Genomic DNA, 144,179 nt, shown 5'->3' on the forward strand with positions numbered 1-144,179 from the left:
TTTAATGAATGTCATTGGAATTTTGATGGGAATTGCATTAAACATGTAGATTACTTTTGGGAGTATCGACATTTTTACTATGTTGATTCTACCAATCCATGAGCATGGGAGATCTCTCCACTTTCTATAGTCTTCCTCAATCTCTTTCTTCAGAAGTGTATAGTTTTCCTTGTAGAGGTCTTTACATCTTTTGTTAGGTTTACACCTAGGTATTTGATTTTTTTTTGAGGCTCTTTTTTTTTGTTTTGGCAGTACTGGGTTTGAACTCAGGGCTTCATGCTTGCTAGGCAGGCACTCTACAACTTGAGCCACTGCACCAGCCCTTTTGAGGCTATTGTAAATGGAATTGTTTTCATACATTCTTTTTCAGTTTGCTCATTGTTAGTGTATACAAATGCTAATGATTTTTCTATGTTGATTTCATATCCTGCTACCTTGCTATAGCTATTGATGATGTCTAGGAGCTTCTGAGTTGAGTTTTTTGGGTCTTTAAGGTATAGGATCATGTCATCTACAAATAGGGATATTTTGACACATTTTTAACCTATTTGTATTCCTTTTATTCCTCCTTCTTGCCTAATTGCTCTGGCTAGGAATTCCAGTACTATGTTGAATAGGAGTGGAGATAGTGGGCATCCTTGTCTGGTTCCTGATTTTAGAGGGAACGGTTTTAATTTTTCTCCATTAAGTATAATGCTGGCTGTAGGTTTGTCATATATAGCTTTTATAATGTTGAGGAACTTTCCTTCTATTCCTAGTTTTCTTAGAGCTTTTATCATGAAATGATGTTGGATCTTATCAAAGGCTTTTTCTGCGTCTATTGAGATGATCAAGTGGTTTTTGTCTTTGCTTCTGTTAATGTGGTTTATTACGTTTATTGATTTTCGTATGTTGAACCACCCCTGCATCCCTGGGATGAAGCCTACCTGGTCGTGGTGGATAATCTTTTTGATGTGTTGCTGAATTCGGTTTGCCATTATTTTGTTGAGGATTTTTGCATCAATGTTCATTAAGGAAATTGGCCTATAGTTCTCCTTTTTGGAGGTGTCTTTGCCTGGTTTTGGGATAAGTGTAATAGTGGCTTCATAAAATGTGTTTGGCAGTTTTCCTTCCCTTTCTATTTCATGGAACAGTTTAAGGAGGGTTGGTATCAGTTCTTCTTTAAAGGTCTGATAGAATTCAGCAGAGAATCCATCAGGTCCTGGACTTTTCTTTTTGGGGAGACTCTTGATTGCTGCTTCAATTTCATTTTGTGTTATAGGTCTATTCAGGTGATTAATTTCCTCTTGGTTCAGTTTTGGATGATCATATGTATCTAGAAATCTGTCCATTTCTTTTAGATTTTCAAATTTATTTGAATATAGGTTCTCAAAGTAGTTTCTGATGATTTCCTGGATTTCCATGGTGTTTGTTGTTATCTCCCCTTTTGCATTCCTGATTCTACTAATTTGGGTTTTTTCTCTCCTCATTTTAGTCAGGTTTGCCAGGGGTCTATCGATCTTGTTTATTTTTTCAAAGAACCAACTTTTTGTTTCATTAATTCTTTGTATGGTTTTTTTGGTTTCTATTTCGTTGATTTCAGCTCTTATTTTTATTATTTCTCTCCTTCTATTTGTTTTGGGATTTGCTTGTTCTTGTTTTTCTAGGAGTTTGAGATGTATCATTAGGTCATTGATTTGGGATCTTTCAATCTTTTTAATATATGCACTCATGGCTATAAACTTTCCTCTCAAGACTGCCTTAGCTGTGTCCCATAGGTTCCGGTAGGTTGTGTTTTCATTTTCATTGACTTCTAGGAACTTTTTAATTTCCTCTTTTATTGCATCGATGATCCATTCTTCATTAAGTAATGAGTTATTTAGTTTCCAGCTGTTTGCATGTTTTTTGTCTTTACTTTTGTTGTTGAGTTCTACTTTTACTGCATTGTGGTCAGATAGTATGCACGGTATTATTTCTATTTTCTTATATTTGCTGAGGCTTGCTTTGTGCCCTAGGATATGATCTATTTTGGAGAAGGTTCCATGGGCTGCTGAGAAGAATGTATATTGTGTAGAGGTTGGATGAAATGTTCTATAGACATCTACTAGGTCCATTTGATCTATTGCATATTTTAGATCTTGGATTTCTTTATTGAGTTTTTGTTTGGATGACCTATCTATTGATGATAATGGAGTGTTAAAGTCTCCCACAACCACTGTGTTGGCGTTTATATATGCTTTTAGGTCTTTCAGGGTATGTTTGATGAAATTGGGTGCGTTGACATTGGGTGCGTACAGATTGATGATTATTATTTCCTTTTGGTCTATTTCCCCTTTTATTAGTATGGAATGTCCTTCTTTGTCTCGTTTGATCAATGTAGGTTTGAAGTCTACTTTGTCAGAGATAAGTATTGCTACTCCTGCTTGTTTTCGGGGGCCATTGGCTTGGTAAATCTTCTTCCGGCCTTTCATCCTAATCATATGCTTATTTCTGTCAGTGAGATGAGTCTCCTGTAAGCAACAAATTGTTGGATCTTCTTTTTTAATCCATTTTGTCAAACGGTGTCTTTTGATGGGTGAATTAAGTCCATTGACATTAAGTGTTAGTACTGATAGGTATGTGGTGATTCCTGCCATTTAGTTATCTTAGTTGTTTGAAGGTTTGATTGTGTGTACCTAACTTGATGTTACTCTCTATTTCTAGTAGTTTGAGATGTATCATTAGGTCATTGATTTGGGATCTTTCAGTCTTTTTTTAATATATACACACATGGGTATAAACTTTCTTCCCAGGACTGCCTTTGTTGTGTCTCATAGGTTCTGGTAGGTTGTGTTATTATTATCATTGACTTCCAGGACTTTTAAACTTCCTCTTTTATTTCATCAATGACCCATTGTTCATTAAGTAGTGAGTTATTCAGTTTCCAGCTGTTTGCATGTTTCTTGTCTTTACTTTTGTTGTTGAGTTCTAGTTTTATTGCATTGTGATCAGATAGAATGCATTTTATGATTTCTATTTTCTTATATTTTCTCAGGCTTGATTTGTGTCCTAGGATATGATCTATTTTGGAGAAGGTTCCATGCGATGCTGAGAAGAATGTACATTGTGTAGAAGTTGGATGAAATGTTCTGTAGACATCAAGTAGGTCTATTTGGTCTATGTTATATTTTAAATCTAGGATTTCTTTATTGATTTTTTGTTTGGATGATCTATCTATTGATGATAATGGGGTGTTAAAGTCTCCCACAACCACTGTGCTTTTCAGGGTATGTTTGATGAAATTGGTGCATTGATATTGGGTGCATATAGGTTGATAATTTTTATTTCCTTTTGGTCTATTTCCCCTTTTATTAATATATAATATCCCTCTTTATCTCATTTGATCAATGTAGATTTGAAGTCTACTTTGTCAGCGATAAGTATTGCTACTCCTGCCTATTTTCAGGGGCCATTGGCTTGGTAAATCTTCTTCCAGCCTTTCATCCTAAGCCTATGCTTATTTCTGTCCATAAGATGGGTCTCCTGTAAGCAGCAAATTGTTGGATCTTCCTTTTTAATCCATTTCATCAAATGGTGCCTTTTGATGGGTGAATTAAGTCCATTAAGTGTTAGTACTGATAGGTATGTGGTGATTCCTGTCATTTGGTTGTCTTAGTTGTTTGAAGGTTTGATTGTGTGTACCTAAGTTGAGGTTACTCTCTACTTTCTAGCTTTTTCTTTTCCTGTAGTTTGGTGCTGCCTGCCATTTCATGGTTATGTTGGGTCACTTTCTGTGTGCAGAATCCCTTGAAGAATCTTTTGTAGTGGTGGCTTTGTGGTCACATATTGTTTTGGTTTCTGCTTATCATGGAAGACTTTTATTGTTCCATCTATTTTGAATGATAGTTTTGCTGGGTAGAGTATCCTGGGGTTGAAGTTATTTTCATTCAGTGCCCAGAAGACCTCACCCCAAGCTCTTCTTGCTTTTACTGTTTCTGTTGAGAAGTCTGCTGTATTTTGATGGGTTTACCTTTGTATGTTATTTGTTTTTTCTCTCTTACAGCATTCAATGTTCTTTCCCTAGTTTCTGTACTTGTTTTATTGATGATATGCCGTGGGGTATTTCTATTTTGATTCGTCTGTTTGGTGTTCTGGAGGCCTCTTGCATCTCTATGGAATAGATTTCTCTAGATTGGGAAATTTTCTGTTATTATTTTGTTGAATATATTATGCATTCTCTTTGCTTGCATCTCTTCTTCTTCAATGCCCATGAGTCTCAGGTTTGGTCTTTTGATGGAGTCAGTGAGTTCTTGCATTTTCTTTTCACAGTTCTTGAGTTGTTTAACTAATATTTCCCAAGTTGTCTGGGTGTTGGTATCTGGTGGTCGTGTGGGAGCCTTCCTGGTTTCTCTGTTTAATGTGAAGTGGAGATGCTATGTGCTGGCTGGAGGCATGGATGAGTCAAAGTTTTGCCTCTTGTGGGTGTTTTTTCCTGTAATGTGTATCTCCAGTGTCTTCCCAAGGTTTTACTTTAGGATGCACGCTTCCTGCTTCCTCCCTCTAGCTGCCATCTTGGAATCCTCTGTTGCATTTTACTTTTAGAAAAACCTATTCTTCATTGTTCATTACAAGCATCTATGCCTTTATTCAAAGAACTATGTAACTTATATTTTAAATCCTGCTTACTAACAAATTTTGAAAGTTGCACAATGTTCCATTTTAAGAAAGAACTATATGGTTGATGAAACAAAAAACAAAATCACAATGCAATCCAATGTTGAAAATGATATAAATGCAACATATTGAAATTCTAACCATGCTAGAGGAGGGTTTTCAGTACACTGAAAAAATTACATGTTTTAATTTTATAACAAATTGCTAGAATGATGTGGCTTTATCTTCATGCTCTCTCTTTATTTTCAGATGCACATGAGTTTAGCTTTCAGAAGGCTTCTTGCACATAGGATGGGTTTTATCCCTGAAGCCATATAGACTGTTCCTCTCTGGCCTTAACAAAATAATTTAGCACTTGGGAGCAAAGATGCAGCCTAAGATCCCTGCACTGGAGGCCAAGATGGAGAAGAGTTCCATTGCAACCATGACCTTCCCCTTGGTGCTGTGGTAGACAGGGAGGAAGGTGAATCAGACACTACAGAACACCAGCATGCTGAACGTCAGGAACTTGGCTTCATTGAATGTGTCAGGAAGGTTCCTTGCCAGAAAAGCAACTATGAAGCTACCAAAAGCCAGGAAAATTAGGTATCCCAGGATGCAGTAAAAGGCAAGAGCTGATCCCTTATTACACATGATAATGATATGGCTGTGTTCTGAGTTTGTGTCTGTGTCAATGAAGGGTGGAGAGGTTCCAAGCCAGATTCCACAGGCAGTCAGTTGGAACAGTGTGTAGATAGGAATAAGGTAGTTAGGTGTCCTTGATACCAACAACCTCCTCATCCTTTTCCCTGGTGAAGTGACATTGAATGCAAGAATCACAGTTAGAATTTTGGCCATGACAGTGTAAGTAACCACTGTGAACACAATTCCAAAAGTGGTCTGCTGGAGGATGCAGGTGGCCATGCTAGGATGGCCAATGAAGAGCAAGGAACAGAGAAAACAGAAGGTGAGGGAGATGAGCAGGATGTAGGTAAGAGCCCTGTTATTGGCTTTGATAATGGGAGTGCCTCGGTGCTTCATGAAGATCCTAAGAACAGCAGCTGTGAGTACAGAGAATATCACAGCCATGCAGGCCAGAGCCAAACCCAAGGGATCTTCATAACTCAGAAAGATCACAGATTTTTGGAGGCAGTGGTTTTGCTCTCTGTTGGCATACTGATGATCTGCACACTTCACACACTGATCCATATCTGGTGAATTGTGCAAATTTCCATTAGTCAAGGTTCAATGTTTCTTTTCCCACAGCCTCCTCCCCTACAGCAGCTGAATGCACTGAATTTTGTCTTTTAGACATTAAAAGGAAAAAGAAATTTTATGTAAAGATTCCAAGGGAACAATTTTCCTATTTTTGATTGTGACATACACAAAGCTACTTTTTCTCTCCTGATTCATCTAGCACATTCATTACATCATTTTCTAGTTCTCCAAAATACTGAAGATGTACCTATCTCACCACATTAAACCTCTGTAATCAAGATCTTGATTTAGTCATCACAAACTAATAATGAATTGAAAATTACTTTCCCTCTTATGGCATAGATAACCTGATAAGTTCCAGGGAAATAGAGGTGATCAATAATATGTTTTATCTGGCTGATTAAATACTACTGTCTATAACACATTGTCACTTACACCAAGTACATGTTTGAGTCTAGAACACGATTTCATCGAATCAGTACGTTTATGTGGAGAGTCCTGGCATATTTCCAATATGAATTTTTTCACATGCTTTAAATGTACTTGCTGCAGTCTTAAAAATTTCTAAATGGTTTTTATAATGTATAGTTAGAGTCCTTGAGTAAAATAATGAATTTTCTCTAGCTTTTATATATTTTAAGATATAAGATATTGTTTAAGATATTTTAAACAATAGTAAATGCCATTGTTTAAAAAAATTCATGACTTACAACTACTATGAAGACGAAAATAAATTTTTATGCATTAACTTTATATTCAGTCACTTGTAAATTTAATGATTAATACCATGATTTACCTCAATTTTATACAAAATACTACCACACAATCATATTAGTACTAATCTTCCTGGTTTTAATATATATCTCTTTCCCAGGTTAGTGGATGGATGTCTGTAATCCTAACCACTCAGTAGGTGAAGATAGGGTGGACCATGTTGTAAGGACAACCTGTGATGAAACTTAGATTGTATCTCAACATACAAGCCTGGTGTGTTTGTCTGAACCTGTATTCCAGCAACACATGAATGTGGCCCAGACCAAAAAATGAGAATCCATAAAAAAAAACTAAAGCAAAAAAGGACTGGGACTATAACTCAAACACCTGCCTAAGAAATCCAAAGTCCTGAGATCAGGTCTTGGAACCACAAGTAAATGAAATAAATAAATAAATAAATAAATAGACCAATCTTTTCTTTTTTTTTTTTGCTGACAGTATTTTCTTGGCCATGATCATAGCATAACATGTGCTACAAATTGTCATATTGGGCATTTTTCTCACTATCGTTTCATAATTACACTCAAATTTTGAAGCCCTAATTGGGAATTTCTAAATGTATTTTATAGGATTAAAACAATTATCATTTTGCCCTTTTTTAGTAAGACCAGTATTTAGTATTCATTTGTAAGATATCCTGGGTGTGGAAGTTAATTTCACATTTCTCTATAGTTGTCCATATTTTTATTTCTGTTTTTGAAGAAATTAGTTTCTTGAATTACCTTGTACATATCAAGTCTAGTCATTTGAAGTTCCCTTAAAATACTATGATTTGGAACAGGAAATGTGAATTTAATTCAAGAGGGAAAATGTCCTTTAACCTTTTTCTTGTGCTATAATTCTCAGACTTGGGAACAAGGTTCAGCTGTTCTCATGAGTTTGATTCCCAATTTTTCCTATATTCTGAAGGAGTTTGAGGAAATGAGTATTTTTATGTTCTTGATATTCTAATGGATTTCACCAGTGGTGTTCATGTTGACCATAACATGGTCAGATTTCTGAGTACTTGCTTTGTGTTAAGAATAATGATGGGTCTTGGGAAAGTAAACATGTATAAGTACTGTGTGTTCACTGTGTCATAAGAAGATGAAGACTTATTTTTAATAAAACTTGTGCTAAATTCCATAATAGATATAAAATCTATGCAGTAAGGAGTGGTATAAGGGGTTTTCTTGAAAAAGCAATGCATGAAATGAATATAGCAATGAATCAAATATGCAGTTCCAGGCCCATGGACTGTGTTGTATGAAACGTCAATATGATGAACTTTATCATTTAAATTGCTAACTGGAGGTACGAAGACTTTGTCTGTGCAGTCCTCTTGCAGGGCTTTTCCTTCTTCAGGGAATATTGGAAAATATTAAGGAGAGCTGTGTGTTTTTCCATAAGTCACAGACTTACCTGTCCCATTAGAAATCTCATTCTCAGGGCAAGGGATGCAATCAAAGCAACAGGGAGCCTTTCCCTCCTGAGGGGATTTCCTGAATCCAGGACCACAACTTTCACTGCAAACAGAGTGAGGATTCTGAGGAAAATCAGGTATGTCTTGGTAACTGCCAAGACTTTTAATTAATCCTCCACTAATTGCATTTCTTACAGAATTGAGTTATTAAGAAACATTAACTTTTCTATTGACAGGTTCTACTCACAGATTGGATGCTGTTGTGGTTTGAATATGGCATGACTACTACCGGCCCATGTGTTAAAGACTTGGTCCCTAGCCCATGGTGCTTTACTTTATTTTCTAACGCATGGAAACCTTAAGCATTGGGGCCTAGTGAGAGTAGTGAGAGGAAGCTTGTTCATTGGCGCTATATACTTGTAGGTAATATTTTTACCTCAGTCCAATCCTGTCTGTCCCTTTGCTTCCTTATTGCACTGAGGAGTGTGGCTACCTTTACCAATTCCTGCAGCCATAATTTTCTGCCTTTCCACAGACCCTAATGTAGCAGGCCAAATGACCAAGGACTGAAACCTGTAAAACTGTTATCTAAATAAACTTTTCCTCCTTAGAAGCTGATTCTTTCAGGTATTTTGTCACAATGAGGATATCATGTATATTAATGACATACAATATATGAACATTTAGAAGCATGTTGGTAAAGAAATTGTTCCTTTCTCACTCTTACATCAGTTAATAAGAAAAATGACTAGGTTGGAAGTTATTAAAGGTACATCGCTGGATCATGAATAAATACCAGGAAAATGAAATCCATAACAAGTCATGAATATTGACATGTAACTGAAAACTTTGTAATTATATCCAGCCTACCTCTATAAGTCCCGTGGCCCACTCTATCAGCTCCTCAGATAAAGACAACTGTTGACCATGTGGACCATCTGGGGAAAACTTTCCTACTTTCACTGTAAGTTCAAGACCATCTGGAAAATTCCAAAAGTTGAGAATGTCATACCCTGCTTCCAATTTCCCTTTATCCTCCAAAATCACTTGGTCTCCAGCAGCGTTGTTAAATTGGATGCTCTTCAGAAAAGGGTGCAGCTAAAAGAAATGCATTATCCTATGATGAAGTGGATTCCATGGTTAAGGGAGAAAGTCTGAATTGAGCAAAGCTCTTTATTGTCTTAATTTAGCATCACAATACAAATATAACAATGATCTAGAAAAACTGAAAGCCTATGGTGAACTATGATATCATGATATTTCTAAAAACTGAATGCACATGAGAGGTTCAAAATCCCACTTTCAAGGGGAAACACCTAGGATATCCACAGAAATATAATGAGTGAATCTTGGAATTAGATAATTCTCAATTGACTAGAAAAACAATTTGGTAGATATTTTATGAATGAATCCAAGATTCAGTCTGCAAAATGAGATCATTAATATCTAAAGTAGGATTAAATTGTTTTTATAAACTATGCATTACAGTGTCTAGCAGGACTTAGGTACTTAAAGTGCTAGTTCTACTTTTCTTGTCACTTAAGTAATATTAAAATCCTGGATTTATTAAGTAGCTGTGCTGGATATTGGGATCATTTATAACACAGAGTTTTAATGTAGACATAAAACACATTTCCTTCTGGCACATGAAATCTTTTTGTTCACAAACACATTCTACACAGGACTAGTTGACCTTCTAGACAATGAAACAAGTACAGTTTTCTTGTGCTTTTAGAGACAGTATCATAAACTACTTAGTTTGTCTGTGAAATTCTTTCAGAAAGTGCTGATATTATGTACCCCCAATCAAAAAGCCATTACCTGTGAGGGGGAAAACATCATTCATTTTGCTTTTCCCGTTGGTTGCATTTGTATATGATGAAGAAGTATCTCATGAAGGGTGTGAGCTACAGCATACACAGCATTGTATATATTGTAACTCTCTTCACTCATGTCCATGTTAAAAAGGTTTCCAGGCAACCATTCCAAGGAGACATTGTGTGGGCAATTTTCTGACCTTTCACAGTCAGATTCGTAAATTGAACATTTAAAATAGATAAAAAACAAAGCAGCAATGAAGTAGTCTTCTGGGTATTTTGAAGGGTTAGCTGTCTGGACAAAATTTCTGAAACCAGGAATGTCTCCATGGTGGCGTGAAAAAATAAGATGTCCATGGAATGAGTCTAAAATGAAGTATGTGTAACTGCTGTTAATATCCCATTGTGAGTTCATGACCCAGACTTTCCCTATCATTAAGATGTCCCCTAAATTAAGCATTAAGCCTTGTAAGAACTCAGTGTCACCATAAATTATAATCACATTTGCTATGATTTTATAATCTGGTGACGATTTGACCAGGCATTTGATAAATGTGACATTAGGGTGATTGGGATCACTTCAACAAAGGCTACACAGATTCTGTGCTTTTCCATCTCTTCTCTCATGTCTGAGAGAATCTGAAAACCTTTGTGGTCTTCTGCAATGAGCATCCCCAACCAGGTCCATTTGAAATGAAGCATCAAGGAAACCATACCAAGGATCAGAGATGTGTCCTTGGCAGCCATCTGATAGAGAGAGGTGAACTTGTCATGGTCACTCAGCATAGGATCAAAAGGCCCAAAGGAAAGCAAAAGGAAAAAAGAAAATTAGAAGCCAGATGAAGAGAAGAACAGTCAAAAAGTGCAATCTGATTCCTGGTGTAACAAAGTAACATGAAAGGTGGCAGGACAAAAAACACATGAAAAAATGCTCACCATCTCTAGCAATAAAGGAAATGCAAATTAAAACCACACTAAGATTCCACCTCACCCCTGTTAGAATAGCCATCATCAGCAACACTACCAACAACAGGTGTTGGTGAGGATGTGGGGAAAAAGGAACCCTCTTACACTGTTGGTGGGAATGTAAACTAGTACAACCACTCTGGAAAAAAAATTGGAGGCTACTTAAAAAGCTAAAAATTGTTCTACCATTTGATCCAGCAATACCACTCTTGGGGATATACCCAAAAGACTGTGACACAGGTTACTCCAGAGGCACCTGCACACCCATGTTTATTGCAGCACTATTCACAATAGCCAAGTTATGGAAATGGCCAAGATGCCCCACTATTGATGAATGGATTAAGAAAATGTGGTATCTATACACAATGGAATTTTATGCAGCCATGAAGAAGAATGAAATGTTATCATTTGCTGGTAAATGGATGGAATTGGAGAACATCATTCTGAGTGAAGGTTAGCTTGGCCCAAAAGACCAAAAACCATATGTTCTCCCTCATATGTGGACATTAGATCAAGGGCAAACACAACAAGTGGATTGGACTTTGATCACATGATAAAGGCGAGAGCACACAAGGGAAGTGTGAGTATAGTAAGACACACCTAAAAAATTAGCTAGCATTTGTTGCCCTTAACGCAGAGAAACTAAAGCAGATACCTTAAAAGCAACTGAGGCCAGTAGGAAAAGGGGACCAGGAACTAGAGAAAAGGTTAGATCAACAAGAATTAACCTAGAAGGTAACACACACGCATAGGAAATTAATGTGAGTCAATGCCCTGTATAGCTATCCTTATCTCAACTAGCAAAAACCCTTGTTCCTTCCTACTATTGCTTATACTCTCTCTTCAACAAAATTAGAGATAAGGGCAAAATAGTTTATGCCGGGTATTGAGGGGGTGGGGGGAAGATGGAGGGAGTGGAGTGGGTGGTAAGGGAGCGGGTGGGGGCAGGGGGTAGAAATGACCCAAGCATTGTATGCACATATGAATAATAAAACAATAAAAAAAAGAAAGGTGGCAGGAAGAAATGTTTGCTCATCACACTTTGTGAGAACTTTCTGGAAAACCACAGATCAGGCTCAGAGATACCCCTTTGTCTGCTCCAACTTCTCCTTCTTTTCTACTTAAGATAAAGTGCAAATCTCAAGTCTTTGAGAATAAAAGCATAGAGGTTCATAAATGCAGTCTTCTTTTTTTGTTCCTCAACACCTGGCTATTATACCAAAGAAACCATGGTTTAATGTGTCCCCTTCCCTTCCACCCTCACCTGTGGAAATTTGTAGAGCTGCAGCAGTGTCCCAGTCTGGGCAGATGTTGCCCACGATGGTCCTGAAAGTACTGCTACAGACTTGCTCTCTCTTCTGCAAGTGTAATTAGGAATACTTTCTTCTTGTCCAGACTGCCAAATGAAGCAATTCTCCAATGTCTGCCATTCAGTGTGTGGGACAGTATAGATGTCAAATCCCAGAGATATGTTGTTTAAAAGATGGGGGTTCTTGTTGATCTCCTCAATGGCAAAAACCAAGGCCAGTACAAATTGGTAGTCCTTTGCAGAAAACCTACACAGAGGTCATAGGAATCTTCATGAGGAAAAATGACACTATGATATGTTCAAATACAATGCAATGATTTTATGGACTGATAGCTTGTTTCTCCAGAAAATAAATACGTCGAATACTTAACCTCTGGTTGTATCAGTTAAAACTGTGCGGGTCTTATGTAGGCAGTTAAAATTAGGTGAGATTATAAAGGATTTTCCCCTGAATGAGATTTATATTCTTTTGACAAGGGAGAGGGAGAGGGAGAGGGAGGTGAGAGTTTGCTTTATGTCTCTGCCACATGTGGACAACCTTTCAATTATCTTGATCTTAGTCTTCCTTATGCCACATGCATGAAAAAGCATAGTTGTTGTCAAGCCACTCAGGATATGTTATGTGACTATATGAGATCCTAACTTCTTAACATCTCCCTCCTGCCCAGGAAGACAGATTTTTATTTGTCTACATACCCACTAGCTAAGGTGTGTTATTCAGTGCATCAAGAAGACTGTGCCAGTCCTCCTGACCATGAGACTTGAGCTTAGTCTAGCACAGCATCATCCCTCCCAGGTGCCCAATGGTCTTCTTTAGCATCACTACCCCATACTCAGCCAGCACAGCATGGTGTAAGATATCATTATTTATAGAGCAGTATAGTAAGATTATAATTTTGCTCTGAAATTTGGTGGTAATCTGTTGATATCTTACACTGGGTAGATACAAATTATGTGACCCTCCAGTGCAGAGCTTCTAGAATACCTCTCTTGTGCTGTGAAGACATGTAGTACCAGTCTCTTAGAAATCTACTCCAGTTAGTGTCATCTGTGGCTGATGACAGCAGTCTTTGGCTGAGTTCAATTCAGCAATAAGCAGTCAAGAGAAGAGTGGGCCTTGGTCTTAACTGAGGGCTGTTGTAGTCCTGGTAAAGGTTCTGGGTGTAACAGCCTGGTAGCATTGTTGGCCTAGGTATGACAGAGAAGCCTGTGACTGGTCCAACCACAGTGATTCTTATCAGGGATAAGCAGAATCCTGCCATGTCTAATGGTGAGCCAATAAATATAGATGAGGCATCTGGGCCTACCCTGGCCCCATGGAGAGTTTTGTTTGTACAGAGTACTCTCTCTATGTACTTCCTTTTTTTCCTCAAAGAATACAGCAACTGAGTATTTATGACAAACTTGATTTTGGATTATCTGTATTATTGAAGCAGCAAAAGCATACCAGCAACGGACTCCCTGCAAACCTTTCCAGGGGCCCCATCTAGTGATTAAATAGTGAAAATAACTACAGGCTCAGACAAAATATACAAAATGCGTAGAATCTCTGGAAACACAGGCACAATGAAAGTCAGATAAGGAAATCTGGAGAAAATTCTTGATTCTTCAAAGCTAAGATGATATCACATGTCAAAGTATCATGACCTTTCAGGAAACTAGAACCACATGTAGTTCTCCAAACGAGGTGCTAGTAACTGACCACGAAGAACTTGGAGGGTAAAAAACTCAGAGAGTTAAAACATTTGTTTTATGCAAACTCAATGAACTAGAAGAAAATAGAAAGAAATATTTTAGTAGTTCACAGGGAAACTTAATAAAGACACAGAAGGAACTAAATAATATCAAAAGGAATTTCTTGATCAAAAAATACACTCACAAAATTAAAAAATGTGAGAGAAGTATACAACAAGAAGTCACATCAAAGAGAAGAAAGATTGTACTGCTTGAAGTCAGGCTGTTTAAAAACACATGGAGGACAAAAATAATAGAGTTGATAAAAGTTTATGAAAATTATGAAAATATATTAAAGGGCAAATATTTGGGGTACTGTAATTCAAGATGGATTTGAGAATGCCAAAAGTGTAGAATGTTTATTCAAAGAAGTGACAGAAAAATTCCCTAACCTAGAGAAAGATGCAAATATCCAGTTACAGGTAGACTGAAATTAACAAGTCAAACTTAAATCAACCGAGTCTGCCTAAGCCAGAGTATAACCAAACTCTGACATTTGAAAGATAAAGAGTAAATTCTCAAATATTAAAGAGAAAAGGAACTAATACTATATAAGAAAACTCCCATTTGCTTAACAGGCAAATTCTCAACAGAAAGTATATGAGCCAGGGAAGAGTGCGATTAGGTTTCCATAGTAGTAAAGAACAATAGCAACAAAAATCTGTCTAAAAGCAATACTGTACCCCAAAGAGTTCTCATTTCAAATGAAGGAAGGAAAAATACTTTCCTAGAGCAATAAATCTGAGAGAATATATCCACAGCAGACCTGTTCTACAAGAAATGCTAAAGCAAAAATTTCACTCTGAAATAGAGACAAACATAGGTGCTTGAGCTACTTTCACTCTCCCATGTACTCTTTTCAATCATGCCCCCAATTCTGGAATTCTGTAGTTCTGTGTGCAACTTCCATTTGGAACAAAAACGCTATGATATCCCTAGTAGCTGATAACATTTGACATCTGAACAGCTTCTTCTTACTATGCCTGAGGTGGTCCCTGGCCACACTGACCTGCCTGGAACCCGAACATTTAAGTTAATTCAGGCAGACCACTTTAACATCCCTATGTTTCCTCTAGTAATTTTCCATGAACTAATCCTCAGTTATAAATTGATATTTGCTTATGCTGTGTTTAGACTTGAGTCAAACTTCTCTCCCCTACTGCAAAAACCATTTTGCAGGATGTCAACAGTAATGCTTTCATGGAATAAAATATTCGTTACTATTGTTAACAAGTACCATACATAACATTTCACTTCATAGTCTAGGAAATTCCTACCAGACTCTTAGATATACACTTAAAAATTTTGCACATTTGAAAGTAGCTAAGAAAGAAACACCATCAGCAACTGGAATCAATGTGTACACACAAATGTATTAATAACAATATTGAAGTATATTTTCAAAAATCGTGGGAGGGAGAAAGTAGGCATTGGGAAAATTTTTGAGAATTAAAAAGAAAAGCAGACAGACATCTAGCATGAAATATGATACAGTTACTGCTATCTTCTGCAGTAAGGAACAGTCAAGAGTCTCCATTTCCTATCCCTGCCACCATTTCCCCCAAATGTGAGGAGACACAGATGAAATTCTCATCGTAATGGCACTTGAACAGAGATGCAAGGAATCACTGCTTCCAATCACATTTTCTCTTCTGTTAGGGGTAAAAATAGATTGCTGTAATTCCCTGAAATTCTGCTTAACTGTATATTAATTAACCTTCCATAGACCTGACATTTGATCATATCCAAACGTGACAACGTGCATGTGCCCAAGAGAAACACTATTAAGCTAGAGGAGAGAAAGTGTCACGGGGTTAAATTCTTATTCCTGGTCTGACTTGCATTTCACAGAGCATCCCAACATGACATAGACCTTACTTGAAACAGCAACTGAATGTCTAAACTATAAGTACTTTCATGCATGTGGTCACAAATACAGGGCCTTTAGTTAGGAATGTCATTAGTGATATTTGTGATTAAAGAAATTTATCATATCCTTGACCTATAAGAAAGGGAAGTTTACTCTAGCCTCTTGGTACAGATCTCAGGCCACTGAGAAATGTTTTGCATTTCTGGGAAACATTTCTTGCTCTTCTGCTTTGACAACCCATACTGGAGGAATTCCAGTGATGTGGAGCAGATGTGGAGATTTTAGCCTTGAAGTAGGAAAGGTAAAAGGAAGAAAAACATAATACACTCATCCTGCTTGAAGAAAGAAAAACACCATGAACACACAAAATAATTTAGGGTTGTTTCTTAGGAGGTAGGGTACAGAAGAACATTGTTTTACGCATCCACAGATCACTTAGGGACTATCCAGACATAAAATCAAATAGAAAAATAAAACATAAAGATATAACTTACTTTGTGTTAAGTCAAAACTCATCAGGGTCTCTGCTCACACCCTCTTTGACGAAAACATAACGAGGGAAAAACCCAGTAATCAATACATCTCCATCCTTGTGTATACTGGGTTTCTTTTTGGGATAGCAGTTTGACTGATCAAGGGAACTGAGAGTTAGGGGAAGATGGAAGAGAAGGAAAATAAAAACCAAGGGTAACATCACAGAGGTGTCTAGAAATGTGTAATTCTGAATGGGAGGAAGTTGAGCTTGCAGTGTTAGGCAGGAATATACGTATGTTATGTGCTTGTGCATATATGCATTTTTGTTAACTACAGTAGCCATTCTAATTCCCCAACTTCTTTCGGCCCAGTCTCATCCATTCTCCTGGAGGAATCTGGAACACTTTCTGCCCTGGGGTTCTGCACCCAGGAGAAAAACACAAGTTGGAAAATAAGCTTGAGGATCCTCCTTTCTACCCCAGGTGCTATGGTTTCATTCAAGACAACAGATAATAAGGCCCCAGGGATGACGTCCTCTTTGTCAGATTTGTTCCTAAGCCTACATGTAGAAACTTTTTGAAGGAAAGTTATTTGGGATGAGGAAAATGGATGGTATCAATATATTCCATATTAAGTGTAAGGTGAAATGGTAAGAGAGGGCCAATGCCAGTCGGGGCTTAACCAAGCCATTGGAGCATCACACCCTCCAAAGTCAAAGATAGGAAGGGCAACCTGACATATTTATGGTGTATGGCAACTTCCAAACATCATTTTATGACCTGTACAGATATCCATATCTATTATATGTGAAGAAATTCACAGATATATGTGTTTAATGCTAATCAACTAATAATTCAGTTGAATTCAGAAATTCCAAATCAGTAACTTAAGGTAAGTGCAGAAATAAAGGTGTAGATTTGCATTACAGGAATGTAAAACAGGTCATTAGAAGAAGATGATCATGAAGGAAAAAGTGGAGCATGGAAGATGGAGAAGAGGTACAATCTAAATGCAAAGAAGACATTCAATAAAGCAATGGAAGAGACCCTTGAAAACCTTGAGAAAGTGGTGGTCATCAGTAGAGAATGATCTTAGGTATTGAAACAGACAAGATGAGGAAATAACCTAAGATATATTGTAGCTAAAATGTTAGGTATATGGGATAAGAAACAATGTTAAAAGCTGCAAGAGAGCACCTCCAAGTCACATGGAAAGCAAACTAATCACAATAACAGATTCCTCAACAAAAATTTAAAATCAAGGATGACATGAAATAGGATATTTCAAGTCCTATAAGAAAATAAATGCTAATCTAGATTGCTATATCCAGCAAAGCTATTCCATTTTCCTGCAAATGGCATCATTTCATTTTTCTTTAAGGCTGAATTAATACTCTATTATATCTATCTATCTATCTATCTCTCTCTATATATCTATATCTATCTATATATATCTATCTCACATTTTCTTTTTTTTCTTTTATTATTCATATGTGCATACAAGGTTTGGTTCATTTCTCCCCCCTGCCCCCACCCCCTCCCTTACCACCCACTCCACCCCCTCCCTCTAATTTTTTGGGTGTCTTACCTATCCTCATATCTCCCTTGTGTGCTCTTGCTTTATCATTACATTAGATGGTGTTTGCCCTTGATCTAATGTCTGCATATGAGGGAGAACATACGATTTTTGGTCTTTTGGGCCAAGCTAACCTCACTCAGAATAATGTTCTCCAGTTCCATCCATTTACCTGCGAATGATAACATTTCATTCTTCTTCATGGCTGCATAAAATTCCATTGTGTATAAATACCACATTTTCTTAATCCATTTGATGGTAGTAGGACATCTTGGCTGTTTCCATAACTTGGCTATTGTGAATAGTGCCACAATAAACATGGGTGTGCAGGTGCCTCTGGAGTAACCTGTGTCTCATTCCTTTGGGTATATCCCCAAGAGTGGTATTGCTGGATCATATGGCAGATCTATGTTTAGATTTTTAAGAAGCCTCCAAATTTTTTTCCAGAGTGGTTGCACCAGCTTGCATTCCCACCAGCAATGTGCCAGGGTTCCTTTTTCCTCACATTCTCAACACATATTGTTGGTGGTATTTTTGATGATGGCTATTCTAACAGGGGTGAGGTGGAATCTTAGTGTGGTTTTGATTTGCATTTCCATTATGGTTAGAGATGGTGAGCATTTTTTTCATGTGTTTTTTGGTCATTTGAATTTCTTCTTTTGAGAAAGTTCTGTTTAGTTCAGTTGCCCATTTTTTAATTGGTTCATTGATTTTGGGAGAGTTTAGTTTTAAGTTCCTTGCATATTTGTAAAGGCTATATATGACAAACCTACTTAGTGGTGAAAAAGTGAAACCATTTACCCTAAAAGCAGGAAGGAGAAAAGGGTGCCCACTATCCCCACTCCTATTCAACACAGTACTGTGATTCCTAGCCAGAGCAATTAGGCAAGAAGAAGAAATAAAAAGAATACAAATAGGTAAAGAAACTGTCAAAATATCCCTATTTGCAGATGATATGATCCTATACCATAAAGTCCAAAAAACTGCATGTTCTGGTTATCAGTTCCTTGTCTGATGTTGGGGTACATTCCTTCTAGTCCTAGTAGTCTGAGAGCTTTTATTATATAGTGGTTTTTGTCTTTGCTTCTACTCATGTGCTGTATTACATTTATAGATTTTCCTATGTTGAACCACCCCTGCATCCCTGGGATGAAGCCATGTTGGTCATGGTGTATGATCTTTCTGATGTGTTGTTGGATTTGGTTTGCCATTATTTTATTGAGGATATTTGCATCGGTGTTCTTTAAGGAGATTGGCTTATAGTTCTACTTTTTGGAGGTGTCTTTGCCTGGTTTTGGGATGAGAGTAATATTGGCTTTATAAAATGAGTTAGGCAGTTTTCCTTCCCTTTCTATTTCATGGAACAGTTTAAGGAGGGTTGGTGTTAGTTCTTCTTTAAAGGTCTGATAAAACTCAGCAGAGAATCTATCAAGTGCTGGTCTTTTCTTTTTTGAGAGACTCTATTGCTGCTTCAATTTCATTTTGTGTTATAGATCTACTTAGGTGAAAATGTCTTCTTGGTTCAATTTTGGATGGTCAAAAGTATGTATAAATCTGTCCATTTCTTCAAGATTTTGAAATTTATTAGAATATAAATTCTCAAAGCAATCTCTGATGATTTCTGGATTTCTGTGGTGATTGTTCTTATCTCCCCTTTTACATTTCTGATTTTACTGATTTGGGTTTTTTCTCCTCATTTTAGTCAGGTTTGCCAGGTGTCTGTCAATCTTGTTTATTTTTTCAAAGAACCAACTTTTTGTTTCATTGATTCTTTGTATTTTTTTTTGGTTTCTATTTCATTGATTTCAGCTCTTATTTTTATTATTTTTTTTCCTGTTTGTTTTGGGATTTGCTTGTTCTTCTTTTTCTAGGAGTTTAAGATGTAGCATTAAGTCATTGATTTGAGATCTTACTGCCCTTTTAATATATGCACTCATGGCTACAAACTTTCCTCTCACAACTGCCTTTGCTGTGTCCCATAGGATCTGGTAGGTTGTGTTTTCATTTTCATTAACTTCCAGGAAGCTTTTAATTTCCTCTTTTATTTCATCAATAACTCATTGGTCATTGAGCAATATGTTGTTTAGCTTCCAACTGTTTGGATGATTTTTACTATTGTTTTTGTTGTTCAGTTCTTGTTTTAATGCATTTTGATCAGATATACTGCATGGTATTATTTCTATTTTTTACATTTGCTGAGGCTTGCTTTATTCCCTAAGATATGATCAGTTTTGGAAAAGGTTCCATGGGCTGCTGAGAAGTATGTATATTGTGCAGAAGTTGGATGAAATATTCTGTGGACATCAGCTAGGTCCATTTGGTCTATGGTATGATTTAGACCTGGGATTTCTTTATTGATTTTTTGTTTAGATGTCCTATCTATTGGTGATGCAGGGGTATTAAAGTCTCCCACTATGACTATGTTGAAGTTTTTATGTATTTTTAGGTCCTTCAGAGTATGTTTGATGAAATTGGGTGCATTGACCTTGGGTGCATATAGGTTGATAATTGTTATTTTCTTTTGGTGTATTTCCCCTTTTATTAGTATGGAATGTCCTTCTTTATCTCATTTGATCCATGTAGGTTTGAAGTCTACTTTGTCTGAGATAAGTATTGCTACCCCTGCCTGTTTTCGGGGACCATTGGCTTGGTAAATCTTCTTCCAGCCTTTCACTCTCAGCCAATGCTTATTTCTGTTTATGAGGTGGGTCTCCTTTAGGCTGCAGACTGTTGGATCTTCCTTTTTTATACAGTTTAAATAAGAGACAAACAGTGTCTTTTGATGGGGGAATTAAGTCCGTTGACATGCAGTGTTAGTATTGATAGGTATGTGGTGATACTTGTCATTTAGTTGTCTTTGTTGTTTAAGGGTTTGATTGTGTGCAGCTAAATCAATGTTACTTCTTGCCTTTTCTTCTCCTGTGGTTTTGTACTTCCTGTCCTTTCATGGTTTTGTATGCTTTCATTTTCTGTATGCAGGATTCTTTAAAGAATCTTTTGTAGTGGTGGCTTGGTGGTCATATATTGTTTTAGCTTCTGTTTATCATGGAAAACTTTTATTGCTCCATATATTTTGAATGATAGTTTTGCTGGGTAGGTATCCTAGGGTTGAAGTTATTTTCATTCAATACCCAAAATGCCTCACTCCATGCTCTTCTTGCATATGTTTCCATTGAGAAATCTGCTGTGAGTTTAATGGGTTTACCTTTGTATGTTATTTGTTTTTTCTTTCTTACAGCCTTCAACAGTCTTTCTCTATTCTCTGTACTTGTTTTTTTTTTTAATGATAACATGTTGTGGGGTGGTTCTATTTTGTTCAAGTCCATTGGTGTCCTGAATGGGCATAGTTTTCTCTAGACTTGGGAAATTTTCTTTTATTATTTTGTTGAGTATATTACAAATTCCTTTTGCTTGCACCTCTTCTCCTTCTTCAATACCTATGATTCTCAGGTTTGGTCTTTTGATAGAGTCGGTGAGTTTTTGTCTATTCCTTTCAGAGATTTTGACTTGTTTGAGTAAAAGTTCTTCACTTTTTCCTTTAATTGCCATTTCATCTTCAAGTTATGAGATTCTGTCTTCTGCTTGTTCTAGTCATTTGAAGTGGCTTTCCATTGTGTTTTGTATTTCTGTTTCATTTTTTTCTGAGGTTTTCCATCTCATGGGTCCCTTCCTCTTTAATATTGTCAATTTTCATCCTTAATTTACTTATCTCTCTATTTATGGTGTTCTCTGTTTCACTTTGGTATTTATTTAGGGCTCCTATGAGTTACTTATTTTTTTGTGTCTTGTCATAATCTTTTTTTTTGTTGTCTTGGAATTTCTTGAGTGCCTCCTGTACATTTTGGTTTACCTTGTCTAGTAACATCTCCATGAAATTCTCAGTGATTTCTTGCAGGATTTCTTCTTTCAAGGTGTTTTTGTGGGCTTTTTTAGTTTCCTTGGGATAGACTATCTTTGTTTGTTGGAGTCTGGAACTGGGTATCTATTTTCTTCATTTCCCTCTAAATCCTGTACTATTTATTTTTGGAAGAAAATGGTTTCTATCCCTTTTTTGTGTTTCCATCATTCCACTTGGTGCTGTTTCTGTCCCTGTTCTGTGTGTACTTTAGTATTAGCTAACTTACAATTGTATAAGTAGTGAGACCAAGAAAGAAAGAGAAAGAAGAAAATAAAGAAAAAAAAGAGAATCAAAGATATCAACATGGGAGATGGTGTACTAACCAACAGTGAACAAAACAAGCAATTAGAGAGAAAGCAAAAAAGCAAAAAACAAAACAAAAAAAAAAGAAAAAACCAAAAAACCTCCAGGTTCAGGAACAATGAAGTTTCAGTCTTAGTAGTTCCGGTGTTACTCCTTCAGCATCCAGTCCTGGTGTTGGTATTTAAACAGTAGTTCTGTCTTTATCTTGCCAGGTGGTTGGGTCAGGAGACAGCTTTGTGAACTACTATCTGCCCTATTTCAGGCAGCAGTTCATCTGCTGCCTAATGTCAGCAGTCTACATTTGCAAGCTTTGTTTGCTGAAAGTTTGCACAGAGGGCTGCCTCTCTCCCTTTCTCTAGTGGAGGGGCTTGCCTGCCAGCTACTTTTGCAGGCTTTGTTTACTGAAAGTTCACTTGAAGAGTAGCTCCTTGACCCCTACCCCTTTCTCCAGTTGAGGGACTTGCCTGTCATCTACTTTTGCAGGCTCTGTTTACTCCATTTGTGGTTTTAAAGCTAAAAAAGCACCAGTGATTACAGTGGATCTCCTTATCCGCAGTTCCCCAGTTCCCCTTCCCCTGGTTTCTGTTACTTGCCATCAATAGCAGTGGTATCTTACAGTCCTTAGGCTCCTGATCCTCCACATCTCTGTCCACAGTTCTGACCCTTCCCACCCTCCAATTCTTTCTTAGACTTTCTACAGACAATAATACCATTCTAACTACCAAATATTGGTTTATACTATGAGATTTAATCTCATGGACAAGTAACTATTATTTTCCTCACTAATCTTGCTAGAGACACTATAATCTCAGTCAAATCTATTTTCAGGTGCACTTCATTTTTAAAGTTTTTATTCATGCTTAAAATCACTTTTATTTAGGGTATTCTTGTTTAATTATGTCCATGTAATCCACCTTATATTGTCTTCTACTTGGTCTTTTTTCAATACTTTCCTAATTTGTATCATAGATCTTGTTAAAGGCTGATGTCCTTCTTTTAGCTATGTTGAACAAAAGGTTCAAGAGCACTTATGGAATTTCATTTCAGTAATTTGGAAGGCTGCCTTTTTAAATACACTATAGATATGTTATTATATCTAAGTATCCCTCAGTATATTTCATTAATGTAATTTAATTTATATTTTGCTTCTTAAAGTAACACACTTTTAAGAGCACCTGCCTAGGAAGCTGGATGCCATGAGTTCAAGCCCCAGTATCACACACACACACAAAAATTGAAACATTTTTCCTGAAGGGGAACCTTGTATGAAGTTTCCTTAGAAAAAGGATGCAACTGAATAGATATGCATCCTGGCATGTAATATTCACCAAGATATCATGTGAATATGTATAGGAAATTTTATGCACCAAATTTAACCTTCATGCCTTCAGTCCCCATATTCATGACCTGAGAGAATGATTTGGAAAGCTACTGTACAATCCATAATGCAGAGTCATATGCTGAGATGGGAAAACTGGTGCACAGAGCTGGACATACCTAGACATAGTTGGAGACTGAAGAAAACAGAGGACAGGAGACACATGAAAATTTAAGTAAAATGGCTAATGCTAGATCACAAATGTATGAAGAGAGGCTTAGCCATCTCTGTGAGCAGGGAGATTAGCATTTGAACCTGACAAGAGGGCATGAATGATTTACATCCAAAATCATAGCTCCTACAAAGACTGCTTACAGCACAAGCATGAGCAGGGACTGATCCTCATGGCTCCTTTGTGAGCACAAACAGAACAATGTCCAAACACCAGCAGAACCTCAACCAGTAGAAGTGAGGAAGGACTTTAAAAGACCACATCCTGGGATTGAAGGAGGATTGGCTCTGGTGGTAAGAATTCCTGCCTAGCAAGTGTGAAGCCTTGAGTTCAAACACCAATGCCACAAAAAAGAGTGTATCCTGGTAAATTCAGGATGAGAAGGCATCACTCTATTGTATTCTCACTGAATATTATGTTGTCCTTCCTGCACAGATTAATTGGTCTTTTATTGCAGTGATATGTGAACTGTTATCAAGACAGGATTGATGTCTGTGGACCAAAATAATAAGTGAATTTTGGGGGGCAAGAGTTAATATTGGGTCTGTAGCTGGTTTCAAAAACAATTGAACTCTGGATATTTAGTCCTGTTATGAAGATTGCATAGCATTTCAAATACACTGGCCTACATACCACGAACCATGAGAAAATAAAATAAAAGGCTCTTAAAGAAAGCAATAGCAATCACTGTAAATGCAAAAAGGTTGTTAATATTTTGCCAAGTACTTTTTTCATATATGTGGTTTTCTGATAATCTAAAAACAGTATCATTTTGGGAGAAAATATTTGCCAGCTATACATCAGACAAAGGACTGATAGCCAGAATATATAGGGAACTCAAAAAACTAAATTCTCCCCAAACTAACAAACCAATAAAGAAATGGGCAAGAGAACTAAACAGATCTTTCTCAAAAGAAGAAATTCAAATTGCCAAAAAACACATGAAAAAATGCTCACCATCTCTAGCAATAAAGGAAATGCAAATTAAAACCACACTAAGATTCCACCTCACCCCTGTTAGAATAGCTATCATTAGCAACACCACCAACAACAGGTGTTGGTGAGGATGCAGGGAAAAAGGAACCCTCTTACACTGTTGGTGGGAATGTAAACTAGTACAACCACTCTGAAAAAAAATTTGGAGGCTATTTAAAAAGCTAGACATTGATCTACCATTTGATCCAGCAATACCACTCTTGGGGATATACCCAAAAGACTGTGACACAGGTTACTCCAGAGGCACCTGCACACCCATGTTTATTGTGGCACTATTCACAATAGCCATGTTATGGAAACAGCCAAGATGCCCCACCATCAATGAATGGATTAAGAAAATGTGGTATCTATACACAATGGAATTTTATGCAGCCATGAAGAAGAACAAAATGTTATGATTCACTGGTAAATGGATGGAATTGGAGAAGATCATTCTGAGTGAGGTTAGCCTGGCCCAAAAGACCAAAAATTGTATGTTCTCCTTCATATGTGGACATTAGATCAAGGGCAAACACAACAAGGGGATTGGACTTTGAGCACATGATAAAAGTGAGAGCACACAAGGGAGGGGTGAGGATAGGTAAGACACCTAAAAAATTAGCTAGCATTTGTTGCCCTTAATGCAGAGAAACTAAAGCAGATACCTTAAAAGCAACTGAGGCCAATAGGAAAAGGGGACCAGGAACTAGAGAAAAGGGTATATCAAAAATTATTAACCTAGAAGGTAACACACACGCACAGGAAATTAATGTGAGTCAACTCCTTGTATAGCTATCCTTATCTCAACCAGCAAATCCCTTGTTCCTTCCTATTATGGCTTATACTGTCTCTACAACAAAATTAGAGATAAGGGCAAAATAGTTTCTGCTGGGTATTGAAGGTGTAGGGGTGAGATGGAGGGGGTGGAGTGGGTGATAAGGGAGGGGGTGGGGGCAGGGGGGAGAAATGACCCAAGCCTTGTATGCACATATGAATAATAATAATAAAACCCAAAAAACCCCCCAAAAATTATCATTGCTTTTTTACAAATTATACCCAACCCAAAACTGACCATCTTAAACACGTTTTAAATGCACACTGTAATGTGTTGACTATATTTACTTGTGCATCTACCTACTGATGTTTTCCCAGCTATAGCACTGTGACCACCAAAAATGACTTGAACCTCCTCAATCCTCTTTTCCAACCCTCATTGAGATCATTGTATGTTTGTTTCTATGAATCTTCACTTTATAATTCAGAAAGCAACTGCCAGTGAAGATTAGTTTATCCACTACAACTATCCTTGCTAATTGAAGAAGAAATTTAAACCTTCCACAACAGATCAAAATTAAAGGAATTTGTGACCACCAAGCCAGAATTGCAAAAGATACTTAGAGGACCTTACATATAGAAGAAAATACTAGAGTAAGACAGGGAGACTCAGGAAAGTATAAACCCTTTTGAGCAAGCAGACCAGTAAATAAGGAATAGGTAAAAGTAAACAAGGAACAGGCAAAACTAAATAAAAATGGCTGGAAACAAGAGGCATCTCTCAATAATAACACTGAATGTAAATTGCTTCATTGCCCCAATCGAAAGACAGAATAGCAAACTGGGTTAAAAAACAAGACCCAAAAATATGTTGCTTACAAGAGACTCATCTCACTGAAAAGAAATAAACACTGGCTTAGAGTCTAAGGGTGGAAATGTTTTCCAAGATATTGGACCCCATAAACAGGCAGGAGTAGCTATACTCATGTCTGAAATACTAGATTTCTAACTAAAATCAATCAGAAGTAATAGTGTACATCACTTCATAGTAAATAAAGGAACAACTTATCAAGGGGAAATATCAATCCTTAACATATGTGTGCGAAGCATAGGGCACTCATCTACAATAAAAAGACTCTAATGTCCCTTAGAGCACAGATAGAGCCTAACAAAGTGATAGTGGGAGACTTGAATACACCACTGTCAGTAGATAGGTCATCTAAGCAAAACTCAGCAAAGAAATTTCAGACAGATTTCACACATTAAACCAAATAGACATGTTGATATCTACCAAATAGTTCACCCAACAATACACATTCTTTTCTGCAGCTTATGGAACTTTCTCTAAAATAGATCATATTTTAGGATAAAAAGTAAGGCTCAAAAATTTCAAGAAAACTGAATTAACCCACTGCACCATACCAGATCGCAATGAATACAAATAGATTCAACAACAAAAGAAACCCCAGAAAAATTCAAACACATGGAGACTGGACAGCACACTCCTGAAAAACCAACTGGTGACAGAAGAAATAAGGGAAGAAATCAAAAAGTTCCTTGAATCCAATGAAAATGAAAATACACACTACCATCTGTGGGATGGAGCAAAGGCAAAGCTAAGGGAAAGTTTATAGCTATAAGTGCCTTAAAAAAAACAAAGACCTTTCAAGTAATAAACCTAATGGTATATTTAAACTACTAGAAAAACAATAACAAGTCAAATCCAAAACCAGCAGATGGAGAGAAATTATGAACATCAGGGCTGAGAGAATTGATATTGAAACCAAACAAATTGTACAAAGAATCAATGAAACAAAAAGTTTGTTCTTTGAAAATATTCACAAGATCAACAAACCTTAGCCAGCATGAAAAAATTGAGAAGGGAAAAGAGCCAAATTAATAAAATCAGGAATGTAAATGGGGACAAACATAACAAAACCCAAAGAGTTATTACAGAGTACTTTGAAAATTTATATTCAAGTAAACTGGAAAATCTAGATGAAATAGATAAGTTGCTAGATGCCTATAACCAACCAAAATTGAACTGATATTAAACACTTAAATTGTCCTATTACATGGAATTAAATTGAAGCAATCATAGAGTCTCCCTATAAAGAAAAGCCTGGGACCTGATGGATTCATGGCTGAATTTCACCAAATCCTTAAAGAAGAACTAACATTAATACTCCTCCAACTTTTCCTGAAAATAGAAAGTGAAAGAACGCTACCAAATTAATTCTAAATGAAGCCAGCATTACACTCATTCCAAAACCAAACATAGAGTAACCAGAAGAAAATTATAGACCAATATCTTTGAATATAGACGCAAAGACTCTCAACAAAATATTGGCAAACAGAAATCAACATGTCAAAAAGATCATGTACCATGACCAAAATGGTTTAATTCCAGGGAGGCAAGAATGGTTCAATATATGTAAATCCATAAACATAAACTGAATATAAACTGAATCAAGGACAAAAATCAGGTGATCCTCTCAATAGGTGCATAAAAAGCCTTTGACAAAATTCATCACCCTTTCATGATAAAAGCTCTGAAGAAATAGGAATAGAAGGATTGTTCCTCAATATAATAAAGGCTATATATGACAAATCTAGAGCCAACATCACACTAAATGGAAAACTGAAACCATGCCCCTTAAAATCAGGAATGAGACATTGCTGTCTTCTTTCTCCACTCCTATTCAATATATTTTAATGAAAGCAATGAAATACCATTTTAATTAAACTATAAAACACAAAGGGAGAAACTGAAGAACACATCAGAAGATGGGCAGATCTCCTATGATTGTGGGTTCGTAGGATAAACATTGTGAAAATGCCATACTACCAAAAGGAATCTACATATTCTAATGCAATCCCTATCAAAACTCCAATTACATTCTTCAGAGATATAGAAAAAGCAATTGTGAAATATGTGTGGAAACACACAAGATCTCAAATAACCAAAGTAATTCTGAAAAAAAAGTTCAATATTGGTAACATCACAGCACTAGACTTCAAACTCTACTACAGAGCCATAACAACAAAAAAACCCAGTGTTGTATTGGCACAAAAACAGATGGAAAGACGAAAGGATCCAAACAGAAGATCCAAGCATAAACCCATGAGTCTATAGTCAACAGACCTTCTACAAAGAAGCCCAAACACACAATGGAGAAAATAGAGCCTCTTTAACAAATGTTGTGGGGAAAACTTGATACTCACATGTAGAAGACTGAAATTAGATCTCTGTCATTCAGCCTCCACCAAAATCAACTGAAAGTGGGTCAAAAATCTTAATATAAGACCTGAAACTGAAACAACTCCAAGAAGCAGTAGGAGATACACTGGACAAGATATGTATAGGGAACGACTTCCTAAATAGAACTCAATAGGCTCAGAATGTAACGGAAACATTGAAGAAATGGGACTGCATCAAACTAAAGAGTTTCTGCACAGTAAAGAAAACAGTAACCAGACTCAAGAGACAGCCCAGAGAATGGGAGAAAATCTTTGCCAGCTACTCATCCAATAAGGGACTAATATCCAGAATTTACAGGGAACACAAAAAACTCAGCCCCTAAAGATTCAACACCCTTATGAAGAAATGGGCACATGACTTAAATGGAATTCTCAGAGGAAAAGGTAGAAATGGCCAGTAAGTACATGAAGAAGTGTTCAACTTTCCTTGTTATCAAAGAGATGAAAATAAAAATAACACTTAGATTTCATCTTACCCCAGTTAAAGTGGCCATAACCAAAGATAATAACAACAACAACAAGAAATGCTAGTGAGGAAGTAGCAAAACTGATTCCCTTATATGCTGCTGTCAGGAATGCAAATTAGTACAACCATTATGGAAAGCATTATGGAGATTCCCCAAAAAGATGAAGATAAAACTGCCATATGATCTAGTGATACTGCTCCTGGGCAGCTACCCATAGGAACATAAGTCAGGATACAAACAGAGCACCTGTACAGTGATGTTCATTGCAGCACTATTCACAATAGTCAAGTTTGAAACAACCCAGATGCCCTAAAACTGATGAATGGATCAAGAAATTGTGGTATATATACACAATAGAGTTTTAGTCAGCCATAAGAAATAATAGTCTGTGATTAGAAAGTAAATAGATGGAACTGGAGGGTATCATATTAAATGAAGTAAGCCAGACATAAGAAGACAAACCCCATGTTTTCTCTCATACATGGAAGATAGATCCAAAAGACAAACATATACAGAAAAACATACCTGATTGCATGAACAATGAATATATCCTAATAAAAGCTCAAACTTTTGTATATACAACAACTAACAAGTTCAAAATGAGTGTAGGAAGAATATGCTATTTACAATATCCTATGAAAAATGAAAATACCTTATGAATAAATTTAACTAAATATGGGAAACGCCTCTCCAGTGAAACCTATGAGATGTTGGAGAAATAGAATGAAGAAGGTACCAGAAGATGGAAAGATATCCCATGTTCATAGTGTGGCAGAAGTCTTATTATAAAAATGAAGGCAATGTACAGATTTAACATAATCTCCATCAAGATCACAAGGTCATTATTCACAGAAATACAAAAATCAACCCTAAAATTCAAACAGAAGAACAAAACTCACAAATACCAGAAGCAATCCTGAGCAAAAAGAGCAATGCTGAGGTATCATAATACCTGACTGCAAATTATAGTACAGATTCATACTAACAAAAACAACATTTTACTGGCAAAAAACAGCTATGAAGATGAGTGGAACAGAATCAAGTATCCTAAAATAAACTCACATACATACAACTATTTGGTCTTTGACAAAGAAGAAAAAAAATCATTGGAGAAATGCTCTGCAAAATTGGTTATCAACATTGAAAAATACTGAAACTTTTATTCTCATCTGTCACTCTCCACAAAAATCAATTCACAGTGGATCAAAGGTCTTAATGCTAAATTAGAAACTTTGAAACTACTAAAGGGGAATGTAAGAAAAACCTTAAAGTTATAGATATAGGAATTCATCTTCTAAACATGAATCCAATTGCCCAGGAAATAAGAGCAATAATTGACAAGATGGAATTACATCAGGCTAAAAAGCTTTTGCATGTCAAAAGAAACAATTTTCAGAAAGAAGAGACAACCCACAGAATGGGAGAAAAGTGCCAGATTTGATCAGCAAAATAATTAATATCTAGAATGTCCAAAGAGCTTAAAATGTAAATGTCAGAAGAACAAATAATCCAATCAACAAATGGACAAATGATTTTGACAGTTCTCAGAAGTAGAAATACAAATGTCTACTAAACACATGAAAATTTCAGTCTCCTTATCCATAAAGGAAATGTAATTCAAAACATTATTAAGATTCCATACCACTACAGTCAGAATTGTTATTATCAAGAAAACAAGCAGCAAATGCTGGGGAGGTTGTCGGGGTGAGGGGGGAAGGAATCCTCATATTCTACTGGTGAAAATGTAAACTAGTGCAACCTCTATGGAAATCAGTATTGTGGTTTAACAAAAAGTTTAAAAAATGGACCTACCTGTGACCCTGCAATTCCATTCTGGAGCATATATCAAAAGAACTACAAATCAATATACAAGAGAGATACCTGCACACCCACGTTTATCACAGCACTATGCAAAATAACCACACTTTGGAATCAGCGTAGGTGCCCAACAATTTTGGAAAAGATAATGAAAATGCCTTATACATAAACGGTGTAGTATTTTCAGCCATAAAGAAGAGCATTGTGTAATTTGCTGAAAATGGATAGAATTCTAGATCATCACATTGAGTGAAAAGAAATCAATATCAAAAGCCTAATACCACGTGTTTTTTTGCTCATATGTGGAATCTAGATTTAAAATGAAAACAAGGTATAAATATATAGGGCAGACTATCATGGAGGTAGTTACTGGGAGGGTGAGAGAACAATAGGACACCAGAGGATGTGGATTTCCAAAGTACATTACATATACATTTATGAAGATAGCCTGGTGATACCCACCAAGTACAGTTTGAAAACAAGGGAAAAGGAAAAGTGTGGATGGAGATTCCAAGGTGGCAGCTAGAGGGAGGAAGCAGAAAGCGAGCCTCCTATAGTGAAATCTAGAGGAAGAAGAAAGTGAGCCTCCTATAGTGAAATCTTGGAGAGATGCTGGAGACACACTTTGCAGGCAAAATCACTGAGAAGAGGCAAAACTTTGACCCCTCCACACCTCCAGTTGGCACAGAGAATCTCCACTTCACATTAAATGGAGAAACAAGAAGTGTCCCCGGGCTGCCAGTCACCCGTGCCCAGATGTCTTGGGAAGATGCAGACAAGGTGAGCTTCACAGTGCCGTGGTACTTCCACAGACAACCCTGGGCCAGAGCAGCATAGCCCCCTGGACAGTTTGACCTTCACCAGGGGAAAAAAGAGAAACTGACTAATAAGCAATAAAAACAATAAAGACATGTGGGAAAGAGGGTGAGGCGCACAGAGCACTGAAGATTGGGGGAAGGGAATCCTTCCCGGAACTGTAAATAAACAAGCAGTGCGGGCAGGAGAGGCTCCGGCAGGAGTGGAGGCACACGCCCAGCAACCAGGAGTGGGAAAGGTTGTGACAGTGGTGGAGGGAGGAAAAATCCAAAAGAGAGGAGGGAAGACCCACTTCCCACGTGAGCCATAAACAAAGATGGCGGCTGGCAGGAGCAGCAGCACTGCACAGTAATCAGGAGCAAGAAAGCTTGTAAAAGTGGCAGTGGGAGGAAAACTGCACAGGAGCTGGGGGAAGACCCACATTCCACATGAACTGTAAATAAACATGCATGCCTGAGAACCCAGGTGCAGTGTCACCTTTCCCAGTGTGCTTGGAAAGGGGAAAGCTTTGTAGCAGAAGCTCACGCACAGGAGAACTCTGAGTAAACAAAGCCTGCAGGGCTGGGTGAGTGCAAAGCTCACCCCAGAGATCTGCATAAATAACGCCTCCAACAACAGCAGGCTGACAGCAGCGGGCAGGCAAGCCACAGCCACAGATACCATTCTCAGAACTGTATCCAGACTCTTTTTTTTCTCTTTTTCTCCCTACTATTGATGAGAGAACAATTGAATTACACCTGCATGCTGAAAAACTTACTGAAACTGTATTGCATTTGAACTTGGGACACTTGGTGGGGTTTTTTTTGTGTGTGTAGTTTTGTTCTACTTTATGCATCCCCTTTGATGAGAAAACTACAGAACAACATCTGAGGCACCAACTCCAGGATTGGAGACTGAGACGGACACCCAAATTATTAAGACTGAAACTTCACTGCATTTGAACTTGGAGGTTTTTGGTTTTTTGGTTTTTAAAAAAAATTTTCTATTTTTCATTTTATTTTATTTTATTTTTATATATAGATATTTCTTTCATTTACCTATTTTCTATTTTTATTCTTACTTTTTTTTATTTTTTATTTTCAATCCTCTCTCTGTCTCTTTAATGCCTGTTCAGCTTACTGTTGATTAGTACACTAATGCTCCCTGTTTATACCTTTGAAACTTTCTTGCCTGATTCCTTGTTCTTTTTTCTCCTTCTTGTCTGTTTATTTGTTTTTCCCTTTTCTTAACTTCTTGCTTTCCATCTCCACTCACCCTTCCATTCTAAATATTACCATTGTTATTATTACAAGCTAGAAAATACTTAATTACACACAGTACAGGGACAGTAACAACACCAAAGACAATGACGGGAAGACAGAAAAAACAGGGAAACCAGTTTTAGCACAGGAACCAGAGGGGAATGAAGAGAACAGAGACTCAGAGCCAGACTCCAACAAAATGAAGATAAACTATGCCAAAGGACCCAATGAAGCCCACAAGAATAACTTAAAAGAAGACATACTACAGGTACTCAATGAGAATTTTATACAGATGATACTGGATAGGTCAACCAAAATGTACAGGAGACACTCAAGAAATTCCAAGACAACAAAAATAGAGAAATTGAAAAAAGCAAAAGAAGAAATAAAGGAAACCATAGAAGCACTGTATAAACACCAAAGCGAAAGAGAGAACACAATGAATAAACAGATAAATGAACTCATGACAAAAATAGACAACATTAAAGAGGAAAACTGCCAGGAAATGGAAAATTTCAGAAAAAAGAATGAAACAGAACTGCAAAACAAAACAGAAGGCCTATCCAGCAGAATAGAACAAACAGAAGACAGAATATCAGAACTTGAAGATGAAATGGTAATGAAAGGAAAAACCGAAGAACTATTAATTAAACAACTCAAGACCTGTGAAAAGAAAATGCAAGAACTCACTGACTCCATCAAAAGACCAAACTTGAGAATCATGGGCATCAAAGAAGGAGAAGAGGTGCAAGCGAAGGGAATGTGTAATATATTTAACAAAATAATAACGGAAAATTTCCCAAATCTAGAGAAAGATATTCCCATACAAATGCAAGAGGCCTCCAGGACACCAAAAAGACCAGACCAAAATAGAACTACCCTACGACATATCATCATTAGATAACAAGTTCAGAAACTAGGGAAAGAATATTGAAGGCTGTAAGAGAGAAAAAACAAGTAACATACAAAGATAAACCCATCAAAATCACAGCAGACCTCTCAACAGAAACACTAAAAGCAAGAAGATCTTGGAGTGAGATCATCCGGGCACTGAATAAAAATAACTTCAACCCCAGGATACTCTACCCAGCAAAGCTATCATTCAAAATAATGGAGCAATAAAAATCTTCCATGATAAGCATAAACTAAAACAATATGTGACCACAAAGCCAAAACTACAAAAGATTCTGCAAGGGATTCTGCACACAGAAAGTGAAACCCAACTTAACCATGAAAAGACAGGCAGCACCAAACCACAGGAAAAGAAAAAGCAAGACAGTAGAGAGTAACTTCAACTTAGGTACACACAATCAAACCTTCAAACAACTAAGACAACTAAATGACAGGAATCACCACATACCTATCAGTACTAACACTTAATGTTAAAAGACTTAACTCACCCATCAAAAGGCACTTCTTGACGAAATGGATTAAAAAGGAAGATCCAACAATTTGTTTCTTACAGGAGACCCATCTTACAGACAGAAATAATCATATGTTTAGGATGAAAGGCTGGAAGAAGATTTACCAAGACAATGGCCCCCGAAAACAGGCAGGAGTAGCAATACTTATCTCTGACAAAGTAGACTTCAAACCTACATTGATAAAACAAGATAAAGAAGGACATTCCATACTAATAAAATGGGAAATAGACCAAAAGGAAATAATAATCATCAACCTGTATGCACCCAATGTCATTGCACCCAATTTCATCAAACATACCCTGAAAGACCTAAAAGCATATATAAACGCCAGCACAGTGGTTGTGGGAGACTTTGACACCCCATTATCATCAATAGATAGGTCATCCAAACAAAAAATCAATAAAGAAATCCAAGATAAAAAATATACAATAGATCAAATGGACCTAGTTGATGTCTACAGAACATTTCATCCAACTTCTACACAACATACATTCTTCTCAGCAGCCCATGGAACCTTCTCCAAAATAGATCATATCCTAGGGCACAAAGCAAATCTCAGCAAATATAAGAAAATAGAAATTATACCATACATACTATCTGATCACCATGCAGTAAAATTAGAACTCAACAACAAAAGTAAAGACAAAAAACATGCAAATAGCTGGAAACTAAATAGCTCATTACTTAATGAAGAATGGATCATTGATGAAATGAAAGAGGAAATTAAAAAGTTCCTGGAAGTCAATGAAAACGAAAATACAACCTACCGGAACCTATAGGACACAGCTAAGGCAGTCCTGAGAGGAAAGTTTGTAGCCATGAGTGCATATATTAAAAAGACTGAAAAATCCCAAATCAATGACCTAATGATACATCTCAAACTCCTAGAAAAACAAGAACAAGCAAATCCCAAAACAAATAGAAGGAGAGAAATAATAAAAAGAAGAGCTGAAATCAACGAAATAGAAACCAAAAAAACCATACAAAGAATTAATGAAACAAAAAGTTGGTTCTTTGAAAAAATAAACAAGATCGATAGACCCCTGGCAAACCTGACTAAAAGGAGGAGAGAAAAAACACAAATTAGTAGAATCAGGAATGCAAAAGGTGAGATAACAACAAACACCATGGAAGTCCAGGAATTCATCAGAGACTACTTCGAGAACCTATATTCAAATAAATTTGAAAATCTTAAAGAAATGGACAGATTTCTAGATACATATGATCATCCAAAACTGAACCAAGAGGAAATTAATCACCTGAATAGATCTATAACACAAAATGAAATTGAAGCAGCAATCAAGAGTCTCCCCAAGACCAGGAACTAGAGAAAATGTTAGATGAAAAAGAATTAACCTAGAAGGTAACACACATGCACAGGAAATTAATGTGAGTCAACTCCCTGTATAGCTATCCTTATCTCAACCAGGAAAAACCCTTGTTCCTTCCTATTATGGCTTATACTCTCTCTACAACAAAATTAAAAATAAGGACAAAATTGTTTCTGCTGGATATTGAGGGGGTAGGGGGGAAAGGGAGGGGGCAGATTGGATGGTAAAAGAGGGGGTGGGGGCAGAGGGAGAAATGACCCAAGCCTGTATGGACATATGAATAAAAGAAAGTCTCCACAAAAAGAAAAGTCCAGGACCTGATGCCTTCTCTGCTGAATTCTATCAGACCTTTAAAGAAGAACTGACAACAACCCTCCTTAAACTGTTCCAAAAAATAGAAAGGGAAGGAAAACCGCCAAACACATTTTATGAAGCCAGTATTACACTTATCCCAAAACCAGACAAAGACACCTCCAAAAAGGAGAACTATAGGCCAATCTCCTTAATGAACATTGACACAAGAATCCTCAACAAAATAATGGGAAACCGAATTCAACAACATATCAAAAAGATCATTCACCACGACCAAGTAGGCTTCATCCCAGGGATGCAGACGACATGATCCTATAACTTAAAGACCCAAAAAACTCTACTCAGAAGCTTCTAGACATCATCAATAGCTATAGCAAGGTAGCAGGTTATAAAATCAATGCAATTCCCATCAAAATTCCAGTGACATTCATTAAAGACATTGAAAAATCTACTGTGAAATTTATATGGAAACACAAGAGGCCACGAATAGCCAAGGCAATACTCAGTCAAAAGAACAATGCTGGAGGTATCACGATACCTGACTTCAATCTATATTACAAAGCAATAATGATAAAATAGCATGGCACAAAAACAGACATGAAGTCCAGTGGAACAGAATAGAGGACCCAGATATGAAGCCACACAACTATAACCAACTTGTCTTTGACAAAGGAGCTAAAAATATTCGATGGAGAAATAGCAGCCTCTTCAACAAAAGCTGCTGGGAAAACTGGTTAGCAGTTTGCAAAAAACTGAAACTAGATCCATGTATATCACCCTATACCAATATTAACTCAAAATGGATCAAGGATCTTAATATCAGACCCCAAACTCTAAAGTTGATACAGGAAAGAGTAGGAAATAATCTGGAGTTAACAGGTATAGGTAAGAACTTTCTCAATGAAACCCCATCAGCACAGTAACTAATAGATAGCATAGATAAATGGGACCTCATAAAACTAAAAAGTTTCTGTTCATCAAAAGAGATGGTCTCTAAACTGAAGAGATCACCCACAGAGTGGGAGAAAATATTTGCCAGCTACACATCAGACAAAGGACTGATAACCAGAATATAAAGAGAACTTAAAAAACTAAATTTTCCAAAAATTAATGAACCAATAAAGAAATGGGCAAGTGAACTAAACAGAACTTTTTAAAAAGAAGTTCAAATGGCCAAAAAACACATGGAAAAATGCTCACCATCTCTAGCAATAAAGGAAATGCAAATTAAAACCACACTAAGATTCCACCTCACCCCTGTTAGAATAGCCATCATTAGGAACAGCACCGACAACAGGTGTTGGCGAGGATGCGGGGAAAAAGCAACCCTCTTACACTGTTGATGGGAATGTAATCTAGTACAACCACTCTGGGAAAAAATTTGGAGGCTACTTAAAAAGCTAAACATTGATCTACCATTTGATCCAGCAATACCACTCTTGGGGACATACCCAAAAGACTGTGACACAAGTTACTCCAGAGGCATCTGCACACCCATGTTTATTGCGGCACTATTCACAATAGCCATGTTATGGAAACAGCCAAGATTCCCCACCACTGACGAATGGATTAAGAAAATGTGGTATCTATACACAGTGGAATTTTATGCAGCCATGAAGAAGAATGAAATGTTATCATTCTGTTCTCCTTCACATGTGGACATTAGATCAAGGGCAAACACAACAATGGGATGGGACTTTGAGCACATGATAAATGTGAGAGCACACAAGGGAGGTGTGAGGATAGGTAAGACACCTAAAAAATTAGCTAGCATTTGTTGCCCTTAACGCAGAGAAACTAAAGCAGATACCTTAAAAGCAACTGAGGCCAATAGGAAAAGGGGACCAGGAACTAGAGAAAAGAGTATTTCAAAAATTATTAACCTAGAAAGTAACACACACGCACAGGAAATCAATGTGAGTCAACTCCCTGTATAGCTATTCTTATCTCAACCAGCAAAACCCCTTGTTCCTTCCTAGTATTGCTTATACTCTCTGTACAACAAAATTAGAAATAAGGGCAAAATAGTTTCTGCTGGGTATTGAGGGGTTGGGGGTGAGAGGGAGGGGGCAGAGTGGGTGGTAAGGGAGGCGGTGGCGGCAGCTGGGAGAAATGACCCAAGCCTTGTATGCACATATGAAAAATAAAATAATAAAAAAAAGAAAAAAAACAAGGGAAAAAGGACTTTAGTGGAATATAATGGACGTGGTGAAATTGTTCAAAGTATGCTGTACACATGAATGAAGTTGTCACAAATAACTCCTTTGTGTTGTAACGATTCCTAAGAACTTAAAAGTAAACAAAGCCTCTGCCCCCTAAGAAAAGAAATGAGTCATAATTGTGGCAGGGAACATGGAGTGCCCCTGCAGAGTCCTTGAAGGATGATTTTTTTGAGGAGTTGCTCTGAAGAGCACACGAAAGAGGGAGTTAGTGGATTAGTGCTCTGAAGAATCATGAGGAGCTTATCAAAACATTAAGTCACGGAGTGAGATTATGTGGTCACAGTTGAGGCTGTCTGGTGGTGGGCAGGTGTGTGTGTCTATAACTTGAGGGCACCTTGTGTGTGTGTGGGTGCTAAAGCTTTCTGGAGAGTGGATTGACAAGTTTAGAGAGGTTATTGTGGTAGAAGTTGGTTATAGTGGAGGTGGGTTTAGGGGATCAGAATTGCACTGTTTCAATGAAAGCTTCATGGCACACTGAGGAAAAAAATATTGAAGAGTGCAAGAGAAAAACCCCATCTTATCTGGAAAGATAAAACCATGAGAATGACATCAGATTGTCATGAGAAATCTCCAAAGCCATGAAACCATAGAATGATGTATTTCAAGCCCTGAAGGTAAACAACTACCAAAGAAGATTACTATATCCAGTAAAGTTATTTTTAAAAGTAAATGGAGAAATAAAAGTCATACAATATATACAAAAGTTAATACTCAACACCACGATGCCAAGATTGCAGAAGTTACTTAAAGGAATTCTACATACAGAAGAAGAAAGAGACAGTCATGAACTAAAAGGTAATGAAGAATAAATTTCATGATAGCAATAGAGGAACATATGATAACTAGGAAGGAATAAATGGGGTCAACTAAGTAAACCAGCAAACACCAAAGACAAATAATGGAGAAAGAAATCATAACCAGTATTGAAATCAACAAGGGGAACAGACAACAATATTACAGAAATCAGCAAACAACATTCAATAATAAACCTAATTGTAAATGGCCTTAATTCTCCAATTAAAAGATGCAGAATAGCTGATTTGGTTAAAAAAATCCTCACAAGATCCAACAGTATGTGGTCTGCAAGACACACCCCGCTGGCAAATACACAGAGAACTCAAAGTTAAAGAATGGAAAATGATATGCCAAAGAATTGGAAACCAAAGGCAAGCAGGAGTAGATGTATCTGTCAAAGTATAATTGAAGCCAAAATTAGAAGAGAGAAAGAAGGATACCATATATTACTAACAGGAAAAATCCATCAAGAAGTCTAACTGCTGTAAATTTATATGCACTAAGTTTTGGATATCCAATTTCATAAAACAAACACTAATGTTTATAAAATGATAAAAGGTTTATTTAAAATAATAGTGGGTGATTTTACTATGTCAATCTTATCAATAGACATACCATCCAAATAGAAAAAAACATCAAAAAAACTTCAGCATGAATCTGCACCATAGTTCAAAGTGGACTCAATAAAAATATATCTTATATTCTTTCAAATATAAATCTCAACAGTCCATGGAAGTTTATCCAAAACAGATCACATTTGAGGCCATAAAGTGTCCTTCAAAAACAGACACATGGAGATTGAGCAGTATACTTTGATCAATGAGGCATTGAAGATATCATGAAGGAAGAAATTTTTAAAAATTCCTAGAATGAAAAGAAAATGAATATACATCATATCAGAACCTGTGGGATACTGCAAAGGAAGATCTATGAGGAAAGTTTTTTAAATAAAATTTTATTATGATATATTCATTATACAGAGGAGGATTCATAGTGACAATTCTAATTAGATTTATGTTGTTCATTATTCACATTGCTCCTATTGTCTATCCCCCTCAGCCTTCTCCCTACCCCACTTAAAGCAATTGCAAGAGGTTTTCCTTTCTTGTACGTACAGGCAATTTGTACCTCTTCCATTGAGAATTCCCTGTTTAATTCATGTACCCATTTCTTCATTGGGGTATTGATTCCTTGGGGGCTGAGTTTTTTGAGCTCCCTATAGATTGTAATTAGTCCCTTATCAGATGAGTACCATTGATCATTACCATTGTGTTAGCTGTCTCTTGAGTCTGGTGGTAAAATATTAACAAACTTTTTGCATTTACAGTGATAGCTATTGCTTTCTTTAATAGCCTTTTATTTTATTTTTTCATGGTACTTGGAATATAAGCCAGTGTATCTCAAATGCTATGTAAGTATCATACAACAAGTAAAAACTTGGAGTGCCACTGCCTTTTTAACCCAAGTGTAGATTCAATAGTTACCCTGGCCCAAAGATTTCACTTATAATTGTAGTCTCCACATGTCAATCTTGGCTTGATAACAGTTCACATATCATTGCAAGAAAAGGCCAATAAATTTGTGCAGGAAAACAGAATAATATATAGGTGAGAATACAGTAAGGTGATTATTTGCCATCTTGATTTACCAGGATGCACTCGTTTTTTAGTGGCAATGGTGTTTGGACTCAGGGTTTCACACTTGCCAGGCAGGAGCACTTACCACCCGAGACAATCCTCCCTCCAGGCCCAGGATGTGGTCTTTTAAAGCATGTGCTCAATTCTTCTTGATGAGCTGTTTCTGGTGTTTGGAGAGCTTTCTGATTGTGCTCACAAAAGGACCATTCTCAGTCCTTGCTCATGCTTATGCTCTGAGCATTCTTTAATAGGTTCTATAACATTGGATATAAATCACTCATGTCCTCTTGTCAGGGTCCAGATGGTAATCACTCTGGTCATAGTGATGACTAGTCATTGCTTCACACATTTGTGATCTACTTTCAACCATTTAAAATAATTTTCATGTCTTTCTTTTCCTCTGCTTTCTTCAGTATCCAGCTGTGTCCACCAGTTTTCCCGTATCAGCATATGACTCTTCAGTGAGAATAGTACTGTAGATTTCCAAATAACTCTCTCAGGTCAAGAATACAGGTAGTGACTACCTAAAGGTTAAATTTTGGTGGATATTATTTCCTATACATATGCACATGACATCTTGACGACTGTTACATGCCAGGCTGTATATCTATTCAGTTGCATTCATTTTCTAAGGATGGTTCATGCAAGGTCCCCTTCAGGACAAACTTACTTTGATTTAACAAAAGTGTGCTTCAATTTTTTTTTTGTGTGTGATACTGGAGCTTGAAATCAGAACATTGAGCTTTCTAAGCAGGTGCTTTTAAAGGTGTGCTACTTTAAGAAGCAAAGCATAAATTAAATTACACTGAGGAAATGTATTTATCCATAAATATAATGGCATATATGTAGGGTTTAGTGTATTAAATAAGACAAACTTTCAAATTACTGGAAAAATTAAGACATTCCATAACTGCTCTTGGATCTTTTGTTCAACATTGCTAGATGAAGGACATGAATCTTTAACAAGATCTAGGATGAAAATATTGTAAAAAGATCAAGTGGAAGAGAAGATAAGGTGGGTTACATGGACAAAATTAAGCAAGAATACCCTAAATGAAAGATGGGTATTCTTTCATTAATGAGTCAAAACTTTAAACATGAAGTTCAACTGAAAATAGGTTTTGCTGAGATTATAGTGACTCTAGCATAATTAGTGAGTAAAATAATAGTTACTTTTCCATGAGATTAAATCTCATATTATAAACAAATATTTGGTAGTCAGAATGGTATTACTGACAGTAGCAAGTCTAAGAAACATATCAGATAAAAATTAAGAAATCTTATTACTACTAGAAAGTGTTTTATCCCTGCACTCATGAAAAGAGTTCCTCTCTGTCCTTAACAAAATAATGTAGCACCTGGGGACAAAGATGCATCCTAGAAGCCCTTCACTGGATGCCAGGATGGAGAAGACTTCTACTGCCACCATGACCTTCCCCTTGTTGCTGTGCCAACTGGGAGGAAGGTGACCCAGACACTACAGAACATCAGCAAGCTGAATGTCAAGAACTTGGCTTCATTGAATGATCAGGAATGGTTCCTTGCCAGAAAGGCCACAGTAAAGCTCCCCAGAGCCAAGGAACTAGGTATCCAGGACACAGTAGAAGGCAGTGACTGAGCCCTTGTTGCACGCAATGATGATGTGGCCATGTTCAGAGTGTGTACCAATGTCAATAAATAGAGGACATGTTCCCAACCAGATTCCGCAGAGAATCAGTTGAGTCAGTGAGCAGATGGGAATGATGTAATAAGAGCCTCTGCAATCAGGCATCTCCTCATCCATTTTCCTAAAGAAATTACTGTAAAATGCAGAACAACAGCAACACTTTTGGCCAAGACGGTGGAAACTGCCACAGCTCTGAATGTGGTCTGCTGCAGGATGCAGGTTACTGTGTGGGGATGGGAAATGAAGAGCAAGAAGTAGAGAAAACAGCAGGCAAGTGAGTTTAGCAGGATTTAACTGAGAGCCCAGTTATTGGCCTTAACAATGGGAGTGTCCTGGTATTTTGCCATGTCCCCCAGAAAAACAAGTGCGAGTGCAGAGAAGCACATAGCCATGCAGGCCAGAGCCATCCCTGAAGGACCTTCATAAGCCAGAAAGTTCACAGCTTTGTGGAGGAGTGTTTTTGTTCTCTGTTTGCATACTGATGATCTGAACACTTCACACCTGATCTGTATCTGATGAAGAAAATGACATATCCTCAGGAAAAGTTTAGCAATTCTCTTTTTTTTACAGGACACCTCACTAAGTACATTAGACAACCTTAGCCAAACTGGTCTTTGTGGCTGGACAATGCAAAAAATGATTGCTCTGTAGGAATGATTCCTAATTAATAAAACCTGAAATCTTTATTTGTTAAGGAAACAGAAATATTGTGTCTGTATTTAACTTGCATATTCATGAGGTTTTTTTAACCTTAAGCAAAGGAAATGTACCTAGTGTTTTAATCTATTCCTTATGTGATAATAAAATTCTTTACATTGCTAACTCATAGAAGCATAACTTTATTCCTAATAGTTCTATAACTTGGGAAGGAAAATCCAGAGTTCAGAAGATATAGTATCTGATGAAAGTTATTTGTTTCCCATGGAAATAGAGAGAAACAAATTCCCCTATATCCTGTGGGGATTTATGTATGTTTGTTTTGCTTGTTTGCAATACTGAGACTTCAACACAGAGCTTCATGCTTGCTTATTAAATGCTCTACCACTTTAGCCTCACCCCAATTTTAATTTGCAAGTGGCACTTATATTATAAATAAGTGGAGGACTTCATGACCTTACGAACACACAAATAGTCTGACATCTAATACATCATGTTGGGATTTATATTTTGACATATGAATTTTGAAAGAACACAAAATTCATTTCACTAAATAACATGCTCATAAAATATGGTTGTGTTAAATCACTCCAGAACTCAGTACTCATTGAGATAGAAGCATGATTAAGATACCTTGCAAACTTCTAAGGAAATAGAGGTAACAAATGATATTTAGTAAGTGGAGTTATTCTTCTCACCTTCTAAGCTATAATTCCTTCATATATTATGTTGGGATTTTGAATCTAATTACATTGAATCAGTAGATCAACTATAAAAATAATGAGACATTGTCAGTGTAATGTTTTTCACCCAGGAACATACTTGTTTTTCCACATTTATATTCTCTTATTTTTCTGAAGGACAGTTTTTAAATTTATGGGGAGAAGACTTAAACTGTTTCTTTTAATTTTTCTAGGTGTTTCATAATTTTTGAATGCTGCAAAATTTCATCTTTTAAAATTTCTTTTCCAAATGCAACATTTGATTAAGGGGTAGAAATGAAAAATTCTGTCTTATAAGCACATATTCAGTCACCATTAAGGTCAAGATCTAATTTTTAAATTCATTTGGCTATCTTATTAATTAATAATACTATAATAAACATAATATTCTTATTTTCTTCCCAACAAACATTCCTTTTTCTGGCTCTACTCACAATTTACTTTATCCAAAATCTTTAATATTGGTATTCTGCCCTTTTTAACACCCTGTACCATAGCCACCCTCACTTTCTTTGTGTTCAAATTACATGGAAACTTTTAAAAATATTCTCTGGTCTCTACATGCTCTGTAATTTCTAATATTCAGCCATTTCTAACAATTCTACAAAAAATTATTTGCACCCTTGAATAATTTGATGTATTAAAAATATCCCTTTGAATAAATTCAGAGAACCCTCCCAAAATATGCATATCACTTATTTCATCTTGTAGATTACTTTGTACACATTTATTACAGCCATATGTTATTACCTTGAATTCACATCTCAATGTTATCTTCCCTGCTTACTTATAGACTAGACGATGGCAGAAAACACAAGTGACTGATTGAGTGTGCTGTACAACACACAGAAAAACCAAACACAATGTCACTGACATTGGGTATTGGGAAAATAAGGATATGGGATCTCATCTGGATCTTCAATCTTACCTAGATGTAGTTTCAAAAAATGAGATGTAGATATCTGCAATACCATGTATGAATTTCCCCAATGGAGATATAACTTTTGTTACTATTTTATTGTCAAAAGGAGTTTCCCAGAGAAAATATCATCTGTGATTGTTCTAGAAGATTGAGCCAAAGAATGCAGATCAAGGCACCAAGATTGTGTTTTTTCAAGGACTAATATAATTGCTTATGTCAATTAAACGATTAACTTAAGAAAGGAAGAAAATCTACCTCTATTCTAACTCTTGAATGGGAAAACAGTAAGCAATCTGAAGATTTTTTCCTTAGGCATACACTTACCTGTCTCTTTGGAAGTCTTATTCTCTGGACAGGGGTTGCAATTAAAACAAGAAGCTTTTCTCTCCTGAGGTGAGTTCCTGAAAACAGGACTGCAAGGCAAACTTCACAAAAAGTGAGGAGTCTGAGAAAAATCAGATATGTTGGTAATGGACAGGAGTTCTACCAACTCCTATAATAACTGAGAGTTTTGGAAAATTAATAAACTTAGTTTAATATAATAAACTCCAATTGAGTAGCCACCAAAATACATTTATACATTGTCTAATGTGTGTGTGCATATCTATCTATCTATCATCATCATCTATCTATCATCTATCTGTCTATCTATCTATCTATCTATCTATCTATCTATCTATCTATCTAACTATATGTGAAAATGGGTTATTTTTCTACCTATTGAAAATTCAGAAAGAAAAACAAGGAATCTGGAAAATGCATGACTAAATGTGCATATGTTGTCCCTTACTAAGCTATGAGGAGGCACCACAGGAATTTGCTTATTTATGCATAGTACAAAGCACTGTGATGAGATTCAACCCACCTGTCTAATTCTTGTGGCCCACTCTATCATGCTTTCACAGAGAGAGAATTGTTGACCATCTGGAAGATGTGGGGAAAACTTCAACTTCCACCCTAAGTCCAAGACCTTCTGTAAAATTCCAAACATTCAAAATGGCATACTCTGCATCCAATTTTCCTTTCTGATTCATCTTCACAGGATTTCCATCAGGATTGTCAAATTGGATGTTTTTCAGGGTGGGGGTGAAGCTAAAAGAGATGCATCATTGTATGAGAAAGTATGCCCACATATTACAACAAGGCACACAATGGAGTGAAACAGAAAAAAGAACATGGACATTTAAAAGATCATATTTTTAAAATATCACTGTTTCAACAGCAAGTGCCCAAACACATTCAGACCTAAATAGTGGATAAGCATAGTGGTGAGATATATCCCAATACCATTTCCTCTTTGAGTGCTGACAGAGCATCAACTAGGCATATCCGTTATATTGCTTTTTGAAACACAAGGAGCAAGTGAGCAATTTCCCTTCTTGTTGCCATTTAAGAATTTCATAGGGAAAGTTTGAATTTTTTTAGTTGGAAAGCTTCAGTGTGGAATAATGATTCATTCATAAAAGTCCATCATATCTGTTCAAAAATTCTGTGTTTAATGCTACTGACATCTACTTCTACACAAGATTTACCTTGTAGGCAATGAAAAAGTATAGAAACACTTGTGTATACAAGAAATAATCTTAAATGACTTTATTTGAACACCTGAGGAAACTTTTGAGAAAGTTATCTTGATTATAGAACATATCTTACAATAGAATACACATTACCTGCCAGGGTGAAAATTTCATTCTGTCCTAATTTTTTAGTGGCTGCATAGCTTCTTGTTGGAGAATCATCTCGTGGAGGGTGTGGGCCACAGCATACAAAACATTGTACATATGGTGACTTCCATCACTCATGGCCATGTCAAAATGGTGCCAAGGTAACCATTCCAGCAATCCTTTGGATGAACAGTTCTTGAGTGTTTTACAGCTAGATTCTGAGACTGAGCAATTAAAATATATCCACCACATCCAAGAAAAGGTAAACGTCTTCAGGATATTTTGAAGTTTCATTGTGCAGATGAAAATTTTAAAACCAAAAGTCTCACCATGGTGGTGTGAAAAAATAAGAGCCATGTGGAATGAGTCAAGGATGAAATGTCTCTTACTTGTGGTAAAATCCCATTATGAGCTGCTGACCCAGACTCTCTATGTGCATAAATATTCCCATCTCCTAAAGCTCACACCTAAAGAAGAGTCAGTATCTCCATAAATTTTAATGACACTTGCTGATGATGTTATAATCCAGTTATTATACATCTGAGCTCTTACCAAGTATGACATCATGGTTCCTAGGATCATATTCATTTCCTTTTCATCTCTCCTCTCAGTTGTGAGAGAAGTTGAATTCCATTATCATCTTCTGATTCAAGGCTCCACCCACTTCCAGTAAAAATGAAGCATCAGGGAGATCATGCCAAGACCAGAGATATATCCTTGGATTCCACCTGATAGAGATAAGGAAACTGGGCATTGTCAGTTAGGACTGGATGAAAAGACCCAAAGATAATCTGAGGGACATAAACATAGGAAGGAATATGAGGAAAAGGGCAGGCACAGAGCTCAATCTCAGTCTTGAAGTAAATTAAGAAAATTCTTTAATGGTGGGAAGGGTGAATTCTCATCCCATCATTATAGTCATGCCTCACTTCCTGACAGCTTCTAGAAAATCCTGATCAAGTTCCATATTCAAGGATTCCCCTTTTTCTCTTTTCCATGTCTCTCCTCTCTATTCTAAACAAAGGAAGTGTGGATGGCTGATCAAACCTCTTGAGTATTTACCATAACAGATTGACATAGCATAAACCTAGTCTCCTTCTTTCACTCTTCTTAGGCACCTGAAAATTGCACCAAGGGAGCCACAATTTCTCACTTCACTCAACCTCATCCATGGAAATTTGTCAAGCTGCAGCAATGTCCCTGTTTGGGAAGATATTACCTACATTGTTCCTGTAAGCACAGCTGTAGACATGTTGTCATGTCTACAAGTGTAATTAGGGATGGCTTTGACCAGCTGTGTGAGAAAATTTAGGGGGTTCTTTAACATCATCCAATCATTGTGAAGGCCATTATAGAGATTAAATCCCAGTGACACGTTTGGTAAAAGATTGAGGTTCTTGTTGATCTCCTGAATGGCAAAATGCAATGCCAGAACATACTGATAGTTCTTGGTGTGCAAACTGGAAAGATGGGATAGGGATTTTTAGAAATAACACTCCAAATATAAGATTCAAATCCAGCACAAAACTCATGATTGTTTCCCAAAAATAATTCTTATGTTGAAAACATGCACACACTAATACGTTGGTGTTAGAAATGAGATCTTTGGGAGATAATAAGGATTTTAAAATTTCACTAGGGTGACTGTTTTGTAAAGGGGATTGGTGTCCTTTTGAACAGCCAGAGAACTCACTTTATCTCTCATAGATGAGGACATTGTTTGTTGATGATAAGGCATTCATGGACACACTGAATCTGCTAATGCATTGAACTTGCAATTCTCATTTTCCACAACTGTGAAAAATAAATGTTTATTGTTTAAGTCTCTCAGGTTTTGGTATTTAATTATATAACAGTCTTCACTGTCTAAGACAATGACTTAATTAAGGATCCATATGCAGTCAAGTATATCTCTCTGTGTCAACAGTTGGTTCTTATAAGGCTTTTTAATTTATAGTTAATGCAAATAAACTAACTTTTCTTGTTCTTCTAATTCCTCCTCCACATTTTTCCTGTTTTTTCTTCTTTTCTTTTCAAGATTATATAATTTTAAATGATGTATAATAATTACTGCTTCTTTGTGATGAGTAGAAAATTACTCCATTATAAAAGTGCTACTTATAATTAAAATTATGTATATAATCAATGAGAAAATAGTTATGCATATAAATCAGGCAAGAAAAGTTTTAAATTAAAAGGGAAAAATATTATTCTCTGCAAAAGTGGTAAAAATATCAATGAGGAGATTTCTAGAAGACTCTTAGGCTTTATGCTTAATAATGTCTTCATATATACATAGTTTCCTCAAAATGTAATTATTTAAGTGATGACTATATTATTTAGTTTGACATGATCACTCCTTTTATTATGTATCAAACCAACACTCTGCATGCCTTAAAATATAAAATTACAGTTTGTCAGTCTCCAATAAAAAACAAAGTATAGATAGACATAAAACCAGAGATTTTACATCTACAAATTCAGTTGCTTTACACTGACTGTGCAAACAATATACTATAATCTCTCTATCATCTAAATGCGTATAAATTTATATATGCATATATACATGTACACTTATATACACACATATAGACACAAAACATGAATTCAGTTAGAAAATTAGCAATATCCAAAAACAGATTTGTCAATAATGTTAAAACCATACCTAGCATAATATTATATAGGATCAATATAAGAATGTAACAATTTTATAAATATGGAAATGCATTCATGACATTTGGTTATGTAATAAAATAGTTTACAGAATGGGCAAGTAAGAATATCTCACTTTTGAAATGTGGCTTTATTTATGTGAAAAAAAAAGATATAATCTGGGCCACACTGTGTCTTTTGTAGGCCTGAGGAATTGAAGACCAAATCTGCCATTAAAAAGCATTAAAAATTGCATATTCCTTTGGTGGTGTTAAAATTTAGTAGCTTAGGCGCCACGTCCTTGGTGCCCTGATGGGGACTTCGTCAAAGCCCAGCAGGGTTGGGCAGGGAGATCAGATGGTTAATTGTTTGTGTAAAGAAATTCTACTGGGACATTCCAAGATGGTGACTAGAGGGAGGAAGCAAAAATCGTGCTTCCTAAAGTAAACTCTTAGAAAGATGCTGGAGATATACCTGGCAGGAAAAACCGCCAAGAAGAGGCAAAACTCCAGCACTTTCACATCCCCAGCCTGCACACAGCATCCCACCACCAAGTTAAACAGAGAAACCAGGAGGGCACCAGCGCCACCAGATGCCAGCTCATAACCTGCTTGGGAGACCATCAGAACTACTACTCAGACACCAACACCAGAACTGGATGGTGAAGGACTAGCACCAAATCTATTAAGACTGAAACTTCATTGCATTTGAACTGGGAAAATTTATTTATTTATTTGTTTTTATATTTATTTGTATCTATTTATTATTATTATTAATTTTTAATTCTCTCTGTCTTTCTAATGCCTGTTTAGCTCACTGCTGATTAATACAATATCTCTCCCTGTTTATTTCTTTAGCTCTGTTTTTTTGTTTTGCTTTTTCCCTTGTTCTTTACCTTCTTTGCTTTCCCTCTCCTCTCACCCTTCCATTCTAGATATCATCGTTGTTATTATTATAAGCTGACAATACTGAATTACCTCAGTACAGGGGCAGTAACAGTAGCAAGGGCAATGATAGGAAGATGGAAAAAACAGGGAAACCAATTTCCCCCTCAACAATAAATTAGTACAGGAACCAGAGGGAAATGAAGAAAACAGATGCCCAGATCCAGACTCCAAAAAAACAAAGATAAACTATGCCAAAGAACCCAATGAAGCCCACAAAAAAATTCTGAAAGAAGAAATCCTGCAAGTAATCAATGAGAATTTTATAGAGATGATGCTGGATATGGTCACCCAAAATGTACAGGAGACACTCAAGAAATTCCAAGACAACAAACACAGAGAATTTGAGAAAGCACAAGAACAAATAAAAGAAACTATTAAAGCACTGTAGAAACACCAAAGTGAAACAAAGAACATGATAAATAAAGAGTTTAATGAACTCAGGGTGAAAATAGACACTATTAAAGAGAAAGAGACTCAGGATATAGAAAATCACAGAAAAAAGAATGAAACAGAAATGCAAAACAAAATGGAAGGCCAATCCAGCAGACTAGAACAAGCAGCAGACAGAATCTCAGAACTCGAAGATGAGATGGTAATTAAAGGAAAAACCAAAGAACTATTAGTTAAACAACTCAAGGCCTGTGAAAAGAAAATGCAAGAACTTACTGACTTCATCAAAAGACCTAACCTGAGAATCATGGGCATTGAAGAATGAGAAGAGGTGCAAGCAAAAGGAATGTGTAATATATTCAACAAAATAATAAAAGAAAACTATATGCCCAAACAGGTGCAGGAAGCCTCTAGAACATCAAACAGAATTGACCAAAATAGAACTATGCCTCGACATATTATCATAAAAACAACAAGTACAGAGACTCCAGAAAGAATATTGAAGGCTTTAAGAGAGAAATTACAAATAACATACAAAGGTAAATCCATCAAAATCACAGCAGATTTCTCAACAGAATCACTAAAAGCAAGAACAGGTTGGGGTGAGGTCTTCCGGGCACTGAATGAAAATAACTTCAACCCTAGGATACTCTACCCAGCAAAACTATCATTCAAAATAGATGGAGAAATAAAAGTCTTCCATGATAAGCAGAAATAAAACAATATATGACCACAAAGCCACCACTGGAAAAAAATTTTTCAAAGGATTCTGCACACAGAAACTGAAACTCAACATAACCATGAAAGGGCAGGCAGTACCAAACTACAGGAAAAGAAAAAGCAAGAAAGTAGAGAGTAACATCGATTTAGCTGCACAAATCAAAACCTCAAACAACTAAGACAACTAAATGACAGGAATCACCACACACCTATCACTACTAACACTTAATGTTAATGGACTTAATTCCCCCATCAAATGGCACTGTTTGACAAACTGGATTAAAAAGAAAGATCCAATAATTTGTTAATTACAGGAGAGACCCATCTCATCAATAGAAATAAGCATAGGCTCAGGCTGAAAGGCTAAAAGAAAATTACCAAGCCAATGGCCCCAGAACACAGGCAGGAGTAGCAATACTTATCTCAGACAAAGTAGACTTCAAACCTACATTGATCAAACGAGATAAAGAAGGACATTCCATACTAATAAAAGGGGAAATAGACCCAAAGGAAATAACAATTATAAACCTATATATACCCAATGTCAGTGCACCCAATTTCATCAAACATACCCTGAAGGACCTAAAAACATACATTAACTCCAACAGAGTGGTTGTGGGAGACTTTAACACCCACTATCATGCATAGATAGGTCACCCAAACAAAAAATCAATAAAGAAATCCTAGATCTAGAACATACCATAGATCAAATGGACCTGGTTGATGTCTACAGAACATTTCATCCAACTTCTACACAATACACATTCTTCTCAGCAGCTCATAGAACCTTCTCCAAAATAGATCATATCCTAGGGCACAAAGCAAGCCTCAGCAAATATAAGAAAATAAAAATTATACCATGCATTCTGTGCAATCACAATGCATTAAAACTAGAACTCAACAACAAAAATAAAGACAAAAATATGCAAACAACTGGAAACTGAACAACTCATTGTTTAATGAACAATGAGTCATTGATGAAATAAGAGAGGAAATTAAAAGGTTCCTGGAAATCAATGAAAATGAAAACACAACCTACCAGAAGCTATGGGACACAGCAAAGGCAATCCTGTGAGGAAAGTTTTTAGCCATGAATGCATATATTAAAAAGACTTAAAGATCTCAAACAAATGATGTAATGACACATCTCAAACACCTAGAAAAACAAAAACAAGCAAAACTCCCCCAAAGCCGGAGAGAAATAATAAAAATAAGAGCTGAAATAAATGAGATAGAAACCAAAAAAAGAAAACATACAAAGAATTAATGAAACAAAAAGTTGGTTCTTTGAAATAATAAACAAGATCGACAGACCCCTCACAAACCTGACTAAAATGAGGAGTTAAAAAACCCAAATTAATAAAATCAGGAATGCAAAAGGGGATAACAACAAAAGTCAATGAAGTCAAGGAAATCATCAGAGACTACTTTGAGGACCTATATTCAAATAAATTTGAAAATCTTGAAGAAATGAACAGATTTCTAGATACTTATGATGATCCAAAACTGAACCAAGAAGACATTAATCACCTGAATAGCAGTGGGGAGAAATGAACCAATCCTTGTATGCACATATGAATAATAAAAGAAAAATGAAAAAAAAAATCACCTGAATAGATCTATAACACAAAATGAAATTGAAGCAGCAATCAAGAGTCTCTCTAAAAAGAAAAGTCCAGGACCTGATGGATTCTCTGATGAATTCTATCAGGTCTTTAAAGAAGAACTGACACCAACCTTCCTTAAACTGTTCCAAGAAGTAGAAAGGGAAGGAAAACTGCCTAACATATTTTATGAAGCCAGTATTACACTTATCCCAAAACCAGGCAAAGATACCTCTAAAAGGAGAACTACAGTCCAATCTCCTTAATGAACATTGATGCTAAAATTCTCAATAAAATAATGGCAAACTGAATTCAACAACACATCAAAAAGATCATTCACCACGACCAAGTTTGCTTCATCCCAGGAATGCAGGGGTTGTTCAACATACAAAAATCAATAGATGTAATACATCACATTAACAGAAGCAAGTACAAAAGCCACTTGATCATCTCAATAGATGCAGAAACAGGCCTTGATAAGATCCAACACCACTTCATGATAAAAGCTCTAAGATAATTAGGAATAGAAGGAAAGTACCTCAACATTATAAAAGCCATATATGACAAACCTACAGCCAGCATTATACTTCACAGTGAAAAACTGAAGCTATTTCCTATAAAATCAGGAACGAGACAAGGAAGCCCACTATCTCCACTCCTATTCAACATAGTACTGGAGTTCCTAGCCAGAGCAATTAGGCAAGAAGAAGGAATAAAAGGAATACAAATAGGTAAAGAAACTGTCAAAATATCCCTATTTGCAGATGATATGATCCTATACCTTATAGACCTAAAAGACTCTACTCAAAAGCTCCTAGACACCATCAATAGCTATAGCAAGGTAGCGGGATATTAAATCAACATAGAAAAATCATTAGCATTTCTATACTCTAATAATGAACAAACTGAGAAAGAATATATGAAAACAATTCCATTTACAATAGCCTCAAAAGATGTAAACTTAGCAAAGGATGTGAATGACCTCTACAAGGAAAATTATAAAGTTCTGAAGAAAGAGATTGAGGAAGACTACAGAAAGTGGAGAGATCTCCCATGCTCATGGATTGGTAGAATCAACATAGAAAAAATGTCTATACTCCCAAAAGCAATCTACATGTTTAATGCAATTCCCATCAAAATCCCAATGACATTCATCAAAGAGATAGAAAAATCAATTGTTATATTTATTTGGAAACACAAGAGGCCACGAATAGCCAAGCCAATACTCAATAAAAAGAACAATGCTGGAGGTATCACAATACCTGACTTCAAACTATATTACAAAGCAATAACAATAAAAACAGCATGGTACTGGCACAAAAACAGACATGAAGACTAGTGGAACAGAGTAGAGGACCCAGATATGAATCCACACAACTATAACCAACTTATTTTTGACAAAGGTGCTAAAAATGTACGATGGAGAAAAGACAGCCTCTTCAACAAAAACTGCTAGGAAAAGTGGCTAGCAGGCTGCAAAAAACTGAAACTAGATCCATGTTTATCACCATATACCAATATTAACTCAAAATGGATCAAGGATCTTAATATCAGACCCCCAAACTCTAAAGTTGATACAGAAAAGAGTAGGAAATACTCTGGAATTAATAGGTATAAGCAAGAACTTTCTCAATGGAACTCCATCAGCACAGCAACTAAGAGATAGCATAGATATATGGGACTTCATAAAACTAAAAAACTTCTGCTCCACAAAAGAAATGGTCTCTAAACTGAAGAGACCACTCACAGAATGGGAGAAAATATTTGCCAGCTACACATCAGACAAAGGAGTGATAACCAGAATATGTAGGGAACTCGAAAAACTAAACTCTTCCAAAATTAATGAAGCAATAAAGAAATGGGCAAGTGAACTAAACAGAACATTCTTAAAAGAAGAAATTCAAATGGCCAAAAAACACATGAAAAAGAGTTCACCATCTCTAGCAATAAAGGAAATGCAAATTAAAGCCACACTAAGATTCCACCTCATCCCTGTTAGAATAGCCATCATTAGAAACACCACCAACAACAGGTGTTGGAGAGGATGTGGGGAAAAAGGAACCCTTATACACTGCTGGAAAAAATTGTGGAGGCTTCTTAAAAATCTAAGCATAGATCTGCCATATGATCCAGCAATACCACTCTTGGGGTTATACCCAAAGGAATGTGACACAGGTTACTCCACTTGCACACCCATGTTTATTGCAGCACTATTCACAATAGCCAAGTTATTGAAACAGTCAAGATGCCCCACTACTGCCGAGTGGATTAAGAAAAAGTATTTATACAGAATGGAATACTACTCAGCCTTGAATAAGAATGAAATCTTATCATTTGCAGGTAAATGGATGGAACTGGAGAACATCATCCTGAGTGAGTTTAGCCAGGCCCGGAAGACCAAAAATCATATGTTCTCCCTCATATGCAGACTTTAGATCAAGGGCAAACACAACAATGGGATTGTACTTTGATCACATGATAAGGGGAGAGCTTACAAGGGAGGTATGAGGATAGGCAAGAACCCCCCCACCAAAAAAAACCCCAACAAGATAGCATTTGATGCCCTCAAATCAAAGGAACTAATGCAGAAACTTTAAAGTGACAGAGGCCAATAGGAGAAGGGGACCAGGAACTAGAGAAAAGATCAGTTCAAGAAGAATTAATTTAGAATGTAACACACATGTATAGGAAAGCAATGCGAGTCAACTCCCTGTATAGCTATCCTTATCTCAACTAGCAAAAACCCTTGGTCCTTCCTATTATTGCATATACTCTGTCTTCAACAAAATTAGAGATAAGAGCAAAATAGTTTCTGCTTGGTAGCAAGAGGGTGGGGGGGAGAGGGAGGGAAAGAGAGTAAGGGAGGGTGCAGGAGGAAGGGGGAAGAGATGACCCAAGCATTGTACGCACATATGAATAAAAGAAATAAAAAAATTTAGTAGCTTATGTATGAAAATACTTTCCTTGTCTTAATGTTGTTTTGATTCCTCCTGAAATTAAGAAGAATTTGAACATCATCTTTGGCCTCTAAAGCTTGTTTCGAGTGGACATATAATTTGGATATGAAAATTTTATTTAATTGCAACTAGATTCTTTTCACATACAGACAGAGTTTCCTGTGCACAAGTCTGGAAAGAATCAGAGGCTGAAGTATATTGGTCCCTAAAATGGTGAGGGTGAAGAGTTGACTAGGGGAATTGCAAATGGCTTAACCTCCTGTGAGCAGAAGCAATATCTTCTCCAGCATCCAGGGTGCACCAGGTGGGTGGGGCAAGTAAGACAACCAGCCTTACTACCAACAAAGGTTTGAACTTTGTTCAAATTCTATTCAACCTCCTCTGAATTCTTTTTTGGCTAGGACTCATCTTCTGTACTATGGTGTTTTTCTTTTCACTGTCCAATTTTAGCATAAATCTTGCTTTGTCAATGTATCCATCTTAGATGTCTGATTGTTCTCAATAGTTCATCATATGTCTGATTGTTCTCAATAGTTCATCATTTTTCAACCAGGGTGTCATTTAGTTACCCTGATCAGCTTTCAACACAAACACTCTTAATTCAGTTTCACCAGAGTCTTTTACTCCTGTGTTCCCTCTTGATAAATTTGTACAATTTGACCCCCAAACTTCCAAACTGCTCTCTCTCTCTTTTTACCTCTCTGTAGGAAAACTCAGCCAAAATTATACCTATACCTATAGTGATACTCATCTTGAGCAGTCTTTAAGTGTTTATTACCCACTGTAAAATTAATCTTTAATTACTACTTCCTTAATATCCACAGGAGGTTGGGGGAATACCTGCCTCATATTAGAGTCCTAATCTTTCAGCCCTGATATCAACAACAATCAGCAGCAACCATCAGAACTAGAATTTGTATTTATAGAATTAAGGAAAGAGAAAAAGGAGGAGAATATTGGAAATGCGTCAGATAATTAGAAAAAATAAGCAGGCGAAATCTAAACATGAAACTATGAGTTAGACACAGACATCTTTTACAGGAAGAATGAAACTCTAATTTCTAAACTTCCCAGCACTGCCCTTCCAAATATTAGTTGTAACATCTGCCACTGTAGCATTTGACAAGGGATGTAATCGATTAGTGTCTTCAGTGACACTTCCAATTTTCTCATAGGAGATCACATCATCTGCTATCTGCTAGATTCATTAATTTATTAACTATACATTTGAATACAGACCTGAATTGGTAATACCTGTGTCTGTGCATATGTCCAAGAGAAGCAGAGTCAAATTGGAAAGTGTAAAAACCTCACAGTTGAGAAATCTCTTATTTCTTTCCTGGATTGCAGGACATGGAGCAACACTGGCATGAAGCATCACTAGGATGGAGCACCACCGACATCGACATGAAGTGATGGCATGCACATTAGTGAAAGAGTACACAAATAACTACAGTAAGAACTCTGCAGAAGCAGGAGGGACATAAATAACAGCAGCCCATCTGCACAAGCATTAGGAATTATTTGCTTATTGAAGAAGCATTAGCAGACCATGGATTTATGAAAGAACACTGTGCTGAAGCCTCTTAGTACTAAGCTCATGCCACTGGCTTGGACAGTGTTTGTAAAAGACATCACTTGACCCCACGCAGTACCAACTGTCAAGAGGATGGAGAGCTATGACGGAAGAGTATAAGCACTCAGCTTCCAGCCAGAAAATAGGATGCTAAGAGAGTGAAATGCAAAATAATCTCAACCCTTCAAAAATGGGGAAATCCTCAGCAGTAAAAGACAAAATAAATTTTTGGTAGGTCTTAGGTGGTATGGTTGGGAAGAACAGGACAGAAGACACAGAGTTGTTGATCTATCCATCCACAGACCTCTTATGCACTATTCATCGTAATACTCAATCAGAAAATAAACAAATGAAAAAGAACTGACTTTTTGATAAGAACCTGTTTCTATTCCCTTTGTCTAGGGGAACTTGTTGTGTATAAAGGGGGAAGAGTCCACCAATCACCATGTTGCCATTCTTGCATATGTTGTCTTTCATTCTGAAAAGGCATCTGAGTTCAGTCAAATGGTGCAAGAGAGGGGAAGCCTGAGGAACAAGAAAACGAACATCAATATGAACATCTTTGTTGTGTGTGCTGAGCTCAAAGCCTAGGCAAAAGTTGAACCTGGAACATCAGTCTGGTAGACATATACACATGTGCAAGTATGCATATAACTGTTTATTAGTGTTGCAGAATGGGAAGTCCATCATGACCTCCAATTCTTTCTGTCCAGCCTCTTCTATGCACCTGGGTATATCTGGAATAGTCTCTTCCCTGGAGCTCTGCATCCTGTTTCTAAGTGAAAATTTCAAGTAAGAAAATATATGTGAGTGTCATCCTTTCCAACTCCAGGTGCTATGTCTTCATGCTAGACCACACATATCAATGCCCCAGGGATAATTTCCTCTTGAGAAACTTTGGTACCAAACCTTTGTCAACAAACCATTTGGGTGAACATCATTTGAAATAATGTAAGTGAATTGTATCAGAGGACACAAAGTAATATTTGAGGTGAAAGGGTCAGATAGAGCCTTATCTAGAAACATGAGTATTATATTCCCCCAAATTTAAGATAGTGAGGAGCAGCTTCATATGCCCAGTGACCAGGCCAACCACAGTGCTTTCACTGAGTGATTGATGCATAACTGGATAGCAGTCACACATGCAGAATTCCCCCATCTGCACGTGCATGTGCTCCCCTTTATCTGGAGACTCAAGAATCATGCTAAATCCAGAAATTACAATTTAGTTCCTTATTATCAATGTAGAAACTTGGTGGCATATTTAAATTTAAAATGGTCTCTCTGCTTGTTTCTCTCATTACTACATATATAAAATTAGTTACCTCCAGTGTTTATGCTTGTATTAAAAAAGATAATAACTAGGAATCAGCCCTACATTTTATGGATAAACTCTATCTTTTCCACTCAATAAGAAATTGGCTCTTATTGCTATTTTATTATTGGTTATAAAATATGTATTGTCAATGCATATATATTTTATACTTGAATGTGGGGTGAACAGACTATTTAAAATGATGTGGGATGGTGGAGAATGCTGTCCAAATGAAGAGCAACGTATTTCAGTAGGTGACAGGACTTACAACTTGAGATGTGGCAGTTGAATTATTCCAAAATGCAATTTAGCATTTAAAAATCTAATTTGATTAAGAGGCAGATACACAGCTAAAAAACAGGAGTGAATCTTGGGAAGACCAAAAATTCATTACACAAGAGAGCAAATTAACATTCCAGTGCACAGGGCTGGAAATGTAGCTCACTGGTAACATTTTGGTATTGTTTGACTTTTTTGTTTTCTAATTTTCTTCAATAAAGTACATTTTTAGATTTTCATAAGTCAATAAATGTATACAATGTGTAAAAGCCTGTTAGAGTCACTAGCATTTCCATCTCCTTAAAGATTTTTGTCAGTGAAATATATTTTTATTATTGTATTGGGTGGGGATGCATTATAGCATTTACATTTACAAAAGTTCTTACGATGTATCAAATATAATATAGATGAAGTCACCCTGTCTGTCATTCTCCTTTATCCCCCTCATTCCTGGTTCAGTAGTTTGAATGGGTATCATCTTGCCATTTACGTCTATGTGTAAGCAGTATTTATGTTATTTTCACCCTCCTACATGCTTTCTCCACATCCTCCCCCCTCTCTCTGGTACCAACCTTTCCACAGCCAGGATCTGTTCCACCCTCCTGCTCTCCTTAAACATTTAACATGATTTTTGTTGAAAATCTTAAAAATCCTCTCTTCTAGCTCTCTAATTCTTTGTAAATGTATAAAAATTTGTATCAGCCATAGTCGCTCTACTCTGCTGAAGAACACAGTACTTACTCTTCCTGTCTAACTGGAGTTTGATATTGATCATCTGGACCTAATTCATTTTATGTGGGAACATCTAAACTTTGTTTGCATGTCTGAGAAAGATGTCACAAGAAAAGAAGTTTTTAGGACATTTTCCTACGTGAATTAAATTCATATTTCCTGTTCTAAATCAGGGTATTTTAAGATAACTACAAATGACCAGATTTGACATATGCAATGTAATTCAATAAACTAGCTTCTTCAAAAAGAAAAAGAATTGTATAACTAACCCCAGTAAAATGTATACTTAAATTCCCAAACCCAGTTATATCTTACAAATGAATTCTAGCAAAAAATGGTCTTACTAAAGAGGGTCAAGGTGTTAATTATTTAATCACCTAAAGTGTATAAGAGATTCCCAAACACAAGTTCACATTTTGTGGTTCAATGTTGAAATAATAATGAGACAAAAATGCTCAACATGGTAATTTCTGGCACATTCTAAATCTTGTACATAAGGTGCATTTAAAAGACCAGTTATGTAGTTCTTCCAATGTAGCATATATGCCTACAGTGAAAAGTAAAATGTAAACTCTTGTAAGAGAAAAACACTAGCAGTTATGTTTAAAATCTGTCAATAACAGATTAACTTCTTATAATGGTACATTGTGTCAAATTTTAAACCATGTTAACAAGGCTGCTTTCATGGTTGTGGGAGACTTTAACACCCCATTATCATCAATAGATAGGTCATCCAAACAAAAAATCAATAAAGAAACCCAAGATCTAAAATATACAATAGATCAAATGGACCTAGTTGATGTCTACAGAACATTTCATCCAACTTCTATACAATATACATTCTTCTCAGCAGCCCATGGGACCTTCTCCAAAATAGATCATATCCTAGGGCACAAAGCAAGTCTCAGCAAATATAAGAAAATAGAAATTATACCGTGCATACTATCTGATCACCATGCAGTAAAAGTAGAACTCAACAACAAAAGTAAAGACAAAAAACATGCAAACAGCTGGAAACTAAATAACTCATTACTTAATGAAGAATGGATCATCGATGCAATAAAAGAGGAAATTAAAAAGTTCCTGGAAGTCAATGAAAATGAAAACACAACCTATCGGAACCTATGGGACACAGTAAGGCAGTCCTGAGAGGAAAGTTTATAGTCATGAGTGCATATATTAAAAAGACTGAAAGGTCCCAAATCAATGACCTAATCATACACCTCAAACTCCTAGAAAAACAAGAACAAGCAAATCCCAAAACAAATACGAGGAGAAAAACAATAAAAATAAGAGCTGAAATCAACGAAATAGAAACCAAAAAAACCATACAAAGAATTAAGGAAACAAAAAGTTGGTTCTTTGAAAAAATAAACAAGATCGATAGACCCCTGGCAAGCCTGACTAAAACAAGGAAAGAAAAAACCCAAATTAGTAGAAGTCCAGGAAATCATCAGAGACTACTTTGAGAACCTATATTCAAATAAATTCAAAAATCTTAAAGAAATGGACAGATTTCTAGATACATATGATCATCCAAAACTGAACCAAGAGGAAATTAATCACCTGAACAGATCTATAACACAAAATGAAATAGAAGCAGCAATCAAGAGTCTCCCCAAAAAGAAAAGTCCAGGACCTGATGGATTCAATGCTGAATTCTATCAGACCTTTAAAGAAGAACTGATACCAACCCTCCTTAAACTGCTCCACGAAATAGAAACGGAAGGAGAACTGCCTAACACATTTTATGAAGCCAGTATTACACTTATCCCAAAACCAGGCAAAGACACCTCCAAAAGGAGAACTATAGGCCAGCCTCCTTAATGAACATTGATGCAAAAATCCTCAACAAAATAATGGCAAACCAAATTCAACTACACATCAAAAAGATTATTCACCACAACCAAGTAGGCTTCATCCCAGGGATGCAGGGGTGGTACAACATATGAAAATCAATAAACGTAATAAACCACATTAACAGAAACAAAGACAAAAACCACTTCATCATCTCAATAGATGCAGAAAAAGCCTTTGATAAGATCCAACATCATTTCATGATAAAAGCTCTAAGAAAACTAGGAATAGAAGGAAAGTACCTCAACTTATAAAAGCTATATATTCAAACCTACAGCCAGCATTATACTTAACGGAGAAAAACTGAAACAATTCCCTCTAAAATCAGGAACCAGACAAGGATGCCCACTATCTCCACTCCTATTCAACATAGCACTGGAATTCCTAGCCAGAGCAATTAGGCAAGAAGAAGGAATAAAAGGAATACAAATAGGTAAAGAAACTGTCAAAATATCCCTATTTGCAGATGACATGATCCTATACCTTAAAGAAAAAACTCTACTCAGAAGCTTCTAGACATCATCAATAGCTATAGCAAGGTAGCAGGATATAAAATCAACATAGAAAACTCATTAGCATTTCTATACACTAACAATGAGCAAACGGAAAAAGAATGTATGAAAACAATTCCATTTACAATTGTTTCAAAAAAAATCAAATACCTAGGTGTAAACCTAACAAAAGATGTGAATGACCTCTACAAGGAAAACTATACACTTCTGAAGAAAGAGATTGAGGAAGACTATAGAAAGTGGAGAGATCTCCCATGCTCATGGATTGGTAGAATCAACATAGTAAAAATGTCGATACTCCCAAAAGTAATCTACATGTTTAATGCAATTCCCATCAAAATTCTAATGACATTCATTAAAGAGATTGAAAAATCTACTGTGAAATTTATATGGAAACACAAGAGGCCACGAATAGCCAAGGCAATACTCAGTCAAAAGAACAATGCTGGAGGTATCACGATATCTGACTTCAAACTATATTACAAAGCAATAATGGTAAGAACAGCATGGTACTGGCACAAAAACAGACATGAAGACCAGTGGAACAGAATAGAGGACCCAGATATGAAGCCACACAACTATAACCAACTTGTCTTTGACAAAGGAGCTAAAAATATATGATGGAGAAATAGCAGCCTCTTCAACAAAAAGTGCTGGGAAAACTGTTTAGCAGTCTGCAAAAAACTGAAACTAGATCCATGTATACCACCCTATACCAAGATTAACTCAAAATGGATCAAGGATCTTAATATCAGACCCCAAACTCTAAAGTTGGTACAGGAAAGAGTAGGAAATGCTTTAGAACTAATAGGTATAGGCAAATTCTTTCTCAATGGAACCCCAGCAGCTCAGCAACTAAGAGACAGCCTAGATAAATGAGACTTCATAAAACTAAAAAGCTTCTGCTCAACAAAAGAAATGGTCTCTAAACTGAAGAGACCACCCACAGAGTGGGAGAAAATATTTGCCAGCTACACATCAGACAAAGGACTGATAACCAGATTATATAGGGAACTTAAAAAACTAAATTCTCCCAAAACTAATGAACCAATAAAGAAATGGGCAAGTGAACTAAACAGAACATTCTTAAAAGAAGAAATTCAAATGGCCAAAAAACACATGAAAAAGTGTTCACCATCTCTAACAATAAAGGAAATGCAAATTAAAACCACACTAAGATTCCACCTCACCTCTGTTAGAATAGCCATCATTAGCAACACCACCAACAACAGGTGTTGGTGAGGATGCAGGGAAAAAGGAATCCTCTTACACTGTTGGTGGGAATGTAGACTAGTACAACCACTCTGGAAAAAAATTTGGAGGCTACTTAAAAAGGTAGACATTGATCTACCATTTGATCCAGCATCACCACTCTTGGGGATATACCCAAAAGACTGTGACACAGGTTACTCCAGAGGCACCTGCACACCCATGTTTATTGTGGCACTATTCACAATAGCCAAGTTATGGAAACAGCCAAGATGCCCCAGCACTGACGAATGGATTAAGAAAATGTGGTATCTATACACAATGGAATTTTATGCAGCCATGAAGAAGAAGGAAATGTTATCATTCGCTGGTAAATGGATGGAATTGGAGAACATCATTCTGAGTGAGGTTAGCCTGGCCCAAAAGACCAAAAATCGTATGTTCTCCCTCATATGTGGACATTAGATCAAGGGCAAACACAACAATGGGAATGGAGTTTGAGCACATGATAAAAGCCCGGGCACACAAGGGAGGGGTGAGGATAGGTAAGACACCTAAAAAATTAGCTAGCATTTGTTGTCCTTGATGCAGAGAAACTAAAGTAGATACCTTAAAAGCAACTGAGGCCAATAGGAAAAGGGGACCAGGAACTAGAGAAAAGGTTAGATCAAAAAGGATTAACATAGAAGGTAACACACACACACAGGAAATCAATGTGAGTCAATGCCCTGTATAGCTATCCTTATCTCTCTTCAACAAAATTAGAGATAAGGGCAAAATAGTTTTGGCTGGGTATTGAGTGGGTGGTAAGGGAGTTGGTGGGGGCAGGGGGGAGAAATGACCCAAGTCTTGTATGCACATATGAATAATAAAATAATAAAAAATGATGTGTGTGCGTGGGAGATACCATCTGTTGGCTTGGGTAGAAATGAGGATTCTTAGGCTTATTTTCCAACTAGTGTTTATCTCATGGATGCAGGACCTCAGATGCAGAGCCCAGGGCAGAAATTGTTCCGGATGCCTCCATGGGAATGGAAGACACTGGGCTGAAAGAAATTGGGGAATTAGAATTGACATTCCAGTTGACATAAACACATATATACAGAAGCACATAGGAAACATATATACTTGCCTGACACTGTAGGCTCAGCCTCTGAGAATTGTACATTTCTAGACATGTTCCCCTTGATTTTTATTTTCCTTCTCCTCCAGCATCCCCTCCATCTCAGTTCATTTATTAAATCAGACTGCTTTCCTGACCCTAAACCCAGTATATACAAAGATGGAGATGTACTGATTGCAGGGTTTTTCCCACTTTATTCTTTTGTCAAAGATGACACAAGCAGTGATCCTGCCCAGCAACGAGTTTCTACAAAGTAAGTTATGGCTTTATGTTACATTCTTGTATTTGATTTCTGGATGAATACTGCCCAAGTGATCTGTGAATGTACAGCCAAAGCTAATAACCACTGCCTGGCCCTTCTTCCCTACCTTTCCAGAAACATCCCTAACTTATTTTGTGGTTTGTGGTGTATTTTTATTTCAACAGGAACAAGTATATTCCATTTTTTCTCTTTTCCCTAAGAAGGCTGAATTCTATGCATTTGCTCCACCATCACTGGGACTCCTCAGACCTGGCTGAAAGCTAGCACCAAGAGATCATCCTTAGAAAAGCAATCCAAGTCAATTGCATGTGTTCTTTACTGAGACACTAGAACAAAGTTCCCTTTCTTGTAGATCAATGGTGTGATAAGATTTCTTTACTCATAAATGTATCTAGTAATGTCTCTACAGAGAAGTTCTGTACTTGTTCCCATGGTCATGAAAACTCTTATGACTGTAGACATCCAGTTACTGTTTCAAATAAGATGTGTATCATGCTGGGATGCTGTGTCAAATCTGGAAATGCAAGCATAGCCAGAAATAAATGATAAACCCTGTGAGATTTTTCCCCTCCAATTTATTAATGCTTCACTTAGACACATATCTGTGCTCAGGTTTTGGCTATGAACAATGCCAGGTCTGCAGCAGAAGGTCTAATTAATAAATTGTTAAGGCAGAATTCCATGGAATTCTAGCAATGTATTTACAGCCCTATTAGCAGTGAAAACATGATTGGAAGCAGTGATTCCCTGCATGTCTTTTCAAGTGCTGTTGTAGTGAGTGTTACCTGTGGTATCTGCACACATTTGGGAGCAGGGATGAAAGGTTAGGAATTTGAGTTTCTTCCCTGCATCTGTACACAGCTCTTATGACATGCCTAGATGTCTGTCTGTTTACCTTTGTTCTCTCCCAATTTTTTCCAGGCTTACTTATTTTTTCCCACAATTTTATATATCATATTTGAATATAGTTGCTGATGCATTTGTCACACTTTGGACTCTGGTTTGTTTTGCTTACACTAGTCCTTATGTACTTTAAAATTAGAAAAATTTGAAATCTGTTTTCTAGGAGTCTGGTCTGAATCTCCTAAACTTAGAGAAGAGAAATGTTATGTATATTACTAGTTGAATAGAGTAAGGAATATCTTATTCTATGAAGGTGTTGCATTGATACATGGACTACTGCAATTGTGTTTTTGCTGTAGGGGAGGGAGGTTGCTGTCATGTTATATTGGCAAATATAACTTTATAACTTGTTATACTGTAGCTATTATTATTCTTAACTGAGGAGAATTTGTATCTCATTGTGGTAATGATTTTAAATTCCCTGAGAGCAAACTAAATTAATCTGCACTAAATTCTGTGCAAAAATATATGTCTTCTTTACAGATAATTTGAACTGACCATTGCCTTTAAAATGAATTATTTTGGGGATTCTAACCAAGTTTGTGATATATTCTGGATATGAGTTTCATTTTTGATGAAAGTTTGCAGTAAACGATCCCTCATTCTGTAGGTTGTCTCTTCTCTGTGTGATTATTTCCTTTGCTCTGAAGAAATTTCTCCATTTAATATGATGCTTTTTTTAAAACTTTGTTTGGATTTCTGAGCTCTTAATTTTTTTCTGAATTTTGTTGCCTATTCCCTTGTCTTGAAAGGTTTCCTTATGTTTTTTCTAATGATTTCTTACTTTATGGTGTTAAACTATAGGTATTTAATTTTGTATTTATTTTTGTATTCAGTGAGGGATGGGGGTCCACTTTCAAATATATAGCTATCTCCACAGCACTGATTAAATAAACTGTCGATTCTTCAAGGTATGTTTTTGCCACACACTTGTCAATCAGTTGATTTTAAATGCATGGGGTAGTTGTGGGTGTTTCAATCTTCCATTTGTGTGTATGTCTGCAATTAAACCTGTTGGTTTTTGTGTTTGAACTCAGGGCCTACAGTTTCAGTGATTCCACCAACCCTTTCTTTTGTGTGATGTGTTTTTCAAGATAGGGTCTCATGAACTGTTTACCAGGGCTGGATTCAAACTGAGTACTAATGATTTCTGCCTCCTGAGTAGCTAGGATGACAGGCCTGAGCCACTGCTGCCTTGGCTGTCATGCTGTTTTATCCCAATATTTTATTTTACATCATGGAATCAGACAGTGGATTCTCAGCTTTCATCTTTTCTTCAAGACTGTTGGGCTGCCAGAGAATTCAATGAATTTTGTGAACTTTTTGTGATTGTTTTGCTACTACTTTGAATAATGTCCGATTTTTCATCTTTAACATATTTTCTTGACCTCATTGTGTAACTGATGCATAAAAAGTAAAGTATACATATTTAATAGGTACCATGTTTTGTTTCAGTACATGTAAATATTTCATACAATTTATATTAGATTAAACATTACTTATCATCAAAAAATTCCAACACTTCTTTAAGACGAAACTTACAAAAAGCATTTCTGGTACGTTTTTGGGATATCATTTATTTTGAAGACATTACCATGAATCTATAAATCACTTATGTAGGTGGAGTTTTTCACATCTTTGAGCAACTTTTCCTTTGAACAAGTTCCATTAATAGAACTTGTTCATATCCATTGAAATCTATAATTAAAAAAAGTTTATTGTTCCTGGGTAAGTTTTTCCAGTTGGTCTGAGGAGCCAGTTATATTTTATTTACGTCTATTGCCACAGTATACCTATTTCCCCCTCATGCTTTATGTGATTGCTTCTTATTTGAGTAATTAGCAACTGCACATTTTCTCTTTGTTTGGGTATGGTACCACTATACTGATTGTGTGACCTCTTCATGTATTCATTTGAATTTCCAGATGAACACACTCATCTTCTGCAAAATAGTGCCACCTGATTCTTACTTTTCATTCTTTCTCTGCCTCTAATTTATTGTATATAAAATAAACTAAGAAATTCCAGAAGGATATTAAATTCTGGTATTATGTAAATTATGGTTTTCATTCTACTGCATGCTGTTTTTGTCACTGTGACTATGTACTATTGTTTCAAGCCAGTTTTAATGTAGCTTTGCTAGTTTTGCTTCTTAAACGTTTTGTTGATTACTATTTGTAATTTTTTGACAATTTTTGTGTTTATGTTTCAAGGATATTTTTGTATTATTTCCTTTTTTGTCTTTTTCTGCTTTTGTTATCAGGCTAATACTGGAGGTAGGATGTATTCAGGATTCATTCTTTCCCTTTTAATTTACACTATAGTTTCAGAACCATTGGTGTTATTTCTTTTTTTAAGTTCTGTGAGAATTTAGCAGTGAATCAATCCTGTCCTGGGTGTTATTTTGTTGGGAAGTTCTTTTAATGCTTCATATTGTTGTGCAATATAAATCTGTTTGGGCTTTTTAGATTCTATTCTTTCAATTCATTTGGTCTTGCATGCCTAGAAATTTGTCTGTTTCGTCAAATTTTCAAATTTATTTTAATACACTTTACAAAATATCCCCTATTGATCCTCTGAATTTTAGTGGTTTCCGAAATTCTAATATGCACTTTTTCACCTTTCATTTTATTTACTAGATTCTTCTCTCTTTTTTATGGGGAGGATAAGTATGAATAAGAGAATGTCAATCTTCTTTATCTTGTAAAGTTCCAACATTTTTTCTTTTTTTGTTTTTTTTTCTCTATTTATTTATTCATATGTGCATACATTGTTTGGGTCATTTTTCCCCTCTGCCCCCCACCCCCTCTTTCTTCCCCCAACCCCCATTGCTTCTGGGCAGATCCTTTTCTGCCCTCATCTCCAATTTTGTTGAAGAGAAGCATAAGAAGTAATAAGAAAGACATAGAGGTCTTGCTAGTTTGCGATAAGGATAGCTGCACAGAAAGTCTTAGCATTGCTTCCATGCACTAGTGTATTACAACCCAAACCTCTTCACTACTTCCCAGTCACCTTCCTATAGTGACTCTCTTGTTTTAAGGTTACTATATTAGCTCTTCTGCAGTGGGCACATCACACACATTCAAGTTTTGGATCCTATTCCTCCTGTATGTGTCCTCTCTTTACTATGTGACCCATGTCTAATAATATTACTGCATATGAGGGAGAACATATGATTTTTCTCTTTCTGAGCCTGGCTAACTTTGCTTAAGATGATGTTCTCCAGTTCCATCCATTTATTTGCAGATGATAAGATTTCATTATTTTCCATGGCTGAATATAATTCCACCATGTATAAATACCACATTTTCTTAATCCATTCATCAGTAGTGGGTCATCTTGGCTGTTTCCATAACTTGGCTGTTGTGAATAGTGCTGCAATAAACATGGGTGTGCAGGTGCCTCTGGAGTAACCTGTGTCAGTCACATATTTTTGGATATATCCCTAGGAGTGGGATTGCTGGATCATATGGCAGCTCTATGTTTAGATTTTTAACAAGCCTCCATATTGTTTTCCAGAGTGGTTGCACTAGCTTGCATTCTCACCAGTAGTGTAAGAGGGTTCCTTTTTCCCCACATCCTCACCAACACCTGTTATTGGTGGTGTTTTTAATAATGGCTATTCTAAAAGAGTGAGGTGGGAATCTTAACGTGGTTTTGATTTGCATTTCCTTTATGGCTAGAGATGGTGAGTAGTTTTTCATATGTTTTTTGGCCATTTGAATTTCTTCTTTTGAAAAAGTTCTGTTTAGTTCAGTTGCCCATTTCTTTATTGGTTCATTTATTTGGGGGGAGTTTAGTTTTTTGTGCTCCCTGTATATTCTGGTTATAGTTCTTAGTCTGATTATAGCTAGCAAATATTTTCTCCCACTCTGTGGGTGGTCTCTTCAGTTTACAGACCATTTCTTTTGTTGTGAAGAAGCTTTTTAATTTTATATAGTCCTATTTGTCTATCCTTTCTCTTAGTTGCTGAGCTGCTGGGGTTCTATTGAGGAAGTCCTTGCTATACCTATTGCTTCCAGAGTATTCCCTGCTCTTTTCTGTACTAGCTTCAGAGTTTTGTGTCTGATATTAAGGTCACTTAATCCATTTTGAGTTGATACTGGTACAAGTTGATAAACATGGATCTATTTTCAGTTTCTTCAGACTAATAACCAGTTTTAACAGCAACATTTGTTGAAGAGGCTGTCTTCTTTCCATCATATTTTTTGGCATCTTTGTCAAAAATAAAGTGGGCATAGCTGTGTAGATTCATATCCAGGTCCTCTATTCTGTTCCACTGGTCCTCATGTCTGTTTTTGTGTCAGTACCATGCTGTTTTTATTGCTATTGCTTTGTAATACAGTTTGAAGTTGGGTATTGTGATACCTCCAGCATTGTTCTTTTTGCTGAGTATTGCCTTGGCTATTTGTGGTCTCTTGTGCTTCCAAATGAATTTTAGGGTATATTTTTCAATCTCTGTGATCAATGTCATTGGGATTTTTACAGGAATTGCATTGAACATGTAGATTGCTTTTGGTACTGTAGCCATTTTTACTATGTTAATTCTACCAATTCATGAGCACTTGAGATCTTTCTACCTCCTGTAGTCTTCCTCAATCTCTTTCTTCAGAGGTTTGTAGTTCTCCTTGTAGAGGTCTTTCACATCCTGTGTTAAGTTTACTCATAGGTATTTGATTTTTTTGAGGCTATTGTAAATGGAATTGTTTCCACATATTCATTCTCAGTTTTTTCATAGAATAAATTGAATAGAAAAGCTAATGATTTTTTAAAGTTGATTTTGTATACTGCCACCTTGCTAAAGCTGTTGATGCTGTCTAGGGGTTTTTGGGTAGAGTTTTAAGGGTCTTTGAGATATAGGATCATGTCATCTGCACATAGGGATATTTTGACAATTCCTTTACCTATTTGTATTCATTTTCTTCCTTTTTCTTGCCCAATTGCTTTAGCTGGGAATTCCAAGACTGTGTTGAATAAGAGTGGGGATAGTGGGCACCCTTGTCTCATTCCTGATTTTAGGGGAAATGGTTTCAGTTTTTCTCCATTAAGTATGATGTTGACAATATGTTTGTCATATATAGCCTTTACAATGTTGAGGTACATTCCTTCTATTCCTAGTTTTCTTAGAGCATTTATCACGAAGTGGCATTGGATCATGTCGAAGGCTTTTTCTGCATCTATTGAGATGATCAAGTGGTTTTTGTCTTTGCTTCTATTAATGTGATGTATTACATTTACAGGTTTGCGTGTGTTGAACAACCCCTGAATTTTGGGATGAAGCCGAGTTGGTCATGGTGAATGATCTTTCTGATATGTTGTTGAAGTCGGTTTGCAATTATTTTATTAAGGATTTTTGCATCGAGGTTCATTAAGCAGATTAGCCTATGGTTCTCTTTTTAGATGTGTCTTTGTCTGTTTTTGTGATGAGTGTATTACTGGCTTCATAGAATGAGTTAGGCAATATTCCTTCCCTTGCTATTTCATAGAAAAGTTTAAGGAGAGTTGTTATTATTTCTTATTTTAATATCTGATTGAATTCAGCAGAGAATGCATCAGGTCCTAGACTTTCTTTTATGGAAGTCTATTGCTGCTTCAATTTCATTTTGCATTATATATCTATTTAGATGGTTAATATCCTCCTGGTCCAATTCTGGATGGTTATAAGCATCTAGAAATTTGTCCATTTCTTCAAGATTTTCAAATTTAATGGAATGTAGGTTCTCAAAATAGTCTCTGATGATTCTCTGGATTTGCATGGTGTTTGTTGTTATCTCCCCTTTTGCATTTCTTATTTTACTGATTTTGGCTTTTTTCTCTCCTCATTTTAGTCAAGTTTGCCAGGGGTGTGTCAATCTTGTTTATTTTCTCAAGGAACCAGCTTTTCATTTTATTCAATCTTTTTATGTTTTTCTTTGCCTCTATTTCATTAATTTTGGCCCTTGTTTTTATTATTTCTTTCCTTCTGCTTGTTTCAGGATTTGCTTGTTCTTGTTTTTTTAGGAGTTTGAGCTGTAGTATTGGGTCATTGATTTGAGATCTTTCTGTCCTTTTAATATATGCACTCATGGTTATAAAATTTCCTCTTAGGACTGCCTTTTCTCTGTCCCATAGGCTCTGGTAGTTCATATTTTAATTTTCATTAACTTCCTGGAACCTTTTAATTTCCTCTTTTATTTCATGGATGACCTACTGATCATTGATCAATGTGTTGTTCAGCTTCCAATTGTTTGCCTATTTTCTGCTGTTGTTTTTGTTGTTGTATTCTAGTTTTAATGCATTGTGTTCAGATAGAATGCATGGGATTATTTCTATTTTCTAAGTATGAATAAGGGATTGTCAGTCTTGTTTGTCTTGTAAAGGTCCAAATTTTTTTCAATGATTATTTCTCTTGTTATTTTACACAAGCTTCATTAATTTCATGTTTATTTCCTTTCCCACTTATTCAACTTGGATGTCTGTACTTTATGAAATTCACAATGTGTGATTCTTCCTTAATTCTCATTTGATTATATATTCTTCTCTTTGGATTTAGTCTTTCCTGACTGTATTAATTGTGACCGTATTTCTTCTTCATCTGTGAGTGGAATTCCTGTAACTATCTTCTGTAATATTGGTTTAGTGAGCATGACAGCCTTTTAAAATTTATGGCTATGTGAATATAATGAAATCATAATTTTGTTTGAAATTCAAGATGTTTCTTTTTTACATTTTACTATTATTTAATAGCTGTATGTGGGGTTTCAATGTGACATTTCCATATGTGTACAATGTACCCCAGTTTGGTTCATCTTTTCCTTTCTTTCTCTTCCCTGTCCCCCTTTTTAAATTGGCCTGATCAAATGGCAAAGTTCCATATTCATACATGTGCAGAATACACATCAGCCATCTTCAACTTCCATTACCTTTTTCATCTTTCCCTCCACCTCCCACTGTTACCCTTCCCTTAACAACATGTTTACATTCCTGACCTTCATTGTCTAAGGGTCTTTTGATTGTACAGGGGGGGGCTTGCCTTGGTATTCTGCCTCCAAATATACCATAGTTTAATCAATCTAACCCCCTTTATTACTTTTCCTTATCCTTTATCCCTTACCCTTTATTGTTCAGCAGTTTTCAGTGTGTATTTCATTGTCTTTTTCCTACACATATGCAAAGTATTTCAATAGTATTCACTCCCTATCATTCTCATCTCCTTTCCTTCTTCCCTAGTGTCTTCCAGCACTCCCACATTTGAATGATGCTATATGTATATTGAATATACATACTGCTTGCTAGTATTTGTATTTGGACCTATCTTCCACATATGAGAGAAAACATGCGACCTGTGTCTTTCTGAACATGGCTTATTTTGAATACCATTCTGCTGTCCAATTCCATCAATTTACCTGCAAATGAAAATGTTTTATTCTTTTGTATGACTGAAAAAAATCCATGGTGTATAAATACCACATTTTCTTAATCTTTTCCTCAGTTGTAGAGAATTGGAGCTGTTTCCATAGCTTGGCCAATGTGAATAACTGCATTATACAGGGGTGTGCAAGTGTGTTATTTGTATCCTGATTTGCAATCATTTGAATATATGCCCAAGAGTGGTATTGCTGGATCTTATGATAGTTCTTTTATTAGTTTATTGAGTTACCTCCACACTGCTTTCCACATGGTTGTACTAATTTAGTACAAGCAAGGAACAGTTTACATTTCCTTTTCCCATTCCCATCCTCACCAACATTTGTTGTATAGTATTCTTGATGATAGCCATTCTAAGAGAAGTGAATTCTTTTTTTTAATGTAGTCCAAATAGATGGAATTTATTATGGTACAAAAGTCAGAGTTTTATAGGTGAAACTTATTGTGAGATGATCATCTCATTCTGCATTCTGTAATGTACTAGGGTTCAGTAACTTGCACAAGGTCATAGACACTTGACCCATTTCTCCAACTGGTGAGGGCATGTTTTGTCTAAAATTTTACTGAGATATTCAGGAGCCTTGATATCATCATAATAATTGGTACTGGAAAAGTCCATCATGTCAGTCTACTTAGAAATTCAAAAATTTCAATGCAACAGTGATAAGAAGATTCAATTTCTTGTTATCTTTTAAAGTAAAAAAGTATTCTTTAAACAGTCATTTTATCTTATATGTAATAAAATTTATGAGAGCACAAATGAATTAAGAATTAATCAGGTGTTAACTGTTACTTTGATAAAAATTAAATAATAGAATAATATACTAGTCTTCACCTCAGGTTTGTTTTTTATAGCACTGTTGTCAATAGATACTCTAATACATAAGATTTCTTTGAGTAGTCCAAAAACCTCTCTTAATCCTTTAATAGTCAAAGGAGCTTACCTGTTCTTACATACTGCTAATTTCTCAGTTTAGTTGTGAACTGCTATAATTTCCCCAGATTCTCATAGGTCAGTGCTACAAATTTTTTTTTAGCTATTATTACTGTTTTATTGCATAATTTTTTTCTTTTATTTATATGTGCATACAATGTTTGGATCATTTCTCCCTCCTTCCCCCTGTACCCTCCCTTTCCCCTGCTTCCTCCCACTACCCCTACCACCTCATACCAGGCAGAAATTATTTTGCCCTTATCTCTAATTTTGTTGAAGAAAGAGTATAACCAATAATAGGAAAGACCAAGGGTTTTTGCTACTTGAGATAAGGATAGCTATACAGGGAGTTGACTTGCATTGCTTTCCTGTGCATATGTGTTACCTTCTAAATTAATTCTTCTCGAACTGACCTTTTCTATAGTTCCTGGTGCCCTTCTCCCATTGGCCTCTGTTGCTTTAAAGTATCTGCATTAGTTTCTCTGCACTGAGGGCAACAAATGCTATCTAGTTTTTTGGGTTTCTTACCTATACTCCTCATACATCCCAAGTGTGCTCTCACTTTATCATGTGCTCAAAGTCCAATCTCCTGGTTGTGTTTGTCCTTGATCTAATGTCTGCATATGAGGGAGAACATATGATTTTTGGTCTTTTGGGGTAGGCTAATCTCACACATAATGATGTTCTCTAGTTACATCCATTTACCTGTGAATGATAACATTTCATTCTTCTTCATAACTGCATAAAATTCCATTGTGTATAAATACCACATTTTCTTAATCCATACATCAGTAGTGGGGCATCTTAGCTGTTTCCATAACTTGGCTGTTGTGAATAGTGCTGCAATAAACATGGGTGTGCAAGTGCCTCTGGAGAAACCTGTGTCACATTCTTTTGGGTTTATCCCCAAGAGTGCTATTGCTGGATCATATGGTAGATCTATATTTAGATTTTAAAGAAGCCTGCATCAGAGTGGTTGTACTAGTTTACATTCCCACGAGCAGTGTAAAAGGATTCCTTTTTCCCCACGTCCTTGTCAACACCTGTTGTTAGTGGTGTTGCTAATGATGGCTATTCTAACAGGGGTGAGGTGGAATTTTAGTGTGGTTTTAATTTGCATTTCTTTTATTGCTAAAGATGGTGAGCATTTTTTTCCACGTGTTTTTTGGCCATTTGAACTTCTTTTGAGAAAGTTCTGTTTAGTTCATTTGCCCATTTCTCTATTGGTTCATTAATTTTGGGAGAATTTAGTTTTTTGAGTTCCCTATGTATTCTGGTTATCAGCCCTTTGTCTGATGTGTAGCTGGCAAATATTTTCTCCCACTCTGTGGGTGGTCTCTTCAGTTTAGAGACCATTTCTTTTGTTGAGCAGAAGCTTTTTAGTTTTATGAAGTCTCATTTATCTAGGCTGTCTCTTAGTTGCTGAGCTGCTGGGGTTCCATTGAGAAAGAATTTGCCTATACCTATTAGTTCTAAAGCATTTCCTACTCTTTCCTGTACCAACTTTAGAGTTTGGGGTCTGATATTAAGATCCTTGATCCATTTTGAGTTAATATTGGTATAGGGTGATATACATGGACCTACTTTCAGTTTTATGCAGACTACTAACCAGTTTTCCCAGCAGTTTTTGTTGAAGAGGCTATCTTTTCTCCATCATATATTTTTAGCAACTTTGTCAAAGATAAGTTGGTTATAGAGGTGTGGCTTCATATCCGGGTCCTCTGTTCTGTTCCACTGAACTTCATGTGTGTTTTGTGCCAGTACCATGCTGTTTTTATTGCTATAGCTTTGTAATATAGTTTGAAATCGGGTATTGTGATACCTCCAGAATTGTTCTTTTTACTGAGTATTGCCTTGGCTATTTGTGGCCTCTTGTGCTTCCAAATAAATGTAACAGTTGATTTTTCAATCTCTTTGATGAATATCATTGGGATTTTGATGGGAACTGCATTAAACATGTAGATTGCTTTTGGGAGTATAGACAATTTTATTATGTTAATTCTACCAATCTATGTGTATGGGAGATCTCTCCATTTTCTATAGTCTTCCTCAATCTCTTTCTTCAGAAGTTTATAGTTTTCCTTGTAGAGGTCATTCACATCCTTTGTTAAGTTTACACCTAGGTATTTGATTTTTTTGAGGCTATTCAAAATGGTATTGTTTTCATATATTCTTTCTCAGTTTGTTCATTATTATTGTATAGAAATGCTAATGATTTTTCTATGTTGATTTTATATCCTGCTACCTTGCTATAGCTATTGATGGTGTCTAGGAGCTTTCGTGTAGAGTTTTTTGGGTCTTTGAGGTATAGGATCATGTTGTCTGCAAACAGGGATATTTTGACAGTTTCTTTACCTATTTGTATTCCTTTTATTCCTTCTTCTTGCCTAATTGCTCTGGCTAGGAATTCCAGTACTATGTTGAATAGGAGTGGAGATAGTGGCCATCCTTGTCTTGTTTCTGATTTTAGAGGGAATGGTTTCAGTTTCTCACTATTAAGTATAATGCTGGCTGTAAGTTTGTCATATATGACCTTTATAATGTTGAGGAACTTTCCTTCTATTCCTAGTTTTCTTAGAGCTTTTATCATGAAATGGTGTTGGATCTTATCAAAGGCTTTTTCTGCATCTATTGAGATGATCAAATAGTTTTTGTCTTTGCTTCTGTTAATGTGGTTTATTACATTTATTGATTTTCCTATGTTGAACCACCCCTGCATTCCTGGGATGAGGCTTACTTGGTTTGGTGAATGATCTTTTTGATGTGTTGTTGAATTCGGTTTGCCATTATTTTATTGAGGATTTTTGCACCAATGTTCATTAAGGAGATTGGCCTATAGTTCTCCTTTTTGGAGGTGTCTTTGCCTGGTTTGGGGATAAGTGCAATACTGGCATCATAAAATGTGTTAGGCAGTTTTCCTTCCCTTTCTATTTTGTGGAACAATTTAAGGAGGGTTGGTATTAGTTCTTCTTTAGAAGTCTGATAGAATTCAGCAGATAACCCATCAGGTCCTGGACTTTTCTTTTTGGGGAGTCTCTTGATTGCTGCTTCAATTTCATTTTGTGTTATAGATCTATTTAGGTGTTTAATGTCCTCTTGGTTCAGGTTTAGATTGTCATATGTATCTAGAAATCTGTCCATTTCTTCAAGATTTTCAAATTTATTTGAGTATAGGTTCTCAAAGTAGTCTCTGATGATTTCCTGGACTTCCATGGTGTTTGTTGTTATCTCCCCACTTGCATTCCTGATTTTATTAATTTGGGTGTTTTCTCTCCTCATTTTAGTCAGGTTTGCCAGGGGTCTATCAATCTTGTTTATTTTTTCAAAGAACCAACTTTTTGTTTCATTAATTCTTTGTATTTTTTTTGTTTCTATTTCATTGATTTCAGCTCTTTTTATTATTTCTCTCCTTCTGTTTGTTTTGGGAATTGCTTGTTCTTGTTTTTCTAGGAGTTTGAGATGCATCATTAAGTCATTGATTTGAGATCTTTCAGTCTTTTGAATACATGCACTCACAGCTATAAACTTTCCTCTCAGGACTGCCTTTGCTGTGTCCCATTGGTTCCAGTAGGTTGTGTTTTTCATTTTCATTGACTCCCAGGAAACTTTTAACTTCCTCTTTTATTTCCTCAATGACCCATTGGTTATTAAGCAATGATTTATTCATTTTCCAGATTTTTACATGCTTTTTGTCTTTATTTTTGAGGTTTTCCAGTTTTATTGTGATCAGATAGAAAACATGGAATAATTTCTATTTTTGCATATTTGTTGAGGCATGCTTTGTGCCCTAGGATATGATCTAGTTTGGATTAGGTTCTGTGAGCTGCTGAGAAAAATGTATATTGTATAGAAGTTGGATGACATATTCTACAGATCAACTAGGTCCATTCATCTATGGTTTGTTTTAGATTTTGGATTTCTTTATTGATTTTTTTGTTTGGATGACCTATCTATTGATGATAGTGGGTTGTTAATGCCTTCCACAAACACTGTGTTGGAGTTAATATATATTTTATGTCCTTCAGAGTACATTTGATGAAATTGGGTGTGTTGACATTGGGTACATATAGATTGATAATTATTTCATTTTGGTCTATTTCCTCTTTTATTAGTATGGAATGTCCTTCTTTATCTCGTTTGATCAATGTAGGTTTGAAGTCTACTTTGTCTGAGATAAGTATTGATACTCCTGCCTGTGTTCTGGGGCCATTGGCTTGGTAAATTTTCTTTTAGCCTTTCAGCCTGAGCCTATGCTTATTTCTATTGATGAGATGGGTCTCTCCTGTAATTAACAAATTATTGGATCTTCCTTTTTAATCCAGTTTGTCAAACAGTGCCATTTGATGGGGGAATTAAGTCCGTTAACATTAAGTGTTAGTAGTGATAGGTATGTGGTGATTCCTGTCATTTAGTTGTCTTAGTTGTTTGAGGTTTTGATTGTGTGCAGCTAAATCGATGTTACTCTCTACTTTCTTGCTTTTTCTTTTCCTGTAGTTTGGTACTGCCTGCCCTTTCATGGTTATGTTGAGTTTCACTTTCTGTGTGCAGAATCCCTTGAAGAATCTTTTGTAGTGGTGGCTTTGTGGTCATATATTGTTTTATTTCTGCTTATCATGGAAGACTTTTATTGCTCCATCTTTTTTGAATGATAGTTTTGCTGGGTAGAGTATCCTAGGGTTGAAGTTATTTTCATTCAGTGCCCGGAAGATCTCACCCTAAGCTCTTCTTGCTTTTAATGTTTCTTTTGCGAAGTCTGCTGTGATTTTGATGGGTTTACCTTTGTGTGTTATTTTTTTTCTCTCTTACATCCTTCAATATTCTTTCTCTAGTCTCTGTACTTGTTGTTTTAATGATAATATATTGTGGGGGTAGTTCCATTTTGGTCAGGTATGTTTGGTGTTCTGGAGGCTTCCTGCACCTGTATGGGAATATCTTTCTCTAGATTTGGGAAATTTTCTGTTATTATTTTGTTAAATATATTATGCATTCCCTTCACTTGCACTTCTTCTCCTTCTTCAATGCCTATGATTCTCAGGTTTGGTCATTTGATGGAGTCAGTAAGTTCTTGCATTTTCTTTTCACAGGTCCTGAGTTGTTTAACTAATAGCTCTTTGGTTTTTCCTTTAATTACCATTTCATCTTCAAGTTCTGAGATTCTGTCTTCTGCTTGTTCTTGTCTGCTGGATTGGCCTTCTATTTTGTTTTGAATTTCTGTTTCATTCTTTTTTCTGAGGTTTTGTATATCTTGAGTCCCTTCCTCTTTGATATTGTCTATTTTCTTTCTGAGTTCACTTATCTCTTTATTGATCATGTTCTTTGTTTCACTTTGATGTTTATACAGTGCTTCTATAGTTTCTTTTATTTCTTTTCATGCTTTCTCAAATTCTCTATTTTTGTTGTCTTGGAATTTCTTAAGTGTCTCTTGTACATTTTGGTTGACCATATCCAGTATCATCTCTATAAAATTCTCATTGATTTCTTCTTTCAGATTATTCTTGTGAGCATTATTGGGTTCTTTGGCATAGTTTATCTTTGTTTTGTCGGTCTGGATCTGGGTATCTGTTTTCTTCATTTCTCTCTGTTTTCTGTATGGAGTTATTATTGGGGGGAAAGATGTTATTCTCTTTTTTCCATCTTCCCTTCATTGCTCTTGCTATTATTACTGTTCCTGTACTGTGTGTAATTCCCTATTGTCTAGCTTGTAATAATAACAATGGTGATTTCTACAGTGGAAGGGTGAGAGAAGAGGGAAAGCAAAGAAGATAAAGAAAAAGGGGAAAAAACCAAGCCAAACAAACAAACAAACAAGCATACACACACACACATACACAAAAAATATAGTACTAATGAAATAGACAGGGAGAGGTAGTGTGCTAATCAATGGTGAGCTATACAGGCATTAGAGAGACAGCAAGAGGCAAGTGAAACAGAGAAGAAAAAGAAAACCTCCAAGTTCAAGTGCAATAAAGTTTCAGTTTTAATAATTTTGATGTTAGTCCTTCATCTTCCAGTCCTGGTTTTAGTGTCTGGGAAGAAGTTGTATCTTTGTCTCATCAAACAGGAAAAAAACAAAACAAACAAACAAACAAATGAAGAAACAAAAGTTTGAAATATATAAACAGGGAGAGATAGTGTACTAATCAAGAGTAAGCTGAACAGGCATGAGAGAGACAGAGAGAGGATTGAAAAAAATAAAAAATAAATAAATGAAAAAAAATCTCCAAGTTAAAATGCAATAAAGTTTCTGTCTTAATAATTTTGGTGTTAGTCCCATAGCCTTCAATCCTGGAGATGGTGTCTCAGAAGTAGTTCTGTCATCGTCTCATCAAAGGGGAAAAAAACTAAAACAAAACAAAAGAAAACAAAGAAACACAAACCAAAAAAAAAAAAAACACCACAAAGTGTCCCAAGTTCAAATGCAATACAGTTTCAGTAAGTTTTTAAGCATGCAGGTGTAGTTCAGTTGTTGTCTCATCAAAGGGAGAAAGAAAAAGAAGAGTCTGGAGACAGTTCTGTGAATGGATATCTGAGGCTGTGGCTCGCCTGCCCACTGCTGTCAGCCTGCTGTTGCTGGAGGCTTTATTTATGCAGACCTCAGGAGTGAACTTAACACTCACCTAGCCCCACAGTCTTTGTTTACTTAGAGTTCTCCTGGGCGCAACAACCACTGCTACAAGCTTTCCCCTTTCCAAGCACACTAGGGGACGTGACACTGCACCAGCTTTCTCAGGCCTGTGTGTTAATTACAGTTCACATGGGAAGTGGGTCTTCCCCTCTCTCCTGTGGAGTTTTCCTCCCACCACCACTTTTACAAGCTTTCCTGCTTCTGGTTGCTGGGTATGTGCTGCCACTCCTGCCGTCTCCAGCTGGCTTGTTGTGAGGGATTTCCCCTCCCCACCTCTTTGGCACTCAGGATGCCCTGCTATCTTTGCTATGTGTCTTTTTTGTTGTTATTGCTTGTTATTCAGTTTTTTTCTTTTTTCCCTGGATGGGGATCGGTCTGTCCAGGGGGCTATGCTGATCTGGACCAGGGTTGTCTGTGGGAGTATCACATGCCACTTAGCTCACCTTGTGGTCTGAGTCTTCCCAAGCCGTGTGGGTGCTGCCATCTGGCAGTGGCATGGGAGCCCTCCTGGTTTCTCCTTTTAACGTGAAGTAGAGATGCTATGCACAAGCTGGAGGTGTGGAGGAGTCAAAGTTTTGCCTGTTCTTGGTGGTTTTTCCTGTAAGGTGTATCTCCGGCATCCTCCAAGATTTCACTTGAGGAAGCCTGCTTCCTGCTTCCTCCCTCCAGCTGCCATCATCTTGGAATCTCTGACCTTGCTGTTCTTAAATGACTGGTGCAATTCATCAGTGAACCATTAAGTCTTCAGTTTTGTTTTGAAAGAGGCTTTCTATTTTCATTCTATCTTTGTTTTTCATCTGTCCAAGATTTCTATGTCTTTCTGACTCAGTTCTAATAATATGCATGTCCCTAATTTTTTTCCATATCTTCTAGACTTGCACTTTGTTGGCATATACTTCCTTATGATAATAATTGGTCTGCTCACTTTTTGTTTTGGTTTTAATAAATGATATTATTTAGTTCATTGTTGTGTCCATTTCTTAATCTAGGATCTTCTAACATTATGATGTCTTTGTCATTATATTTTTGTCTCCATTTTACTCCTCTCTTCTCTGATAATAATTATTTCTTTTCTTGTACTAATTTTAGATTTAGTTAGTACTTTTTTCTTTCTTATTGAAAAGGTGGGTAAAGGTTATTAATTGTAGCTATTCTTATTTTTCTTCAACTTTTGCATTGATTACTATAAAGTTTTCTCTTGGTGCTGCCTACACTGTATCATACAGTGTGGTGTTGCACATTTTCTTTTGTTGCAAGAAACATTATAATTTTCTTTTTGATTTTTCCTTTGATACATTGGATGCTCAAAAGTAGTTTTAAAATTATCACATATATTTTCAATCTGAAGTTTTTCTTGCTGCCCTTTTATTATGGTTTTTCCTGAAAGTAAGCCTTACACACAGTTATATTTTTAAATTTTGACCTTTTCCTACGTTTTATGATATGATCCATCCTTGAACAGTTCCAAGTGCTGATAAGAAAAGTATGTATTTGGAAGATGATGCCTGGATGGTAAAGTAGATATGTATTAGAAATATTTGGTTAGGGTGTAATTTAACTCCGAATATTTTGGTATTCATTTTCAGTCTGGATCTCTGTCCATTGCTAGGTGTGAGATATTAAAGGATTTACCAGTTTCTGAATCTGAGAATTGCTCTGATTTAGAGTCATTAAGATATTCTTTGTATATTTGAGTGTTCTGATATTTGATGAATAAATATTTTTAATAATATTGCCTCCTGAAGTAACTCCTTTGTCATATTATGACCCTCTGTGTACTTTTATATTGAATGAATTAAGTATATTTTATCTGATGTTAGTATGGTCATTCCTGCTTTATCACAGCTTCAATTTGCATGCAATATAATGTCCCATTCCTTCAATTTTAGGCCATGTTTATCATTAAAGTTGAAGTAAGATTGTTGGGAATAGCATAGAGTTGGGTCCGGTATTGTATCCATTCATGCATTCTGTGTCTCTAAATAGGAAAATACATTCCATCTACATCCCCACTAATTCTGTTTGATCAGATCTCCCTATAGCCATGTTATAACTTGTTCTCTAGTTTGTTGCAGCACCCCCTTTACATCTATTGTATAGTCCTTTTCCATGGTTAAGAGAACTGTTATTGGTTTATGTTTTGATTATGTGCTCATTACTTTTGATTTGTCTACAGAAGTATTTCAATTAGGGACCTAGATGGGTATTATGAAAGTATCAGTTGATAAAAACAAGCTCTTTGGAGTACTTTTAACAACAACAAACTAACATAATCATTATACAAACATAGAAATAAACCAAAAATGAGATACTGGACACTCATAAGAAAAACAGGGATGAAATACAACAAATATACATGTAAATGTATCAGAATGTCAGAATAAAAACCCTCTTTTAGGTTTGTGTGTGTGTGTGTGTGTATATATATATATACACAAATATATATACATTTTGGCTTTCTCAACTTCCTCTTGAATTGCAATAGCACAAATATTTGGTCTTTTATACTTTTACAAAGAAGCCATAAGCCTTTGTCAACTTCTTCATTATTGTTCTCCTTCAGTTGTGTATTTTAAACAGCCTGTCTCTTAAGAACATTCATATTTCTTTTGTTGATCTGTCCTGCTATTTTGCACTTCTGTCATATTTTGAAATTTTGCTGAAAGTATTATCAGCTCAAGAAATTCTTTTTAATATTTTTTTATTCTTTCTTTGTTTTTATTAACTTTTTCTGTAGAGTAATGAAACATTTCTCTTTGTTTTCTTCTAGTTCATGGAATTTGTTCCCTTAAAACAGCTCTTTAAATTCTCTGAGTTTTCTCCCTTACCAAATATTTCCTGGTTACATACTGTTACGTCACTTGGAGAAGGAGGTGAGGTCATAGTTTCCTGAAAGTTTCATTGTGCTTTCTGACATGGGATATCATTTGGGCTTTCAAGTATCATGTATTTATTTACTTCAGTCTTCTTTCTTTTTCTGGCTTCATTTGGGCCTGTGTTTCCAGAAATTCTAAGAATTTTGTATTTTTTTGTCTTAGCCTATTGTAATTTACACTGTTTCTCTGGAAAGTTTGCAGCAAATGATTTGCTGGTATATTATTACTGTATCATTAATGGACACAAAGGAAAATCTGGTGAGTCACACATGATATGTTGCTGTATTGAAAATGAAGACCCCAACAATGGAGTGCATAGAGAGAGTACTATTTACATATGAACTTCTCAATTGGGACAGGGTTGGCCCAGATATCTCATCCATGGTTACTAATACAAGGTTATAAACTGCGTATGCTGCCTGTTCTTGAAAATAATCACTATGGTTGGACTAGTTCCAAGCATCCTTGTCATACCTGTGGCCACCAAAGCAATCAGGATGTGTCACATCAATAGCCTTTACTCACCAAGACTAACACAACCTTGAGTTAAGACCAAGGCTCACTCTTCTATTCACTTCTTATTGCTGAAGTGGACGTAGACCCAAAAATGCTGCCACCAGCCACAGATGATGTGTGATATGGAGTAGTAAATACTCAAGATACTGGCACTACATATCTTCCAAATGCAGTACAGGTATTCTAGAAGCTCTGTACTGGAGTGCAGTGTGATTTATATCAGCCCAGTGTTTGAAATCAACACACTAGGAACAGGTTCAAGAATAAAAATTATTATCTTACTATCTGGCCATACCCATTATAAGCATTGTCTTACACCATGTTATGGAGTCTGAATTTGGTGTAGTGGTTGTAAAGAAGACACTAGCCACCTGGACTGATTTTATTATGGACCTTGTTCTAGTCTTAAGGTCACAAGGACCTCAGATAGTGTTTAGGGAAGCAAAACCTAAATTTGTATTCCTAGGGTGCAGGTAGATGTTAAGAAGTTGTGATTTCATATAGTCCCATAACATACTGGGTCGATTTATCAACAAACATACATTTTCACACATGTGGCCCAAGAAAAACCAATCATAATGCACCACAAAATTTGCAGTGTGATGACAAACCAATCTCCCCTTCCTTCTCCCTTCCTCCTCACCCTTGCTTTCCCCTTCCTCTCCTCCCCTCTGGTCCCTCTACAGCCTCTCTTTTTTTTTATTTTTTTTATTTTTAATTTTTTTTTCATTTTTCTTTTATTATTCATATGTGCATACAAGGCTTGGTTCATTTCTCCCCCCTGCCCCCATCCCCTCCCTTACCACCCACTCCACCCCCTCCCGCTCCCCCCCTCAATACCCCGCAGAAACTATTTTGCCCTTATCTCTAATTTTGTTGTAGAGAGAGTATAAGCAATAATAGGAAGGAACAAGGGGTTTTGCTGGTTGAGATAAGGATAGCTATACAGGGAGTTGACTCACATTGATTTCCTGTGTGTGGGTGTTACCTTATAGGTTAATTCTTTTTGATCTAACCTTTTCTCTAGTTCCTGGTCCCCTTTTCCTATTGGCCTCAGTTGCTTTAAGGTATCTGCTTTAGTTTCTCTGCATTAAGGGCAACAAATGCTAGCTAGTTTTTTAGGTGTCTTACCTATCCTCACCCCTCCCTTGTGTGCTCTCGCTTTTATCATGTGCTCATAGTCCAATCCCCTTGTTGTGTTTGCCCTTGATCTAATGTCCACATATGAGGGAGAACATACGATTTTTGGTCTTTTGGGCCAGGCTAACCTCACTCAGAATGATGTTCTCCAATTCCATCCATTTACCAGCGAATGATAACATTTCGTTCTTCTTCATGGCTGCATAAAATTCCATTGTGTATAGATACCACATTTTCTTAATCCATTCGTCAGTGCTGGGGCATCTTGGCTGTTTCCATAACTTGGCTATTGTGAATAGTGCCGCAATAAACATGGATGTGCAGGTGCCTCTGGAGTAAAAGTCTTTTGGGTATATCCCCAAGAGTGGTATTGCTGGATCAAATGGTAGATCGATGTCCAGCTTTTTAAGTAGCCTCCAAATTTTTTTCCAGAGTGGTTGTACTAGTCTACATTCCCACCAACAGTGTAAGAGGGTTCCTTTTTCCCCGCATCCTCGCCAACACCTGTTGTTGGTGGTGTTGCTGATGATGGCTATTCTAACAGGGGTGAGGTGGAATCTTAGTGTGGTTTTAATTTGCATTTCCTTTATTGCTAGAGATGGTGAGCATTTTTTCATGTGTTTTCTGGCCATTTGAATTTCTTCTTTTGAGAAAGTTCTGTTTAGTTCACATGCCCATTTCTTTATTGGTTCATTAGTTTTGGGAGAATTTAGTTTTTTAAGTTCCCTGTATATTCTGGTTATCAGTCCTTTGTCTGATGTATAATTGGCAAATATTTTCTCCCACTCTGTGGGTGTTCTCTTCAGTTTAGAGACCATTTCTTTTGATGAACAGAAGCTTTTTAGTTTTATGAGGTCCCATTTATCTATGCTATCTCTTAGTTGCTGTGCTGCTGGGGTTTCATTGAGAAAGTTTTTACCTATACCTACTAACTCCAGAGTATTTCCTACTCTTTCTTGTATCAACTTAAGAGTTTGGGGTCTGATATTAAGATCCTTGATCCATTTTGAGTTAATCTTGGTATAGGGTGATATACATGGATCTAGTTTCAGTTTTTTGCAGACTGCTAACCAGTTTTCCCAGCAGTTTTTGTTGAAGAGGCTGCTATTTCTCCATCGTATATTTTTAGCTCCTTTGTCAAAGATAAGTTGCTCATAGTTGTGTGGCTTCATATCTGGATCCTCTATTCTGTTCCACTGGTCTTCATGTCTGTTTTTGTGCCAGTACCATGCTGTTTTTATTGTTATTGCTTTGTAATATAGTTTGAAGTCAGGTATTGTGATACCTCCTGCATTGTTCTTTTGACTGAGTATTGCCTTGGCTATTCGTGGCCTCTTGTGTTTCCATATAAATTTCACAGTAGATTTTTCAATCTCTTTAATGAATGTCATTGGAATTTTGATGGGAATTGCATTAAACATGTAGATTACTTTTGGGAGTATCGACATTTTTACTATGTTGATTCTACCAATCCATGAGCATGGGAGATCTCTCCACTTTCTATAGTCTTCCTCAATCTCTTTCTTCAGAAGTGTATAGTTTTCCTTGTAGAGGTCTTTCACATCTTTTGTTAGGTTTACACCTAGGTATTTGATTTTTTTTGAGGCTATTGTAAATGGAATTGTTTTCATACATTCTTTTTCCGTTTGCTCATTGTTAGTGTATAGAAATGCTAATGATTTTTCTATGTTGATTTTATATCCTGCTACCTTGTTATAGCTATTGATGATGTTTAGAAGCTTCTGAGTAGAGTTTTTTGGGTCTTTAAGGTATAGGATCATGTCGTCTGCAAATAGGGATATTTTGACAGTTTCTTTACCTATTTGTATTCCTTTTATTCCTTCTTCTTGCCTAATTGCTCTGGCTAGGAATTCCAGTACTATGTTGAATAGGAGTGGAGATAGTGGCCATCCTTGTCTGGTTCCTGATTTTAGAGGGAATGGTTTTAATTTTTCTCCGTTAAGTATAATGCTGGCTGTAGGTTTGTCATATATAGCTTTTATAATGTTGAGGAACTTTCCTTCTATTCCTAGTTTTCTTAGAGCTTTTATCATGAAATGATGTTGGATCTTATCAAAGGCTTTTTCTGCATCTATTGAGATGATGAAGTGGTTTTTGTCTTTGCTTCTGTTAATGTGGTTTATTACGTTTATTGATTTTCGTATGTTGAACCACCCCTGCATCCCTGGGATGAAGCCTACCTGGTCGTGGTGAATAATCTTTTTGATGTGTTGCTGAATTCGATTTGCCATTATTTTGTTGAGGATTTTTGCATCAATGTTCATTAAGGAGATTGGCCTATAGTTCTCCTTTTTGGAGGTGTCTTTGCCTGGTTTTGGGATAAGTGTAATACTGGCTTCATAAAATGTGTTTGGCAGTTTTCCTTCCCTTTCTATTTCACGGAACAGTTTAAGGAGGGTTGGTATCAGTTCTTCTTTAAAGGTCTGATAGAATTCAGCAGAGAATCCATCAGGTCCTGGACTTTTCTTTTTGGGGAGACTCTTGATTGCTGCTTCAACTTCATTTTGTGTTATAGGTCTATTCAGGTGATTAATTTCCTCTTGGTTCAGTTTTGGATGATCATATGTATCTAGAAATCTGTCCATTTCTTTTAGATTTTCAAATTTATTTGAGTTTAGTTTCTCAAAGTAGTCTCTGATGATTTCCTGGACTTCCATGGTGTTTGTTGTTATCTCCCCTTTTGCATTCCTGATTCTACTAATTTGGGTTTTTTCTCTCCTCATTTTAGTCAGGTTTGCCAGGGGTCTATCGATCTTGTTTATTTTTTCAAAGAACCAACTTTTTGTTTCATTAATTCTTTGTATGGTTTTTTTAGTTTCTATATCGTTGATTTCAGCTCTTATTTTTATTATTTCTCTCCTTCTATTTGTTTTGGGATTTGCTTGTTCTTGTTTTTCTAGGAGTTTGAGATGTATCATTAGGTCATTGATTTGGGATCTTTCAATCTTTTTAATATATGCACTCATGGCTATAAACTTTCCTCTCAAGACTGCCTTAGCTGTGTCCCATAGGTTCCGGTAGGTTGTGTTTTCATTTTCATTGACTTCCAGGAACTTTTTAATTTCCTCTTTTATTGCATCGATGATCCATTCTTCATTAAGTAATGAGTTATTTAGTTTCCAGCTGTTTGCATGTTTTCTGTCTTTACTTTTGTTGTTGAGTTCTACTTTTACTGCATTGTGGTCAGATAGTATGCATGGTATTATTTCTATTTTCTTATATTTGCTGAGGCTTGCTTTGTGCCCTAGGATATGATTTATTTTGGAGAAGGTTCCATGGGCTGCTGAGAAGAATGTATATTGTGTAGAGGTTGGATGAAGTGTTCTGTAGACATCTACTAGGTCCACTTGATCTATTGCATATTTTAGATCTTGGATTTCTTTATTGAGTTTTTGTTTGGATGACCTATCTATTGATGATAATGGAGTGTTGAAGTCTCCCACAACCACTGTGTTGGCGTTTATATATGCTTTTAGGTCTTTCAGGGTATGTTTGATGAAATTGGGTACGTTGACATTGGGTGCGTACAGATTGATGATTATTATTTCCTTTTGGTCTATTTCCCCTTTTATTAGTATGGAATGTCCTTCTTTATCTCGTTTGATCAATGTAGGTTTGAAGTCTACTTTGTCAGAGATAAGTATTGCTACTCCTGCTTGTTTTCGGGGGCCATTGGCTTGGTAAATCTTTTTCCAGCCTTTCATCCTAAGCATATGCTTATTTCTGTCGGTGAGATGAGTCTCCTGTAAGCAACAAATTGTTGGATCTTCTTTTTTAATCCATTTTGTCAAACGGTGTCTTTTGATGGGTGAATTAAGTCCATTAACATTAAGTGTTAGTACTGATAGGTATGTGGTGATTCCTGCCATTTAGTTATCTTAGTTGTTTGAAGGTTTGATTGTGTGTACCTAACTTGATGTTACTCTCTACTGTCTTGCTTTTTCTTATCCTGTGGTTTGGTGCTGCCTGCCTTTTCATGGTTAAGTTGGGTGTCACTTTCTGTGTGCAGGATCCCTTGCAGAATCTTTTGTAGTGGTGGCTTTGTGGTCACATATTGTTTTAGTTTCTGCTTATCATGGAAGACTTTTATTGCTCCATCTATTTTGAATGATAGCTTTGCTGGGTAGAGTATCCTGGGGTTGAAATTATTTTCATTCAGTGCCCGGAAGATCTCACCCCACGCTCTTCTTGCTTTTAATGTTTCTGTTGAGAAGTCTGCTGTGATTTTGATGGGTTTACCTTTGTATGTTACTTGTTTTTTCTCTCTTGCAGCCTTCAATATTCTTTCCTTAGTTTCTGAACTTGTTGTTTTAATGATGATATGTCGTGGAGTAGTTCTATTTTGATCTGGTCTGTTTGGTGTCCTGGAGGCCTCTTGCATTTGTATGGGAATATCTTTCTCTAGATTTGGGAAATTTTCCGTTATTATTTTGTTGAATATATTACGCATTCCCTTCGCTTGCACCTCTTCTCCTTCTTCGATGCCCATGATTCTCAAGTTTGGTCTTTTGATGGAGTCAGTGAGTTCTTGCATTTTCTTTTCACAGGTCTTGAGTTGTTTAATTAATAGTTCTTCAGTTTTTCCTTTAATTACCATTTCATCTTCAAGTTCTGAGATTCTGTCTTCTGTTTGTTCTATTCTGCTGGATTGGCCTTCTGTTTTGTTTTGCAGTTCTGTTTCGTTCTTTTTTCTGAGGTTTTCCATATCCTGGCTGTTTTCTTCTTTATTGTTGTCTATTTTTGTCCTGAGTTCATTTATCCATTTATTCATTGTGTTCTCTCTTTCACTTTGGTGTTTATACAGTGCTTCTATGGTTTCCTTTATTTCTTCTTTTGCTTTTTCAAATTCTCTATTTTTATTGTCTTGGAATTTCTTGAGTGTCTCCTGTACATTTTGGTTGACCCTATCCAGTATCATCTCTATAAAATTCTCATTGAGTACTTGTAGTATGTCTTCTTTTAAATTATTCTTGTGGGCTTCATTGGGTCCTTTGGCATAGTTTATCTTCATTTTGTTGGAGTCTGGCTCTGAGTTTCTGTTCTCTTCATTCCCGTCTGGTTCCTGTACTAATTTTTTGCTGTGGGGAAACTGGTTTCCTTGTTTTTTCTGTCTTCCTGTCATTGTCCTTGGTGTTGTTACTGTCCCTGTACTGTGTGTAATTAAGTATTTTCTAGCTTGTAATAATAACAATGGTAATATTGAGAATGGAAGAGTGAGCTGAGATGGAAAGCAAGAAGTTAAAGCAAAGGGGAAAACAAATATACAGACAAGAGGGAGAAAGCAGAACAAGGTATCAGACAAGAGAGTTTCAGAGGTATAAACAGGGAGTGTTAGTGTACTAATCGACAGTAAGCTGAACAGACAATAGAGTGACAGAGAGAGGATTGAAAATCAAAGATAAAAAAAATAAAAAATAAGTATATGAAAGTAATATCTATTTATAAAAATGAATTAAAATAAAATGGAAAATAGAAAATTAAAAAAAAAAAAACAAAAAACCATAATACTTCCAAGTTTATATGCAATGCAATTTCAGTCTTAATAATTTGGATGTCCGTCTCAATCTCCAGTCCTGGAGTTGGTGCCTCAGATGTTGTTCTGTAGTTGTCTCATCAAAGGGGATGTATAAAGTAGAACAAAACTACACTCACACACACACGGAAGAAAGAAAAAAAAAAAAGCCCCACCAAGTGTCCCCAGTTCAAATGCAATACAGTTTCAGTAAGTTTTTCGGCTTGCAGGTGTAATTCGGTTGTTCTGTCATCAGAGGTAGGGAGAAAAAGAAAATTTGCAGTGTGATGACAAACCAATCTCCCCTTCCTTTTCCCTTCCTCCTCACCCTTGCTTTCCCCTTCCTCTCCTCCCCTCTGGTCCCTCTACAGCCTCTCATTCTTCCCTTCCCCTTCCCCCTCTCCCTACACCTCTCTATCTCTACCCCATTTTTTCTCCCCCTCTCCCTTTCTTTCCCTTTCTACATAAGGACTTGAATGTCATTTGTGGGAGATTATTTTTTATGAACTCACCAAAACCTAAATAAGAACCCATATTCTTATTGGATACAAATAGGCACTGATTACATAGCATATTAATTTTAGAGACACATGCATTCATTCAACAGAAGTCATTGCTTTGGACTTGAACGTAACATGTATTTATTATTCTTAATAGAGGATACAATGGTCTCTACACAGGGTTTTCTTAAAGAACTACCAGTTTGTACTAGCTATGGTTTTTGCCATTGAGGAGATTTTCAAGAACCCCTGTCTTCTACACAACATGTCTCTGGGATTTGATATCTATAATGTCCTACACCCTGAATGGAAGACATCGTGGAGTCCCTTCATTTGGCTTTCTGGGCTTGACAAAGTTATTCCTAATTACACCTGTAGAAAAGAGAGCAAGTCTGTAGCATCACTTACAGGATCTTCGTGGGCAATATCTGCCCAGATTGGGACACTGCTGGAGCTCTACAAATTTCCACAGGTAAGGGTGTGGGTGGGATGTGGATAGATGAAACCATGGCTTCTTTGCTGCAATTGACAGGTGCCAGGAAGATCAAAAAAAGGAGACTTGTTTTATGATGCTCTCTGTTCTTAATTTCAAAGACTTTGTAGAGCACCTGTGTTCTCTTTGTTTGGAATGCAGAACAGGGAGCAGATGAAGCAGACATAGGTCTTTCTTGGATTTCTGAGACTGACCTATGGTTTTCCAGAGAGTTCTCATAAAGTGTAATGAGCAAGCCTTACTTCCTACCTCCATTCCTGTTGCTTAGTGTATACCAGGCATCAGATTGCACATTTTGACTGTCCTCTTCTTCATGTGGCTTCTAATTTCCTTTTCCCTTTAGCTTACCATTGGGCCTTTTGATCCTATCCTGAGTGACCAGGACAAGTTCACATCTCTCTATCAGATAGCTCCCAAAGAAACATCTCTGGTCCTTGGCATGGTCTCCTTGATGCTTCATCAAATAGACCTGGGTGGGGCTCTTCATTTCAGAAGACCACAGAGGTTTATAGAGTCTCTCAGACATGAGAGAAGAGATGGACAAGCACAGAATCTGTGTAGCCTATGTGGAAATGATTCCAGTTACCATAGTGTCCTTTTTTCCAAATGCCTGGTCAAAACATCGCCAGATTATAAAATCATCAGCAAATGTGATCATCATTTATGGTGACAGTGATTTCCTGGAAGGTTTAATGCATAATTTTGGGGAGACTTTAATGATAGCCAAAATTTGGGTCATGAATTCTCAATGGGATGTAACAAGAAGTAAAAGATATCTCATTTTAGACTCATTCCATGGACATCTCATTTTTTCACACCACCATGGAGACATTTCTGGTTTCAGAAATTTTGTCCAGACAGCTAACCCTTCCAAATACCCTGAAGACTTTTACCTAGCTACTTTATTTTTAACGTTTTTAAATTGCTCATTTTCTGAGTCTCAGTGTGGAATTTCTAAGAACCGTCTACACAATGTCTCCTTGGACTGGTTGCCTGGGAATCTTTTTGACACAGCCATGAGTGAAGAGTGTTACCATATTTACAATGCTGTGTATGCTGTGGCCTACACCCTTCATGAGATGCTACTTCATCAAATCCAAATGCAAAGAGTTGGAAAAAGAAAGTGGATGGTGTTTTCTCCTTCTCAGGTAATGACTTTTTCATTGGAAAGTACATGACATCAGGAGCATCTCTTTGTGAACTGATTTCATAGACAAAATAAGTAGTTTGCGATACTTTCTCAGACAGCACAATAGAAAGTATACATTTTTTACTCTCTAGGAGATAACTAGACCTGAGTAGATTTGTTCTTGAATACCAGGGTGTCATGTGTCAAAAAGAAATGTGTTTTAATTCCACATCAATGTTTTCTGTTATAAATGGCCTCAACACCCTACATTGAAAATGTTGTCAATATGATAAAGCCAGCATTTCACAAAAAGTTCCTTAAATAACAAGGAAAAGAGAATGAGGTCTTTGAGTACCTAACTCCTGCTAGAGGCTGTAGTGGGTATTTATATTAGTGATTTGATTTAATTTCAGTTTAGGTGTTAATGTACTCATTTTCAATTTGAATCTCTAGATTCATTCATAAAATACATACTTACTAGGTTTTTCCAGGAAGTTAAAAATGATCTAATTCCCAGATTCACTCATTATTGTAAGTGTGACAGTGGTGTTTTCTATTGAAAGTGTAATTTTGATCCTCTCATTGGTGTCCAGCATTTCATATCTTGATATTTTGGTCTCTAGTTTTTCCTTTGTACTACATCATTGTTGTACTGTGTTATGAAGCAGGATTAACACAATTAAGAGTTTGCTCAGTTCAAATTTTCTGTCTTAACCAAGAAATCCACTTCATCTTAGGATGATGCATCTCTTTTAGCTGCACCCCTTTCTGAAGAGCATTCAGTTTAACAACCCTGCTGGAGAACAAGTGATTTTGGATGAGAAAAGGAAATTGGAGGCAGAGTATGACATTCTCAACTTTTGGAATTTTCCAGAAGGTCTTAGACATAAGGTGAAAGTAGGAAAGTTTTCTTCATATGGTCTACATGGTCAACAATTGTCTCTATCTGAGGATCTGATAGAGTGGGCCTCGGGAACTTTAGAGGTGGGTTGGATCAAATCATAAAGCTTTGAATTTCACACATCAGAAAGCAATATTTGTTCAGATTTAATATTTCTGATGTTGATTCATGTTCCAGTAATGTTCATTTAGTAACTTCTAACTTAGAGATTTTTTCTTATTAACTGAATCATGGGCAAGAAATGAATACATTTGTTTACCAACATGTTTCCATGTGTTCATATTTTGCAATCCTAAACATACATGTTGTCTGTGTTATTCAGCTGTCCCTCACTGTGACAAAATACAAGAGAAAATCAACTTCCAGGGAAGAAGGGCTTATTCAGCTAACAGTTTTGAATGGTTCAGTCTGTGGTCATTTGGCCCATTCCTTAATGGTCTATGGCAAGGCAGAGCATCATGGTTGGAGCAGATAGATGTAGTAAATCACACATCTCATGGCAACAGAGGAACCAAGAGAGAGACAGGATTGGCCCTGGGGTACCAATATCACCTTTAACTGTATACTTCTAATGACCAAAATTCCTCCCTCTAGAATCAATGCTTAAAGGATCCATGCTTTCTAAAAAGTAGCAGGGCTGGGGACCAAGCCTTTAACACATAAGCCATTGGGTCATATCATGGCCAGAGTCTAATAATATGCAATGAATTTACAGGATTTTTGTAGAGAAAATTAATGTTTCTTAATGATCCAATTCAGTAAAACACTGGACTTATTGAAATACAATGGAAATTCCTGCACAGTCACCAATACATATCTGATTTTCCTCAGAATCCTCACTCTGTTTGGAGTGAGAGTTGTGGTCCTGGATTCAGGAAATCCCCTCAGGAGGGAAAGGCTCCCTGTTGTTTTGATTGCATCCCTTGCCCTGAGAATGATATTTCTAGTGGGACAGGTAAGTCTGTGACTTATGGAGAAACTCCCACCTGTCCTAAATAGTTTCCAATATTCCCTGAAGGGGGAAAAGCTCTGCAAGTGTACTGCATAGGAAAGGTCTTCCTACATCCATTGGCAAATGAAATGACACAAAGGATCATATTGACCTTTGAAACAACACAGCCCATATACCATGATTTGCATATTTGATTCATTGCTATATTAATTGTATGCATTACCTTCTCAAGAAAACACCTTGCACCTCTCCTCTCTACATAAGTTTCATCTCTATCGTGAAATTTGGGAGAAATGTTATGGAAAAATGTCTTCCTATTTGTACCTCACAATGAATACATGGTTCTTGCACGTGTTTATTATCTGAGTGCTTGTCAAAATGCTTGACAAAGACCAAGTGCTCAGAAAATTTAAGTTTGGTTTAAGGGATAGGTTTATCTATACTGTAAGATGTTCTTTTAAAGCTTTGGAGGGCAGACCTGGGTGCTGGTGGATCACACAAATAATCTTAGCTTCTTAAGAGCTGAGGTCAGGAGGATTACAGTTCATGGCCCATCCAAGCAAACAGTGTGAGACCCCATATCCATAACAACCAGAGGAAAATGGACTGGAGCTGTGAACAAGTGGTAGAGTGCTTGGTTTGCAAATGCAAAACCCTCAACTTCTACCCAGGCCCCTCCAAAGAAAACAAACCAACATTCCACATGCAAAAAAGACACACAACACATAATGACATCAATTCAAGCCAGCACAATAGGTCAGCTATGAATACACAAAGTCCTACTGGAAAAGTGTCATAAATTTCTACACAGACATATGGACACTAATATTATGTTAGATGAGTTGGAGAGATGTCAATTAGATTTTTATGCTATGAATTCTTGTAATAATCACAGAACCTGAAAATGGTTTCATCTGGCAGAAACCCAGAGAAAATTGGATGGAATGATGTAGAATAGTGATACAAATGAATATGAACATTTCAGGATGCCACAGTTACCATATTACATTCACACCACAATGTTCAAATTTATTTTAAATACTACATGCTAGAAATCCTTCTACATCACAGTTTTTTCATTTCCTTTATGATTCATACGTATCTTAGTTAAGTAGCATAGTTGCATGATTTTGATTTCATTTTTAAATATATTGAGATTGACAACACAGTGCAGATGCAATTAATTTGCATGTCCAATTCTTTATGACCACAGAGTTTAATGTAGGTTCACTCTGCTCAGATAAAGAACTCTCTATAAACAATGCCACTATCTTCAAGGTTATATATTAGCAAATACTTGTTAATACATCCTACAGTTAAAGAACAACTTAAACGAGGATTATAAATATTGAAAACATGAAAATATTATGAATGGACTTGAGGGGTTGGAATAAATACTCAGGCATAAAATCAGAAATGCTAGACATTGTATATAACAAGCACCTATGACAATCTAGAAAAGGAAAAGCTACCTAAAGACAAAGAAACGAGAGAACCAATAAAACAAGAAAATATGTTTAATAATACAAAAAAGGGAAATCAATGTTAAGGTGTATTCTAATATAAATAAATGTGATAAAAACCGTAATAAGAATGTTCACCAAGAAATTGAAAATTTGTAACAGGACATCATTTGTGAAATTCTGCAGAATTATGTCAACATCTTGGGTGGATGTGATGTTGTGTGCCTGTAATTGCAGTTACTCAGATGGTGGATGTAAGATGATCAGGGTCTGAGGCCAGCCCAGGCAAAGTTAGTGTGGTACCCAATCTGAAAAACAAACTATGAAAGAAATGGGCTCAGATGGGATAGCTCAAGTTTACATGGATATAGAGCAGAATGCCCTTAATTTAAACCCCAGGACTGAAAAAAAGTCAGAAAAAAATAGCACAAGAACTTAATTGACACATTTTAAAATATAAATAAAAATCACAAATCTCAGTCATTGAAATTAAAACTCTCAGAAGGTGGAATTTAAAATCTCAAGGGCTAGAGTGCCTCACAGGGATAGTGCCAAGGCATGGGGTACTTGAGGTCCTGGGTTCAATCCCCAGCACCACACAGAAAGCTGCACGTTGAATATATGTAATAAGTACAAACCATGATTGAATCATCTCTGACTATTTTTATGATCGTCATGAACATCACTGGTGAAATTTATTAAAATTTCAAGAATTTAAAAATACTCATTTTCTTACACTCCTTCAGAGCATAAGAAGCAATCAATTTATTTTATGAGAAAAGCTAAACTTGGTTTCCCTATGTGAAAATAAAGAAGAGAAGAAGTATAGTGGACATTTTCCTTCTTGAACTTAATTTGTATTTCCTGTTCAAGGTATTTTAAGGGAACTTCAAATGACCAGACTTGGTATATGCAAGGTAATTAAATTATATCTCAACTAGTTTATTGATTTAAACTAATTTCTTCAAGCAGATATAATAATATCACCAACTCTAGAAAAAGGTATAATTAAATTCCACACCCATTCATATCTTACAAATGAATAGTAGTAGAACTGGTCTTACTAAATAAGAAGGTGTCAATTGTCTTAATCCTATAAAAAGTATTTACAGAATCCCAAATACAGCTTCACATTTTGGGGTCCAATGTTGAAACAAAAAACAGACAAAAATGCTCAATATAACAGTTTCCATTATACCTTATGCTGGGATGCAGGCCACTATAATACTGTCAGTAAAAGAAATGAACACACTGTTTATTAATTGATTTGTTGATTGATTAATGGTCCAGGGTCAAAACTTGGAACCTTGGTCTTGCTAGGCAAGTTCTCTACCACTTGAACTATACGCCCAGTCCTTTTTTATTTTTATTAATTTATTTTTCTTTTATTATTCATATGTGCATACAAGGCTTGGGTCATTTCTCCCCCCTGCCCCCACCTCCTCCCTTACCACCCACTCAACCCCCTCCATCTCCCCCCAACCCCCTCAATACCCAGCAGAAACTATTTTGCCCTTATTTCTAATTTTGTTGTAGAGAGAGTATAAGCAATAATAGGAAGAAACAAGGGTTTTTGCTGGTTGAGATAAGGATAGCTATACAGGGCATTGACTCACATTGATTTCCTGTGCGTGGGTGTTACCTTCTAGGTTAATTCTTTTTGATCTCACCTTTTCTTTGGTTCCTGGTCCCCTATTCCTATTGGCCTCAGTTGCTTTAAGGTATCTGCTTTAGTTTCTCTGTGTTAAGGGCAACAAATGCTAGCTAGTTTTTTAGGTGTCTTACCTATCCTCACCCCTCCCTTGTGTGCTCTCACTTTTATCATGTGCTCATAGTCCAATCCCCTTGTTGTGTTTGCCCTTGATCTAATGTCCACATATGAGGGAGAGCATACGATTTTTGGTCTTTTGGGCCAGGCTAACCTCACTCAGAATGATGTTCTCCAATTCCACCCATTTACCAGCAAATGATAACATTTCGTTCTTCTTCATGGCTGCATAAAATTCCATTGTGTATACATACCACATTTTCTTAATCCATTCGTCAGTGCTGGGGCATCTTGGCTGTTTCCATAACGTGGCTATTGTGAATAGTGCCGCAATAAACATGGGTGTGCAGGTGCCTCTGGAGTAACCTGTGTCACAGTCTTTTGGGTATATCCCCAAGAGTGGTATTGCTGGATCAAATGGTAGATCGATGTCCAGCTTTTTAAGTAGCCTCCAAATTTTTTTCCAGAGTGGTTGTACTAGTTTACATTCCCACCAACAGTGTAAGAGGGTTCCTTTTTGCCCGCATCCTTGCCAACATCTGTTGTTGGTGGTGCTGCTGCTGATGGCTATTATAATAGGGGTGAGGTGGAATCTTAGCGTTGTTATAATTTGCATTTCCTTTATTGCTAGAGATGGTGAGCATTTTTTCATGTGTTTTTTGGCCACTTGAATTTCTTCTTTTGAGAAAGTTCTGTTTAGTTCACTTGCCCATTTCTTTTTTGGTTCATTAGTTTTGGGAGAATTTAGCTTTTAAGTTCCCTATATAATCTGGTTATCGGTCCTTTGTCTGATGTATAGTTGGCAAATATTTTCTCCCACTCTGTGGGTGTTCTTTTCAGTTTAGAGACCATTTCTTTTGATAAACTGAAGCTTTTTAGCTTTATGAGGTCCCATTTATCTATGCTATCTCTTAGTTGCTGTGCTGCTGGGGTTTCGTTGAGAAAGTTCTTACCTATTCCTACTAACTCCAGAGTATTTCCTACTCTTTCCTGTATCAACTTTAGAGTTTGTGGTCTGATATTAAGATCCTTGATCCATTTTGAGTTAATATTGGTATAGGGTGATATACATGGATCTAGTTTCAGTTTTTTGCAGACTGCTAACCAGTTTTCCCAGCAGTTTTTGTTGAAGAGGCTGCTATTTCTCCATCATATATTTTAGCTCCTTTGTCAAAGACAAGTTGGTTATAGTTGTGTGGCTTCATAGCTGGGTCCTCTATTCTGTTCCACTGGTCTTCATGTGTGTTTTTGTGCCAGTACCTTGCTGTTTTTATTGTTATTGCTTTGTAGTATAGTTTGAAGTCGGGTATTGTGATACCTCCAGCATTGTTCTTTTGACTGAGTATTGCCTTGGCTATTCGTGGCCTCTTGTGTTTCCATATAAATTTCACAGTAGATTTTTCAATCTCTTTAATGAATGTCATTGGAATTTTGATGGGAATTGCATTAAACATGTAGATTACTTTTGGGAGTATCGACATTTTTATTATGTTGATTCTACCAATCCATGAGCATGGGAGATCTCTCCATTTTCTATAGTCTTCACAATCCTTTCTTCAGAAGTGTATAGTTTTCCTTGTAGAGGTCTTTCACATCTTTTGTTAGGTTTACACCTAGGTATTTGATTTTTTTTGAGGCTATTGTAAATGGAATTGTTTTCATACATTCTTTTTCAGTTTGGTCATTGTTAGTGTATAGAAATGCCAATGAGTTTTCTATGTTGGTTTTATATCCTGCTACCTTGTTATAGCTATTGATGATGTCTAGAAGCTTCTGAGTAGAGTTTTTTGGGTCTTTAAGGTATAGGATCATGTCGTCTGCAAACAGGGATATTTTGACAGTTTCTTTACCTATTTGTATTCCTTTTATACCTTCTTCTTGCCTAATTGCTCTGGCTAGGAATTCCAGTGCTATGTTGAATAGGAGTGGAGATAGTGGGCATCCTTGTCTGGTTCCTGATTTTAGAGGGAATGGTTTCAGTTTTTCTCCGTTAAGTATAATGCTAGCTGTACGTTTGTCATATATAGCTTTTATAAGTTGAGGTACTTTCCTTCTATTCCTAGTTTTCTTAGAGCTTTTATCATGAAATGATGTTGGATCTTATCAAAGGCTTTTTCTGCATCTATTGAGATGATGAAGTGGTTTTTGTCTTTGTTTCTGTTAATGTGGTTTATTACATTTATTGATTTTCATATGTTGAACCACCCCTGCATCCCTTGGATGAAGCCTACTTGGTCGTGGTGAATAATCTTTTTGATGTGTTGTTGAATTCGGTTTGCCATTATTTTGTTGAGGATTTTTGCGTCAATATTCATTAAGGAGGTTGGCCTATAGTTCCCCTATTTGGAGGTATCTTTGCCTTGTTTTGGGATAAGTGTAATACTGGCTTCATAAAATGTGTTTGGCAGTTTTCCTTCCATTTCTATTTTGTGGAGCAGTTTAAGGAGGGTCGGTATCAGTTCTTCTTTAAAGGTCTGATAGAATTCAGCAGAGAATCCATCAGGTCCTGGACTTTTCTTTTTGGGAAGACTCTTGATTGCTGCTTCAATTTCATTTTGTGTTATAGGTCTATTCAGGTGATTAATTTCCTCTTGGTTCAGTTTTGGATGATCATATGTATCTAGAAATCTGTCCATTTCTTTAAGATTTTCAAGTTTATTTGAATATAGGTTCTCAAAGTAGTCTCTGATGAATTCCTGGACTTCTATGGTGTTTGTTGTTACCTCACCTTTTGCATTCCTGATTCTACTAATTTGGGTTTTTTTCTCTCCTCATTTTAGTCAGGTTTGCCAGGGGTCTATCGATCTTGTTTATTTTTTCAAAGAACCAACTTTTTGTTTCATTAATTCTTTGTATGGTTTTTTTGGTTTCTATTTCATTGATTTCAGCTCTTATTTTTATTATTTCTCTCCTTCTATTTGTTTTGGGATTTGCTTGTTCTTGTTTTTCTAGGAGTTTGAGATGTATCATTAGGTCATTGATTTGGGATCTTTCAGTCTCTTTAATATATGCACTCATGGCTATAAACTTTCCTCTCAGGACTGCCTTACCTGTGTCCCATAGGTTCTGGTAGGTTGTGTTTTCACTTCCAATGACTTCCAGGAACTTTTAAATTTCCTCTTTTATTTCATCGATGATCCATTCTTCATTAAGTAATGAGTTATTTAGTTTCCAGCTGTTTGCATGTTTTTTGTCTTTACTTTTGCTGTTGAGTTCTACTTTTACTGCACGGTGATCAGATAGTATGCATGGTATAATTTCTATTTTCTTATATTTGCTTTGCTTTGTGCCTAGGATGTGATCTGTTTTGGATAAGGTTCCATGGGCTGCTGAGAAGAATGTATGTTTTGTAGAAGTTGGATGAAATGTTCTGTAGACATCAACTAGGTCCATTTGATCTATTGTATATTTTAGAGCTTGGATTTCTTTATTGATTTTTCATTTGGATGACCTATCTATTGATGATAATGGGTTGTTAACGTCTCCCACAACCACTGTGTTGGCATTTATATATGCTTTTAGGTCTTTCAGGGTATGTTTGATGAAATTGGGAGCATTGATATTGGGTGCATACAGATTGATGATTGTTATTTCCTTTTGGTCTATTTCCCATTTTATTAGTATGGAATGTCCTTCTTTATCTCGTTTACTCAATGTATTTTTGAAGTCTACTTTGTCAGAGATAAGTATGGCTACTCCTGCCTGTTTCGGGGGCCATTGACTTGGTAAATCTTGTTGCAGTCTTTCATCCTAAGCCTATGCTTATTTCTGTCAGTGAGATGGGTCTCCTATAAGCAACAAATTGTTGGATCTTCCTTTTTAATCCATTTCGTCAAGCAGTGCCTTTTGATGGGTGAATTAATTCCATTAATATTAAGCATTAGTACTGATAGGTATGTGGTGATTCCTGTCATTTAGTTGTCTTAGTTGTTTGAAGGTTTGATTGTGTGTACCTAACTTGATGTTACTCTCTACTGTCTTGCTTTTTCTTTTCCTGTGGTTTGGTTCTGCCTGCCTTTTCATGGTTAAGTTGGGTGTCACTTTCTGTGTGCAGAATCCCTTGAAGAACCTTTTGTAGTGGTGGCTTTGTGGTCACATATTGTTTTAGTTTCTGCTTATCATGGAAGACTTTTATTGCTCCATCTATTTTGAATGATAGCTTTGCTGGGTAGAGTATCCTGGTGTTGAAGTTATTTCATTCAATGCCCGGATGATCTCACCCCACGCTCTTCTTGCTTTTAATGTTTCTGTTGAGAAGTCTGCTGTGATTTTGATGGGTTTACCTTTGTATGTTACTTGTTTTTTCTCTCTTGCAGCCTTCAATATTCTTTCCCTAGTTTCTGAACTTGTTGTTTTAATGATGATATGTCGTGGAGTAGTTCTATTTTGATCTGGTCTGTTAGGTGTCCTGGAAGCCTCTTGCATCTGTATGGGAATATCTTTCTCTAGATTTGGGAAAGTTTCCATTATTATTTTATTGAATAGATTATGCATTCCCTTCGCTTGCACCTCTTCTCCTTCTTCCATGCCCATGATTCTCACGTTTAGTCTTTTGATGCAGTCAGTGAGTTCTTGCATTTTCTTTTCACAGGTCTTGAGTTGTTTAATTAATAGTTCTTTGGTTTTTCCTTTCATTACCATTTCATCTTCAAGTTCTGATATTCTGTCTTCTGTTTGTTCTATTCTCCTGGATTGGCCTTCCGTTTTGTTTTGCAGTTCTGTTTCATTCTTTTTTTCTGAGGTTTTCCATATCCTGGGTGGTTTCCTCTTTAATGTTGTCTATTTTTGTCCTGAGTTCATTTATCCATTTATTCATCGTGTTCTCTCTTTCACTTTGGTGTTTATACAGTGCTTCTATGGTTTCCTTTATTTCTTCTTTTGCTTTTTCACATTCTCTATTTTTGTTGTCTTGGATTTTCTTGAGTGTCTCCTCTACATTTTGGTTGACCCTATCCAGTATCATCTGTATAAAATTCTCATTGTGTACCTGTAGTATGTCTTCTTTTAAATTATTCTTGTGGGCTTCATTGGGTCCTTTGGCATAGTTTATCTTCATTTTGTTGGAGTCTGGATCTGAGTTTCTGTTTTCTTCGTTCCCCTCTGGTTTCTGTACTAATTTTTTGCTATGGGGAAACTGGTTTCCCTGTTTTTTCTGCCTTCCCGTCATTATCTTTGGTGTTGTTACTGTCCCTGTACTGTGTGCAATTAAGTATTTTCTAGCTTGTAATAATAACAATGGTAATATTTAGAATGGAATGGTGAGCTGAGATGGAAAGCAAGAATTAAAGGAAAGGGGAAAACAAATACACAGACAAGAGGAAGAAAGCAGAACAAGGTTTCAGACAAGAAAGTTTCAAAGGTATAAAGGGAGTGGTAGTGTACTAATTGACAGTAAGCTGAACAGACATTAGAGAGACAGAGAGAGGTTTGAAAATCAAAAATAAAAAAAAGATAAGAATAAAAATAAAAAATAAGTAAATGAAAGGAATATCTATATATAAAAATGAATTAAAATAAAATGGAAAATAGAAAATTAAAAAAAAAAGAAAACCAAAAAACCAAAAAACCTCCAAGTTCAAATGCATTGAGGATTCAGTCTTAATAATTTGTGTGTCCATCTCAGTCTCCAATCCTGGAGATGGTGCCTCAGATGTTGTTCTGTAGTTGTCTCATCAAAGGGGACACATAAAGTAGAACAGAACTACACACTCACACACAGAAACAAACAAACAAACAAAAAAAATCCACCAAGTGTCCCAAATTCAAATGTAATAGAGTTTCAGTAAGTTTTTCCACTTGCAGGTGTAATTAGGTTGTTCTCTCATCAAAGGTAGGGAGAAAAAGAAAAAAAAAGAGTCTGGAGACAGTTCTGAGAATGGTATCTGCAGCTGTGGCTTGCCTGCCTGCTGCTGTCAGCCTGCTGTTTTTGGAGGCATTATTTATGCAGATATCTGGGGTGAGCTTAGCACCCACCTGGCCCCGCAGGCTTTGTTTGTTCAGAGTTCTTCTGTGTTGGAGCCTCTGCTACAAACTTTCCCCTTTCCAAGCACTGGGAAAGGTGACACTGCACCCACGTTATCAGTCCTGCATGTTTATTTACAGTTCATGTGGGAGGTGGATCTTCCCCCCTTCTCCTGTGGAGTTTTCCTCCCTCCACCACTTTCACAAGCTTTCCTGCTCCTGATTACTGGGCGGTTCTGCTGCTCCTGCCAGCTGCCATGTTTTTTTACAGTTCTCGTGGGAAGTGGGTCTTCCCTCCTCTCCTTTGGAGTTTTCCTCTCTCCGCCACTCTCACCAGCTTTCCTGCTCCTGGTTGCTGGGCATGCGCCCTGTCCTTGCAACCGCCAGAGCCTCTCCGTCCTGCCCAGCTTGTTTATTTACAGTCCCAGGAAGGATTCCCTTCCCCCAGTCTTCTGCGCTCAGTGCACCCCACCCTCTTTCCCACGTGTCTTATTTGTTCTTTTTGCTTATTACTCAGTTTCTCTTTTTTCCCCTGTTGGAGGTCAGTCTGTCCAGGGGGCTATGCTGCTCTGGCCCAGGCTTGTCTGTGGGAGTACTGCGGTACCTCAAAGCTCACCTGGTCCGCGTCTTCCCAAGCCGTCTGGGCGCGGGTGACTGGCAGCGCGGGAGCCCTCCTGGTTTCTCTGTTTAACATAAAGTGGAGATTCTCTGTGCTGGCTGGAGGTGTGGAGGGGTTAAAGTTATGCCTCTTTTCAGTGATTATGCCTGCAAAGCGTGTCTCCAGCGTCTCTCCAAGATTTCACTATAGGAGGCTCGCTTTCTGCTTCCTCCCTCTAGCTGCCATCTTGGAATCCCCAACACATTCCCTACAAATGGCCATGGGCTGCCTCATTGCTCAGAATAACCAAGTGTCTTTTATAAGCTTTCTGTAGCATTTTATATGGTTGTGTGATCTCACGTGTTATCATAACTCCTAGTCAGTTTTCCTACTGCATGTGCGTCATGGCGGGGTGACATCACGGGACCCAGCATGTGGGGAGGTCAGGCTGAGGGTGCAGCGCTCAGCCCCATGGCTCTGCCTCCCAGTCCATTTTTGCTTCTGCTAATTTGTAGATAGATACATGCTTTTTGCCTTGCTCTGCAATCTGCCTAAACAGGAGCCCACAAAGCTGTATACACAGGTGCCAACACCACTCCAAGATTATTTGTTGACATGGGATCTGAATTTTTCCCTAGGCTGGCTTTGAAATTCAATCTACCCTATCTTTACCTCCTGAGTAGCTTAGACTGCAGTCTTTGTTCTGTGCACCCAGCAAAAAGATATTTTTAAGAAACAGGAACACATAACATGAATATGTTCATATGGTAGCATTTGTATAAAATTGTGAAATTCATCATTGAATTTACTTGTGATGGATATGAGGTTAATATATATGAATGTATTATGTTCTGCATAGCAGTTATAAGTCATAAGAGAAATTTTAAAACAATGATATTTACTATATCTTAATGTATATATACCTAGGGATAAAAGTCATTATTGTTTTGAAAGACTCTTAACATTAACAAACATATGTAGAATAATGACAAATAGACTGGAGTTAGTGCAGGTTTAAAAATGATTCTGGGAGGACAAATTCATATTGGAAATACCCCAGTACCCTACACAAAAATATACTGATTCAGTGCAAATGTACTCCAAACTACAACATGCATATGGTGAAAATTACAGTGAGTTGCAGAAAGTTGAGACTTCTTTACCCAGTTAAAAAGTGTTATTGTTTGCATCTATTTCCAGGAATTTTTCAAATATCTATGTCATAATAAAAGGGAATATAATTCTAAATAAATTCTGGGTTTTGTGCCTAAAACAAGGTCTAGTTTATGGAGGTTTAATTTGGTGAACTAGGCATAACTTTAGTATTTTTTGAAAATGAGAAAATGGTGCCATGAATATGTCAGATAAGTTAAGGAAATTAATGTAACATTGTTTGTGCTACAACGACAAAAATGGGAACTATTCAGTTGGAATTATTTGCTGTATAGAATTCAATTTTATATAAAGCAACAAAAGAGGAAAAGTTTATCAATGTTCTATAGGGGAGGGGTGTCAGCTGAACCTTGACTAATGGTAACCTGCACTTCTCACCAGACATGGATCAGTGTGTGAAGTGTGCAGATCATCAGTATGCCAACTGAGACAAAAACCACTGCCTCCAAAAATCTGTGACCTTTCTGGGTAATGAAGATCCCATGGGTTTGGCTCAGGCTTGCATGGCTGTGATCTTCTCTGTACTCACAGCTCCTGTTCTTGGGGTCTTCATGAAGCACCGAGACACTCCCATTGTCAAGGCCAATAACAGGGCTCTCACCTACATCCTGCTCCTCTCCCTCACCTTCTGTTTTCTCTCTTCCTTGCTCTTCATTGGCCTTCCTAGCACAGCCACCTGCATCCTCCAGCAGACCACATTTGGAATTGTGTTCACAGTGGTTATTTCCACTGTCATGGCCAAAACTCTAACTGTGGTTCTGGCATTCAATGTCACCTCTCCAGGGAAAAGGATGAAGTGGATGTTGGTATCAATGACACTTAACTACCTTATTCCCATCTGCACACTGATCCAACTGACTGCCTGTTTAATCTGGCTTGGAACCTCTCCACCCTTCATTGACACAGACACAAACTCCAAACACGGCCACATCATCATCGTGTGTAACAAGGGATCAGTTGTGGCCTTTTACTGCATCCTGGGATACCTAATTTTCCTGGCTTTTGGGAGCTTCACTGTGGCTTTCCTAGCAAGGAACCTTCCTGACACATTCAATGAAGCCAAGTTCCTGACATTGAGCATGCTGGTGTTCTGTAGTGTCTGGGTCACCTTCCTCCCTGTCTACCACAGCACCAAGGGGAAGGTCATGGAGGCCGTGGAGGTCTTCTCCATCTTGGCCTCCAGTGCAGGGATCCTAGGCTTCATCTTTGGTCCCAAGTGCTACATTATTTTGTTAAGGCCAGAGAGGAGCATTCTACATGGTTTTAGGAATAAAACCCATTCTATGTACAATGAAGCTTCTGAAGGTTAAACTCATGTGTATATTAAACAAAAATCAAAAATAAAACTAATGGGGGCAGGGGGAGAAATGACCCAAGCATTGTATGCACATATGAATAATAAAAAATAAAAATTAAAAAAAAAACTAAACCATCCTAGCAGTAGATATGAGATTAAGCCACGTGGTTTAATTCAGTGTACTGAAAACCCATGCTACTTCTTCTAACAGGGTTAAAATTTCCATATGTTGCATTTCTCTCAATTTCAACATTTGATTGCATTGTGATTTTGTTATTTACTTTGTCTCATTGATTCTGCAATCAACCCTGCAAATAGTATTTGTTATTCTAATCTCCACAATGATGTTTTCTGCCTTTTGGTATTTATATTTATTTTCCTCAATTTTTAGAATATATGAAATTCAATGCTGCTCTGTTTTATATTCCCTTGATATATTTCATTGATTTTTTTGGCAATAGTGAGAAATTCCAGACCTGGCGATTTTCAGGCAATCACTCTATGAAGTGAGCAACACCACCATCCTTTTTTGCATTTGTTATTTTTGAGAAAGAGTATTACTTTTTGCCTGGGCTGGCCTGGTCCTTCACCCTCTTATTAGTGCCTCTCTGCATCGAGAGGAAACAGGCCTGCTCTGCCTCTAAAAGGAAAATGTTTCAAGTTCCAGTCAAAGTGGCAACCACAGAGTTCTTGCTTAATGTAACACTGCCTCATTCAATAAATTGATATTAGCTGGATGTAACATATCAATTAGTTCTGTGAACACAGCATAGAGGCCTATACTGAGCAATAAGAAATGTGGTCTTCTAAAAGGGAAATACATTAAGGAACCCCTGGTTTGTAGGGTTAGCTCAGCTGTAAATTGTTCACTGAAAGACCCGAGTTCCTACATTCCTGTAACGATACTGGAGCAGTGGCCATGATTATTCTTTATTAGGGCTTGCTATTTTCCCGTGGGTAGTGTCTGTCATGTGTGACATGTTCTTTCTTTCCCAGTGTGGAGTTGGGGGCTGGACCAAGTGTCTTGAGCACTGCAACTGAATATGTGACTCCTGAACCACATCCCATAGCACAGTGATGACAAAATACACCACATCCAGTCATGTCCAGTTCCCTAAATTTTGTGACTACTTCAACTGAAATTACACAGGAGACGAGTTTCCTCCAACAAAAACCTTGGTTTTTGACCTTGTCAAATCCAGGTCTTTTGAGTCCAATTTTCACCTGGGGCATGGAGCCAACAGAGTATGCATTCACACACACACACATACACACACACACACACACACACACACACACACACACACACACCACACACACACACACACACACACACACACAGAGAGAGAGAGAGAGAGAGAGAGAGAGAGAGAGAGAGAGAGAGAGAGAGAGAGAATAAATAGTCATGGAGTTGAGAATTCCCAAATGTACCTACAATCAGCAAGTTGGAAACCCAGATGAGCACATGGTGTAAATTCCAGTCCAAAAACTCACCCAAGATCCAACAGCAAGAGTCAAAAAATCTGTTCAGGGCAAAGGCAGGATTAAGACAATGTTGTAATTAACACAGTCAGGCAAGAACTACATGTTACTTAGCCCTTTTGATCTACTCTAGTCTTGAACTGATTAGACAAGGCCCACCCCCACTAAAAGGGCCAACTGATTTTCTCATTCAGTACTTTCATATATTCATATCACTCAGAAACAGCCACACTTAGAATAGTGTTTGATCAACTATCTGTGTACTCAGTGGACCATGCACATGTCAAATAAACTAAACCTTCAAAAGGACCTTTGTTGTGTTTGTCTATGAATAAAAACTCTTCCAACCTCAGATTACTGAAGAACTGGAGGCAGGTGCTGTGATAATCTTTCCCCAAGGAGGATACCAAGGTGCAGCGTCATCTGCTCATTTCATGAAGTCATCAACTAGAGGGGGACATGTGCCTCTTACATCTCTCTTAGAACACACTGGCCCATTCATTAGATTTGCTAACCCCTGCCAGAAAAAGTGTTTAATTTGCTCTCTAATCTGCACCAATTTAAGTTAATTAATTGCAAACTGATGTTGTACGTGTCATTAGAATTTATCAATAACATTAGATAAATAAATCCTCCTGGAAGAAATTCCACGAAATTCTTTTATAATCCATAAAGCAGCTCTGAGAGAGAGGTGATTCAGAAACCTAAGGTGTGCTTGGGTTGCTGATGTAGGATGGGCCAGTGAGGAGGGGCCAAACCTACATTGTCCCTCCTCCCCCACCTACCACCTCAGTCACTGCCTGTAAGGGGTGGGAAATTGATAGTCTCCTTGCCAAGGTCCTGTCCTACACGTCACCACTTCACTGTAGTGTCTATTACTCTGCACCAGCCACACTGCACACAGGATGTGGACATGAGCATAAATAGGGACACTCAAAGCTAAGCAGGGGGGACAGAGCTGGGAGAGTGTCCTTTGGATCCAGGTGCCCAAGGCTTGTCTGGGACCCTGACAGTCCTTTCATAACACCTGAGTGGAGTACAGGGTCATTCAGGTTATTCTTGCCACTCATGGATCTTTTGAACATGCCAAAGGCAGGATTGGAAGCATAGATACAGGTGAGAACCTCCCAAACACATCACAACTTATTTCCTCAATAATTCCCCACTATACTGTGTCCCACCTCTGAAACAATTTTCCTTCTGACTAAACAGTCTGCAGTGGCTGGTCACTGACATGCTGGGACCTGCAGGGGTTGCTGGATGTGGGCCAAGAAGTTGTAGTCAAGCCCAGAATCCAAATCTCCAAATGCTCTGCCTTCAGTGTAGACCCTATGGGACTCCCAGTGTGTGGGCAGGGGGAGAATCCTTAAACAAGGTCTTGCCTGAGCCTATGTCTTCCCTGGTGCTTATCTGTGCAGGTAGGCAATGAAAGGGTCCTCTGAGTTAGAGAGTTGGGCTACAGTCCAGTGTCTTGTGGAAAAGAAAGACTATGGCTGGGTTCAAGTCCAGGACTTTTGGATAAGGGCACCAGAAGGGGAGTCATTGTGGAAGTGTCCTTGCGCTGTCATATGTACTCAAGCTCTCATGCGTGAACACACATGTATACACACAGATGCATGTATGTTCATCATAGTGGGTTTGCTCATTCAAATACACTCATACACACACACTCAGGACAAATATACTCAATACACACACTCATATGTGGGCACACTTGTGCATACACAGGCAACACTGATATGCACATGGACAAACACTATTGCACATTCTCACATGTGCAACAAAGACAGGAGCCAAGTGGTATATAGGAAGGAAGGTCGAATGTGTTTCTTCTCTGGGGCACAAGAGTTAAGCATACAAAAAAGCCATACTGCACAAAAAGGTGGAGGTGTGCTGAGGGCAACAGGAGGATGTAGGCAAAGATATCTAAGGAAGAGGTGAGAATGTGACTGTAGAGTGCACAATGAGTAGGTCAAGGTAGGGTAAATGAGAGGTTCATTCACACTAATAAACCATGCTAATTACTCACATGAATCCCCTAGACAACTCCAGCAGGGCCAAGAGTTGGAGCTCAAGATGTCTAAGGTAGTGAGAGTTCTCATTAGCCTAAACAGAATCCAGCAGAGGAGTATGGAACTCCTTGTGGACTGGGGTGTCCCTCAGGACCCGTTTCATGAGGGTTTGTATGGACATGGGGAGCTTCAGACAAAGGGGAGAAGGGCACAAGGGACCAGCTCTGTGGCATCCCAGCCAGATTCTGGGCTACTTCCTCAAGTCTAGTCTCTTCTTGTAGAAGGAGCTTAAAAGTGTGGGTCTGGTGTCTACACAGAACACACATACTGACAACCTGTTTTTACCATGTGGCCTTGAGAAAGTTGCTTGATGTCACTGTGCCTATTTTTCCTCACCTCTAATATGTAAGTGATAATAATATCTGTCTCATCATTGTGAGGAGCATTAAATAGATTAGTCCTACCAAGAGCTAAGGCTACAGACTGGCTCCCAGTGGTGCTGTCAGAATGTGTCCTATTGTTATTTGTCAATGACTAGTAGCAGGAGAGGCTGTGAAGCTTAAATGCATGATGGATGAAGGCCACCTGCACTGTGTCAGCACATAACAGGTGCTCACGAGGACTCCATGGTCACACACCCCAATCCTTAAGTAAGGCTTGGGCACTCTTCTAAATATTTTTAAATTGTTTGTCCAAGATATCCTCTTCTTCACTATTATTAGCGTTTGTGACTTTGGAGATGTTAAGTTTAGGATGATTCATGTGGCCTTATTTGTTTCATATTTCTTGGATTTCTGCATTAAGATTTGCCAAGCAAATAAGAAGCCAAGCCATTGGGAAATTTTTATCACCTTAGTCTTAATTCAATTATTCTCAATGTTTAAGTAGGAGAGTGTAGTGGCAAGGCTGAGAATTGATTTCTCCACATTGGTAGTGAAGTGTTTTCCCATGTGCTCAGAACACTGTCCCTGACACTACTCACATTGAACTAAACCATCTAGAATGTCTAATAAATGTGTCACTTGACTGCTTCTAGACTGCTTCACTATAGAAGTTTCCTCTCTTTGGTGTCACTGTTAGCCACAAGGAGCTTAAAATTTGTAAGTTGAGTAGGTTTCTACTTGCTTCACAATGCTCCCAATTTGTGTCTAGGAGTAGCAAGTGTTTAAACTGATCAGTGCCCCCTAAAATATGTTACATACAGGGACAGTACACTGAATTGTCTACATGCAGCAGTTACCTGAGAAACCAACAAATCTGCTTGTTGGTTTCAGTGCTTCCATCCATGTCCAGGATTCACCTTCTTGGGGTGAGGAAGATATGCACATTATGTGATTTGGAAAAGATACAGGCTTTCAGCACCAGCTACCAACAAACTGGATGGTGTGGATTTCCATAGAAAGCATATATAATTCCTGCCATGCTCAGAAATGCACTTCCCTTTAGAGGCCATGGAAGCCATGTGGTTAGGGAGACTTGGGCTTGACGCCTTAAGGTCCACAAGGAATCAAGATACAGATCTAGGATGCCCACCTTGAAGGACAATATTAATACAGACAAAGCAGACTCAGTGATTTGACAATCATGGTGATTGTCTCCACCATGACCATCACATTATGGAAAGATCACCTTTCCAGAGGGGTAGAATGTCTGACCTCCATACTTTTTCTTCACACAAATCTCTGCGGCTTCAACTTCTCTCTAAGGGTTCACACCAGACCCTCACACTCTGCATGCTCCACTCTGCTGGTGCTAGGAGAACTGGCCCACACAGTGCACAGAGATCAGGTGTTCCCACTGCAACTGCAGATGAGCCACCTCACTAAGGTGAGAAGAGAGGTAATCAGCACCACAACAAAAACCCTGCAATGTGTAACACATCCAGCATACTCCTCTCTAAGAAACGATGCTGAAGCTCCAAGAGAAAAAACTCAAAACCTTAATACAGGGGCACAAGGGATTAAAACCCTGACCAAAACCAACTGCAGATGTGTAAGTCTCAATGCAGAATGAAATAACAAGAAATCTGCCCACCATAAAAAGCCAGTTCTGCCAATACTGATCCCAACTCCTGCATAGAAGAAGAGCTATCAAAAAGAAATTCCAAAAAATAGCAGAAATGATTAATGATGTCAAAGGAAGAACACAAAAGTAATTATTTAACCTCAAAGAGAACATGAAAAACCAATTAAATGAATGCAAAGGGGAATAAAGAAACAGATTAACGAAATTAAGATTATACAGGATATGGAAAAGAAAATCAATAAAAATAGGTGTACCATGAACAATAATCAATCCTAAACAAACAAGTCAATATCCCAAATTAAAATCTTAATTGGAAGCTTGGAGAACAGAGTGGAGCAAGTTAAAAACAGAGTATCAGTAAAAGAAGACAAAGTAGAGGAATTAAACCAAACAGTAAAAGATCATGAAAGAATGCTACGAAAATATGAATGGGAGATGCAGGATATCTAGGACACCATGAAAAGACCAAACATATGCACAATGGGTGTAGAAGAAGGAGAGGAGATATAAATTAAAGCTATTGACACTGTATACAATAGAGTAATTGCTAAAAACTCCCCTAACTTCAAGAAAGAGAGTCTCTCAGGTGCAGGAAGTTTACAGAACACCAACCCATCATGACCAGAAAAGAAAGACACTCAGACTGATCCTAATCAAAACAGTCAGCACACAGAACAAAGAAAGAAAAAAGAGAAAAGACACATCACATATAAAGGCAAACCCATTAGAATACCAGCAGGTTTCTAAACTCAATCTCTAAATGCAAGAAGTTCATGGGAAGACTTAACTCAGATCTGGAAAGAAAGGAACTGTCATCCTACAGTACACTGTCAGTCTACCCAGCGTAAGTATCCTTCCTAATTGAAGGAGAAACTGAAAAGCTTCACAACAAAGAAAACTAAAGGAATTTGCAACCATCAAGCCAGCCCTACAGAAGATACTTAAAAGACTTATTACGTATAGAAGAAGAAAATAGAGTGAGACAGGTAGACTCAAGGAAGGATACATATTTTTGAGCAAGCAGACCAATACACAAGAAATAGGTAAAACTAAACAACAGGTAAACAAAAATGACTGGAAACAACAGGCACTTCTCAATACTAACACTGAATATAAATGGCCTCAATGACCCCAATGTAGAGACATAGAATAGCAAATTGAATTAAGAAATAACACCTAACCATATTTTGCTTACAAGAGACTCATCTATGTGAAAAAAACAAATATTGGCTTAGAGTCAAAGGATGGAAAAAGGTCCAAATAAATAGACCCAAGAAACAAGCAGGAGTAGCTGTAGCATATCCGACAAAGTCGACTTCAAACTAAAATCAACCGGGAATGATAATGAAGGTCACTTTCTATTAATGAAAAGAACAATTCATCAAGGAGAAATATTAATCCTTAACATGTATGCACCAAACTCAGGCCAATCAGTTACATTAAAAAAACCTCTAATGGCCCTATGAGCAAGAATAGACATGAACACAGTGATAGTGGGAGACCTGAATATCTCACAGTCACCAATAGATTGATCATCCAGAAAAAAGTTACAGAATCTTCAGAGCTACTCCTCACATTAGACCAAACTGACATGGTTGATATCCACCAAGTATTTCACCCAAAAACTAGAAAATACAAATCTTTTCTGCAGGTTACGAAACTTTCTTCAACATAGATCTTGTTTTAGGACACAAAGCAAATCTCAATAAACTCCAGAAAATCAAAATAACCTCCTGCATCATGTAAGATCAAAAGAGAATAAAACAAGAACTCAGCAACAAAACAGTCCCCAGAAAGTAATCAAACACATGGAAACTGAACAAAACGTTGCTAAAAAACCAATGGGTGATTGAAATCATAAGGGAAGAATTCAAAATATTTTTATAATCCAATGAAAATTAAAATACAACCTACCAGAATCTGTGGGAAGGAGCAAAGGCCATGTTAAAGAGAAAGTTTATGGATATAAGTGCCTACATTAAGAAAAACAGAGACTGCTCAAAGAAAGAATCTAATGCTGCACCTTAAGTTCCCACCAGAAAAAGAACAAAGCAAACCCCAAACCAGCAGACAGAGAGAAATAACAAAGATCAGGGCTGAGATTAATGAAATAAAAAACCAAACAAACTATACAAAGAATCAATGAATAAAAAGTTGGTTCTTTGACAAGATTAACAAGAACAACAAACCCTTACCCAACATGACAAAATGGAGAAGGAAAAAGACAAAAATTAATAAAATCAGAGATTAAAATGGACACATAACTACAAATACCAATGAAATCCAGAAAATAATTAGAGAGTACTTTAAGCACATATATTCATTTAAAGTGGAAAATTGAGACGAAATGGCTAAATTCCTAGATGCATGAAACCAACCAAAATTGAACCAAGAAGCTATTAACAACCTAAATAGTCCTACTACATGCAATGAAATTGAAATAGACTTGAAGAGGCCAAGTCTTGATAGATTCATGGCTGAATTTTACCAGATCTTTAAAGAACTAACAAAAATACTCAAACACTTTTCCAGGAAATAGAAAGACAAGGTGGTAACAAGGAAATAGTGAAGAGGTCTGGCAGACATGAATAAATTCTGGTTTTAATACACATGTGCATGGAAGCAATGCCAGGAATCTCTCTGCATAGCTATCCTTGTCTCAAACTATAAAAATGCTATGCCTTTCTTATTATTGCTTATGGCTTCTCTTCAACAAAATTGGAGAAGAGGTGAGAATAGGTTCTGCCTGGAAGTCTGAGGGGAATAGGGGGATAGGTAAGGGGCAGGGGCAGAGGTGAGAAATGGCCCAAACAATGTATGCACATAAGAATAAATGAATAAATAAACAAAAAAGAAAGGGAAGGAACACTACCAAACTCATTCTATGAAGCCATCATTACACTCATTCCAAAAAGAAATAACCATTAAAGAATTATAGACCAATATCTTTAATGAATATAGATGCAAAGATTCTCAACAAAACACTCACAAATAGAATTCAAGAACACATCAAAAAGTTCATACATGAGGAATCCAAGATGGCAACTAGAGGGAGGAAGCAGAAAGCATGCTTCCTAAAGTAAAATCTCGGAGAGTGCTGGAGATACACCTTGCAGGAAAAACCACTGAGAAGAGGCAAAACTCTGACACCTGCACATGCACAGCCCACTCATAGCATCTCCACTCCACATTAAATGGAGAAACCAGGAAGGCTCCTGTGCCGCCAGATGCCAGCTCCTACCCTGCTAGGGAGAAGAAGACCACCAAGTGAGCTACACCACATGCAGTACTCCCACAGACAACCCTGGGACAAATTAGCATAACCCCCTGGACAGACTGACCCCCACTCAGGGAAAAAAGAAAATAAAAAACGAGCTGAATAATAAACAAGCAGCTGAAAAAAAAAGACATGTAGCAAAGAGGCGGGGCACCCTGAGCTCCGGAGAGTGGGGGAGGGAAGCTCCCTCACAGACTGTAAATAAACAAGCCAGACAGAGAAGGTGGGTGTGGCACCACCTCCCCCAGCGTGCTTGGAGAGGGGGAGCCTTGTAACAGCAGCTAAAGCATGACACACACCACCAGAGAGTGGGGGAGGGCACCTCCCTCTGCAAACTCTAAATAAAAAGAGACTGCAATTGTGGGTAGGGCTGTATACTGGAGAAAACAAAAGTGGCTGCATCCAGGACAACTCTAAATAAACAAAGCCTGCAGGGCAAGGTGAGTGTAAAGCTTGTTCCTGAGGTCTGCATAAATAAAGCCTGCACAATCAGCTGGCAGACAGTAGGTGGCAGGTGAGATGCAGCATCAGATAGACATTCAGAAGCTGTCTCCAGACTCTTTTTTTTTCTTCTCTCTCTCTTCCTTTCATGAGACAATGAGAGAACTAGGACTAGATGCTGAAGGACTAGCTGAAACTGTACTGCATTTGAACTTGGGATTTTTGTGTTGTTTGTTTGTTCATTTTGTTTTTTTTTCCCCCTTTGAGGAGACAATGACAGAACTACTTTGCAGGCACCAACATCAGGACTAGAGGCTGAAGGACCAACACCAAAATTATTAAGACTGAAACTTTACCACATTTCAACTTGGGGATTTTTTTTAATCCTCTGTCTCTCTAATTTCTGTTTAGCTTACCATTGATTAGTACACTATCTCTCCCTGTTTATTTCATTGGCTCTGTTTTTAGTATGTGTGTGTTTGTTTCTTTGTTTGTTTTTTACCCTTTTTCTTTACCTTCTGTGCGTTCCCTTTCCTCTTGCACTTTCTCTCTAGATATCACCATTGTTATTATTGCAAGTTAGAGAGTACTGAATTACACACAGTACAGGGACAATAATAATAGCAAAGGCAATGATGGGAAGCTGGAAAAAAGAGGGAAACCATTTTCTTCCCAATAATAAATCAGTACAGGAAACAGAGGGAAATGAAGAAAACAGATACCCAGAACCAGATTCCAAAAAATGAAGATAAACTATGCCAAAGAACCCAATGAAACCCACAAGAACAATCTGAAAGAAGAAATCCTGCAAGTAATCAATGAGAATTTTATAGAGATGATACTGGATATAGTCAACCAAAATGTACAGGAGACACTTCAAGAAATTACAAGACAACAAAACTAGCGAATTTGATTAAGCACAAAAACAAATAAAACAAACTATAGAGGCACTGTATGAATATCAAAGAAAACCAAAGAACATGATAAATAAAGAGATAAATGAACTCAGGATGAAAATAGACAATATGAAAGAGGAAGTGATTCAGGATATGGAAAACCTCAGAAAAAAGAAAGAAACAGAAATGCAAAACAAAACGGAAGGCCAATCCAGCAGATGAGAACAAGCAGAAGACAGAGTCTCAGAACTCGAAGATGAAATGGTAATTAAAGGAAAAACCAAAGAACTATTAGTTAAACAACTCAAGACTTGTGAAGAGAAAATGCAAGAACTCACTGACTTCATCAAAAGGCCAAACTGGAGAATCATGGGCATTGAAGAAGGAGAAGAGGTGCAAGTAAAAGGAATGTGTAATATATTCAACAGAATAATAACAGAAAATTTCCCAAATCTAGAGAAATCTATGCCCATACAGTGCAGAAAGAATCCAGAACACCAAAAGACCTTACCAAAATAGAACTACAACACAATATATTATCATTAAAACAACAAGCACAGAGACAAGAGAAAGAATTCTGAAGACTGAAAGAGAGAAAAAACAAATAACACACAAGGGTAAACCCATCAAAATCACAGCAGACTTCTCAATAGAAACATTAAAAGCAAGAAGAGCGTGGGGTGAGATCTTCCGGGCACTGAATGAAAATAACTTCAAGCCCAGGATACTCTACCCAGCAAAACTATCATTCAAAATAGATGGAGCAGTAAAAGTCTTCCATGATAAGCAGAAACTAAAACAATATATGACCAGAAAGCCACCATTACAAAAGATTCTTCAAGGGATTCTATATGCAGAAAGTGAAACACAACATAACCATGAAAGGGCAGGCAGCACCAAAAATAGGAAAAGAAAAAGCAAGAAAGTAGAGAGTAACCTCAACTTAGGTACACACAACCAAACCTTCAAACAACTAAGACAACTAAATGACAGGAATCACCACATACCTATCAGTACTAACACTTAATGTTAACGGACTTAATTCTCCCATCAAAAGGTACCACTTGACAAACTGGATTAAAAAAAGATCCAACAATTTGTTGCTTACAGGAGACCCATCTCACCGATAGAAATAAGCATAGGTTTAGGATGAAAGGCTAGAAGAAGACTTACATACCCAATAGCCCCCGAAAACAGGAAGGAGTAGCAATATTTATCTCTGACAAAGTAGATTTCAAACCTACATTGATCAAATGAGATGAAGAAGGACATTCCATACTAATAAAAGGGGAAATAGAGCAAAAGAAATAACAATTATCAACCTATATACATCCAATGTCAACACACCCAATTTCATCAAACATACCCTGAAGGACCTAAAAGCATATATTAACTCCAACACAGTGGTTGTGGGAGACTTTAACACCCCATTATCATCAATAGATAGGTTATCCAAACAAAAAATCAATAAAGAAATCCTAGCTTTAAAACATACCATAGATCAAATAGACCTAGTTGATGTCTACAGAACATTTCATCCAACTTCTACTCCATATACATTCTTCTCAGCAGCCCACAGAACCTTCTCCAAAATAGATCATATCCTAGGGCACAAAGCAAGCCTCAGCAAATATAAGAAAATAGAAATTATACCGTGCATTCTGTGCAATCACAATGCATTAAAACTAGAACTCAACAACAAAAATAAAGACAAAAAGCATGTAAATAGCTGGAAAATGAATAACTCATTGCTTAATGAACAATGGGTCATTGATGAAATAAAAGATGAAGTTAAAAGGATCCTGGAAGTCAATGAAAATGAGAACACAACCTACTGGAACCTATGGGATACAGCAAAGGAAGTCCTGAGAGAAAAGTTTTTAGCCATGAGTGCATATTTTAAAAAGACTGAAAGATCCCAAATCAATGACTTCATAATACATCTCAAACTCTTAGAAAAACAAGAACAAGCAAATCTCAAAACAAATAGGAGAGAAATAATAAAAATAAGAGCTGAAATCAATGAAATAGAAACCACAAAAACCATACAAAGAATCAATGAAACAAAAAGTTGGTTCTTTGAAAAAATAAACAAGATCGATAGACCCCTGGCAAACCTGACTAAAATGAGGAGAAAAAAACCCAAATTAGTAGAATGAGGAATGCAAAAGGGGACATAACAACAAACACCATAGAAGTCCAGGAAATCATCAGAGACTACTTTGAGAACCTATATTCAAATAAGTTTGAAAATCTTAAAGAAATGGACAGATTTCTAGATACATATGATCATCCAAAACTGAACCAAGAGGAAATTAATCACCTGTATAGATCTATAACACAAAATGAAATTGAAGCAGCAATCAAGAGTCTCCCCAAAAAGAAAAGTCCAGGACCTGATGGATTCTCTGCTGAATTCTATCAGACCTTTAAAGAAGAACTGACACCAACCCTCCTTAAGTTGTTCCACAAAATAGAAAGGTAAGGAAAACTTACTAACACATTTTATGAAGCCAGTATTATACTTATCCCAAAACCAGGCAAAGACACCTCCACAAAGGAGAACTATAGGCCAAACTCCTTAACGAACACTAATGCAAAAATCTTCAATAAAATAATGGCAAACCGAATTCAACAACACATCAAAAAGATCATTCACCACGACCAAGTAGGCTTCATCCCAGGGATGCAGGGGTGGTTCAACATACGAAAATCAATAAACGTAATAAACCACATTAACAGAAGCAAAGACAAAAACCACTTGATCATCTCAATAGATGCAGAAAAAGCCTTTGATAAGATCCAACACAATTTCATGATAAAAGCTCTAAGAAAACTAGGAATAGAAGGAAAGTACCTCAACATTATAAAAGCTATATATGACAAACCTACAGCCAGCATTATACTTAATAGTGAAAAACTGAAACCATTCCCTCTAAAATCAGGAACAAGATAGGATGCCAACTATCTGCACTTCTATTCAAGTTTGTCTTTGAATTCCTAGCCAGAGCAATTAGGCAAGAAGAAGGAATAAAAGGAATACAAATAGGTAAAGAAACTGTCAAAATATCCCTATTTGTAGATGATATGATCCTATACCTTAAAGACAGAAATAAACGCTACTCAAAAGCTCCTAGACTCCATCAACAGCTATAGCAAGGTAGCAGTATATAAAAATCAACATAGAAAAATCAGTAGCATTTCTATACACTAATAATGAACAAACTGAGAAAGAATATATGAAAACAATTACATTTACAATAGCCTCAAAAAATTCAAATATCTAGGTGTAAACTTAACAAAGGATGTGAATGACCTCTACAAGAAAACTATAATCTTCTGAAGAAAGAGATTGTGGAAGACTATAGAAAGTGGAGAGATCTCCCATGCTCATAGATTGGTAGAGTCAACACCGTAAAAATGTCTATAGTCCCAAAAGTAATTTACATGTTTAATGCAATTCCCATCAAAATCCCAATGACATTCATCTAAGAGATTATAAAATCAACCATTAAATTTATATGGAAACACAAGAGGCCACGAATAGCCAAGGCAGTACTCATTAAAAAAAACAATGTTGGAGGTATCACAATAGATGACTTCAACCTATTTTACAAAGCAATAGCACTAAGAACAGCATGGTACTGGCACAAAAACAGACATGAAAACCAGTGCAACAGAATAGAGGACCCAGATATGAAGCCACACAACTGTAACCAACTTATCTTCAACAAAAACTGCGGGGAAAACTGGTTAGCAGTCTGCAAAAAACTAAAACTAGATCCATATTTTTCACCCTATACCAATATTAACTCAAAATGGATCAAGGATCTTAATACAAGACCCCAAACTCTAAAGTTGCCACAGGAAAGAGTACAAAATACTTTGGAACTAATAGGTATAGGCAAGGACTTTCTCAATGGAACCCCAGCAGCTCAGCAACTAAGAGATAGCATAGATATATGGGACTTCATAAAGCTAAAAAGCTTCTGCTCAACAAAAGAAATGGTCTCTAAACTGAAGAGAACACCCACAGAGTGGGAGAAAATATTTGCCAGCTACATTTCAGACAAAGGACTGATAACCAGAATATATAGGGAACTCAAAAAACAAGTCTCCCAAAATTAATGAAGCAATAAAGAAATGGGCAAGTGAACTAAACAGAACTTTCTCAAGAGAAGGAACTCAAATTGCCAAAAGCACATGAAAAAATGCTCACCATCTCTAGCAACAAAGGAAATGCAAATTAAAACCACACTAAGATTCCACCTCCCCCTGTTAGAATAGCCATCATTAGCAACACCACTAACAACAGGTGTTGGTGAGGATGCAGGGAAAAAAACCCTTTTACACTGCTTGTGGGATTGCAAACTAGTATAACTCTGGAAAAAAATTTGGAGGCCTCTTAAAAATCTAAACATAGATCTACCATATGATCCAGCAGTACCACTATTGGGGGTATACCCAAAAGAATGTGACACAGTTTCTCCAGAGGCACCTGCAACCCATGTTTATTGCAGCACTATTCACAACAGCCAGGTTATGGAAACAGCCAAGATGCCCAGTACTGACGACTGGATTAAGAAAATGTTGTATTTAAACACAGTGGAATTTTATGCAGCTATGAGGAAGAATGAAATGCTATAATTGCAAGTAAATGGGTGTAACTGGAGAACGTCATTCTGAGTGAGGTTAGCCTGGCCCCAAAGACCAAAAATCATATGTTCTCCCTCATATTCAGACAAACACAAGAAGAAGATTGGACTTTGATCACATGTTAAAGCAAGAGCACACTTGGGAGGTATGAGGATAGGTAAGACACCCAAAAAACTAGATAGCATTTTTTGCCCTCAATGCAGAGAAACTAAAGCAGACACTTTAAAGCAATAGGACAATAATAGAAGGGTACCAGGAATTAGAGAAAAGGTTAGTTCAGAAGAATTAATTTAGAAGGTAACACACATGTACAGTAAAGCAATGCAAATTAACTCCCTGTATAGCTATCCTTATCTCAACAAGCAAAAACTCTTGGTCCTTCCTATTATTGCTTATACACTCTCTTTAACAAAATCAGAGATAAGGGCAAAAAGTTTCTTCCTGGTAGCAACAGGGGTAGGGATGGAGAGGGAGGGGAATGTGGGAGAGGGAGAGGGCAAGGTGAAGGGGGGAGAAATGATCCAAACAGTGTATGTACATATGAATAATAAAAGAAAAAAAGTTCATACACCATGACAAAGTCAATTTCATTCCAGGTGTGAAAGGATGTTCAACACACATTAATCCATAAACATAAAGAGTACACTGACAGATATTAATTAGTAGAACTACACCTTACAAGGGACAGCAAAGGCTTTAAGTTCCCACTACAAGATTTTTGTTTGGTGTTGAAAGTACTGAAGAAAAATGTATTACATCCCAGATGCTACTTTTGAGGAAGCATGAACTTGATTTTTAGTGAGGAAAATATAAACCCAGGTGCTACATCCTTTACTACTAGCTGATGAAGGCTTATTTTGGAGAGATTCCAATAAATTATGTGCCATAAAAAAAGAGTACCTAACCAAATGCAAGACAAAACCCACACAATCCTCTCAATAAATACAGAAAAACTCTTTGACAAAATCCAGCACACTGTTATGATGAAAGCTCTGAAGAAACTAGAAATTGAAGGAATGTTCCTCAACATAATATAGGCTATGTATGACAAACATAGAGCCAACATCATAGTTACTGGAGATCAACTGAAACTCTTTCCATTAAAATCATGAATGAGACTGTACTGTCCACTTTTTCCACTCCTATTCAACACAGTTTTGGAATTCCTAGTTAGAGTAATAAGGCAATTGTAAGAAAGAAAAGGGATTCAAATGGGAAGGAAGAAGTCAAACTATCCCTATTTGCAGATGACATGATCCTATACCTAAGAGACTCCCAAAACTCTACCAAAAATACTACAAGATATCAAAGGCTCTTTTGGCAAAGTAGCAGTTTACAAAAGTAGCACACAGAAATCAGTAGCTTTTCTATATACCAAGAATGGACAGACTGAGAAAGAAATCAGGGTAACAATCAAATCAAAATCAAAGTACCTTTGAATAAACTTAAGAAAGGAAACTAAAGATCTTTTTAATGAAAATCACTGAAAATCACTGAAATGAGAAATCGAAGAAGACTGTAGAAGGTGGAAAGAACTTCCATGCTCATAGACTCTTAAAATCAACATTGTGAAAATGGCCATACTACCATAAGCAATCTACCTGTTCAACGCAGTCCTAACCAAAATTCCAATGACATTCTGCACATAAATAGAAGCAATCATGAAGTACATATGGAGACACAAATGGCCTCTAACAGACAAAGGAATTCGGAGCAATGCTGGAGGCATCACAATACTCAACCTCAAAGTTTACTACAGGGCCATAACAGTAATAACAGCATAATATTGGCACAAGAACAGACAGGAAGGCCAATGAATCAGATTAGAAGATTGAGACATAAGCACACACAGCAATAGTTAGCTGATCTTCAACAAAGAATCCCAGAAGACATGATGGAGAAAACTGCATATGTTCTGGATAAACCACATATTCACATGCAGAAAATGGAAACTACATCCTTGTCTTTCATGCTGTACCAAAATCAATTCAAAGTGGATCAAAGACCTTAATATAAGGACTGAAACTTTGAAACAACTCCAAAAAGCAGTAGGAAATACACTAGAACAGATAGGTTTAGGGAATGACTTCCTAAATAGAACTGAAAAGGATGAGCATCTAATAGAAACAATTAACAAATGGGACTGCATTAAACTAAAGAGCTACTGCACAGTAAAGGAAACGGTCCCCAGTCTCAAGAGACAGCCCACAGTGTAAGAGAACATCTTTGCCAGCTACTCATCTGACAAGGTTCTAATATCTTGAATCTACAAGGAACTCAGAAAACTCATCCTCCAAGGAATCAACACCCCAATGAAGAAATAGGCACATGAATTAAACTGACTTCTCAAAGGAAGTGGTAAAATGGCCAGTAAATACATGAAGAAGTGCTCAAGTTCCCTGGTTATAAGAGAGATGCAAATCAAAACAACACTTAGATTTCATCTCTCCCCAGTTAGTATGGCTGTAATTAAGGATAAAAACAGCAACAAATGCTGGTGAGGAAGTGGCAAAACAGAAACACTTATACATTGCTGGTGGGAATGCACACTAGTACAGTCATTATGGAAAGCACTATGGCAATTCCTCAGAAAGTTATGACAGTACTGCCATAAGATCTAGTGATACCTCTCCTGGGCATCTACCCACAGGAACATTAGTCAGGATACAAATGGGCCACTGTACACTGAAGTCCATCACAGCACTATTTTCAATAGCCAAGCTTTGCAAACAACCCAGGTGCCCTCACACACAGATTAATGGGAACATGAAATTATTTTATATATTCACAAGGAAGTATTACTCAGTAAATTCATGCAATTGGGGCACATCATGTTAAGTGAAGTTAGCCAGGATCAGAATCACAAAAGAAGCATGATTTCTCTCATACATAGAAGATAGATACAAATATAAACATATACACAAAATCAAGCATGATCATATACAAACTCCATTTAGAACATGTGGGTAACAGTGTAACTACTCTGTGGAACTGGGGGAAATAGAGAAAGGAAAAGAGAATGATAGAGCAATAAAAATATCACATACTACAAGATATGAGAATGTATAATGAAAGATGTTGAAAAACAAGGGATGTGAGGTAAAGGGGTAAGGGCAAGTATTCAAAGGGTTTGAACAGATGAAAGTAATACTCACTCACCAAGGGCATACATTGAGACACCTAATTGAACATGAATTCAAATTTAATTATGAAAACCAAGACTGTAAAATAGGCACAGTAGGTGCAGGGTGGGGTTCCAGTGGGAGGAGGAGTGTGAACCAAGGAGATTAAGGTGATCGTATATGGTAAATGGACTTCATATACCCATATGAAACAGAATAAGAAAAACTCTTGCAATTGCTTTAGGTAGAGTGGAGGGGGAAAAGGGAGAGAGACAATAGGGGCCAAGTAAGTAATGTACAATATAAGTCTAATCAGAACTGTCACTATGAATCCCCCTGTATCATGAATATATCCTAATAAAATTTATTTTAAAAATAGGCAGAGATCACACAATAATGCAAGGAGCAGAGGGTGGGGAAGCATGGCCATGAGGTCAGGTCAGGTAAATCTTGGTATCAACATCCAGAATGTAAGTAAAGTTAAACCTATCATGAGCATCCATTAGATGCCTAAGGTTTGTTGTAGTTTTTTTATCTTTTGTAGTATGATGGAGTCAAGACCTCTCCATGTAGGGGTCTTCTGCCAAGCTCCTGCCCTGACCTCTCCGCATCCTCATGCAGGTGACATTCAGAAGTCTTGAAGGTGAAGGGCTGAATGGAGTGTTCTGACCCAATGCCCTGTGTTTACAGGCAGCTCCTGGTGTCACAGGTGGGGCTTTGGACCCACAGTGGGGTGGAGGTTTTCAACAAAAAACCTTGGGACAACATGCTGATATGTGTCTCCTACCTTCTGCTGTTCCTGCAGGGAGAAGCCACATGACCACACCTGGAACCTATGCAGGCTGCAGAGGTGAATCACAGGCATGGTGGCTCTGCTGTCCTCATTCTGTCCTGACTGCTCCTCATCCTCAGGCAGCAGATATTCAGATGTCCTAAAGATAAAGGGTGGAGGGAAGGTTCTCTTTCTTCTTTGGGTAGACAGAGAAGGTGCAAGGATAAATTGTGGTTTGAAACAATTTTTCCTGGAAAATGTATTCTGGGAATATGTCTGTTCAAGATGTGGGCAGAGGAAATGAACCCTGCTCCTCCCTCAGCTTCTCCTCCTATTGGCAGTCATCCTTCAGGATACTTCCCAGAGTATCTCTAGGATGTGCACTTTCCATGATTGTGAAAACATTTCCAGTGGTTTTGATGACATGAAACACATTGATCACATTGGGATGATCCACTTTTTCATTATAAACACTACAGTTTTAATGAGGAATTCTGCCATATTTGGGGTATGATTTTTACAGTCACCTGGGTCTTTGTCACTTTGTGGTAGCCCAGTTGACCTTTGCCAAGCTGCATTTGCCAATTGTCTAGAAGACCCAATAGTGCTCTGTGATCTCTCCTCAACAGAGATCTGTTCTTGGGCTTCTGCCACATTGTTGCTCTTCTCTAGAATCTAGAAATCCTCAAGGCAACTGCAAGTAACAATGCCACATAAATAAAAACTGAAATACATAGCTTGACCAAATGGTATCCTCCTCATTAAAATTGTTAGTGATATCAGCCCTTTACAGACTTATACAAATGTGTTCAAATTTTTACAAGAGGAGCTTGAGCGTCCTAACAAAATGTTGTCAATCATTATTCTCATCCTGAAATGCTGTATGTCATGAAAATAACTAGAGCATTCTGTGAATGGGTAAACATTTTCAAAATGTTAATCAATGCTAGTTTAAGTCTTTGTCACTGCAGTTTTATCCTCCTGTGGCCAATATGTGCTAGGCTCAGGCACTTGGTGCCATCCCTAGCACTCTGTGCATGTCTGAGGTTTCATGGTCACCATGTAGCTGTGATGAGACTCACAAATCTATGCACACTAGGTGGAGGTAGGAGGAGCACAGCCAGGTTGTTTCTGTGACATGTTTTTCTTGTCCTTATTTCACCAGCTACTCACACCTAGCATCTAATTCTCACACTTTGTTTGGCAGTTATGGAGACATGTTCTTGTGACCACCTGGATATCTTATCTCCAGGACTCCTCCCATGCTTAGGTGGCCACCCTCCAGTACAGTGTCCAGAATATCTACTGGCATGATTCTTTCTTTGATTGCAATAGAGGAGAATGAAGTGTGAGTCTGGTACTTTCTTGCAAGTGCTCTAAAATTGAGTCAATTCCATTCTTCTTGATTTAAGTTTTGATTTCAGATAGGGTCTCTTGCTAACTGTGCCTGGGTGGTCTCAAACTTGTGATCCACCTGCCTGTGTTCCCTGTAGTTGTGAAGGCATAAACCATCACACCATACTAGACTTCAAAGTTTTCATGTCCTTCTCCCTGCTTTGGTTGCATTTGTAGAGGTTCAAGCCAATGTGTCTGAATTTTCAGTACTTCTCTTCTGAATATGTTCAAAAACATATTCAGGAGTAAATTACAGAATACGTATGCCCTAGAAAAATCCTATGAAACCCCTTAAGTTGTCCCCACTATTTTTCAATATCATACAAGATGATATTAATAATGACATAGATAAAATCAAATGTAGTGACGCAGCAGGAACACTCCACTACCTTGGTTTTGTTACAGTCTCTGCTGCACAGGGCTTTCCTTTAACCATGCTTTTCCTGGAATGTGGCTATTTCTTTTTGTCCAGCAAACAGCAACATAGTCTGAAACTATACTGAAACACTTCCTAGATATCTCTTGCAGTCTTGCATCCTCTTATAGGTGTAATGGTGCAGTTCCACCATTGGGACGTCCCCTTTTGAGTGAGGTTCCTTCCTGTGATATTTGTGGTGAGGATCTGAAGATCTCCATGTCATGATGAGAAGATGTATTCAAACCCATTTGGAGGATAGGCTGCACCATGGGTCACCAGTAGAGGCTGGGTTCTGACTGTGGAGTAGCCCAATGGGGAGAGAATGTTCTGAGAATTTACCCTGAGATTGTGACCTGCTCTAATTGTCAGAGTGGAGCTATGGTCTCATGTGGAGTTGTCCAATGGGGCAGCAGTTTTCTGATCATGTACTACATTTACAGTTGCTGATATCTGCCTCTGGGCTAATGCTTTTCTGCCAAGGGGAAAACACGTTGGGTAGGCCAGGAAATCATTCAGATAACTGGCCTTCACTTGAGTGATGCAGCTGACCATGAGGCGTCTGGTGCTGAAGTATCAGAAATCTGGCCAGGACCTCATTAAACTTCCCTTCTAAGAGAGAGTCCCTCATATCCTGTGTACAATATCTCATCTGATACAGTGTGGCCATAATGTTGCTGTGTGGCTGTTCTGGGAGTACCTTCCTACAATATTTCTGACCTTGACTGAGCCCAGGAGTCCCATGATGTTCTCTCTTATACCTAGGGCCTACAGATAGTATCTTAGAGGTGAGCTATTGCACTTCTGCAAAAAGGTATGATTGAAAGTCGGAGATTGCTTGTAGAAATTGCTGCTACAGCTGGGAACAGCTGTCCCTTCTAAATGGCAGGAAGCACTGCCCTTCTAAATGGCATCCTGAATCCCTGATACAGGCCTGCATATTGTAGAGGACAGTCCCCATGCAGAAGAAGGGTGGGCACACCAGCTGTCTCCTGTAGGGTCATGCAGGTGTTGTGGAGTGCAAGCAAAGCAGTTCTTCCAGATTCCTGACATTGACTTGGTTGATATAATTTTCCCTCTGAGGTGTCTGTACAGAAGTATCGGGAACATATCCTTCAAGTCCTTAAACTTTCTTTATAACAGAGTTCTATAACTCTCTTGCATGACATCACATATGATACATTGTGACCTCAATGGTGCTATATGGCTGTTTGGGGGTATCCTCCAGAATATTTCTCCCTTGGCAGACCCAAGGGAGATGGTTTCACTGGTTTGGATGATGTGGAACAGATTCATCCCATTTTGTTGATCCAAACTTTTCATTACATAAATTTCAGGTGTAATGCAGGCCTGTATCAGGGATTCACAGTATCTCACAAGTGAGGCTTTGTACTTCTGCTGAAAAGCATGATGGTATTTTGCAAATTATTTGAAAACTGGCTGCTTCAGCTTGGAAGAGCTGTCTCTACAAAATAGCAGGTAGTCTGTGAGCATATCATACATGGATAACCATAGGCTTCATGTGTCTATTGCAGATCTTCATACTCCTCATCCTAAAACAGTTCTTTGCCCTTGACATTTCCTTAGTCATCTTTAAGATGTTGTTAGGATTCACATCTAGGTGGAAAATGCCCTTCCTGTAGCAGTAGCTACACACATGATCTGCTGGAATAAACAAGCACTCCTCCTCTAACTGGGCAAATGGTAGTAGTTCTCCCATGGTGGAAGGAGTGGATGGAATGCACTCAGTCCCTCAAGCTCTTTTTAAAGGAACACACATTGTTTGGGAACACACAAAGAAGCAACAATATGACAGAAATATTCTCAGAGAACATCTACTCAGATGCATGAAGAGGAAAGGAACACTTCAGGTCTCCTCTTCTGCCAAGGACGGCTGTCCTTAGAAATACTCTCCAGGAGATTTCCACTTATAATCTCTGTCATTAAAGACCTTGGTTTTCTTTTCTTTTCTCGGCATAGCTGACATACATGTGAGGGAATCCCAGTTGCGTATGAGCCCTAACATTTCTGGCAACTCCCACTTGGTGTGATTTTTACTCTGGATTTCATACAGAGTTTTCTTTTAATTCTGCCTGGACTGGCTATGAACATGAGATCCACCTGCCCCTGTCTCCTATGTAGCTGTGATGACAGGCACACACCCAATGCCATGCTAGATTATACTTATGGACCTTTTCCCCTGTTTTGTCGGTGTGGTGGTCTAAATCAATTTGTCCCAATTTAACTCCTGCTATACTAAGTCCTTTGAAAAGGATATTCTGAGAACATATAGCCACAAAAAATGCACAGACATCTCTTGAAAATACCCCACCATTTCTATATGATGTTCGTAATAGCATAGATATAATCACATGCAAAAGCACAGCTGGCTGGCCCCACCTACTTGGTTTTGTGTCAGACTCAGCCGCCAGCTCTGTTCATTGCAAATAATGTATTCCTGTTTTAGGGATTTCTCTTTTGGTGAGGAAAACAACACTTCATTGGGTTATTAGCTACATTCCCACTATCAGGATAATCCCTGGTGATTGGGGTTGCTTCCTATGACAAACCTGGGGAAGATTTTCTACTCTCTAAGTCATGGTTAGAAGCTGCAATCCCACAAAGGAGTTGCACAGTGAGAAGGGACTTTTCTTCTGGCAAAGCACTTTAGGAGGATGGGCTGATCTCTGGGTTAGCAGTAGAGGCTATGGTCTTTCTGTGGTGGAGCCCAATGAGGAGGGAGTTTTCTGACCATATATCTATTTTTTCAGTCTGTTTTTTATATCAGAATTGAGCTTTGGCCCTTTGGGGTTATCCCAATGGGTCAAGAAACGGACAATTTCCTGATGAAGTTGCTGATGTCTGTCTCTGAACTAACACTCCTTATAAAGGAGGAAGCCTCAGGACTGCACTGGGAGCCTATGCTGGAAATTATCTTATTCTTTGCAGGCTTTAGACATATAATAAAATGCATAGGTGCAGCTGGGCCACCACACCTATTTGATTCTGTGTCAGCCCTGTCATCAGTACCACTTGCTTTTTTTCTTTGCAGTGATCTCTTTGCTATCCACTGGGAGCAGCACATTTGCCCATATGTTTTTAATTATCCCAAAATCACGCTGTTTCCCCTTTTCAGGTATGCCATGCTCCCACATTTGTGATGTCCATCTGAATTAGAGGTGATGGTAATTCTCTGGTGTTGCCTGCTGCTGAGGAATTTTTCTGAGCATTGGCTCAGGAAGGGTATTCTGCTGTCTCTGATAAGAGGTGGAGGCTGTGTTCTCATTGTGGTACTGCACATTTGACACAGCATTTCCTAAAATACCTTCCCTCAGTGAAATTGCCAAAGTTGATTTACCAACCACTGTTGCTAGTGCAAGAGGAATTACCAGCACTGCAGTACGATGCTGAGCATGAAACTCATGTCCTCACATGTACGTTGCACTTGGGAATTATAGGCATAGTGACACTTCTACCACCTTTCTGCCCTGATTCACTGTGATCATTGTCCAAAGATGCTGTAAGGGCACAAAGGTAGAGGAATGAAGAATGGCAGGCATACTGGATGTGCTCTGTATGATGGAAGAATCTGTGGGGAGCAGGCAAGGCAGTTTCTCCACATGCCTGGCCTTGACCAGGTAGTGTACTGCTGAAGAATCAGGAATGTCCACTAAAGACCCATCTTATTCCCTGTCCTAAAATGGTCCTGGTTCTTCAAAATTTAGCAATACTGCAGAACATGTCAAATTTCTGCTGGGCTGCATACTTGCCCCTCAGCTGACAGTTGGTGACGTTGATTTTGCCTTTGTCAATCTAGAAGGATTTTCATTGGCTTCAGGTCTAGGTGGATAATTCCCCTTCCATGGCAGGAGGAAGGGTACATGTGATCTACCTGAATAGGGCAAGCCCTCCCACTTTACCAGGCAGCTTGCTGTATGTTGTCCCATGATGGATGGCATGGAAGGATTGAACTCAGTCCCACAAGCTCTTTTCTAAAGGCACACATCCTGTCCAGAAAAATGGAAAGAAACAACAAAATGACAGAAGTCCTTCCTTAGCAAGAATTGCTTTAAATAAAAATGAATAATCACTCCAATCAAAGGATAGGGAGGAGAAGAATGAATAGAAAATATATCCCAATTTTCTGTCTGCAAGTATCTGTTTCTCTTGTTACAAATGTACTGAGCTGAGGGTCTTGCACTTGCTTGTGAGGACTCTTAAGTCTTGCACTAACCCAAGTTCTTTTTCTTTTAGCTCTGGTTTTCATGTCAGGTCTTGTGATAACTATGCCCAGCCTGGCCTCAACATGTGATCCTCCAGAATCTGCCTCCTGTACAGCTGTGAACACAGACATATACTCTACACCTGTCATTTTATAGATCCTGTATCTGCTTTATTTGTTTTTGTGGTGATCTATGTCTATTTGTCGAAATTTTAACTGATGTTCTTCTTTAAAATATGTCTTCTACAAATATATGTAATATAGAAAACTACTTGGTAACTCAAGAAGGCATTACCATTTTTAAATATCATAGAAAACGACATTGATAATGGCATGGATAAAATCAAGAGTAGAGGCACAGCTGACACACCCACTTTCTTGGTTTTATGTTGTTCTCTGCTATCCACTACTTTCCCTGCAACTACATTGTTCCTGATATGTGGATATTTCTTTTGGCCCAACAATGAGCAACATAGTCTGCAAATACACTGACTATCCTCCTAGACACCCTCTTGTAACCTTGGGTCTTCTCACAGGTAGAGGCTGTGGACTCACCATCAGGATATACCCTGGGGAGAATATTTCTTCTGTTGATATACCTTGGGTGGACTTAATGATTTTTGGGTCATCGCAGAGGCTGTAGTCATAACAAGAAGCAGGGCAGTTAGACACCATGTGAAGACTGGCTGCCATCTGGGTTGCTAGTAGAGGCTGTTGTCCCACCATGGCTTTGCCAATTGGAGGGGAAATTTTCTGGCCATACACCCTGTTAGCACAGGTTGCTGTCTATGTGTTGAAGTAGAGATTTGGACACACAATGTTGGTGTCTTGGGTCAGGAAATAGTTGAGCTGGTACATCATGAGAACTTGCTGACATCTGGGACTCTACCCAAGAAACTTATGGAGTGGGAAGTCACAGGAATACATTGGGAGCTTATGCAGGGGAGAGGGAAATCACAGGCATAGTGGCTCTTCTGTCACCCTTTTTGTCCAAACTGTTCATCATGCTCAGACAGCTGATGTTCAGAGGGTAAGAACGTGAAGGGGTAAATGGCAGACTCACTGAGTCTCCTGTTTATGTGGATATGTAAGGTGGAAGGACATGGTGGGTACAGGAAAGGCCCATCCCTAAGATTATGTACCCTTGTCCAGTCAGGCAACTTCTAAGATGAAGTCTAGATGATCTCTACCACTTTCATTTTCATGATCAAAAAGCTGTTTCCAGTGGTTTGGATGATAGGAAGTAGATTGATCACATTGTATACACTGCTGTTGTAATGGAGAGTTCTACTCTAAACCTTGCACAATTTCCACAACCACCTACTCTTGGTTTCTGGCAGGTTAGTTTTCCTCAGGATGTGTATTTTGCAATGGTCTGGAGGACACTACAGTGATCCATCATCTGTCCACTTCAGCGGAGGTGTTCTTGAGTTGGGTCACATTGTGGCCTCCTTATTTTGTTCACTAGAGATCCTCAGTAGCCACACCACATAACAATGCCAGCTACATAAAAAAAGATGAAAATATTTACCAAGTTTGTGTCCTCTCACTTAAATTTATTAGTTATGCTAGCCTTTATGTGATTATGTCCACTGTTCCTGATCTTAACAAGGAAAACTTGATATTCCTAACCTGATGCTGTCAATCATGATTATTAACCTAAAATACTCTATGCAATGAAAGAAGTAGATGTCTATGAACTATGTATATGTTTTCAAAATTTTAACCAGAGCTATTCTGAGTCTTTTGTCATTCTTCTTTTCATCCTTCTCTGGAGCAGTTGCAGTCAGGCTCTTAGAGGATGACTCTAGCAAGTACTTATGTGTCAAAGAGTTAGATTTTTAAATAAATTCCCTTTTTGTGTTTATTTTTGTTTTTTATTTCTTACAGAACTTTGTCACTCTTGCCTGGTAACCGTCTCTAGAATTAGAACTCCTGACAATTGCAAACTGTGCAGCATTTTTCAGATTTCAGGATCTCACTTACAAATACACAAAAGTAAACTTAAAAACAGACTCCAGTTAAGCACAACCTAAGAGCCACTAAATGGCTTTTAGGACAAAAGGGCCTTATAGGCACAGACTCCCACCCGAGTTCACACCCCAAAAGGGATCGCATCAGACCAACTGGGACACCTCAACCTAGCAATGATGAAAACTCTGGTATAAAACTCATCTAAGCAATGAGATACTGTTAAAGACAAGTCACAGGGTGCTTAATCAGTGGATATCTTCAAGAAAAGCGTTTGATGGCAGCCGGCTTGGTAAAACACCTCATGGGACAAGAGGGAAGTTCTCATAATCAAAATTGAAGCAATATTGCCCACTTTTCCAAAAGTAAATCAATCTTGGACAGTGAGGAAGAAATGGCTCCTAGGCAGGACCACATGATTCTAAAGTCCAGGGTGTCTACCTTCCACCTGGACAGAAACTGACCCCCTTGCCTTTCTGCTGCCTACTGTTGCCATAGCTCTATGTGGCATTGAAAAGCTACTCTGAATTCATGGGCATTGCAAATCTCTTAGACACTGGAGGCCTATCTAACTCATACCTCTGTTAATAGGCCTTGGGGTTCATCATAAATAAGGACAGAACTCGGATGAATCATTTCTTCTTTCTTGAGGTACTAACACCTATCCCCTGAGTATCTAAGGAAAGGAGCTTCACACCATATTCCCAACCCTCACCAATTTATAGGGACAAACTGATTCTCTAGCAGTCAAAATCCTACAGAAAAAAAAGCCTTTAGATATGCTCATTCCGACCTGTCAGGGAGCCTTTGCTACCCTAGGGTAAAACAGCTGTTTGGGGATTAAAATTCATAGATTAACCCACCAGGTCTCACAACTGAAGAATTAGCTACTCAAAGATGGTGCTCATGGAAAACACCTGGTCACAGCATTCTTGGCTCCACTCTTCTTCTTTAGATTCCATATTACTGCTCCTTCTTATTGGATTTGGATCATTAATACTCTCACCATGTTCATCTCCTCTCATTTCCAGCCATAAAACTACATATGATGGTACAGTGTGGATTCCGATTCATACTATCTACTGTCCTCAGATCCCTGGACAAAGATTCCACACAGTTTTATATAAGCACTAAATTACATTCCATGATGTCCTGATGAACTGTCCATAACCCTCTGTGAGAACAACAAATATTTAGGCAGGGACATCTCTACAACCCTGCCCAGTTTGAAGCAGTTCCAAGAAAATGAGACCTCCACTCCAATTTAACCAGGATTGGCTTTGTTGTTTTGTCAGGGGAAATGTAGAGGGAAGTTCCCCTTAAGGAGGCATGGTGAAAATAAAATATCAAGGCCAGGTGGAATCAAGAAGTAAGGACCAAGTACTCAAAATATTCCTGTGTGCACTTAAGTCAAAACATGATCAGAGGAGGAAACAAACAATCAACAAGGTCCAGGAAATGGAAATATCAAACCATATAAAATTTTGTACCCACCTCCATATCATCACAGCAGCAGGCCCAATATCTTTTGCTGCTCAGATGCCCATTGATTCTCTCAGCAATACCCTGAATAAACCTTCTCTTCTACTGTCTGGTGTCTGTTAATACTTTTACCGACTGACGGCTCTGAAGTCTTCCACACTCCCCACCTCTAGGATCCATGCCTGGATCATACCCACTTCCCTTAACCATTACTTTCTCCATCAACCTTTATTTACCTCCCAAAATTCTTCCTAGGTCCCTGACCCTTCCCAATCTCCCTCAGCCGTCTTCACCTACTTCTGTCCTCCCTACCTGCTAATCCCTCCTCTTCTCCCTAACCCTCTTACCACCTCACTGAATCCCTTTCCAACTTCTTGAATATTCCCGAACCATCTCCATCTCACTGACCTCTTCAAATCTCTCTCATCCCACATCACCTCCTCTTCCTTTCTTCCTCCTCCCAGACCCCTCCTTACCTCTTCCCAACCATTGCCACCACCCTGAATACTCCCCACATTCCTGACTGCTCCCCACTTACCTGGCTGTTGCCTTCCTTACTGTTCCATATCTCTTTAACTCTACTTACTTCCCTGATCCTATCCACCACCTTGACATGTACCCTGCTCTATCATACTTACCAACTGCCTTGATGAGCCATCCCCCTCCTATCACCCAATCCCCACCTCCTTTCCCCCTACTCAACTACTTGGTGACCAAATGCAATAAGAGTGAAAAGAGGACGTTGTCCAATGCATTCAAACTCCATTCTTATTGAGTGACTGTGTTCACTGCTGCTGCCATGACAAGTATAAGTCAGGCCCCAGCTGTTTCAGCTTTTCCCATGGAAATGAACCAGTGACTCTCCAGGCATCAGCCATGGACAGGGCTGCATCATTGATCACCCTAATCTGAGGTTTCCATGCTCCTGGATTGAGCACCTAGCATAGTCTCTGCATCTTCAACAGTAAGACGCCCAATTCTAGACTATCCAGACTGCAGTCACATTAGGCAGTCTAATAAAATGCCTCTTATAATTATATAGCTTGTCTATTGGTTCTGTTCTTCTGGAGACTCTGGCTAATACACCAGGAGCCTCCAGCCTTGATGCTGGTACCTAACTAAGGAAAATCTGGGGTTGTGGCCTTAACCAGGGACCTTTGACCTCCCTCCAGGTGGTCAGTATTTCACCTGTGGTACCAGTTCTTACATCTTTGCATTCCTGGGAAGTTCCCTCTCTTCAGTTGCTCAACTCTCTTAAACATCATACCTCTGTACAACATCTGTAACTCTGTTCTGCTGGGGGGTGGCTAGTGGGACTTGACTCAGGACCTTGAAATTTTAAGGCAGGTGCACTACCATAGGACTCATTCCCCCAGATATTTTTCAAAAAAAAGTGAGAATTATTGGGTTTTTATTGCACTTTTGTCAGAAGTTTTACAGAGGGGTTACTTACAAATCATAAACTCATCCTTTTTTTTAAGTACTGAGGATGGAACCAGGGCTTCCCCAAAACTCAGTTAGTCCATACCATATCTAGAGGCCATTACCTGCTTCAGTTCCAATATTTTTAGTATATTTACTGAGCAGTGAAACCTTCACCATCATCTTAGTTCAGAATATTTTAACACCCCACCTAATGAAACTCCTGCCATTTATAGTTACTTTCCCCCTTGTAAGCTCTAGCCCCAGGAAATGACTGGGATACTTTCTGCCTCTATCAATAGATTTTACCAAGCAAAAAAATCAATTCAAATGCTCCAAAGCTTCTGCATAGCCAAAGAAACAGTCAACAGAATGAAGAGACTACCTAAAAAATGGGAGAAAATCTCTGCAATATACTCCACAAAGGGAGTTAATATCTAGAATACAGAAAGACCTCAGAAAATCAAACAAAAAAGAGCAAATAATCCAACAATATGGACACAACTCTTGCAACATTACCTGCTATCCAACCAGAGGGTGCACAACATCTGGGCAAAACCCTACTCCTGGTGCATTATTACAATGTATAAGTTCTGGGGAACTTGAGAAATGGGAACAATGAAAATAGAAATGGGGAAATGCTCGTACCTTCCCAGTACAAACTCCAAAGAGTTACATCTCCCTTCTCTCTACAGTACCAGTCACCAACTCAGAGGTAGGTTTGTAATTTACCTTTGCATATAATGGACTGAAAGACACAGATACAGAAGGTGAGAGTAGAACGACTATAATAGAAAATTTGCAATTTTAATGTAAAATTTTAGCCATTTCTGTTGAAACTGTGATGTATGTCTCTTGCTCATTTATTTTCTGTACCTGTGCATTCCAACAGTGGTTTTGCCATCTTGTTCCTCAACTCCCTCTTTTGACCTCCCTCCCTCCTTCCCTTCTCACTGCAGGAATTCATGAGACCAACATAAACCGCTTTCAAGATTACAACTCTAAACCTCTCTTCTCCGATTTCTGTGACTCTCCCCAGCTCATAATTTCTTCCTGTTTTACCACCAGAACAATTCCCTAGGTTATCAATCTTCTTTCTTTTTGTCTACCCTCAGTCAATCTTCCTTCAATATCAATAATCCCAATGGATAAAGGGATTTCCAGATTTTATTTTTTCCTTTTTTGCAAGTTCTGTGGAGTTTATATTTGTTTGTTTATCCATTCAATTTTCTTCAATATTCCCCCATTTCTCCCCTATTTTATTACCTACCTGATATCTCTGACACATCATAGTCTGCTTTCTAATTAATGATATATTAACTCAGCCACCACCCCCTTCTCTTCCATAAATTTTTCACCTCTTATTACTCACTGGCCTGTTCCTCTGTCTCTGTCCCATGACAACTTTAACTACCTTTAGCTGTCTAGGACCATGAAGATTAATATTTTGCTCCAATGGAAAACAAAACATACTGCAACAATAACTATAACTGATCTTCTTAAGGCTTGTTGTAACTCTGAGGCTGCCGTTCAATAACTGAGACATGTTGAGTAACTGAGTCTTCTTTCCCCATGTAGAACAGGGGATAGAATAAAAAGCTGAAGGGATTGATACTGAGTCATACTGTGCCCCACCCTGAGAAAAGAAAACAATTCAGAAATCAACCATCATGCAGTCCTGTACAATCCTTCATAAAAACCCAACCATGGGGGCACAAGGGCCGGGAACCCTGAACCAAAAACAATCCCAGATGTGTACATCTCAACTGAGAAACCTGAAACAGCAAAACAACAGCTCCTCCTCAAAAGTGAACTCCATCAATAAGGATCTAAACAACAGTGAAGAGAAGGAAATATCAAATATTGGATTCCCAAAAATACTAGAAGGAATGATTAATGAGCTCAAAGAAGAGAACCAAAAACTGTTGATTTCAAAGAGGATATGAATAAAAACCTAAAAGAGCTCAAAGATAATTCAAACAAACAGATGGCAGAAATTATGAAAATTATGCAGGATGTGAATGAGGAACTCAATAAAGATACAGAAATCCTGAAAAAGGATCAAGCTAAGATGAATAGCTCAATATCCCAAATAAAAATCTCAATTAAATCTTGGCAAACAGAGTGGAGCTAGTTGAAAATAGAGTATTAGGAACAGAAACAAGGCAGAGGAATTAGACCAAGCAGTAAAAGAATAGGAAAAATTCCTAAGAAAACATAAATAGTACTTGCAAGGCATCTGGGACACAATGAAAAGTACAAACCTATGAATCATAGGTATCGAAATAGAAAAAGAGATACAAATGACCTGCATAGATAACATATTCTGTAAAATAATATCTCGAAACTTCCTCAACACTGAGAATGGGAAAAATATCCAGGTGTGGGAATCTTATAGAACACCAAATCGTCAGGAGTAAAAAAGAAACACCTCCAAACATATTGTAATCAAAACACTCAACCTACAGAACAAAGGAAGAATATTGAAAGGTGCAAAAGAGAAATGAAAAGCCACATATAAAGGCAAACCCATTAGAATAACAACAGATTCCTCAGCACAAACTCCGTACACAAAAAGGTCATGGACAGACATTTTTCAGGCCCAGAAAGAAAATAACTTTCAACCTAGACTAGCCTATCTAGTGAAATTATCCTTCCTATTTAAAGGAAAATTAAAACCTTCCACAACAAAGAAAAACTAAAGGAATTCAGTACTACCAAGCTACCACTGCAGAAAATACTTGGCAGACTGCTACACACAGAAGAAGAAAGTAGAGTAAGATAGGAAAATGCAAGAAAGAATAAACACTGTTGACCAGCAGATGAGTAATCAGGGAATAGGTAAAAAGTAAACAACAGGGACCTAAAATGACTTGAACCATTACAGACATCTCACTTCTAACACTGAATGTAAATGCTCAAAGCCCAAATAAAAAACCATGGAGTAACAAACTAGATTTTTAAAAAAGTCCTGAAAATATGTTGCTTATAAGAGAAACATCTCACTGAAAAAAATAACTCAGACTTACAGTCAAATGGTGAAAAGTTTTGCCAAGCAAATGAACCCTATAAATAGGCAGGAGTAGCTATATTCATATCTGATAAATTTCAGAATATAATAAATCAGGGGAGACAAATAAAATCAATTTATATTAATTCAAGGAACAGTTTATCAAGAGGAAATATCAATATTTAGCATTCATGCACACTTTCACAGTGAAGGTGGGAGACATGCATTCTCCACTATCACCAATAAATAGGTCATCCAAGCAAAAGATCAACAAAGAACCTTCAGAGCTATGCACAAGTTAGATTAAATGGACATAATAGACATCTCTAAAGTATTTCACCCAACAACCAGGCAACACACATTCTTCCTGCAGCTCATGGAACTTTCTCCAAAATAGATCACATTTTAGGAAACAAAGCAAGTCTCAACAAAATAAAGAAAATTGAAACTAGCCCCTGTATTATATCAGATCATAATGGAATAAAACTAGACCTCAATAGCAAAAGAAACCAAGGAAATATTCAAACACATGGACACTGAACAACACACTGCTGAATGACTGGTGGGTGACTGAAGAAATTAGGGAAGAGATGAAAAAATTCCTAGAATTTAAAGAAAATGAAAGTACATCTTACCATAACCTGTGGGACACAGCAAAGACAGTGCCAAGGGGAATGATTATAGCTTTAAGTGCCTGTATTAAAAAGACACATCTTAATTAAACAACTTAATGATGCACATTGAGCTTCTTGAAAAATAAGAACAAACCAAATGCCAAACTCACAGACAGAAAGTAATAATAAAGGTCAGGGCTGAGATCAATGAGATTGAGACCAAAAAAACTATACAAAAGATAATGAAATGAAATGTTAGTTCTTTGAAAATCCTAATAAGATAGACAAAACCCAAGCCAACATAACAAAATGGAGGAAGGAAAAGAGCCAAATAAATAAATCAATTATGTTTACTCTCGTATGTAGAAGATAGATCCAAAGGATAAATATATACACAAGAGTAAACAGGATCAGATACAAACTCATATATAGAATATGTTTGCTATAGTAGAATTGCTCTACAGAAGCCAGGGAAGGAAGGAAAAGAAGGGAAAAAGAGAATAATAGAGCATGAACAGTATCATAAAACATAACATCTGTGCAGGTAGAGAGATAAGGATATGTATTGAAAGGTATGGAAAACGGGGTATGGGTGGTTAAGGGAAAATAATGGAAGGGGTTGAACAGACCAAAGTAAAATAGAGTCATAGTGGGGGTGCATTGCAAAACACTTGGAACATTGACTTAAATATTTACAATGAAAAACAAGAATAATACAGCTACAATGTGGGGGGGACGGTATTTGTGGGAGTGGAGTGTGAATGAAGATTAAGGTCAGGGTATATGGTGGATGGACTTCACATACTTATATGAAATAGAACAAAGAAACTTCTTATAATTTATTTAAGTGGTTCAGGGAGGCTGTCTGGAGGGGGACAGATAGTGGGAGTGATCTAACCAATAAACAATGTAAGCCTATTTGGAATTGTAACAATGATTCCCCGATGTACAATGAATATACCCTAATAAAAATGCTAAAATCCTAGATGACCAATGACCCTATAAAGAAATGGGCAAATGAACTAGACAGAAAATTTTAAGGAAAGAAATAGAATAGGCCAGAAGCACACGAGGAAATTCTCACCATCCTGGGTCATAAAGGAAATGCAAATCAAAATGACACTGACATTCCACTTCATTCTTGTTAGAATGGCTATCATCAAGAATACAACAAATGCTGTTTAAGATGTGGGGAGGAAAGGACCCCTCATACTTCTGGTGGGAATGTAAATTAGTACAACAACTATGGAAAACAGTACAGAGGCTCCTTATGAAACTAAAAAATAGAACTGCCATATGATCTCACAATACCATTCCTAGGAATATATCTGAAGGAATGTAAGTCAGGATACGATAAAAATACTTGCATATCCTCGTTTATTGCAGCATTGTTCCTAACAGAAAAGCAATGGAAACAGCTCAGATGCCCCACAACTCATGAATGGATTAAGAAAATGTGGTATTTATACAAATACAGAGGAATTGTATTCAGCCATAGAGTAGAATGAAATTTTGTCATTTGCAGGTAAATGGATGAAACTGGAGGATATCATGCTAAGTGAAGTAATACAGGTTCAGAAAAACAAAGGTCTGAACAGGAATGGAGAGAAGAATCATTTTCTGCTTATGCTCATATCTATGTTGCATGAGTCCAAACATCTATATTTGTATTCTTGTTCAGGTAATGCTATATCAAAGAAACAAAATCAAGTAGTTTAAAGAAACAGAGATTTACCACAATGGGGGTTGAAAATTCCTTCAGGACTACATTGTAAAACAACAGAAATTTCTGCTAACTACATGTTCGACATAATGGTTTCTCTGGACCTATGCCACCTGTGATCCCCTGGACAATATCTTTCCTACCCTCATGCATCTATACTGGCTATTCAATTTTAGCACTCCTTTCTATGCAGTTTCGTAACTGCAGTCTTCATCTTTATAATCACATGACATTATCCTCATTATATAGGGCTCCAGTCATCCTAAAGATTTCATCTTAATTTGAATACACCTGCAAATACTCTTTCCAATCTCATGAAGCAGGGATTAGGACAGTAAGACATCCTTTGTAGACACATAGTTTAACTCCTAACAGTAATATTCCTTAAGAATGTGCAAGATCTTACACATTCAGGATATTTACAGAAGTAAGAACCATCTAGCCTGCCACATTCTTCTGTACTGTTTCAATTTTGCAATGCCTAAGTGTGGAAGCAATATAAGAACTTAACATATAATATTTATCACTCAGTTTCTTAAATCCAAGAGTTTTATGAACATTCTCCCTTTCACCTTGCACATAACACAGCATCCTCTGATGCAGTGTACTTGTATCACTCAAAATGACTTTCATGCAAACGTTGTCTTGACACAGGCTTGGGTGTTAGGCTGCTTTAGAATTCATTCCCATTACAGTCTTGAATGAAGCCATGACATGTGGAGTTTAACAAGATGATTCTCAAAAATATTTTCCAGCATGTGCAGGGAGATGACAGATTAGGGACAAACCAATACTTTCCAACTCCACATGACTGAAGAAAAACAATGGCTGTGTGACTGAAGAGAGAGGTAGGGCTCTCTCAAAAAGCAACTGATTGCAATGGTAATAAGCAATCACATAATATTCAGAAATATTGGGTGTTGAAATAGTAAAAGAAACAGATGGACCCAATCAGTTGGGGCAGGAATATAGAGCTCACTCTCAGTGGGGATCTAGGTAAAGTGGAGGTAAAAGTCCTATCAAGACACACAAATGAAGAATTTGGCACCTTTTAAGAATAAAGAATAAAGTCTAAGAAGATCTGCATTCAGAAGTATAGGGGAAAGGGCCTCCTACACTTGCTCATAGGTGCCACTACATGGAATCATCTAAAAAGATGTCCCAACAACAACTGCATTTACTGCTGCCAGGAGAGGAAACATCCATATTCTCTACCTCAATTCCACAATGCTCTCTCCTCTTCACAGGCTAAATGGGTGGCCTCTTCAACAACCAGTGTGGTCCCAGAAAACTGATCTCAGTGGTAGTGCAGTCCTGTAATCCCAGTGCTTGGGAGGCTTAGGCAGGATAGCCATGATTTCCACCTGAACTACATAGAGAATTCCAGATCAGGCTACGGTGCAATGCAAGACCCTGTCTAAAAGAAAAAAAAACCCACAAATAAACATGAGCATGACTTAGACACATGCTCTCAGATCAAAACTATATGGAGGGAAGTGTGGCCTGCATATAGGCTGGCCTGAGAAATGTAAGGCATTTCCCATTTTAAAACATTGGCACAGCCCTTTAGACTGAGTGTGAGATCAGCTGTGTCCAGATTCATGTGAGGGCTGGGTTATAGACTTGTGTGGCTAGGGGATTTTTTTGGTGCTTGTAGATCAGCATCCAGCACAAATTGCTTAGGTTTGGTCACCATTTCAATGTTGAAAGTGGCCGAGACATTTAGAGGATAAGTGTCACCGGTGTTTAACCATCCTCCATCCTTACAGGTACAGTAACAGACCGACTCTGGACAGATTGGGCATCCATGCCATGACCCCTTGGACTTGGCCATTGAGAATCACTTATTGGTATGGTATTTCATTGGTTGCAGAGAGTGCACAAAGAACTCAGAGGTATGAATATAGTCCTGTAGCAGACATAATTTGTCTGTCACTTGCTGGAAAGCTAGGGAAGAACTATCCAAATGACAAAACTGGATTTAGTTGTTTGCATCTTGTGATGTAATGAAATCTCCATCAAAATTCCAATGACATTCCTTACAGAAATTGAAAAATATCCTAAAATTCATATGGAAGCATAAAAGACCTTGAATAGACAAATTGTTCTTAGCACACAAAACAATGCTGATGGAGAGGACACAAAACATGGTATAGGAAGGGGAATGTAGTGAAAATATGATGTTGTCATGTATGAAAATGGAAAAATGATACATGTTGAAACTATTCCAGGAATGTGGGAAGTGGAATGATGTAGTAGGAGAACTCAAGTTTGATGTATTGCAAGAATCTTTGCCAATGTCACAATGCACCCCCAGAACAAAAATAATGTGATAACAATAGAAAAGCACTGTTGAAGATAACAAATTAAGTGTCTTTAATAATAATGATCATAACAAAATTGACATAAAGACAGGTAAAGCAAAGGAAGATAACAAAAGTCCAGAAGTTAACCCTCCCAGGTTCAGCCATCTGATTGTTCACCAAGGGACCAGTAATATGTGCTAGAACTCAGAAAGCCTCTTTGACAAATGGTGTCAGGAAAAGTGAATATCCACATGTAGAAGATTGGAATGATTCCTACCTCACATATGTTTTTAAACTCAGCTCACATGGATCAAAAACTTAATATAAGATCTGAAACTACTAAGGAAAACATACAGAAACATGTCAAGATAAGGCATAGGAAAGTTTACCTATATAGAATTCCAATGATTCAGAAAATAAAGAAGCA

At 37.4% G+C, this 144,179-nt stretch overlaps 2 pseudogenes; one reads left to right on the forward strand and one right to left on the reverse strand.

Annotated features, from left to right (window-relative positions):
- Positions 1–4,893: 4,893 nt before the first annotated feature.
- On the reverse strand, positions 4,894–64,123 carry LOC109678442 (vomeronasal type-2 receptor 116-like; annotated as a pseudogene).
- Positions 64,124–64,131: 8 nt separating this feature from the next.
- On the forward strand, positions 64,132–106,522 carry LOC109677102 (vomeronasal type-2 receptor 116-like; annotated as a pseudogene).
- The last annotated feature ends 37,657 nt before the right edge of the window (positions 106,523–144,179 follow it).

The sequence above is a fragment of the Castor canadensis genome, chromosome 6 (assembly GCF_047511655.1).
Source record: "Castor canadensis chromosome 6, mCasCan1.hap1v2, whole genome shotgun sequence".
Classification (NCBI taxonomy): Eukaryota; Metazoa; Chordata; class Mammalia; order Rodentia; family Castoridae; genus Castor; species Castor canadensis.